Source organism: Schistocerca nitens, chromosome 1 (assembly GCF_023898315.1).
Source record: "Schistocerca nitens isolate TAMUIC-IGC-003100 chromosome 1, iqSchNite1.1, whole genome shotgun sequence".
Classification (NCBI taxonomy): domain Eukaryota; kingdom Metazoa; phylum Arthropoda; class Insecta; order Orthoptera; family Acrididae; genus Schistocerca; species Schistocerca nitens.
The window spans coordinates 1,131,996,054-1,132,140,232 of record NC_064614.1 but is presented as its reverse complement, the minus strand read 5'-3'; the positions used below and the strand labels follow the sequence as shown (position 1 = coordinate 1,132,140,232).

General features: G+C 41.5%; 1 protein-coding gene and 1 long non-coding RNA gene across 3 annotated transcripts; both read right to left on the bottom strand.

Moving 5' to 3' along the window:
• Positions 1-17,751: 17,751 nt before the first annotated feature.
• LOC126238712 (uncharacterized) lies at positions 17,752-48,718 on the bottom strand. The gene is made up of 3 exons (XR_007545356.1): positions 48,693-48,718; positions 27,620-27,729; positions 17,752-17,941 (listed from the first exon to the last, which is right to left on the bottom strand). It is a non-coding gene; the product is annotated as an uncharacterized LOC126238712 (long non-coding RNA).
• A 17,436-nt stretch (positions 48,719-66,154) lies between these two features.
• LOC126238686 (organic cation transporter protein-like) lies at positions 66,155-142,118 on the bottom strand. Of its 2 annotated transcripts, none has more exons than XM_049947806.1 (11): positions 142,016-142,118; positions 109,524-109,670; positions 94,089-94,317; positions 93,910-94,013; positions 93,173-93,327; positions 91,821-91,989; positions 74,009-74,263; positions 73,648-73,862; positions 67,524-67,705; positions 67,262-67,398; positions 66,155-66,345 (listed from the first exon to the last, which is right to left on the bottom strand). In XM_049947806.1, exons 1-11 carry the CDS (start codon positions 142,060-142,062, stop codon positions 66,270-66,272), a joined length of 1,716 nt encoding a protein of 571 aa, XP_049803763.1. In that variant the 5' UTR covers positions 142,063-142,118; the 3' UTR covers positions 66,155-66,269. The 2 variants fall into 2 exon arrangements, with proteins under 2 accessions (XP_049803763.1, XP_049803764.1); XM_049947807.1 differs by having other exon boundaries at positions 142,020-142,072.
• Between the last annotated feature and the right edge of the window lie 2,061 nt (positions 142,119-144,179).

Below are 144,179 nucleotides of genomic sequence, written 5' to 3'. Positions count from 1 at the left end.
GCACAGCGGGTTTATCAACAACAATATCCTAATCGCCGTATCCCGCATCATACGACCTTTGCTGTTGTGTACCAACGTCTGCGTGAGACCGGGTCATTTAGCAGATTACCTGGACAGGGACGCCGTCGCACGGTAAGAACGCTGCAATTTGAGGAGCTGTCTTGCAGCATGTGGAGCAGGACCCTTCAGTCAGCACTCGTGCAATTGCACGTAACATGCGGAAGAATCAGACGAATGTAAGAACAGTCCTTTGAGAGCAATTACGTCCATTTCACTTACAGCGTGTCCACAACCTGGAACCAGTTGATTATCCACCCAGAGCACAGGTTTCGCAGTGGTATCTGGAACGGTGTGATACACATCCTACATTTCCATCCTCTGTGTTGTTTACCCATGAAGCAACGTTCGGGCGTGATGGAGTCTTCAACACTCACAATTTGCATGTTTGGAGTGAGGATAACCCGCATGCCAAAGTTACTAGCGCTCATCAAGTGCGGTTCTTCGTTAATGTGTGGGTCGGTGTTGTTGGGGACTGTTTAATTGGGCCGTATCTGCTACCTAGGCCATTAAATTGCAGACACTATTACAATTTTCTCGATAGAGCACTGCCAGAATTGCTGGAAGACGTCCCGCTCCCTACAAGAACGCATGTGGTTCCAACATGACAGAGCGCCAGCACATTTCATTTGTCGTGTGCGTCGGATCCTGGACAGACGGTTCCCAGGAACGTAGATTGTCAGAGGTGGTCCTCTATCATGACCTGCTAGATCCCCTGATATGTCTCCTCTGGACTTCTTTTGTGTAGGGAGAGATGGGCAACCTTGTTTATACGCTACTCCTGTTGCATCAGAAGAGGATCTGGTTACCCGGATAGTAGCAGCAGCAGGAACAATTCAGGATACTTCTGCGATTTTTGCCCGTGTCAGACGGAACATAATCCGACGGTGTAACCTTTGTTTACGTGTCAATGGAGGCATTTTTGAAAATATACTGTAATTGAATTTGGGTTGTGTTAATGTGTTGTCTCTTGGTCATAAAAAAATGGAAAAGTGTTCGTTGGTTTAATTAATTTGCTGCCAGAGAAATCTTTCTCTGCCGGTTTAAATACTCCTCATAGGATAAATTGACATTAGGGGAAAATATTTGTTTTGATGTTTCCTACAACTTCCCAGAGTTTGTCGGTTTAAATACTTTTCACCCTGTATAACTAAATGAATTGTTATTGAAAAAAAGTACAGCACGAAATTTTCACTCTGCAGCGGAGTGTGCGCTGATACGAAACTTCCTGAAAGATTAAAACTGTGTGCCGGACCGAGGCTCAAAGTCGGGACGTTTGTCTTCCCCGGACAAGTGCTCTACCTAACTAAGCTACCTAAGCACGGTTCACTTCTCGTCCTCACAGCTTTACTACCGCCATTATCTTATCTCCTAACTTTCTACCCTCACAGAAACCCTGGGTTAGAGTCTCGGTCAGGCACACAATTTTATCTGCCATGAAGTTTCGGGGAAAAAAGTGGTCAAATGCCTAATTATGTATTCAGAGGTCTAGTGTTCCATCACTGCTCAGTCCTAGGAGTTTTGTCACATATCGTCCGCCTGCTTAGCTGAGTGGCAACGTGCTTTCCTTCTATGCGGCGGGCCCGGATTCAAATGGCTCGGAGCACTATGGGACTTAGCATCTGAGGTCATCAGTCCCCTAGAATTTAGAACTACTTAAACCTGACTAACCTAAGGACATCACACACATCCATGTCCGAGGCAGGATTTCATCCGCAGCCATGGTCTCCGAGCTGATAGCCCATGCTGCTGCGAACGTCGTCGAACTGTTCGTGCAGATGGTTGTTGTCTTGCAAACGTCCCCATCTGTTGACTCAGGGATCGAGATGTGGCTGCACGATCCGTTACAGCCATGCGGATAAGATGCCTGTCATCTTGACTGCTAGTCATACGAGGCCGTTGGGATCCAGCACGGCGTTCCGTATTACCCTCCTGAACCCACCGATTCCATATTCTGTTAACAGTCATTGGATCTCGACCAATGTCGCGATACGATAAACCGCAATCGCGATAGGCTACAATCCGTTTACCAAAGTCGGAAACGTGATGGTACGCATTTCTCCTCCTTACACGAGGCATTACAACAACGTTTCACCAGGCAGCGCCGATCAACTGCTGTTTGTGTACGAGAAATCGGTTGGAAACTTTGCTCATGTCAGCACGTTGTAGGTGTCGCCACCGGCGCCAACCTACTGTGAATGCACTGAAAAGCTAATCATTTGCGTATCGCAGCATCTTCTTGCTGTCGGTTAAATTTCGCGACTGTGGCACGTCATCTTTGTGGTGTAGCAATTTTAATGGCCAGTAGTGTATTTCTCGTGTTTCTCTCCCATCTCCTCCCATATTCCCCCTTTCGGTCTTCCCTAGTTGTGACGCATATTGTTTGGTACATAGGACTCTACTCGCTGCAAGGATGGACGAGAAATTAGTTCTGTTGGAAAACAAAATCAAGTTCCCGTCATTTCACGCGAAGGTCAAACCTGAGATCAGCTGTGTGTTGCAGGCCAAAACGCCACCAGGCAAGGGCAGCAGAAGCAGCCGTGGCTCCACCGGCAACGAAGATGAAGAACAGCTACAGCGCAGCATCGAGGACCTCTTCCACCTCATGACGAGGCTGCTGGAGCGATAGGGCCGGCATTCTCCATCTGCACCGCCAAACACTTATAAATTACTGCAGCAAATGGAAAGCACGCTGCTCTTTGCTTTCTAATCCATAGTCACCATTATGACACACCGCCCATACAACAAGTACTGCAAGTCGATGTTACAACAATCTGGGTCCTGTATTAGAAGATACAGCAATAAGTTTTAAATTAGTCTTTCCCGAATTTGGTCAACCAGAGCATGATAGTTGCGTGGTAGAGGTCGACATATTTCAGCCCATCAATATATTTTTGTACAGGATGCTCCAACAAAGCTGAGTTGAGAAATACCCTTACATACGTATGTTTTTTTTTATTCTAGTCGTAACATATTGATGAGCAAATATATTTGGGAAACATATGGTCTAGCGTGCAGTATCCCACTTCGTTCCGTTGACAGTGGCGATAGGTCAGACTTTTTATAGGTGATGCACTTATCTGAAATAAAGTGCGAGGGTCTCACATTAAATTACAACGGTCGTTCAATAAGTAATAACCCACATTTTATTAAAAATAGTTACACTACTGGCCATTAAAATTTTTACACCAAGAAGAAATGCAGATGATAAACGGGTATTCATTGGACAAATATATTATACTAGAACTGACGTGTGATTACATTTTCACGCAATTTGGGTGCATAGACCCTGAGAAATCAGTACCCAGAACAACCACCTCTGGCCATAATAACGGCCTTGATACGCCTGGGTATTGAGACAAACAGAGCTAGGATGGCTTGCACAGGTACAGCTGCCCACGCAGCTTCAACACGATACCACAGTTCATCAAGAGTAGCGACTGGCGTATTGTGACGAGCCAGTTGCTCGGACACTATTGACCAGACGTTTTCAGTTGGTGAGAGGTGTGGAGAATGTGCTGGCCAGGGCAGCAGTCGAACATTTTCTGTATCCAGAAAGACCTGTACAGGACCTGCAACATACGGTCGTGCATTATCCTGCTGAAATGTAGGGATTCGCAGGGATCGAATGAAGGGTAGAGCCACGGGTCGTAACACATCTGAAATGTAACGTCCACTGTTCAAAGTGCCGTCAATGCGAACAAGAGATGACCGATACGTGTAGCCAATGGCACGCCATACCATCACGCCGGGTGATACGCCAGTATAGCGATGACGAATACACGCTTCCAATGTGCGTTCACCGCGATATCGCCAAACACGGATGCGACCATCATGATGCTGTAAACAGAACCTGGATTCATCCGAAAAAATGACGTTTTACCATTCGTGCACCCAGGTTCGTCGATGAGTACACAATTGCAGGCGCTCCTGTCTGTGATGCAACGCCAAGGGGAACCGCAGCCACAGTCTCCGAGCTGATTGTCCATGCTGCTGCAAACGTCGTCGAACTGTTCGTGCATATGGTTGTTGTCTTGCAAACGTCGCCATCTGTTGACTCAGGGATCGAAACGTGGCAGCACGATCCGTTACAGCCATGCGGATAAGATGCCTGTCATCTTGACTGCTAGTGATACGAGGCTGTTGGGATCCAGCACGGCGTTCCGTATTACCCTCCTGAACCCACCGATTCCATATTCTGCTAACAGTCATTGCATTTCGACCAACGCGAGCAGCAACGTCGCGATATGATAAACCGCAATCGCGATAGGCTACAATTCGACCTTTATCAAAGTGGGAAACGTGATGGTACGCATTTCTCCTCCTTACACAAAGCATCACAACAACGTTTCACCAGGCAACGCCGGTCAACTGCTGTTTGTGTATGAGAAATCGGTTGGAAACTTTCCTCATGTCAGCACGTTGTAGGTGTCGCCACCGGCGCCAACCTTGTGTGAATGCTCTGAAAAGCTAATAATTTGCATATCACAGCATCTAATTCCTGTCGGTTATATTTCGCGTCTGTAGCACGTCATATTCATGGTGTAGCTATTTTAATGGCCAGTAGTGTATTTCTCATGTTTCTCTCCCACCTCCTCCCACTATTCCCCCTCTCGGCCTTCCCTAGTCGTGATGCATATTGTTTGGTACATAGGACTCTGCTCGCCGCAAGTATGGACAAGAAATTAGTTCTGTTGGGAAAAAAAATCAAGTTCCCGTCAATTCACGCGAAGTTTAAACCTGAGACCAGCTGTGTGTTGCAGGCCAAAACGCCACCAGGCAAGGGCAGCAGAAGCAGCCGTGGCTCCACCGGCAACGAAGATGAAGAGCAGCTACTGCGCAGCCTTGAGGACCTCTTCCACCTCATGACGAGGCTGCTGGAGCGATAGGGCCGGCATTCTCCATCTGCACCGCCAAATACTTATAAATTACTGCAGCAAATGGAAAGCACGCTGCTATTTCCTTTTTAATCCATAGTTTACCATTATGACATACTGCTCATTCAACAAGTACTGCAAGTTTTAAATTAGTCTTTTCCGAAGTTGGTCTTCCATACCATGATAGTTGCGTGGTAGAGGTCAACATATTTCAGCGCATCAATATAGTTTTGTACAGGTTGCTCCAACAAAGCTGAGTTGACAAATACCTTCACATGCGTATGTTTTATTTTTATTCTAGTCGTAACATATTGATAAAGAAGTGTATTTGGGAATCATAGGGTCTAGCGTGCAGTATCCCACTTCGATCCGTTTACAGTGACGATAAGTCAGACTTTTTACAGATGGTGCACTTATCTGCAATAAAGTGCGAGGGTCGTTCAATAAGTAATGCCCCACATTTAATTACAAGGGACGTTCGTTCAATAAATAATACCCCAAATTTTTTTAAAAAGTTACGTTAATAAGATAGAGAAACGTCGTTTTTGGTGCTACACATTTGATGTTTGTTCTGTGCAACGGTGAAGTTTCGAACCGTTCTGGGAGATGGCAGAGCCGTAGTATAGCGTCTAAATGGCGTCTACAAAAAATGGTTCAAATGGCTTTGAGCACTATGGGGCTTCACTTCTGAGGTCATCAGTCCCCTAGAACTTAGACCTACTTAAACCTAACTAACCTAAGGACATCACGCACATCCATGCCCGAGGCAGTATTCGAACCTGCGACGGTAGCGGTCGCGCGGTTCCAGACTGTAGCGCCTAGATCCGCGCGGCCACCCCGGCCGCCTGGCGTCTACATACGACTCACGTTTCAAACAGCATGCTTTTATTGAATTCTTGTGTGCCGAAAAAGAAACCGTGTTGAACATCCGTAAACGTTTGTGTGCAGTGTATGGCGATGCTGCAATTGATAGTAGTACAGTTGGGTGATGGGTAAAGAAAGTTACAGCCTCAGGAAATGCAGAAACAGAGCTCCATGATCAGCCACTCTCAGGACGTCGTATCTCAGCCACTGCTCCAGACGTGATGATTCGTGCGGATGCCATGATTCGTGCCGACCGGTGCATCACAGCTCGACACCTGGGTCTACAGTTGTCGGTCTGCTTTGGAAGTGCATCCGCAATGAGTTCCACGAATGCTCAGAGCGAACCACAAGATTCAAAGAAAGATCATTTCATCTAAATGGTTGCAGCGTTTTGAGATCGACGGAGAGGCCTTTCTGTCACGGATCGTTACGGGGGACGAAAGCTGGGTGCACCACTTTGCGCCGGAAACAACAAAGCAGTCCTTGGAGTGGCATCATCCTCATTCACCACAAAAGAAGAAATTCAAGACAACCGCCTGTGCCGGAAAAGTCATGGTGACAGTCTTCTGGGATTGTGATGGCGTCATTCTCGAGTATGTGATGCCAAGAGGGTCAACCATCAATTCAGCGGTATACCTGAAGACTCTGAATAAACTCAAGAACCGTTTCCGACGTGTTCCATCGGACAAGAATCCAGCATAAATCTTGTTGCAACACGACAATGCACTCCCACACACAAGTCTGAGAACCCGGAAACACGTTGCCAAATTGGGTTGGACATCATTGCCTCATCCACCTACAGTCCAGCTGCGGCACCCTCGGACTTCCATCTCTTTGGGCCGCATAGAGATTCTCTACGGAGAACACGCTTTGAAGATGACGAGAGTGTCAGTCATGCAGTGAAAACATGGCTACGTCAACAGGACAAGAGCTTTTACCAGCAGGGAATACATGCTCTTCCAAAACGTTGGTGTACGGCCATAGAACGAGATGGAGACTACGTAGAAAAATAGGCCGGTTTATTGTAAATGTTCCTTGGTTTAGTCGACCTGGAGTTGCATCAATTTTAACCCCAAGACGTGTTGATGTATATTGTCATCAAATTCGGACTCTTAACAATAAATATGTTTTGAGAAAAAAAATTGTGATGCATTACTTATTGAACAACCCTCGTACTTTAAAGTACTGTCGGAAAAAGGCTTCACAGAGACGCAGTTATATCTTCATAAGATTTCAAACTGGTACTAAGGTACGCAGCTTGCTTTAAATGATGAGAGAAATAAAATTCTGCAGTTGATAAAATGGAAAAAATGTAGTATCCTACGAAAACAATATTACTAAGTCACAACTGGAACCAGTCAACTCAGGAAAATACCAGGGCGTGACAATTTTTCAGGATACGAAATGGAATGATCGCGCTTTGTCGTAGTTAAAGCAGGTGGCAGACTTAAGCTCCGTGTTAGGAGACTGAGAAAAAGCTATGTATACGCGAGAGATTGCTTATAAAACACTTGTTCGACCGATCGTAGAACATTGCTCAAGTACGAGGGTCAGTCAAAAAGTAATGCCTCCTATTTTTTTTTCTACGTTTAATTGTCAGGAAATTTAAATGCAATTACATAGGTTGAAAACCACAACATTGAGGATCATTTTGTCATTTTTCAATGTAATCTCCGCCCATCTCTACAGTTTTGGTCCATCTTTGAACAAGGGCATGTATCCCAGCACGGTAAAAATCACAGCTCTGCTTCCTAAGCCATTGACGCACGGATGTTTTGACGGCCTCCTCATCTTCAAAATGAATCCCACGATGAGCTTCTTTTAGTGGCCCGAACAGATGGAAGTCTGATGGTGCCAGGTCAGGGCTGTATGGGGGATGAGGCAAAACTTCCCATCCAATTTTGACAATCTCGTCAGAGGTGTGACGACTGGTGTGTGGTCTTGCATTGTCATGCAAAAGAAGAACATCTGCCATTGATTTTGTTGGGCGAACTCGCTGAAGACGTGCTTTAAGTTTTTTGAGGGTTGTGACGTATTGAACAGAATTTATTGTGCATCCCTGCTCCAAAAAATCAACCAGAATCACACCCTCTGTATCCCAGAAAACTGTTGCCATAACTTTCCCTGCCGATCGCACAGTTTTGAATTTTTTCTTCCTCGGCGAGCTTGTGTGACGCCACTCCATTGACTGCCTCTTTGATTCGGGTTCAAAAAAATGCACCCATGTTTCGTCCCCGGTCACAATTTTTTTCAGAAACTCATCTCCCTCCAAACGGAAGCGCTGCAAGTGTTGGGAGGCTATTGTTTTCCTTGCCTCTTTATTCTGATCGGTTAACATTCTTGGAACCCACCGTGCACAAACTTTTGAGTACCCCAATTGTTTAATAATCGTGATCACACTGCCTTTACTAAGAGAAATAATGCGACACACTTCATCTGCAGTCACCCGACGGTCACCACGAATGATGTCATCAACTTGCTGAATGTTGTGTGGAGTCACTGCACTCACCGGCCTGCCGCTCCGCTTTTCGTCAGTCAACGGTGTTTGCCCTTCAGCTTCCTTACAACGACGAACCCATCGTCTAACAGTGCTGACATCCAGTGTCACAACACCATACACCTTCTTCAGTCTTTCATGAATGCGTATGGGCGTTTCACCTTCTGCATTCAAGAATTCAATCACACAACGCTGTCTCAAACGAACATCGATGTCGGCCATCTTACAAACTTCTGCTGTGCTGCCACCTGTTGACACAGAAAGTTACTACTGCAGTGGATTGCAGAAGGTTTGAGGAATGGCGCCAAATTCAAATTTTTCACTTAACTTAATTCCTTTAAGTAGAAAAAAATGGGAGGCATTACTTTTTGACCGACCCTCGTACAAAAAGACTCTGATTGTACACATGCATTTGCATCCTGAAGAAACTCTCGGAAGGCGGTTAAGTATTAGGTTATCTGAGGAAGCAGCACTTTTTTTTATCAGAGTATCGTCTATCCTGCTGATTTATCATGTTACATTTTGCTGGCGTAGCCGCAGATAATACTAAGCATTAAAGTGTTGGTATTGTTATTAACACAGCACAGAACAACACGGAACAATCGGAGAAGTTTATTGGGGCAGTATATCTCCACTATTACTCTTATGCAATGCCTCTTGCCCGACCAAAGCACTGCGCCTACTAACTGGCAAATAGGCAACTTATCTTATGGAGTCTTCCAGCTGTGAAAGGTAAGTATGTGGGACAACGTAGTTTTTGTGCAGCATATGTTCAGTTTTGGATGGCATGTGCCTGCTAATACACCTCTATACGAGCTAGTATTTGTTTTCTGTTATCAATTTGAGACTTTTTATTTTACCATATTTTATGAGTGTTCTCACACAAAAGTTACCAATCATCTTATTTTCTCTTTCCCTTTTGTTAGTTGAAAGGAAACTGGAGCAGTGCTCGTTGGGAGATTCGAATGGGGGACTGTTCTGTAATCATTTTTTTTCCCCTATATTGTCATTTCCATTCCCCATCAGGGGCGGGCTGGCAGCAGCATAAGCGCTGCTCTTCAGTCAAGAGACATAAATAGACAGGAAGACATTTAAAAACAATATAAAGGAGATAACACGGCGGAATATACACTACTGGCCATTAAAATTGCTACACCACGAAGATGACGTGCTACAGACGCGAAATTTAACCAACAGCAAGAAGATGCTGTGATATGCAAATGATTAGCTTTTCAGAGCATTCACACAAGGCTGGCGCCGGTGACGACACCTACAACGTGCTGACATGAGGAAAGTTTCCAACCTATTTCTCATACACAAACAGCAGTTGAACGGCGTTGCCTGGTGAAACGTTGTTGTGATGCTTTGTGTAAGGAGGAGAAATGCGTACCATCACGTTTCCGACTTTGATAAAGGTCGGATTGTAGCCTATCGCGATTGCGGTTTATCGTATCGTGACATTGCTGCTCGCGTTGGTCGAGATCCAATGACTGTTAGCAGAATATGGAATCGGTGGGTTCAGGAGGGTAATACGGAACGCCGTGCTGGATCCCAACGGCCTCGTATGACTAGCAGTCAAGATGACAGGCATCTTATTCGCATGGCTGTAACGGATCGTGCATCCACGTCTCGATCCCTGAGTCAACAGATGGCGACGTTTGCAAGACAACAACCATCTGCACGAACAGTTCGACGACGTTCGCAGCAGCATGGACTATCAGCTCGGAGACTGTGGCTGCGGTTCCCCTTGACGTTGCAGCACAGACAGGAGCGCCTGCAATGGTGTACTCAACGACGAACCTGGGTGCACGAATGGTAAAACGTCATTTTTTCGGATGAATCCAGGTTCTGTTTACAGCATCATGATGGTCGCATCCGTGTTTGGCGACATCGCGGCGAACGCACATTTGAAGCGTGTATTCGTCATTGCCATACTGGCGTATCACCCGGCGTGATGGTATGGGGTGCCTTTGGCTACACGTATCGTTCACCTCTTGTTCGCACTGACGGCGCTTTGAACAGTGGACGTTACATTTCAGATGTGTTACGACTCGTGGCTCTACCCTTCATTCGATCCCTGCCAAACCCTACATTTCAGCAAGATAATGCACGACCGTATGTTGCAGGTCCTGTATGGGCCTTTCTGGATACAGAAAATGTTCGACTGCTGCCCTGGCCAGCACATTCTCCACATCTCTCACCAATTGAAAACATCTGGTGAATGGTGGCCGAGCAACTGGCTCGTCACAATACGCCAGTCACTACACTTGATGAACTGTGGTATCGTGTTGAAGTTGCATGGGCAGCTGTACCTGTACACGCCATCCAAGCTCTGTTTGACTCAATGCCCAGGCGTATCAAGGCCGTTATTACAGCCAGAGGTGGTTGTTCTGGGTGCTGATTTCTCAGGATCTATGCACCCAAATTGCGTTAAAACGTAATCACATGTCAGTTCTAGTATAATATATTTGTCCAATGAATACCCATTTATCATCTGAATTTCTTCTTGGTGTAGCAATTTTAATGGCCAGTAGTGTATCTTAGACCTTGTAGCTACAAGTAGGTTGTACCTTATCGACGATGTGAGGAACTTATCGACGATGTCATTATAGAAACGAGCATTAGGGATCATAATGCCATTATAGCAACTACGATTACGAAAGTTAATAAATCAGTCAAGAAGGCTAGGAGGGTGTTTCTGCTACATAGAGCAGATAAGCAGTTATTAGCATCTCACTTAGATAGTGAACTGACATCACTTAGTTCCAGTCAGATTGATGTAGAGAAATCGTGGGAAAAGTTTAAGCAGATTGTAAATCATGGTCTGGACAGATACGTTCCTAGTAAGTGGATAAAGGCTGGAAAAGACCGGCCATGCGTTAATAAGGAAATTCGGCGGATGCCGAGGAATCAGAGACTCTTGCACTCTCGATTCAAAAGGGAACGCACAAATGACGACAAGCGAAGGTTATAAGAGAAAAGATCTACTAGCGAAGTATACAACAATTACCACCGTCACACCTTAGCAAAGGATCTGGCAGAGAACCGTAAAAAATTCTTGTCTTATCTAAAATCGCTAAGCTGGTCTAAAGCTTCCATTCAGTCCCTTGTTGACCAGTGTGGTGTGGCAGTTGAAGATAGCAAAACAAAAGCCGGATTTTTAAAGTTCATGTTCAAGAAATCGTTCACACAGGAGAATCGTACAAACATACCGTCATATGACCATCGGACAGACTACCGTATGGACGACATACTAATAAGCATCCCTGGTTCAGAGAAACAGCTAAATGATTTGAAAGCAAATAAATCGCCAGGTCCGGATATGGAATCCCAGTTGGATTTTACAGAGAGTACCGACCGGCATTGGCCCCTTATCTAGCTTGCATTTATCGTGAATCTCTCGCCTAGGATAATGTCCCAAGCGACTGGAAAGAAACGCAAGTGACACCAGTATACAAGAAGGGTAAAAAGAACGAACCGTCAGAATTACATACCAATATCCGTAAATTCTGTTTCCTGCGGAATCCTTGAACATATTCTCAGTTCGAATATAATAAACTTTTTTGAAACTGAGGAGCTTATGTCCACGAATCAGCATGATTTTAGAAAGCATCGCTCGTGCGAAACTCAGCTTGTCCTTTCCTCACATGATATACTGAGAACTAAGAATTAAGGACAAAAGGCAGGTTCCATACTTCTAGATTTTCGGGAAGCAATTGACACGGTGCCTGTTGCAGGCTGTTAATGAAGATACGAGCGTATGGAATAAGTTGACAGATATGTGAGTAGCTCGAAAACTTCTTAAGTAATAGAACCAAGTATGTTGTCCTCGACGGCGAGTGTTCATCAGAGACAAGTGTATCAAGATTGCCCCAGGGAAGTGTGATAGGACCACTGCTGTTCTCTATGTATATAAGTCATTTGGCAGACAAGTTGGGCAACAGTCTGCTGCTGTTTGCTGATGATGCCGTGGTGTGCAGTAAGGTGTCGAAGCTATAGCGACTGTAGGAAGATACAAGGCACTTAGACAAAATTTCCTGTTGTTCTGATGAATGGAACCTTGTGGGACCCCATTGTTATTAGTTCCCAGTTTGATGATGCCTGACAGCTTAATACATGTCTCTTTCCTAATAACACCCTTTGTTTCCTGCCAGAGATATAAGATTTGAACCATTTTGTAGCATTTCCTGTTACACCACAATATTCTAATTTACCTAAAAGGATATTGTGATGTACGCAGTCAAATGCCTTTGACAGATCACAAAATATACCAGTCGCCTGCAATTTTATGTCTAATGAATTAAGTACATTTTCACTGTAAGCTTAGATAGCCTTCTCAATATCAGAACCCTTTAAAAAACCGAACTGCGACTTTGCCAGTATGTTAATTGTGATAAGATGGTTATAAAGCCGATTGTACATTACCATTTCCAAAATTTTTGAGAATGTTGACAAAAGTGAAATTGGACAGAAATTTGAGACTATTTCTTTATCTCCCTTAAACAGTGACTTAACTTCAGCATAATAATCCATTCAGGAAATATTCCGCTGATAAATGACTGGTTACACAGATAGCTTAATATGTTACTTAACTCAGAATCACATTCTTTAATTAACTTTGTTGATATTTCATCATATCCACTAGATGTTTTTGATTTTAAAGATTTTGTGATGGACATTACTTCTGCTGGGGTAGTGATGGTCAAATTCATATTATGGAAGTTACTTGAAATGTCTGGCCTGCGGTATTCCATAGCAGCATCTACAGAACCTGACAACCCAATCTTTTCAGTAACAGTTATAAAATGTTTGTTAAAAAGTTCTGCAACACTATACACATCTGTCACCAATGTATCATTTACTCTTAATGCTATTTGTCCCTCTTCGTATGTGGTTCTACCAGTTTCCTCCTTCACTATGTCCCATATTCTCTTTATTTTGTTACTTGATATGACTATCTTTTCCTTGTAATATATTTGATTTGATGTCCGTATTATGGTCTTTAATATGTCGCAGTATTTCTTGTAATGTGCTATAGCATCAACATCAGAACTGTTTTGGATTGACAGATACAGTTTTTGTTTTACAAGATAACTCTATTCCTTGAGTAATCCATGGATTCTTTGTAGATTTTGTTCTAACCTTGGTTAGTTTTGGGGGAAAACGGTGTTCCAATAAGGTAAGCACTTTATTAGCAAAAGTTATATTTTTCATTCATGCTGTGAACACTGTAAACATCACTCCAGTGAATGTCTCAGACGAGTCTCCTAAAATAATCAATTTTTGCTTATTTATTACCCTCTTGAGCTCAAATTTAACACATTTTATATACTTTTCAGTATTAACATTTAACAGAAGGAACTGCATGTCATGGTCTGAGAGGCCATTGACTATTGGTTTTGTAATAGAACTTTGTTCATTGGTTCATTGGACTTTTCTATAGAGATTTATCAATGGCTGTTTGTGAGCAATTGGCTGCCCAAGTGGGGAACTTTATAATATAATAAAATAATGGAATAGATGATAATAAAATGTTGAAATGCGTGGCTTTTTAAAATGTATTGAATTAATGAGATAATTTTTCGGCATGAATGACAAGCACAATAAGCTGAGCTATGCCTGGAAATAAGTTCGTATTAGTTCATACTATTTTGCAGGGCGAAGTAGTTTCTTTCTCCGCTGTAGGTTTGTGCTTACCATTCTTTATAATGCTACGTTTGGTCGCCGTGTTCACCTTTGAAGTCTCGACCGTGTTCCCATTAAGCTTACCGGATCTTCTTAATTTTCCAAAGTAAACAGGTGGGCTTCAGTTTTTGTAATTATCGTACTATTTGAAATAACAACTCACACGATCTTTCTGTTAATAAAACAATACTGTATTTTTAAACGGTGTTCATATGTAATACATACTCCTCACTTATTCATAGCGACCCCAAAATGGCATCTACAATTACTCGCTAAAAATGGCTTCTCACTCGTTCACTAGCTGAACGCGAATCCTCCCTTCCTCATACTGGTACAAGAAAGACTCCTCTGTTTTTTAACAACAGAAAATAAAAAATACCTGACGGTAGGCATAGGCTCTATGATGGGCTACCGCTTCATCTTTTCTCTTTCTCTTTGCCTTTAAAGAAGACGAAAACATAAAAGAAATGCAAAAGGTTTATCACAACTTGACAGTGGGAATTAAGTTGAATCATAGTGTTACTAACTCAAATAAGTTCTTATTGGGAGAGTCGTTAAGGAAATCTACATTAAAGTCACCAGCAACCTTTTTTTTTTTTGTTGTTAAATGGGCCAGTACAGCTTCAAGGTGGTTTATGAACAGGTTAAAGTTACCTGCAGGTGCTCGATATACACTTTCATCAAGGATTTTTTGTGAGATTCTACTCCTGTTGCACATGCTTCCATATGCTGTGCTAGGCAAAATTTATGAATGTCTATGTTCTTAAATTTATGACAGTTCCTGATGAATGTGGCAACACCTCTTTTCTCTATTTCTGCTCTACAAAAGTGAGATGCTAACCTAAATCCTGTAACATGTAAAAGTTCTGTACCAGTGGTCACATGATGTTCAGAGAGGCAGATTGTGTCAGCTGGGTTTGAGGACTCTAATTCATATATGCAAATAATTAATTTTATTTCTCAGTCCTCGAAGATTTTGATGCAATAAAGATAGCTGACATTTCACATTGAGTTAAACTTGGGTAGATTTGAAATTTCTGCTGATTTTTGAAAAACCTTAACCAACAACTGTTTATGCTTATGTAATAAGCTAGAGTTATGTTTTTTGGTTTCTTTCTCAAACTGCAGGTTTGTCTCAATCCTAACCTCTCTTAAAACATGGTTTCTTTCTGTCTTCCCTATACTAAAAAAGGGTCTTTTCTGAATCCTATAACCACTGGTATTTTATCACTCATGACAGTGCCTACCCCTTTTAAATTTCCTGTTATTTTCCCAGCCAGATTACCCTTCCCTTTCCTATTGAGGTGAAGACCATGCCTAGTATAATCCCACATATTGAGAGAATCAACAGGAACCACATCTATGTGTGACCCTGCACCTGACATAAGCAGCCATTCCAAGTCCAAATTAACTCTCCTGACACAAGAGTTCAAAGGAGGTCAGTCATGGCACCTAAGAACAGATACAAACTCAACACTAGTATGCTTTGATGCTGATGCAATCTTTGCCAGGTCACACTCTATACTGTACCCAGGATCTCTGTCAGTGCTATTACCTGGCCCACCCACTATAACCGTGGTGTCTTCCTTAGTGAAATCTTTGCAAAGTGATTCTAAATCCTCTGTCACCTGCTCCAGACCAGCACTAGGTTTAAAAAAAATTGGTGACCTGGTATTCTGATCCTAGTTCATCCTGCAAAAGTTGGCCAACACCTCTTCCATGGGAACTGCCTAACAGCAACACTTTCTTTCTCTTTACTGATTTCCCTACATTCTTACTTTTCAATTTGCTGCCGAAAGTTTGTTGTGCCCTGTCTACACCTGCAACTGCTTGACTCACCACCTTCTAACTGAAGCAACAGGTCAAATTTATTTTCCACATTCGCCACAATGCTGTCAGATGAAGTTCTAGGACTGTTCCTCCTGTTGCCACTTCCCACCTCTCTTTACCCTTCTCCCTCCTTAACCTGTCAAGATCTCCCCTGACCTTGTCTAACTCAGCCTGAAGGGCGGCAATTTTTCCCTCCTGTTCTAGTATCATCCTATCTCTACTACATAGCCTACAAAACCATACAAAATCACTGATGAGTCTCATTTACTTTCCCTATTCCCACGCCACTACAGTCACCCACATGGAAAAAACTACAGCAACCATCACACCAAAGCCCCGACATAACAATTCTACGGCAAGTCAAGCACTTTTCACTCATGATAAACGTAATAGTTTATTAAGAATAAGTCAGTTAATTTACAAATAAACACGAAAATATGCTTCCACAAATTTGGCCTATACGCTGCTGTATGTACACAAAAACAGCAGTGCAAAGTTTCTGAAACGACTTAAACATTACGTCACTTTCCGGAAATGTGAGTTAAATAATGAAGAGGTACGCCACAGTTAAATTGCTGGAGAGAGCAAAGAACAATTAAAAGAAATTCTATAGATTTGCTGCGGCAAAACGTAAACAGAAAATATGACTGTAACCCGACTGTACGATCTTTTCGCGTTTTCTGCTATATTACGTGAAGAAAAATGAAACCTTTAATGGTACGCTTAAAAAAGTACACTAACACCTATTTACCATGTAATCAGTAGTAAATTAAATGTTACTATAATCTAAAATGAATTATCTTTACGAGAACACCAAAACTCGCGCTAGTCGCCTGGTTGCAGTTTACCACGAAAGTATCGTCTCAGCACAGATCCAGTTGCGTGCAAATAGAACAGTAAACCGAACTTTATACGAAGTAATAGACCATTGTTATCTGATCTGAAACAATCATTCCGCAATGATGAAGTGTTACATGTTGTAAGTGTCAGCAACAGTATCAAATACATGATATCTGCGAAGACACTAATAGTTACCAAATTTAAGTACTTACCATGCTGAAGTTTTAATATATTACTAATAATTTCTGTGTCTGTTGTAGTATCTACTCGGCCTCCTCCTGAATACTGTAGTTGCTACAATATATCACACGTAGGTTCCTGCTTAACCACTTCCTAAGAAATCCCAAAATATTGGGAGATAAATATTTGTGACAAGAAAGAATGTAAACATCAGTGCAAGTCGTTTTACTGACAGCAATGAAAGCTGTACCTATAAGTTCCTCTCCAGAAATCGCGACGTATTCGGAAGAAACAGGTAAGTGTCTGTGACAAGCAAGAACGCAAAAGTCGTCGTTGCTCTTGTCACTCGCATCAGTAATTTAATTTTTCGTTTTTTAATCAGACTCGAACCACGAAATCGAATAAATTCGCTCCTGGGAGAGACCACACTTATACGTAAATAACATCGAATATTGCAGAATATGCTTCTATTACAATAATAAGAAAGCCCCAGTATTTGTTAATTCAACTGTCAACAACTGTGTAGTTTATCTTAAGATCTACTAATAGCTTTTACTGCTGATGTGTATTAATTGACATTGAATTACAAGAAATCGAACAAGAGCATTGTCTTTGTGATAAATCTTCAACTCACTGTTGTCTAGAAACGGCCTACCCTCACACAACATGCAAGTCATAATACAAAAACAACTAAATCCAATATGGCGTCTCCAACGTTCTTCATTCCCACTTGCTGCCCGACAGCTGATGTTTGCCCCTAGGATTTGGTTAACAGGTCACTTACTTCTTACTGTGTCCTTGCCTCTCTGAAAGCAGACTAGTGGTGAGACTACAGCGGTGAGCATACGCACTCTCAGCTAAGGATGAGGGGAAAATGGTTAATTAATTACAGAGCTCTATACAGAGCTAAATGTTTAATTTATTCAAAATATTAATACACTACACTGTGAACGTGAGAAGATGACTCACTGGAGGAGGCCTAGGTGCTGTGCTGCTGCGTCGGGATGAGGCGGCGAAAGTAACGCATCATGGCAGACAGTTGCTGCCTGTCCGCCTCGATTCGCTCGGCAGCTCCATGGCGCGCTTCCACACCCGATTGTTGCTGCTCGCCCTGCCAAACACAACACAAGGCGACATCACAGAGAACACAACTGCTGTGTAACATTTCAGTGGGGTCAGTCAGAGATGCGGGGCCACAGCAAGAAAACTGCGCTGGATGTTGTAGTGACTGTGTGGTGTGGACGCAATCAGGGAGCTGAATTTGAATGGACGTCCTAGAGTGAATGTAGGTACTTCAGAAAATAAGTTACATACGAGGCCTGTCTAAAAAGTATCCGACATTTGGCAGAAAAAATATTTTGAGTACCTGACGAGCTGGCCGGGGTGGTCGAGCGGTTCTAGGCGCCACAGTCTGGAACCGCGCGACCACTACAGTCGCAGGTTCGAATCCTGCCTCGGGCATGGATGTGTGTGATGTCCTTAGGTTAGTTAGGTTTCAGTAGTTCCAAGTTCTAGGGGACTGATGACCTCAGAAGTTAAGTCTCATAGTGCTCAGAACCATTTGAACCAATACCTGACGAGGTTGGGACCCTAATCCCTATCCAAGTGGGCCTCTTGCGCTTGTACACACTTAGTCCACCGGTTCTTCCACTCCTGGAAACACCTCTGGAAGTCTTCTTTTGGAATGGTGTTCATCTCCGCGTCATGTTCCGCATAATGTCTTCTCTACTCTCGAAACAGGATCCTTTCAGTGGTGTCTTCAATTTTGGAAACAACCAGAAGTCGCAAGAAGCCATGTCTGGAAAGTAGGGAGGTTGGCGAACGGCTGTAATTCCATGTTTGCCCAAGAAATTTTGGACAAGTGGGATGAGTGTGTGGAGGCGTTGTCGTAATAAAGTTGCCAGTTTTTCGCTGTCCACATGTCTGGTCTTTTGCACTGAATTGTGTCACAGAGTCGCTGGAGAACGTCTTGATAGTACTCCTTTGTCACCTTTTGTCCCTCCTGTGCGTATTCGTGATGCACAATTTCACGAACATCGAAGGAGACAAACTTCCTGAGAGATTAAAACTGTGTGCCGGACCAAGACTCGAACATCTACATCTACATTTATACTCCGCAAGCCACCCAACGGTGTGTGGCGAAGGGCACTTTACGTGCCACTGTCATTCCCTCCCTTTCCTGTTCCAGTCGCGTATGGTTCGCGGGAAGAACGACTGTCTGAAAGCCTCCGTGCGCGCTCTAATCTCTCTAATTTTACATTTGTGATCTCCTTGGGAGGTATAAGTAGGGGGAAGCTATATATTCGATACCTCATCCAGAAACGCACCCTCTCGAAACCTGGCGAACAAGCTACACCGCGATGCAGAGCGCCTCTCTTGCAGAGCCTGCCACTTGAGTGTATTAAACATCTCCGTAACGCTATCACGGTTACCAAATAACCCTGTGACGAAACGCGCCGCTCTTCTTTGGATCTTCTCTATCTCCTCCGTCAACCCGATCTGGTACGGATCCCACACTGATGAGCAATACTCAAGTATAGGTCGAACGAGTGTTTTGTAAGCCACCTCCTTTGTTGATGGACTACATTTTCTAAGCACTCTCCCAATGAATCTCAACCTGGTACCCGCCTTACCAACAATAAATTTTATATGATCATTCCACTTCAAATCGTTCCGCACGCATACTCCCAGATATTTTACAGAAGTAACTGCTACCAGTGTTTGTTCCGCTATCATATAATCATACAATAAAGGATCCTTCTTTCTGTGTATTCGCAATACATTACATTTGTCTATATTAAGGGACAGTTGCCACTCCCTGCACCAAGTGCCTATCCGCTGCAGATCTTCCTGCATTTCGCTACAATTTTCTAACGCTGCAACTTCTCTGTATACTACAGCATCATCCGCGAAAAGCCGCATGGAACTTCCGACACTATCTACTAGGTCATTTATATATATTGTGAAAAGCAATGGTCCCATAACACTCCCCTGTGGCACGCCAGAGGTTACTTTAACGTCTGTAGACGTCTCTCCATTGATAACAACATGCTGTGTTCTGTTTGCTAAAAACTCTTCAATCCAGCCACACAGCTGGTCTGATATTCCGTAGGCTCTTACTTTGTTTATCAGGCGACAGTGCGGAACTGTATCGAACGCCTTCCGGAAGTCAAGAAAAATAGCATCTACCTGGGAGCCTGTATCTAATATTTTCTGGGTCTCGTGAACAAATAAAGCGAGTTGGGTCTCACACGATCGCTGTTTACGGAATCCATGTTGATTCCTACAGCGTAGATTCTGGGTTTCCAAAAACGACATGTTACTCGAGCAAAAAACATGTTCTAAAATTCTACAACAGATCGATGTCAGAGATATAGGTCTATAGTTTTGCGCATCTGCTCGACGACCCTTCTTGAAGACTGGGACTACCTGTGCTCTTTTCCAATCATTTGGAACCCTCCGTTCCTCTAGAGACTTGCGGTACGCGGCTGTTAGAAGGGGGGCAAGTTCTTTCGCGTACTCTGTGTAGAGTCGAATTGGTATCCCGTCAGGTCCAGTGGACTTTCCTCTGTTGAGTGATTCCAGTTGCTTTTCTATTCCTTGGACACTTATTTCGATGTCAGCCATTTTTTCGTTTGTGCGAGGATTTAGAGAAGGAACTGCAGTGCGGTCTTCCTCTGTGAAACAGCTTTGGAAAAAGGTGTTTAGTAATTCAGCTTTACGCGTGTCATCCTCTGTTTCAATGCCATCATCATCCCGGAGTGTCTGGATATGCTGTTTCGAGCCACTTACTGATTTAACGTAAGACCAGAACTTGCTAGGATTTTCTGTCAAGTCGGTACATAGAATTTTACTTTCGAGTTCACTGAACGCTTCACGCATAGCCCTCCTTACGCTGACTTTGACATCGTTTAGCTTCTGTTTGTCTGAGAGGTTTTGGCTGCGTTTAAACTTGGAGTGAATCTCTCTTTGCTTTCGCAGTAGTTTCCTAACTTTGTTGTTGTACCACGGTGGGTTTTTCCCGTCCCTCACAGTTTTACTCGGCACGTACCTGTCTAAAACGTATTTTACGATTGCCTTGAACTTTTTTCATAAACACTCAACATTGTCAGTGTCGGAACAGAAATTTTCGTTTTGATGTGTTAGGTAGTCTGAAATCTGCCTTCTATTACTCTTGCTAAACAGATAAACCTTCCTCCCTTTTTTTATATTCCTATTAACTTCCATATTCAGGGATGCTACAACGGCCTTATGATCACTGATTCCCTGTTCTGCACTTACAGAGTCGAAAAGTTCGGGTCTGTTTGTTATCAGTAGGTCCAAGGTGTTATCTCCACGAGTCGGATCTCTGTTTAATTGCTCGAGGTAATTTTCGGATAGTGCAGTCAGTATAATGTCACTCGATGCTCTGTCCCTACCACCCGTCCTAAACATCTGAGTGTCCCAGTCTATATCTGGTAAATTGAAATCTCCACTTAAGACTATAACATGCTGAGAAAATTTATGTGAAATGTATTCCAAATTTTCTCTCAGTTGTTCTGCCACTAATGCTGCTGAGTCGGGACATTTGCCTTTCACGGGCAAGTGCTCTACCACTGAGCTACCCAAGCACGACTCACGGCCCGTCTTCACAACTTCAATTCTGCCATAAGAGCTTCTGTGAAGTTTGGAAGGTAGGAGACGAGGTACTGGCACAACTGAAGCTGTGAAGATGGGTCGAGAGTCGTGCTTGGTTAGCTCAGTGGTAGAGCACTTGCCCGTGAAAGGCAAAGGTCCTGATTTCGAGTCTCGGGGCGGCATACAGTTTTAATCTATCAGGAAGTTTCATACCAGTGCATCCTCCGCTGCAGAGTGAAAATCATATTCTATCAAAAGCGACAGTCAGCATCACCTTGATTTTGCTTCGCACCTGCTGCACTTTCTTTGGCCTTGGAGACTTGGGATACTTTCATTGCGACGACTGTTGTTTCTGGGTCGTACCCGTACACCCATGACTCATCTACAGTTATCACAGTGTTCAGAAACCCAGGATCAGTGTTGGTGGTGTCCAGAAGGTCCTGTGCAACATCGAAACGGAGGTCTTTTTGTTCCGGCGACAACAAAATGGGCACGAATTTCGCAGCCACTCAGTGGGTGTTTAAATCATCACACAAAATTTCATGTGCAGAATCTTTACTCACTCCAACCTCTTTGGCGATCTCCCGCACGATCAAACGACGATCTGCCATCACCAAATTTTGCACCCTCTCAACAACAGCTGCACTCCGAGCAGTTTGGGGCCTGCCAGACCGCTGGTCACTCTCCGCAGATGTGCGGCCATTTTTGAATCGGTTGAACCACTCCTTAATCAGTGTTAACATCCATCGCATTTTCTCCAAACACCTGCTGTATCTTACGAATTGTTCCGATTTGAGAATCACCACGCTTTTGGCAAAATATGATGAAGTATCTTTTCCAAACACGTTCAGTCTTCTTGAGAGAATAGGTAATCCGACGAACACATTGTGTAGCACCACAGTCAGCGACCGACAGGCAGCGACTGACGCGCTGGAAGGGGGGGATAAAATCCACGCATGCGCATAAAGGTCTCTTCCTTTACTGTGTACAGTGGCGCCTCGCTATTGTCTCTATTTTGCGCAAGAAAATCAAAGGTCGGAGACTTTTTAGACAGACCTCGTATGTCGTCCAACGCTGAGACTACAACGCAAGCGAGGGCGCATTTGTCAGAAGACTGTAACTTACACGTTCAGGGTTTCGTGCTGACACCTGCTGCTGTACGGATAACTGGTGCGTCACAGAGTGGGAGTGGAATGGCGCGACAGCTGGGGACGTTAAGAGGTGCACCTGCACATCGGTCATCGTCAGTAAATCTGCTGTGTATAACTGTTCACGTGCAACAAACACAGCTGCAAAAGCAAATCCGAGACAGAACCGAGCAGTAATGAATTCAAGACTGATGACATAGACTAAAGTGGCCGTTAATGTAGTCAACAGCAAGTATCGTGAATCGATGGAATTATTTCGATTAAAAACAAAACCGGCATCGAATGCCTCCTTAGTCGAATGGTCGCTGCCTTCGATATGGAAGGACCCGCATTCGATTCTCGGTACCTCCTCAGATATTTCTGAGGTAGGAAGCCTGGAACGAAGTCCATTCAGCCTTATGAGGCCAAACGGACAACTGCTACAATCAAGAAGCGGCGGCATCACTGACAATAACGGCCGAAGGAACTTGCCACATGTCGATTATACGTTCCACGTTATAAACCTTGTAGGCGACAACTAGGGATGACGGTTATCGCTGAAACAACTGGTTTTCGGTTATGTCAGTTTTTTCCATGCCAGTTTAACGTGAGTTTTAAAACCGCTCATAATAGCCTGTTTCTAAAATAGCCCTTTTTCGGTTTTTATTACTAATAATAAACGTAATAAACGTAGAAATCGAACAAAGACTGAAAAATTTTAAATCTCTCAAACGTAGAATCAAAATATTAAACGAAGTAGGCAAATAAAAGAAAACGTAGTCCATCCGTCGTTCGCTGCTTTTCTCGAAAAGTGATGAGTGGTTGAATACTACAAAAAAGTCACCTGTATTCTCGTATTGATTCTGATTTTATGAAACTCTGTTTAAAAACCATGTTCCGATCGGGGATCATACTACTATTTGAGCATTACGAATAGTCAGTTGTAAAGGGTGAAGAATGAGGTTGATGAACTCCGTTTTTCGTGTTAGTTTGTTCGTTTTCAAGAGCTACAAGCAGATAAAGGCATATTATGTGGACACAGGGAGCACATCAGCTACTTTCTATTTTTATTGTACATTATGAATGAATTGTTTAGTTTTTAATTTATTACTGTTACCATAATTTCCTTTCTCTATTATTATTTCATAGAAATGTCAGACAAATATTTTAAAGCAAATGAAGCACTGTAATTCAGTGCTACATCACATCGTAAGAATATTTCCTGACTAGGGTTGCATTCTGGTGAAGACAGCGAGGAACAGACCAGGAAGTCTTCCACGCTGCAAGTACACACGTATACCACGATACAAGACAAGGAGGACATTATTGTTCATCAGTGCTGTACCAATTCTTATGCCGTGTGTTTGTTTTCATTTCATTCATCGCATTTCCCATTTCAGACCAACGCAAATTTTACAAATAAAATTTACCAAGTTACCTTTCCTAAAACAAAGTTAATTTGAAAACGAAAAATTGTAGCACTTCTGTTATGGGTAATTGATATTTCAGTTTTTTTCTCGGTTATTAGTAAAAAATAAGTAATTGCGTAGATTATCCGTTTCAGTAATACTATCTTTTTTTTGTTGATCTCGTAGTATTTGTTTTAATTACTTCCAATTTCAAAATAATTGTACGACAATATTCTGATTTCTTCTGCTGACTACCTTTGGGAAACGAAACAATTATTTTAAGAAGAGAAAGAAAGACTAGATCTCAAGCTTTTACACTTATAGAATATCGTCTCAGCTATGTGACTGCATTCGTGATTTCATGTCAGAGAAGTCACTGTTCATAGTAATGAACGGAAAGTCATCGAGTAAAACATAAGTGATTTCTGCCCGTTATAGGCCCCTTGCTGTTCCCTATTTATATAAACGATTTGGGAGACAGGTGAGCAGCCGCCTTAGGTTGTGTGCAGAAGACGCTGTCGTTTATCAACTAATAAAGTCATCAGAAGATCAAAACAAATTGCAAAACGATTTAGAAAAAATATCTGTGTGGTGCGGAAATTGGCAGTTGGCAGTTTACCCTAAGTAACGAAAAGTGTGAGATCATCCACATGAGTGCTAAAAGGAATCTGTTAAACTTCGGTTACACGAAAACTCAGTCAAATCTAAAGGCCGTAAATTCAACTTAACACCTAGGTATTACAATTACGAACAACGTAAATTGGAAGGAACGCATAGAAAATGTTGTGGAAAGGCCAACCAAAGACTGCGTTTTATTGGCAGGACACCTAGCAAATGTGACTCATCTACTAAGGAGACTGCCTACACTACGCCTGTCCGTCCTCTTTTAGAATACTGCTGCGCGGTGTGGGATCCTTACCAGATAGGACTGACGGAGTACATCGAAAAAGTTCAAAGAAAGGCAGCACGTTTTGCATTGTCGCAGAATAGGGGAGAGAGTGTCACTGAAATGATACAAGATTTGTGGTGGACACCATTAAAAGAAAGGCGTTTTTCGTTGCGGCGGTATCTTCTCACGGAATTCCGATCGCCAACTTTCTCCTCCGAATGCGAAAATATTTTGTTGACATCGATCTGCATAGGGAGAACGATCACCATGATAAAATAATGGAAATCGGAGCCGGTACGGAAAGATATAGGTGTTCATTCTTTCCGCGCGCTATACGAGATTGGAGTAATAGAGAATTGTGAAGGTGGTTCGATGAACCTTCTGCCAGGCACTTAAATGTGATTTGCAATCTATGTAGATGTAGATGTGGAATTAAGCCCAAAGTTCTCAAAGTCCACGATACCAAGATTACTGTCAAGTTATAGTCATTAGATGAGGCTAGCAAGCGAGCTACTTTTCCGCAGTGCATACACGAAAGCAGGGTGCGATTTGTGCTTTTACCAGTGGGGGGGGGGGGGGGGGGGGGATGTCTTAGAGGGTTAGTAGAATTATACACTCCTGGAAATTGAAATAAGAACACCGTGAATTCATTGTCCCAGGAAGGGGAAACTTTATTGACACATTCCTGGGGTCAGATACATTACATGATCACACTGACAGAACCACAGGCACATAGACACAGGCAACAGAGCATGCACAATGTCGGCACTAGTACAGTGTATATCCACCTTTCGCAGCAATGCAGGCTGCTATTCTCCCATGGAGACGATCGTAGAGATGCTGGATGTAGTCCTGTGGAACGGCTTGCCATGCCATTTCCACCTGGCGCCTCAGTTGGACCAGCGTTCGTGCTGGACGTGCAGACCGCGTGAGACGACGCTTCATCCAGTCCCAAACATGCTCAATGGGGGACAGATCCGGAGATCTTGCTGGCCAGGGTAGTTGACTTACACCTTCTAGAGCACGTTGGGTGGCACGGGATACATGCGGACGTGCATTGTCCTGTTGGAACAGCAAGTTCCCTTGCCGGTCTAGGAATGGTAGAACGATGGGTTCGATGACGGTTTGGATGTACCGTGCACTATTCAGTGTCCCCTCGACGATCACCAGTGGTGTACGGCCAGTGTAGGAGATCGCTCCCCACACCATGATGCCGGGTGTTGGCCCTGTGTGCCTCGGTCGTATGCAGTCCTGATTGTGGCGCTCACCTGCACGGCGCCAAACACGCATACGACCATCATTGGCACCAAGGCAGAAGCGATTCTCATCGCTGAAGACGACACGTCTCCATTCGTCCCTGCATTCACGCCTGTCGCGACACCACTGGAAGCGGGCTGCACGATGTTGGGGCGTGAGCGGAAGACGGCCTAACGGTGTGCGGGACCGTAGGCCAGCTTCATGGAGACGGTTGCGAATGGTCCTCGCCGATACCCCAGGAGCAACAGTGTCCCTAATTTGCTGGGAAGTGGCGGTGCGGTCCCCTACGGCACTGCGTAGGATCCTACGGTCTTGGCGTGCATCCGTGTGTCGCTGCGGTCCGGTCCCAGGTCGACGGGCACGTGCACCTTCCGCCGACCACTGGCGACAACATCGATGTACTGTGGAGACCTCACGCCCCACGTGTTGAGCAATTCGGCGGTACGTCCACCCGGCCTCCCGCATGCCCACTATACGCCCTCGCTCAAAGTCCGTCAACTGCACATACGGTTCACGTCCACGCTGTCGCGGCATGCTACCAGTGTTAAAGACTGCGATGGAGCTCCGTATGCCACGGCAAACTGGCTGACACTGACGGCGACGGTGCACAAATGCTGCGCAGCTAGCGCCATTCGACGGCCAACACCGCGGTTCCTGGTGTGTCCGCTGTGCCGTGCGTGTGATCATTGCTTGTACAGCCCTCTCGCAGTGTCCGGAGCAAGTATGGTGGGTCTGACACACCGGTGTCAATGTGTTCTTTTTTCCATTTCCAGGAGTGTATATGTTCCTAGCTTGGACCGTGGCGTTACGCTTGGTTAAACAGCTACTTATAAATAGATGTTAATGCCGAAACTCACTATTCACGCGTATGCACTATCAGAAAAGCCATCCCTTGTTATATCTTTAAAAGTACATGATAGGTAAAGCTTATTTACTAAATCATCTACATACAGGTATACGAGGGGAATTCAAAAAGTAGAGGTTCAAATGGTTCAAATGGCTCTGAGCACTATGGGACTTAACATCTATGGTCATCAGTCCCCTAGAACTTAGAACTACTTAAACCTAACTAACCTAAGGACAGCACACAACGCCCAGCCATCACGAGGCAGAGAAAATCCCTGACCCCGCCGGGAATCGAACCCGGGAACCTGGGCGTCGGAAGCGAGAACGCTACCGCACGACCACGAGATGCGGGCAAAAAAAGTAGAGGCACATTTGTGAAAAGCTGTACTTATTCTGATGATAGAAAACTGAAACATTAATAATATTATTAGTAGCACTTATTAAAAACTTTCAGTGTTCGGCTCCACAAATTGAAATTATATGTAAAGTTTTACTCCAGTGTGTAGGAAATAAACATCCCAGGTTGGGATGCATAAACTAAAACCAGAGGAGGGGATGGTCTGATGCAGAGGGGGGGAAATCCCCCCCCCACCCCCCATCACCCCCTGCAAATCGCACACTGCACGAAAGCAACAGAAACTCACCGTGGGCAGCTGAGCGTCGCAGAGGCTCGCCAGCACCACCAGCACACACAGAGTGAACACCAGGCCAAACTTCATGGCGGCTGCTTACAACGGCAGTGGCGACGAAAAATCTGCAGAAGGGAGCGAAGGGCAGTTCTGCAATTCAGGACTCAAAACAGTTACCACTCATGTATTTTTATTTATTTATGAATTTATTTCACTTGTCCTCCAGACCCCCTCTTACATCGAACTAGACACCCTTAATAATTCAATATTATAGTATTATAGCACATTAGCCATAGGGAAGAGCTGCCATGGAGGGCAAAATGGCTGTTGGGGTCCTGGGGACCATAAGGTGCTGGCATGGCGCGGGAAATGTTTTAAATTATTTCACGTGGAGGACCCACTCGCCTCATGAAGTCTAACTTGTTGGTTGTGCTGTTCTTCAGAGCTATAATATTTTTTTGTGGGTAAGGTAAGTGGTCAGTTTGTGTATTTATTGTCGAGAGGGAATACGACTTCAGTAGTTTTAATGAAATTGTGTTGAAAGTATCTTATCTTGACTTCATAATTCTACTTTAGTTCTTGAAATTTCGGTAATGCTATTAGAAGGCAAAATGCTTTTGTATAATGGCGTCCGTGCAGGTAAAGTGACCATCTCGGCAGTGGCTTCTAGCCACTTTGGCAGGGAGAAAACTATACAGCAGCGGCCGAAAGAAGTTTTCTGCGGCTAAACCTACAGCAAATCCTTATAGGAATGAACTTGAAGCGGGAAATAAAGAAAGAGAAGAAAAAGAAAGTAAACAGAAGGAAAAACAGAAAGCAGTCGAAGAGAAAGACAGTATAAAAAGAGAGCGAAGAGCTGGAAACCCAACCGTAGGTGAGCTCCCTTTGGCAACAACGGTGAAGACAGAATGCATGTACTGCGAAGAAAAGTTTTCAGATTCAAAGCCAGAAGAGCAGTGGATTTAGTGCCAATTATGTTCCCTCTGCGTCCACAGACTCTGTACAGGGGTTGAGGACACAGTGACTTTTATTTCTGATGAGTGTAAATAATTTGTAAACCATTCTCGGTTTTCTTGCCGCATCATTTCGGGATAAAATCTCAAGCAGTCGACGATTACCTCCATCGTCATCGTCAGGAATAACTGACTCTCTCCACTGCTTTTTTTTTCTTTATTGTGATTTCATTCCCCTGCCCCATATGGGCAGGGGAGGGCTGTCAGCGGCACAATCCGCCCTCTTCAGCCAAGTGACATGACAGCTAAAACAAGAATAAAATGCTACATATATAAGGTGATAAAAAATGGAAACATAAAACATAGTAAGGGGAGATAATGGAGGTAAAAATACACTGACAGGGAGACATTCATGGGGGGACAATTAAAAAAGTCACCATAAAGTTAAAAAACACAGTTGGCGATTCTTAAAACACAAAGAAGACACTGAATGCACATGCACAGGTTAAAAGTCGGCCACAGTATTAAAAACACTCCAGAACAACACACTTAAAACCCACTTGATGCACACACAGTGAAGTATAAAACTGCCAGGTGGGACCTGCCGAGGGAATGGTCGGAGAGGATGGAAAAGGAGGGGAGAGCAAGGGGCAGCAGGGGAGGCGGTGGGATTAAGAGAGTAGGGGCGTCAGAAGGTACACGAAGAGGCAGGAGATTGGTGGGGCAGGAGATGAAGAGGGAAGAAAAGGCAGGAGGGAGCGCAGAGACACTGAAAAGGAGCACAAGAGAGGGGGGGAGTAGGAGGGGGGAAGCCGCTCAGGAGAATGGAGGGGGAGGAGAGGGAGCCCTGAGGAGGAGGCAGGAAGATGGGGTTAGAGTTGGTAGGAAGTGTAGATGTCAGGGCGAAGCTCATCATCCAGGAGCGGTAGATGGTGGAAGTTGCGTTGGGAAAGGAGGCGTAGGGTGTGGAGATGGAGAGAGGGTGGGACACAGCAGTGAAGGCGCGGCAACGGGTTGGGGGTGGAGAGGAAGGGAGACACCAGGGGATGAGGGGGATCAAGGCGGCAGACAATATATAGTGTGCAGATGTGTTCAAGGAAAAGGAGAAGGTGGGGGAAGGGGATGAGGTCGTAGAGGATACGCGTGGGGGACGGAAGGCGGATGCGGAAGGCGAGGCGGAGCACATGGCGTTGGAGGATTTGGAGGGCTTTATAGAACTGGGGAGGGGCGGAAATCCAAGCTACGCTGGCAAAGCAGAGGATGGGGCGGATCAAGGATTTGTAGGTGTGAAGGATGGTGGAAGGATGCAGACCACACGTCCGGCCGGACAGGAGTTTCAGGAGGCGGAGGTGGTTGGAGTGAAGTGGATAGGACGGCCATAAATGGTGAGGTAGAAATCATGGAGACGGAAAGAGCGGGTAGTGCGGCCTATGATGATCGCCTGGGTCTTGGAGGGGTTGATATGGAGGAACCACTGGTTGCACCAAGCGGTGAATTGGTCAAGGTGTTCACTGCTGATGTAGCCTTTTTTACAGCCCGTGGGCGGCTTCTGATTGGTCGGCTTGTGCTTGGTCTGCGATTACGTACTGCTGTCGCAGACGGTGCCAATACGTGCACCGGTGGCGCCACTACTTCCGTTGGAACGTAAACCTTGGAAGGAACGTCTCTGCTGCTTCTCTGCATCAAGCGCTCGTTTCCATGCACAGGTCAGATGGTATCCGCTATCGCGGTTAAAGTTCTTTTGGCTCATTCTTATTTGAACAGCCTCCTTAATAACGGAATCCCAGTACGTGGAGGCATGGGACAGAATTTTTGTTTCATCGAACAACATTTTATGTTTGTTCGTGAGGCTGTGCTCCGCTATTGCCGATTTCGCCAGTTCTCTATTTTTAATATGGCGTTGGTGTTCTGCACAACGGTCGGAATGGTCTGGCCTACAAAATTGCTTGCACACCCACAGGTGATTTTATAAACTCCAGGGACCCTGAGGCCGAGATTATTCTTAACAGGGCGCATCATCTCCTTGATTTTCTTAGGAGGACGAAAAATCAGTCTTATACCCCGTCTACGCAGGACTCATCCTATTTTGCTGGAAATACCGCCACAAAAAGGAAGAACCGCAATCGGTGTTTCATTCTGGAAGTGTGCAGCATGTACACGTTTCCTTTTTTTTGGAGAACGCTGCCTTTGTATCGTGTGCATCATAGCCATTCCTTCGGAACACGTACTTCAAATGGTTAATCTCGGATCTTAAGTGGTCATTGTCAGAAACAGTTTTTGCTCTATGTACCAACGTGTTCAAAACGGCTCTCTTCTGAGCAGGATGATGGGAACTCTGTGCATTCAGGTATAAATCGGTATGCGTCGGCTTCGTTCCCATGCAAATAATTTAACTCGATTTTTTTTCCATAAAATATATTTAGTTATTTGTTGAGACAGTTTTATCCCTTATTTTGGACTTTGATACTAAGGTAAACGAACTGTTCGGCATTATACCGGTCGACTATAATTAAAGTGCAGATATTCACAGAGGTCCAGTGTGGTTTGTAAACATCGCATGGCAGCGAAAGTTGGGTATCTTCTAATGCGTTAGTGCGGAACCGATGTACGCTGAAAAAAAAATTAGTTCCAATTTTGGGCACCAGGTGCAAGTCTGGCTCTGTGAATGCAAAAAGACATATAGAAATGTTTCCATATGTAATGGGTTAGGAAGTACATGGGCAGAAACGATTAAGCAGGCGAGACAGGCTTAATGTTGATTTTATTATTAACCGCTACTGACATGATTTGTTCAATATGAGTACTAGAGACGTCGACGAGATGCTCTACAGCCCCAGATTTGCACCTCGTGGCCAAAATTGGAACTAATTTTTTTCCAGTGTAAATCGGTTCCGCATTAACGCATTAGAACAGCTACCAGCTTCGCTTCTGCACGATATTTACAGCCCACACTGAATCTCCGCGAGTAGCTGCATTTTAATTATAACTCCCCAGTACTTTAATAGCTGCAGGTTATAACCACTACCACTACTACTACTAATAATAATAATAACACCAATAATAATAATAGATACGATAATACATATATGTCACGTAAGAACGCTAGTCTTATTAACATTGTGGTAACCAATTTCCTCATTATTTTATTGTTTTATGTGACTAATGCTAGCTAAAAGAAATGTGTGACAGTAGAGCAGAAGGAATCAAATGTGGAGAAGTTGATTGGTTAGAGCACGCATAAGAAACAACAGAATAAGGTTGGCAGTTGACACAGAAGGTAGGAAACAGAAAGAGAGGGGTGAGAAAAGCACGAACCTTGCTGCCAATACGGCAGATGCAGATTCACTGTCGGACAGAAGAAAAGAAATGGGATGTAGTGAGAGGTAAACTACACCCATGATAACAGATAAAGCTTTAATCTCCTCTTGAAAGCGGAATAGTTTTGGACAAAACACATGTCACATTGCAGGTTGTTCGAAATTCGTGTGGATGAGATGGAGAAAGATCTTGTGTTATGCATTAAGCACAGTCACAGATACAGGGTGTTTCAAAAATGACCGGTATATTTGAAACGGCAATAAAAACTAAACGAGCAGCGATAGAAATACACCGTTTGTTGCAATATGCTTGGGACAACAGTACATTTTCAGGCCGACAAACTTTCGAAATTACAGTAGTTACAATTTTCAACAACAGATGGCGCTGCAAGTGATGTGAAAGATATAGAAGACAACGCAGTCTGTGGGTGCGCCATTCTGTACGTCGTCTTTCTGCTGTAAGCGTGTGCTGTTCACAACGCGCAAGTGTGCTGTAGACAACATGGTTTATTCCTTAGAACAGAGGATTTTTCTGGTGTTGGAATTCCACCGCCTAGAACACAGTGTTGTTGCAACAAGACGAAGTTTTCAACGGAGGTTTAATGTAACCAAAGGACCGAAAAGCGATACAATAAACGATCTGTTTGAAAAATTTCAACGGACTGGGAACGTGACGGATGAACGTGCTGGAAAGGTGGGGCGACCGCGTACGGCAACCACAGAAGGCAACGCGCAGCTAGTGCAGCAGGTGATCCAACAGCGGCCTCGGGTTTCCGTTCGCCGTGTTGCAGCTGCGGTCCAAATGACGCCAACGTCCACGTATCGTCTCATGCGCCAGAGTTTACACCTCTATCCATACAAAATTCAATCGCGACAACCCCTCAGCGCCGCTACCATTGCTGCACGAGAGACATTCGCTAACGATATAGTGCACAGGATTGATGACGGCGATATGCATGTGGGCAGCATTTGGTTTACTGACGAAGCTTATTTTTACCTGGACGGCTTCGTCAATAAACAGAACTGGCGCATATGGGGAACCGAAAAGCCCCATGTTGCAGTCCCATCGTCCCTGCATCCTCAAAAAGTACTGGTCTGGGCCGCCATTTCTTCCAAAGGAATCATTGGCCCATTTTTCAGATCCGAAACGATTACTGCATCACGCTATCTGGACATTCTTCGTGAATTTGTGGCGGTACAAACTGCCTTAGACGACACTGCGAACACCTCGTGGTTTATGCAAGATGGTGCCCGGCCACATCGCACGGCCGACGTCTTTAATTTCCTGAATGAATATTTCGATGATCGTGTGATTGCTTTGGGCTATCCGAAACATACAGGAGGTGGCGTGGATTGGCCTCCCTATTCGCCAGACATGAACCCCTGTGACTTCTTTCTGTGGGGACACTTGAAAGACCAGGTGTACCGCCAGAATCCAGAAACAATTGAACAGCTGAAGCAGTACATCTCATCTGCATGTGAAGCCATTCCGCCAGACACGTTGTCAAAGGTTTCGGGTAATTTCATTCAGAGACTACGGCATATTATTGCTACACATGGTGGATATGTGGAAAATATCGTACTATAGAGTTTCCCAGACCGCAGCGCCATCTGTTGTTGAAAATTGTAACTACTGTAATTTCGAAAGTTTGTCTGCCTGAAAATGTACTGTTGTCCCAAGCATATTGCAACAAACGGTGTATTTCTATCGCTGTTCGTTTAGTTTTTATTGCCGTTTCAAATATACCGGTCATTTTTGAAACACCCTGTACGTACAGCAAAGCGCTGCCCTTATACTACCTGGTATTGCAGCTATGGCATAACGATAGGCATTTGATATGTGAGGAGATCTATTCAGTACATCAGTGACTAAGAGATGGATAAAAAAACAAAATAAAATATTAACCGATAGCGTGCGAAAATTACTTCGCCTATCTGAGTATCCTGTTGCATCCATACTAACTGGGCGTAGAATGGACTGATAGAGTCAAACAATCGTGTTTCACACGCACCTTAGCATCCATTCTTGGCTAGTTCGAGACGTCTGGAGTTTTTAAGGGCATTTGCGCCCTGTTGAACTACATCACATTATTTTCTCACGAGTAGCTGAATTGCACGAGTTGTTTTCGTGATGACAAACTTTAATGGGTGATGAGAAAGAGCAAATGTCATACTTTGAGATTTGGACGTCTGTTCTGGAAACATTTGAGTCGAAAGCTACAGGCGGAAGTGAAAGAATTTCTAATTTAACATTCTATCTATATCCGAATCCCGCTCCAGCTACTGCCGGGTCTGGGTGCTGACAAGTCCTCTCCATTTGGCTCGGTCCTCCCACCACTTTTCTTCCTCCACTTGCTGCCAGGTCACACCTCTCCTTTCAACAGATATTCTCACTCCCATTTTCCACCGTGTTCTTGGGCGCCCTCGAGGTCTTTTCCCATCCATCTTTAGTTCTTCCATAATTTTGGGGAGTCTCTGCCCATGCATCCTCTTAACATGCCCATACCATCTTAATCTCTTTCTTTCAATTTCTTCTCTCATACTTTCTTGTTTGAGGTCCTTTCTAATCTCTACATTCCTTACTCTGTCCATTCTTGTTTTTCCCTTAACTGCTCTGAGAAATTTCATTTCCCCTGCTTGCAGTCTGCTCCAGTCCCTTTCTGTCATTTTCCATGTTTCTCCACCATAGGTGACAATAGGGATGTAATAATTCTTATACATAAGGAGTTTTGCTCTTTCTGAAACTTCATTATTCCAAATCAGATGTTTTATTGTTTGGTAGAAATTGCCTCCCTTCTGTAACCTCCTATTAATTTCGTTAGTTATTCTTCCATCCCTAGATATTTCACTCCCTAAATAAGTGAAACTTTCTACTACTCTGAGGGGTTCTCCATTCAAGGTAATATTTCCGTTGATTCCTTTCTCTCTTCCAAATACCATTACTTCACTCTCATCTTTATTTATTTTTAATCCATACCTTTTCATTATTTCCTTCCACGCATCAAGCTGTAACTGTACATCTACCTCTTTATCACCCCATATTACCATATCATCTGCAAAAATCACCTTTTTGTCTTTTTCTTTTACTATATCTTTAACTGCCCTATTCATTCCCTCCATCATAACATTAAAAAGCGCAGGAGATAGAATACTTCCTTGCTTAAGTCCTTGTCTTATTCCGAAGTATTCAGAGTTCCCCAATGGCGTTCTAAATCTACAATTGTGGCCTCTGTACATTGTCTTTATAACATTAATGTATCCATCTTCTATATCTATCTTCTTCAGTTCTTCCCAGAGTCTTTCCCTGTCAACTGAGTCATAGGCCTTTTCTAAGTCTATAAAAACCATTATCACCCTTATGTTATACTCCCAACTTTTTTCCATCAGCTGACGGATAGAAAATATCAGGTCGATCGTGCTCCTTCCTTTCCTGTTCTTCACTCAGCTCCTTTTCTATCTTTTCACTTATTCGATTTAGTAAAATTCTTCCAAAAATCTTGGCTGTATGACTCATGAGGGTTAGTCCTCTGTAGTTTTTACAAAGTCTTTTATTGCCTAATTTACCATTGGTAGACAAAAGTTTTTAGTAATTTTATTCATCTTCGTACAGAATACTTGTTTAAAGAGGCGAAAAGGAACAGGGTGTTAGGATTTAACGTCGATTCGACAACGAGGCGAAGCATAATGTTGAATTCCGGAAGGTTGAGGAAAGAAACCAGCCGCGTCTGTTTGAATAGAATTATCCCGCCTTCAAATTGGCACCAGCCACTTTATTCAGGCGTGAGATCGTTGTTGTAAACTTAAGTTCTACTCTTTCGAACGACCCTTTTGTTGCTTGAACAATGACACGGGCAGCGAGAATTCTTGCAAACAGATATTCTTTGGTCTCGACAGGTATTACTTGCAGTTCATACTACCCCACAGAAAAGATGTGAGCGAACTGCAGCGAAACACGATCCTCGCTTTTTATACACCACACGGAGCCGCGTTTCTCAATCTTTTCCCCTTTGGTGTACAGCAAAGTACGTTTCAGACTTTCGCGGCACTGCTACATGTGTTTGTTTTCCCAGCTGCAAAAAAGAAAACGTAATGCACACAAAATACGTTTTGTAAATATGGAACGATCATGAAATACAAATTTCTACTGCAAGAAACGGTTTGGCGGTCAATTTTTTTATGTTCTAGATATTTTACTTGCAGAAGATGAGAAGACATTAAAAATCTCGCCACACGCCAGAAATGTATTCGCGACACACCAGTGTGTCACAACACGGCAGCTGAGAAACCCAGAGAACGACTGCTGCAGGTTTTGACGATCAATATGTGCATATTGGATTGGCGATCCATCATGATTGAACCATTGCTGTTGTTGCTGTGGTCTTCAGTTCTGAGACTGGTTTGATGCAGCTCTCCATGCTACTCTATCCTGTGCAAGCTTCTTCATCTCCCAGTACGTACTGCAACCGACATCCCTCTGAATCTGCTTAGTGTATTCTTCTCTTGGTCTCCCTCTACTATTTTTACCCTCCACGCTGCCTTCCAATATTAAATTGTTGATCCCTTGATGCCTCAGAACACGTCCTACCAACCGATCCCTTCTTCTAGTCAAGTTGTGCCACAAACTTCTCTTCTCCCCAATCCTATTCAATACCTCCTCATTAGTTATCTGATCTACCCATCTAACCTTCAGCATTCTTCTGTAGCACCACATTTCGAAAGCTTCTATTCTCTTCTTGTCCAAACTGTTTATCGTCCATGTTTCACTTCCATACATGGCTACACTCCATACAAATACTTTCAGAAACGACTTCCTGACACTTAAATCTATACTCGATGTCAACAAATTTCTCTTCTTCAGAAACGCTTTCCTTGCTATTGCCAGTCTACATTTTATATCCTCCGTACTTCGACCATCATCAATTATTTTGCTCCCCAAATAGCAAAACTCCTTTACTACTTTAAGTGTCTCATTTCCTATAAGCGACCAAAGTTATACATATTCATACACCACCTGACAAGAAAATGAGGAACCCAGAAGATAGAAGACGTGGTCGGATGTCAATGTAACTTTGTACATGTACACACCTTCAGCAGTTATGTAAATAATTAATAATCAATAATTGCAACTTTCTGTGACAGGTAGAACGGCTGCCAGCGTGCGTTAGTGTTGTTATTAGGCCTGATGGGGTATAAAAATGGCGTCAGCAGCGTGTGAGATAGCATTATCAGCGCCTTACAGAGTTTGATAGGAGTCTCACTGTAGGTGTCCATTTGGCTTGCTGGTCGAATCCTGCAGTATCCAGATTTGTGGGGCATCCATGTTGGACTGCGGCCTGATGTTGGACAGCAGAGGAACAGGACAGCCATACTCGTCGACAAGGTAGAGGCGACTATGTCTGACAAGAAGGGAGAATCGTCATATTGTGCCTGCCATCCGTGAACAAACAATGGACTCCTTGCAACATCTTCTCGCACCACTGATTGGAGATTAGCAGTAGCAGGCCTAGGGAATTTCTGTCCCACATGTAGGCTGCACATAGGCTGTCGTTAACACCACAACACTAATGGCTGCGATTGGGATGGCGCTGTCACCTGGAAGCATAGACCGTTGATCAGTGGCGACGCATTGTGTTCTGCGTCGAATAGCGGTCCTACACTACTCCGGATGACCTCTGTCGGCGAGTATGGCATCGAACTGAGGAGAGGTCTCATTCTACAAATGCTTTGGAGAGGCACACTGGTGTCACTGCTGAGCGTCATGGTATGGGGAGTCATGGGATTTGAGCTCATCTCACAGTTGGTAGTGAGAGAACTCTGGTGGCACAACAGTACGTCACAGACATCCCACATCCTCATTTGTTACCTCGCGGGCGACAGTATCATCGTGCCACTTTTCAATAGGATAACGCTCGTCCACACATCACACGTTTGTCTATGAATTATCTGCGTGGAGCTGAGGTGCTCCAGTGGTCAGCAAGATCCCTAGAGCTGCCCCGATAGAACATGTTTAGAATCAACACAGACATCAGCTCCATCTCACTGTCAGTATCCGGTATATCAAGGACCAGTTACAGCAGCTGTAGGCCAGTTTGCCTCAAGAGAGAATAGGACGGTTTTATGACATCCTTGGCAACCGAATCAGTGCATGCATCCAGGTCACAGCGGTGCAATGTCATGCCGATAAGTGGGCTCATTGTAAATTTGATTCGATTTTGTGATCACTGAAGTAGTGTCACATACCCTATCAATCCGTGAGGCTCCTCAGTCAGTAAAAACAGAAACTTTATAGCATCACTTTGTTGTCCGTCTGTCTGTCTTCCGACTGTTAAAAATACACTCCTGGAAATGGAAAAAAGAACACATTGACACCGGTGTGTCAGACCCACCATACTTGCTCCGGACACTGCGAGAGGGCTGTACAAGCAATGATCACACGCACGGCACAGCGGACACACCAGGAACCGCGGTGTTGGCCGTCGAATGGCGCTAGCTGCGCAGCATTTGTGCACCGTCGCCGTCAGTGTCAGCCAGTTTGCCGTGACATACGGAGCTCCATCGCAGTCTTTAACACTGGTAGCATGCCGCGACAGCGTGGACGTGAACCGTATGTGCAGTTGACGGACTTTGAGCGAGGGCGTATAGTGGGCATGCGGGAGGCCGGGTGGACGTACCGCCGAATTGCTCAACACGTGGGGCGTGAGGTCTCCACAGTACATCGATGTTGTCGCCAGTGGTCGGCGGAAGGTGCACGTGCCCGTCGACCTGGGACCGGACCGCAGCGACGCACGGATGCACGCCAAGACCGTAGGATCCTACGCAGTGCCGTAGGGGACCGCACCGCCACTTCCCAGCAAATTAGGGACACTGTTGCTCCTGGGGTATCGGCGAGGACCATTCGCAACCGTCTCCATGAAGCTGGCCTACGGTCCCGCACACCGTTAGGCCGTCTTCCGCTCATGCCCCAACATCGTGAAGCCCGCTTCCAGTGGTGTCGCGACAGGCGTGAATGGAGGGACGAATGGAGACATGTCGTCTTCAGCGATGAGAGTCGCTTCTGCCTTGGTGCCAATGATGGTCGTATGCGTGTTTGGCGCCGTGCAGGTGAGCGCCACAATCAGGACTGCATACGACCGAGGCACACAGGGCCAACACCCGGCATCATGGTGTGGGGAGCGAGCTCCTACACTGGCCGTACACCACTGGTGATCGTCGAGGGGACACTGAATAGTGCACGGTACATCCAAACCGTCATCGAACCCATCGTCCTACCATTCCTAGACCGGCAAGGGAACTTGCTGTTCCAACAGGACAATGCACGTCCGCATGTATCCCGTGCCACCCAACGTGCTCTACAAGGTGTAAGTCAACTACCCTGGCCAGCAAGATCTCCGGATCTGTCCCCCATTGAGCATGTTTGGGACTGGATGAAGCGTCGTCTCACGCGGTCTGCACGTCCAGCACGAACGCTGGTCCAACTGAGGCGCCAGGTGGAAATGGCATGGCAAGCCGTTCCACAGGACTACATCCAGCATCTCTACGATCGTCTCCATGGGAGAATAGCAGCCTGCATTGCTGCGAAAGGTGGATATACACTGTACTAGTGCCGACATTGTGCATGCTCTGTTGCCTGTGTCTATGTGCCTGTGGTTCTGTCAGTGTGATCATGTGATGTATCTGACCCCAGGAATGTGTCAATAAAGTTTCCCCTTCCTGGGACAATGAATTCACGGTGTTCTTATTTCAATTTCCAGGAGTGTACTTTTCTTTAGGAACAGGTAGATGCATCAAGTTGAAATTTATGTCACTTGCTAAGTTTTATGGCTCCTTGGCGGTGTAAAAATATTTAAGCTTCTACACCAATGCAGTCAAAAGATAAAGCCATTTATGTCACAGATTTTGAAATTGGCAAACTCACACATCAAACCTATAGGCTACTTCCCGTTGACCTAGAATCACGAAATTTGGCAGAGAGTAAGGTTCCATAGCACAGGTAAAGCAAAACATCCAAAAATTGTTAATTTGTGATTATACACACAAAGAAAATTATTTATCGTGTTATCCGAATGTCTGTCTGTCCGGTTGTAGACCGCCTTTTCTCAGGGACAGGTAGAAGTATCCGTTTGAAATTTATGTCAAAAACCAAGACCTATGGTCCCTTGGCGGTGTAAAAAAATTTAAGCTTCTACCTCAACGAAATCAAAAGATATGGCCATTTACACACATCAAAAAAAGTTTTGCGTCACCCAGGTTCCAAGAACTCCTGAACATAGACGTTGACTATGGATATTCTCTCACAGACACAGTCCCTTTGACTTTTCAGAGATGTCACTAAACCCTCCCAAAGATGTAAATAACCGTGCATGAGTAGCACCTATTAGACGGAGAGGGTCCGACAGCTGATCAGTTCCAGTCATTCCACGAGGAATGAGGTACAAAGCTCGTGTTGTCTATAGTTCAACCATGCCTAGACGGTCAACACCGCGGTTCGATCATGTTCACATTGTTACTTTGTGCCAGAAAGGGCTCTTGACAAGGGAAGTGTCCAGGCATCTCGGAGTGAACCAAAGCGATGTTGTTCGGACATGGAGGAGATACAGAGAGACAGGAACTGTCGATGACATGCCTCACTCAGATTGCTACTGCAGTGGATGACCACTACCTACAGATTATGGCTCAGAGAAACCCTGACAGCAACGCCACCATGTTGAGTAATGCTTTTCGTGCGTGCAGCCATAGGGTGTCGTGTAACGACTCAAACTGTGCACAATAGGCTGCATGATACGGAACTTCACTCCCAACGTTCATGGCGAGGTCCATCTTTGCAACCACGACAACATGAAGCGCAGTACAGATGGACTACTCAGGATTGGCACCACGTTCTCTTCACCGATGAGTGTCGCATATGCCTTCAACCAGACAATCGTCGGAGACGTGTTTGGAGGCAATCAGGTCGGGCTGAACGCCTTAGACACACTGTCCAGCGAGTGCAGCAAGGTGGAGGTTCCCTGCTGTTTCGGGTTGGCATTATGTAGGGCCGACGTACGCCGCTGGTAGTCGTGGTAGGTGCCGTAATGCCTCAACGATACGTTATTGCCATCCTCCGACCGATAGTGCAACCATATCGGCAGCATATTGGCGAGACATTTGTCTTCATGGACGACAATTCGCGCCGCCATCGTGCACATCTTGTGAATGACTTCCTTCAGGATAACGACATCGCTCGACTAGAGTGGCCAGCATGTTCTCCAGACATGAACCCTATCGAACATACCTGGGATAGATTGAAAAGGGCTGTTTATGGACGACGTGACACAACAACCACTCTGAGGGATCTACGTCAAATCGCCGTTATGGAATGGGACAATCTGGACCAACAGTGCCTTGATGAACTTATAGAAAGTATGCCATGACGAATACAGGCATGCATCAATACATGAGGACGTGCTACTGGGTATTAGAGGTACCGGTGTGTACAGCAATCTGGACCACCACCTCTGAAGTTCTCGCCGTATGGTGATACAGCATGCAATGTGTGGTTTCTTGAGCAATAAAAAGAGCAGAAATGATGTTTACGTTTATCTCTATTCCAAGTTTCTGTACAGGTGTCGGGACCGAGGTGATGCAAAACTGTTTTTGACGTGTTTATATAACATATTTTGATATCTTACCAGTATCGATACCGATAACAGACAAAATCGTCCTAATTCTCGATTCCCAGGAGGGATGAACTGTCTGCATACATAATTAAGTTTGTACGGAACCCTCATAGCACGAGCCCTATTCGCACTCACCCAGATATTTTGTCAGGCAGTGTTTATCTTGGGAAGGGTACTAGTACCAATATTGTTGTTTTTCTATCCGATTCTATTCGTGTATCAAACGTGAGAGAAATGATTGTCTACACGCCTTTGCACGCCTCCTAACATGTCTTATCTTATTTTCATGAAACATACGCGAAACATACGGATGTGACAGCATAAATGTCACACACACTATTTGATTTACAAGATTGTAAATTTACCCACGAGGGTTTCGCGAGGACTACGTCGAATTTCTTCTACGGATTTCCATTTAAGTTCCCCTAGAATTTCAGTTACGTGCCGACTACACCGACCAGTTAAGACCCTAATAACATGATTTTGAAATCGCTCGTTTTCTGTTATCATGTCTGCGTGATAAGGGCTCCAAACACTGCAACAATAGTCTAGAATTGGTTACATTAACGTCTTGTACGCAATTTCCATTAGGATGTACTGCACTATCCAAGAACCCTTCCAACAAACCTACGTGTAAAACTCGCTTGACTTTATGTGATAGTCCTATTCCATGTCGCTTCTTAGTATTACACTTGCACGAAATGTAGTGCTCAAGATGTTCGCCACTAATCTTGTAATCTGATACTATAGGACTCTTCCTCTTTGCTATCGTCATTATCTTATATTTATCTACGACTAAAGAGAGTTCATTATACCAAGAGAAAATTTTGGCCTAGTCTTTCAACACTCCTTACGAACGTCCAACCACAATATTTCTTGTTCACAACAGCATCGGGAGGACTGCTAATCCTATCCAATACATCGCTAGTGTATATTTAGAGCATTAGAGGTCCTATTACGCTGGCTGGGGATACACTCGATGTTACTTTCGGTTCTGTGGAACATTCGTCATCTGCTGGAACGTACTGGGTTCAATTAGTCAAACATTCATCGAATCGACCACATATTTGCCAAGATGCGAGGGATATATATATATTGTCAAGGTGTGATCAATCGTGAAATTAAAACCACAGTGGCCAATGAAACTTTGCATAGATGTGCTACTCCGTATCTCTAGCATGCCTATCGATCGCAGCACAGTTTTCAGTTTCGAGCGCACAGAGCACGTAAACACGCCTAACGCCGTAGTCCCCCGTCAAGTGTGAAGTGCATGCTGTCATTCGATTTCTTCATGCTGAGAGGCTCCGCCTCATTTTATCACCCCACGTAACATAACTGTGATACATGACAGCAGAGTGCGGCAATGGTGCAGGAACTTTGAAGCAGGATGTATAGCCATTCATGATGCAGACGGTCTAGGAAGGAAGCCAGTGTCAACCGATGATCTTGTTCAGCGAGTGGACCAAGCAGTTCGGAACAAACGAAGAGGAACGTTGTCATCCGACAGTATCCTTCTTCATGACAGTGCTCGGTCGTACACTGCAGCTGCAACAAAGCCGTTCCTGCAGTATTTTCGATGGGAAGCGCTTGGTAGCCCGCCATACAGTTCGAATATGTCCCCATGTGATTTTCATCTGCTTGTTCACATGAACTACTAGCTATGAGGACATAATTTTGACACACACAACGAACTGCAGACCAGCGTAGACAATTGGCAGGAACCACAGGTGGCTGCCTTCTACGACGAGGGTATTCGAAAGTTGGTATCATGCTACGACAAGTCTCAAAGTCGGAGCGGTGAATATGTAGAGTAATGGATGGAAGATATAGCTAAATGTTTAAAATAAAACATTTTCGCGAGCGATCAGGTTTTTTTTTATGAACAGGCCCTCGTAATTCGAACGATTGTTCTTCGTTGGTAACCAGTGACGCCTTTTAAAAATCTAAGAAGACGGAATCTATCTCTTCACCCGCAACTACTGTTCTGTTTCACAGAAGTGGCCTTCTTTCCTGAATCCGTGTTGATACTTTGGGAGAAGCATCCAATCACGCAGAACTATTCGCCGTGCAAGAGTTCAGGTGGGAAAGGCATTATAGACACCATTCTCTAGGCCAATGTCTTTGCCGTTACGGGCGTAACATGATTAATAGAACTGCTGTACGCTTCGTAAAATTTTATATTTTCAAGACAGGTACATTTGTCGTACACGAAATGATCATCTAAGAAATGACGTATCTGGAGAACGGCTGTATCCTCTTCTACATCTACATCTACATCCATACTCCGCAAGCCACCTGACGGTGTGTGGCGGAGGGTACCTTGAGTACCTCTATCGGTTCTCCCTTCTATTCCAGTCTCGTATTGTTCGTGGAAAGAAGGATTGTCGGTATGCTTCTGTGTGGGCTCTAATCTCTCTGATTTTATCCTCATGGTCTCTTCGCGAGATATACGTAGGAGGGAGCAATATACTGCTTGACTCCTCGGTGAAGGCATGTTCTCGAAACTTCAACAAAAGCCTGTACCGAGCTACTGAGCGTCTCTCCTGCAGTCTTCCACTGGAGTTTATCTATCATCTCCGTAACGCTTTCGCGATTACTAAATGATCCTGTAACGAAGCGCGCTGCTCTCCGTTGGATCTTCTCTATCTCTTCTATCAACCCTATCTGGTACGGATCCCACACTGCTGAGCAGTATTCAAGCAGTGGGCGAACAGGCGTACTGTAACTTACTTCCTTTGTTTTCGGATTGCATTTCCTTAGGATTCTTCCAATGAATCTCTGTCTGGCATCTGCTTTACCAACGATCAACTTTATATGATCATTCCATTTTAAATCACTCCTAATGCGTACTCCCAGATAATTTATGGAATTAACTGTTTCCAGTTGCTGACCTGCTATTTTGTAGCTAAATGATAAGGGATCTATATTTCTATGTAATCGCAGCACATTACACTTGTCTACATTGAGATTCAATTGCCATTCCCTGCACCATGCGTCAATTCGCTGCAGATCCTCCTGCATTTCAGTACAATTTTCCATTGTTACAACCTCTCGATATACCACAGCATCAACTGCAAAAAGCCTCAGTGAACTTCCGATGTCATCCACAAGGTCATTTATGTATATTGTGAATAGCAACGGTCCTACGACACTCCCCTGCGGCACACCTGAAATCACCCTTACTTCGGAAGACTTCTCTCCATTGAGAATGACATGCTGCGTTCTGTTATCTAGGAACTCTTCAATCCAATCACGCAATTGGCTCTTACTTTGTTCATTAAACAACTGTGGGGAACTGTATCGAACGCCTTGCGGAAGTCTGGAATTTCAACTCGAGAGACTGCAGAGATTTAATTCGTTTCCTGCTTCAGCAGACTTAGGTGTCATACACGCACGCACACACACACACACACACACACACACACACACACATACATACACACACACACACACACACACACACACACACACACGCAGACACATGAGATACGAAATATCGTCCACAATTACACCTTAAAGTCGCCGTATGGTGGAAAATTAACAGGTATTTGAAGCAGTCGTGAGTTAACTCCATATCCATGCTCAGATTTGCCTCTTTTACATGTTAGAAGTCCTCTGCGAACTTTTCCCCTCATTTTTATAATGCTGCTGCGCCATATTTCGTCTTCGTTGCTTGCACTATCGCGCTCTTTGTACGCCGCTCTCGGGGGCGAAAGTACTTGTTACATGTGGTAACGTTCTCTTCAGAATTTGCTTCCCTACTGAACTCATGGTGTTTCTGGTAATCGTGGTTATAATTTTGCGTCATAAACTTCGTTTTCTTGAAATCTAAAAATTATACGTTAATATGTTTTCGTTGCTACGAAACTTTTATCCATTGTGAATGTGGAACTCAGAGCCTGTGGTAATAACGGTTTCCAGAAATAATTTTAAATAGTCGACTTCTGTGATTCTTCAATTTTTATTTATCATGGCTGGTTTCGAATCGCCTAACGACTCATCATCAGATGATACACATTTAATGAATGTTTGGAGCATTGTGGCGATCGTGTAGCTGTGGCAAGATATAAAGAACGAAACAAGTAATTACACCATAAGATCAACTTAAAGGCGCTCCGTTGGATTATTCCTGGTGTGGACATTACTCTGGAAAACATAATGTATGTTTTCCAGTAATGTTTTTCAGAGTGAGCAGTTACGTCACAGCAAGCTTAATCTTTTATACATACAAATTTGTTCTTCGTCTCTTAAATAGCATCATCATCAAAAGCTATTCTGCTATTGGCAGTTTCCTGACACCATTGCTGTCGCCATATGATCTTGTTTATGGCCAACCACTTCGTAATCTGATTACTTCCTCTCTTCACTTCATCATTCTTTCTTATGCTCCTTCTTGTTCTCTTCTGTGCATCAACTGTACCTTCGATAGCTATTCCTAGAATTCCTTTTCCTTGCGTTATATGTCCCATCAAATCTGCTTTCCTTTTCTTGGCATGATTTAGGAGAGTTACTTGTTCTTCATCCTATCCAGTAGTTAACTATTCCTCATTTTTGTAAACCCATTTAATTTTCTTCGATCTGCTCCAGACTTACATATAGAATCAATGGCGCCAACATCTGGTGACAAGGGGGAGGGGGAAGGGGGGGGGGCGGGAAAAGCAAAAATATACATATACACTACTGGCCATTAAAATTGCTACATCACGAAGATGACGTGCTACGGACGTGAAATTTAACCGACAGGAAGAAGATTCTGTAATATGCAAATGGTTAGCTTTTCAGAGCATTCACACAAGTTTGACGCCGGTGGCGACACCTACAACGTGCTGACATGAGGAAAGTTTCCAACCGATTTCTCATACACAAACAGCAGTTGACCGGCGTTTCCTGGTGAAACGTTGTTGTGATGCCTCGTGTAAGGAGGAGAAATGCGTACCATCACGTTTCCGACTTTCATAAAGATCGGATTGTAGCCTATCGCGGCCGAGCGGTTCTAGGCGCTACAGTCTGGAACCGCGCGACCGCTACGGCCGCAGGTTCGAATCCTGCCTCGGGCATGGATCTGTGTGATGACCTTAGGTTAGTTAGGTTTAAGTAGTTCTAAGTTCTAGGGGACTGATGACCTCAGAAGTTAAGTCCCATAGTGCTCAGAGCCATTTTTTGTAACCTATTGCGATTGCGGTTTATCGTATCGCGACATTGCTGCTCGCGTTGGTCGAGACCCAGTGACTGTTAGCAGAATATGGAATCGGTGGGTTCAGAAGGATAATACGGAACGCCGTGCTGGATCCCAACGGTCTCGTATCACTAGCAGTCGAGATGACAGGCATCTTATCCGCATGGCTGTAACGGATCGTGCAGCCACGTCTCGATCCCTGTGTCAACAGATGGGGACGTTTGCAAGACAACAACCATCTACACGAACAGTTCGACGACGTTTGGACTATCAATTAGGAGACCATGGCTGCGGTTACCCTTGCCGCTGCACCACAGACAGGAGCGCCTGACGAAGAACCTGGGTGCACGAATGGCAAAACGTCATTTTTTTCGGATGAATCCAGGTTCTTTTTACAGCATCATGATTGTCGCATCCGTATTTGGTGACATCGCAGTGAACGCACATTGGAAACGTGTTTTCGTCATCGGCATACAGGCGTATCACCCGGCGTGAAGGTATGGGGTGCCATTGGTTGCACATCTCGGTCACCTCTTGTTCGCATTGACGGCACTTTGAACAATGGACGTTACATTTCAGATGTGTTACGACCCGTGGCTCTACCCATCATTTGATCCCTGCGAAACCCTACATTTCAGCAGGTGCAGATCCTGTACGGGCCTTTTTGGATACAGAAAATGTTCGACTGCTGTCCTGGCCAGCACATTCTCCAGATCTCTCACCAATTGAAAACGCCTGGTCAATGGCGGCCGGGCAACTGGCTCGTCACAATACGCCAGTCACTACTCTTGATGAACTGTGGTATCGTGTTGAAGCTGCATGGGCAGATGTACCTGTACACGCCATTCAAGCTCTGTTTGACTCAATGCCCTAGCTATCAAGGCCGTTATTACGGCCAGAAGTGGTTGTTCTGGGTACCTATTTCTCAGGATCTATGCACCCAAATCGCGTGAAAATGTAATCACATGTCAGTTCTAGTGTAATATTTTTGTCCAATGAATACCTGTTTATCATCTGCATTTCTTCTTGGTGTAGCAATTTTAATGGCCAATAGTGTAGTTTAATCAAGTGTTTTTCTTTCAAGGATATGTTTTAAACGTTGGTGCGGCGTATGTTTCTAACAGGATCGAAACTGGAACTTACAAGTCGCCGTTCATCTTGAAAAATATTAAAAGTACTCCATACATGCCGCCAGGTCTAGCCCCCAGTCGCCCATTGAATGGGCGCCTTAGTCTCTTTCTCTCTTCTTCAATGTCCAGCTTTCACAGCAGTACAGGAAAACACTTCACACAAAACATTTAATCAACCTTTTTTTTTGTAATTCCAAGCCCAGTTTGCTGTATAATAAGCCTCTTTTCTTTTCTGGTAAGCTTGCTGTGCTATTGCATTTCTTGATCTTATCTCTTTTTGACTCGTCCAGTTATCAGCATGTTCCTCAAATATATAGGCCCTATGCTGCGCAACGTGTTGTGTTCGACCTTTTGTTGCTTTCACTTACGTATCTTCTTTATCATGTACTTTCACCAACTTAGTTTTTTGTGTTTATTTTCATTCCATGCTCTAACAATCCTCGAATCTGGATAGTGATTTTTGAGACGATATTGTTTTATCAGCACGTAATACCACGAGATCAGGGAATCTGATGTAGTTGACCTTCCAGCATCGTACGCTTATGCCTTCCTTTTCTACTTCTAGCGTCCTCATTATCAAATATTCGATGTATGTTGTAAATAGAGATAGTGAAAGGCAACAACCCTCTCTTAGTCCTATTCCGATTTCAAACCAATCTGTCCAAGCACGGTATACTGTTTAATTTCTTATGTTTTACACTATACGAAATATAACACATTAATACTGCTTGCAAATTTAATAACGTCCGTTCAGAGCGTTGTCCTCCAGTATGACAGGGAAAATATGTCAAACAGACTTCATAGAAGATGGAAAATGCTGACAAGTCGGTGCAAATAGAGTTGTGAGCACACCTACCTGGTGCGTTGTGACGAAGACAGCTACGATCGTTTTGTGGGTGGATGACCGTAACGTGCATATTTAGGGACAGCGACAATCAGGCCCGGAAAAGTGTTGCGCAGCTGTTCTTACAACACCGCCCTGGGTATCAGAGGAATGGCGAAACGAAGGCTACACTACTTACACTTTCTTCGGCGCGTCCCCAGTTTCATAAGTCCGGATATGGCTTACAGATTAACCGAAACTATTGCTACAACTGGACATGATTAACTGCCACTAGTGATTTATCGGTGACTGCCTCGAGGACGAAATTGCTCTGGTAATATAGCACTGTCTGCGTTACCAGGGCGCATTATCGTTTTAAAAATATGCTTTGGTGTGTGTCGTTGAGTATCAGCGTACTAGTTCCTACTCATGTCAATCCTAAGGGCCCGAGTTCGATTCGCGGCTGGGTCGGAGATTCTCTTCGCTCAGGGACTGGGTGTTGGGTTGTCCTTATCATCATTATTTCATCCCCATCGACGCGCAAGTCGCCGAAGTGGCGTCAAATCGAAAGAGTTGCACCCGGCGAACGGTATATCTGACGGGAGGCCCTAGTCGCACGACATTGATTTAGTTCCTACTCAAAATTATAGAACATCGTCCTAACTTCACTTTTAAGGGACTAAATGGTGAGTTTTATAACACATTACTGTTGCTGTAGAAAATACATTCAGTACTGTGCAATGATTTTAAGGACGTGTTATTTTAATATTTATCACAATCTAGGCCTGCTAGGGGCGTTTAGTCAATAATGCAACATACGAGGGTAATCCCAAAAGTAAGGCCTCCTATTTTTTTTATAAGTACAGAACTCTGATTGTGTGGCAGTTGGTCACACTGTTATGAAGAGTGCTTCACGCTCTGTGTGTAAACATGCGCACGCCACGCTGAGGCGCTCAGTCTTGGCTTGGCAACCATTGAGAATGGAGCTCCCGTTGGATGTTGCCGCCAAGTGCGAATTGCGCGCAGGTATTCCGTTTTTGAACGCAAAGGGCGCTGCGCCGATTGAAATCCATCGGCAACTGACGGAAGTGTATGGTGAGTCGTGCATAGATGTCAAAAATATTCGTAAGTGGTGTAGAGAGTTTGCAGCTAGTTGGACCGAAATTCACAACGAACAAAGGAGCGGGAGATCGTCAATTTCTGAGGAGACAGTGTTGAAGGTTGAGCAAAGCATGGGTGAAGATTGGCGGATCACGCTGGATGATCTCTGCACGTTTGTTCCTGAGGTTTCCCGAAGCACCGCTCACAGAATTTTAACGGAAACATCGAACTAACGGAATGTGTGCGCAAGATGGGTGCTACACATGCTGACTGAGAACCACATGCGGTAACAAGTTGACGCTTCCCGCGCATTTGTTCACCGCCTTGCAGCCGAACAGGACAACTTTCTGGACTCAATTGTCACGGGTGACGAAACCTGGGCATACCACTTTACACCTGAGACCAAGCAACAATCACGCCAGTGGCGGCATCCTTCTTCGCCAAAGCCGCGGGAATTCAAACAAACACAGTCTGCCGGTGAAGTCATGACAACCGTTTTTTGGGATCGGAAAGGGGTATTGTTGGTCGACTTTGTGCCCACTGGGACCACAATTAACGCTGACAGGTACTGTGAGACTCTGAAAAAACTCAAACGGGCAATTCAGAACCTGAGAAGAGGAATGTTGAGCAAGGGCGTACACATTTTCCATGACAACGCTCGCCCAAACATCGCTCGCCAAACCGTTGCTCTCCTGTAACAGTTTCAGTGGAACATAATCACCCATCCACCCAATAGTCCTGACTTGGGCCCAGTGACTATCACCTCTTCCCTAGGTTATAAGAACATTTGGCTGGAAAGCGATTCAGCTCCGACGACGAGGTGAAAGAAGAGGTTCATAACTTACTGAACAGCATGGCGGCGAGCTGGAATGACATTGGCATACAAAAACTGTCACAGCGTCTACAAAAATGCATCGACAGAAATTGTGATTATGTCGAAAAATAGCTAAATGTTCAAGCTGTAAACCATTGTGGAAATAAACAGGTCTATGTACTTATAAAAAAATACGAGACCTAACTTTTGGGATTACCCTCGTATTTTCTCCCCTGAAAGCAGGTTGGTTGCATTCAAGCTTCCAGTACACCATATTATTCTCCACACTTTTAGCTACAAAACCATATTTTTCAACACCATCCGAGTTCAATGCCACAGGCTTACGTCCCCTTACTGGGAAGACCTGTACGCCTGCATGGTACCACTCTCCCCATCATCCACGTAATGCTTGCTGCGGAGTCCATCCCTGACAGGGTCAAACAGAATGGAATGTGGAAACTGCGAGATCCGAGCTGTGTGGTGGATGGGTAAGAACAGTCCATTCAAGTCTTGTGATCTCCTCTCGGGTGCTTAGACTTTTGTGAGGCCTTGGGTTGTCATGCAGAAGGCGAAGTTTGTTTGCATTTTGTGGTGACTAACACGCTGAAGTTGTAGTGTCGGCAGACTTGCCAACACTACGCACACTAATTGAAAGAGGCGGCCAAGATGCACGCGCTAACTCACGAAGGATGGAGTGAGGTCTGAAACAGTAGACTTAATGAATGTGATAAAGAAAATACGTATCTTTGGAATATACTTATCTTTTAATACATCCTTGTATACATCGTTCTTGATGAGACATCTGGAGATTGTGGCGATACAAGTGACTCTTTATATACAAGCTATTTAAGGCTAATGGCGCCTTGCTAAGTCGTAGCCATTAACTTAGCTGAAGGCTATTCTAACTGTCTCTCGGCAAATGAGAGAAATGGCTTCGTCCGTATAGTCGCTAGCAACGTCGTCGTACAACTGGGGCGAGTTCTCGTACGTCTCTCGAGACCTGCCGTGTGGTGGCGCTCGGTCTGCGATCACACAGTGGCGACACGCGGGTCCGACATGTACTAATGGACCGCGGCCGATTTAAGCTACCACCTAGCAAGTGTGGTGTCTGGCAGTGACACCACAGAAGTAATTTCTTCTAAATACACTCAGTTTCTGATTCAAAGTGATGAACCCATAATAGACGCCTGTGACGATGCTCGACAAAAAATTGCCACGATTATCGCACAGATGGTCCTTCGCCGTTCTTTACAACGAGGTGGTCGATTGTGATATAGCGATCACCTCAAATGACTGTGTCCGCACGTTCCAACATTGCGGAAGTCCCAACTGTGTGCAACCGGCTGGCACGTGGGAGATCAGATCCCTGCCGCCGTTGGATAAGGAGCTGCAGCAGCAATTCGTATACCCCTAGCTTACTTATTTGTTACATAGTTTAATTCTTAATTTATTTGTGTGTTTTTGGGTACTTGCATTGTTTAATTCATAAATTTCGGGCGTATTATAGTATTTGAGAGTTGTAGCATCGCGCTTTAGTACCTGAATAGTGTAAATTCGCGTAGTCGTCTGTCTTCTGTTTTTGTTTTGAACGGTCAGTGTCGGTTGGTCACAGCCAGTGTGCTCCCTGCCGCCGTTGGATAAGGAGCTGCAGCAGCAAGTCGTATACCCCTAGCTTACTTATTTGTTACATAGTTTAATTCTTAATTTCTTTGCGTGTTTTTGGGTACTTCCATTGTTTAATTCATAAATTTCGGGCGTATTATAGTATTTGAGAGTTGTAGCATCGCGCTTTAGTGTTTACTTCGTAGATTCTTCCTTAAATTGCGTGTGAGTTTCGTATAGGAGGTGTAATTTCGAGTTTTAGTTACTGTATTCAGGCAGATTCTAGCGCAGTCGTTAGGCATTTGTACAGGTTAGTTAATACATCCTTTGCGTGTTTCCCTTGGGTTATCTAGGCACGGACTCGTGTTACAGTAACTGTTGTTCAACATCGATTAGAATGGACAGGGACTGTGATTGCTGTGTTCGGATGAGGGCTGAGATGGCATCCCTTCGCTCACAGCTGCAAGCGTCGCTGACTTCGGTCGCGCAGCTTGAGGCTGTTGCCAATGGGCACCAATGTGGGGAGTCGGATTTGGGTATCACGGGGATGTCAACCTCGTCCCGTCTGTCCCCAGATCGGTCTGCCGCTGTGGTTGCCCCGGTTGCTGCCCGCAGTGGGGCTGAGCCCTCGCCTGTGGTTGATTGGGAGGTCGTTCCAAGGCGTGGCAGGCAGCGAAAGACGTCCCCGGAGGCTGATCAGAAAGCCTCCCCGGTGCGTCTGACAAACAGGTTTCAGGCACTGTCTCTGGCTGAGCCAGATGCAGCTGCCTGCCCTGTTTCAGAGGATGATTCTCAGCCTTCAAGGTCCGGGCAATCACAGAGGGTGGGCTTATTGGTAGTTGGGAGCTCCAATGTTAGGCGCGTAATGGGGCCCCTTAGGGGTATGGCGGCTAAGGAGGGGAAGAAATCCAGTGTGCACTCAGTCTGCATTACGGGTGGAGTCATTCCTGATGTGAAAAGGGTCCTTCCGGATGCCAAGAAGAGCACAGGGTGCAGCCAGCTGCAGGTGGTTGCACATGTCGGCACTAATGATGTGTGTCGCTTTGGATCTGAGGAAATTCTCTCTGGATTCCTGCGGCTATCTGATTTGGTGAAGGCTGCCGGTCTTGCTTACGAGATGAAGGCAGAGCTCACCATCTGCAGCATCGTTGACAGAACCGACTGCGGACCTTTGGTGCAGAGCCGGGTGGATCAGAGGCTCAGACGGTTTTGCGACCGTGTTGGCTGCAGATTCCTTGACTTGCGCCATAGGGTGGTGGGGTTTCGGGTTCCGCTGAATAGGTCAGGAGTTCACTACACTCAGCTGGCGGCTACACGGGTAGCGGAAGCTGTGTGGCGTGGACTGGGCGGTTTTTTAGGTTAGAAGGCCTCGGGAAAGTACGGGGTGGGCTACAATCTCAAAGGGTGAATGGCAAATACAGGACGTGCTTGGATCAAGGAACAGTCGGAATTGTAGTTGTAAATTGTTGCAGTTGTGCTGGGAAAGTCCCTGAACTTCAAGCGCTAATAGAAAGCACAGAAGCTGAAATCGTTATAGGTACAGAAAGCTGGCTAAAGTCTGAAATAAGTTCTGCAGAAATTTTTACGAAGTCTCAGACGGTGTTCAGGAAAGATTGATTAGGCAGAATTGGTGGTGGAGTGTTTGTGTCTGTCAGTAGTGGTTTATCTTGTAGTGAAGTCGAAGTAGATACTCCGTGCGAATTGGTATGGGTGGAGGTTATACTTAACAGCCGAGCTAAGTTAATAATTGGCTCCTTCTACCGACCCCCAGACTCCGATGATATAGTTGCTGATCAGTTCAGAGAAAATTTGAGTCTCGTAACAAATAAATACCCCACTCATACGGTTTTAGTTGGTGGGGACTTCAACCTTCCCTCGATATTTTGGCGAAATACTTGTTCAAAACCGGTGGTAGGCAGAAAACATCTTCCGAGATTGTCCTAAATGCTTTCTCAGAAAATTATTTCGAGCAGTTAGTCCGCGAACCCACGCGAATTGTAAATGGTTGTGAAAACACACTTGACCTCTTAGCCACAAACAATCCAGAGCGGATAGAGAGCGTCATGACTGATACAGGGATTAGTGATCACAAGGTCGTTGTAGCTAGGCTCAATACCGTTTCTACCAAATCCACCAGAAACAAACGCAAAATAATTTTATTTAAAAAAGCGGATAAAGTGTCACTAGAAGCCTTCCTAAGAGACAATCTCCATTCCTTCCGAACTGACTATGCAAATGTAGACGAGATGTGGCTCAAATTCAAAGATATAGTAGCAACAGCAATTGAGAGATTCATACCTCATAAATTGGTAAGAGATGGAACTGATCCCCCATGGTACACAAAACAGGTCCGAACTCTGTTGCAGAGGCAACGGAAAAAGCATGCGAAGTTCAGAAGAACGCGAAATCCCGAAGACTGGCTAAAATTTACAGACGCGCGAAATTTGGCACGGACTTCAATGCGAGATGCCTTTAATAGGTTCCACAACGAAACACTGTCTCGAAATTTGGTAGAAAATCCGAAGAAATTCTGGTCGTATGTAAAGTACACAAGCGGTAAGACGCAGTCAATACCTTCGCTGCGCAGTGCCGATGGTACTGTTACCGACGACTGTGTCGCTAAAGCGGAGTTATTGAACGCAGTTTTCCGAAATTCCTTCACCAGGGAAGATGCATGGAATATTCCAGAATTTGAAACACGAACAGCTGCTAGCATGAGTTTCTTAGAAGTAGATACCTTAGGGGTTGCGAAGCAACTCAAATCGCTTGATACGGGCAAGTCTTCAGGTCCAGATTGTATACCGATTAGGTTCCTTTCAGATTACGCTGATACAATAGCTCCCTACTTAGCACTCATATACAACCGCTCGCTCACCGATAGATCTGTACCTACAGACTGTAAAATTGTGCAGGTCTCGCCAGTGTTTAAGAAGGGTAGTAGGAGTAATCCATCTAACTACAGACCTATATCATCGACGTCGGTTTGCAGTAGGGTTTTGGAGCATATACTGTATTCAAACATTATGAATCACCTCGAAGGGAACGATCTATTGATACGTAATCAGCATGGTTTCACGAAGTAATTGTCGCTATCGACAGGGGATCTCAAGCTGATTCCGTATTTCTAGATTTCCGGAAAGCTTTTGACACCGTTCCTCAGAAGCAACTAATAATCAAGCTGCGGGCCTATGGGGTATCGTCTCAGTTGTGCGACTGGATTCGTGATTTCCTGTCAGGAAGGTCGCAGTTCGTAGTAATAGACGGCAAATCATCGAGTAAAACTGAAGTGATATCAGGTGTTCCCCAGGGAAGCGTCCTGGGGCCTCTGCTGTTCCTGATCTATATAAATGACCTGGGTGACAATCTGAGCAGTTCTCTTAGGTTGTTCGCAGATGATGCTGTAATTTACCGTCTAGTAAGATCATCCGAAGACCAGTATCAGTTGCAAAGCGATTTAGAAAAGATTGCTGTATGGTGTGGCAGGTGGCAGTTGACGCTAAATAACGAAAAGTGTGAGGTGATCCACATGAGTTCCAAAAGAAATCCGTTGGAATTCGATTACTCGATAAATAGTACAATTCTCAAGGCTGTCAATTCAACTAAGTACCTGGGTGTTAAAATTACGAACAACTTCAGTTGGAAAGACCACTTAGATAATATTGTGGGAAAGGCGAGCCAAAGGTTGCGTTTCATTGGCAGGACACTTAGAAGATGCAACAAGTCCACTAAAGAGACAGCTTACACTACACTGTTCGTCCTCTGTTAGAATATTGCTGCGCGGTGTGGGATCCTTACCAGGTGGGATTGACGGAGGACATCGAAAGGGTGCAAAAAAGGGCAGCTCGTTTTGTATTATCACGTAGTAGGGGAGATAGTGTGGCAGATATGATACGCGAATTGGGATGGAAGTCATTACAGCAAAGACGTTTTTCGTCGCGGCGAGATCTATTTACGAAATTTCAGTCACCAACTTTCTCTTCCGAATGCGAAAATATTTTGTTGAGCCCAACCTACATAGGTAGGAATGATCATCTAAATAAAATAAGAGAAATCAGAGCTCGAACAGAAAGGTTTAGGTGTTCGTTTTTCCCGCGCGCTGTTCGGTCGTGGAATGGTAGAGAGATAGTATGATTGTGGTTCGATGAACCCTCTGCCAAGCACTTAAGTGTGAATTGCAGAGTAGTCATGTAGATGTAGATTTGTACGACCTTGTTGCTACGATGACACACCTCGCCCAACGACTCTCCTTGCTTTTGTTCACTAACAGGTCTCCGTTGACGTTCTGCAAGCGCCTATGAATATCTGCGATGCTCTGGTTTTCCGCAAAAAAAAAACTCACTGACAACTCTCTACGTATAGGCCGCACCAGTCAGAACTTGAGGAAACAATAGGGGCTGAAGCGGGAATATTCCACGACGTCCCCCAACAAATTCCCCGTTTCTTCAATCGAAACTGACCGAGATAAAAAATGTAGACCTACATACATACTCCGCAAACCACGATTAGTGTTGTATTATAGATCAACATTAGATAACAATACAGCGGCTTTGTAGCAGAATTAATTAAATAGAAAAGTTTTTTAAAAATTATTTAGATCTGTTACAGAAAGACGACTGGAAATGAAAAGTGTTCGTGCAGTGATTGGGAATTCCGGATAGTTTCCGCCACAGTGCAAGGAACATTAATATTAATTTTCCATTGACCATTTGTCCACATAATCAGCAGTCAGTCGCAGGCTCTTACAAGGAAAACGATAGTCTGTATTTATAATTAGAAAAACAACACATTTTTATACAATCATACGGGAGCTGTCAAATTTTTAACACGCTTTTGAGCGCTAAAAGAACTAAGAAGGGGTGTCGTTAAAGGCGGAGCAGTAAAACAATTAGACAATGAAGGGCGAAGAATGAAGTTTTTTTCATGAACTATCCGGGCATACAGCTGTGAAGATTTGTGGGACAACGCGGAAAAATCTACGTCAGTTACGACACTGAGATATGAAAACCAGTCCTCCTGACAAGGGAACCTCCCCATCGCACCCCCCTCAGATTTAGTTATAAGTTGGCACAGGGATAGGCCTTGAAAACCTGAACACAGATCAATCGAGAAAACAGGAAGAAGTTGTGTGGAACTATGAAAAAAATAAGCAAAATATACAAACTGAGTAGTCCATGCGCAAGGTAGGCAACAACAAGGAGTGTGTTAGCTTACGAGCGCCGTCGTCCCGTGGTTAGCGTGAGCAGCTGTGAAACGATAGGTCCGTGGTTCAGATCTTCTGTCGGATGAAAATTTTAATTTTTTATTTTCAGATAATTATCAAAGTTCAGGCACTCACACATAATCAACTTCGCTTTCCAAAATTCCAGGACATGTTCAGATTTGCTTGGACATATACAGAATTTCACGAGCTACGCACGGAAACATTTGAAAACGTAAAAAAACATATGTTTTGACAGAGCACAGGGAAAACTGTGCGACTCTGAAACTGTTGCATTCATTTGATGCAGTTTGTGTGACAAACTCTTATGTTTTCATCACTTTTTTTGGAGTGATTATCACATCCACAAGAAAACCTAAATCGGGCAAGGTAGAATAATCTTTTTACCCATTCGCCAAGTGTGCAAGTTAGGTGGGTCGACAACATATTCCTGTCATGTGACGCACATACCGTCACCAGTGTCGTAAAGAATATATGAGACTTGTTTTCCTGTGGAGGAATCGGTTGACCTATGACCTTGCGATCAAATGTTTTCGGTTCCTATTGGAGAGGCACGTCCTTTCGTCTACTAATCGCACGGTTTTGCGGTGCGGTCGCAAAACACAGACACTACACTTATTACGGTGAACAGAGACGTCAATGAATGAACGGACAGATCGTAACTTTGCGAAAATAAAGAAAGTAAAAATTTCACTCGAGGGAGGACTCGATCCAAGGTTCTGTCGTTCCGCAGTTGCTCACTCTAACCATGAGACCACGGCACTCATCAGCTAATATTGTCCTTTATGTTGCATATCTTGCACATGGACTACTCAGTTTGTATATTTTGCTTATTTTTTCATAGTTCCACACAACTTCTTCCTGTTTTCTCGATTGATCTGTGTTCAGTTTTTCAAGGCCTATCTACTGTGTCAATTTATAACTAAATCTGAGGGGGGTGCGATGGGGAGGTTCCCTTGTGAGTACGTCCCCGATGTCTCAGCGAGCGAGGTGGCGCAGTGTAAACCACGGATTCGCATTCGGGGGACAGTGGTGGCCTGGCCGGACATCCAAATTTAGGTTTTCCGTAATTTCCATAAATCAGTTAAGGCTTTTCATTAGTTTGTTCTGTTGAAAGGGTACACATGAGTTAGTTGTTTTGGAACGGTACAGCCGATTTCCTTCCCCATCTTTCCCCAGTCCCAACCTGCGCTCCGTCGCTAATGACTTCATCGTCGACGAGACGTTATACTGCTCCTGATCTTCCTTCGTTCCTTCCTTCTTGAGTATTTCTTCAAAGTGCTACGTTGCTCTGCATTTTTTCCTACACCTCGTACATCTGCATGTATACTATGCAAGCCACTGTACAGTGCATGGCGGACGATACTTCCTACCAATATTAGCATTCTCTGTCCCATTCCACTTGCGTATTTAATGAGGAAAAAGACTTTCCGTATGCTTCTGCACGCTCCCTGATTTCTCTAATCATATTCTCGTGATATCTACCCAGCACGGTGCCACCAAATTAATCGTAGATTCTTCCTCGAATATAGTCTCTCTGAATTTGCCCAACAGGCTCATTAAAAGCCTTTCGAGTATACTGCTGCTGCATAACACGTTTAAAATATAGTCTCACACAAAAGAAGAAGAAGACGCGCCACGAAGGAATTATCCGAATAGAACAGAAATCGGAAGATGTGATGTCCATGTACAGACAAGCAAACGATTTATTCAAGAGAAACAACTGCACAAATTGAACAAGTCAATAACGCAGTGATTCTGCTTCGCATTGATTGACATAGTTGTTGCATGTTCTCCTGAGGGATATCGTGCCAAATTCTCTCAAACTGGTGCGTTAGATCATGAAAATCCCGAGATGTCTGGAGAACCCTGCCCATAATTTTCCAAACTGTCTCAGTTGGGGAGAGATCTGGCGACTTACTGGCCAATGTGGCATTTGGCAAACACGAAGAAGTGCAGCAGAAGAAACTCTCCCCATGCATGGGAGTGCATTATTTTGCTGGAATATAAGCCAAGACAACTTGCCAATAAAACGGGGTGTAGAGTATCGTCGATCTACCACTGTGCTGTAAGGTGCTGCAGATCACAATCAAGGGAGTCTTGCTATGAAAGAAATGGCACCGTAGACCATCACTTCCATTTGTCGGACTGTATGATGGGTTGACAGTCATGCTGGTGTCCCACCACCGTCCAGGCCTGTCCCGAAACGTCTTTGGCCAGGAATATCATTTACTGCAGCAAAATTGTTTGAACTGAGCCCCAATGACCAGCAAAGTAGGGCCTGGAGACGCCCGAGACAGCAGAGGGATATCAACTGTTGCCCTCCATACTATGGCATTGATAGCTAAGATGCCACAATGTACGTGCACACTCTCGTAAGTTGGCACTACGAGAGAAGACTAACTATGCCGACCACAGCACCCTCTGGCTGACGCTGTGGAGCTCAAGTAGTGCTGTCTTGATTTTGGCCATTTTCATCGAGAGCAGATGCATGGAAATATCGCTTCTACTACTGAGTGGTCTAGCTTGCTATTGAGACTTTGTATTAGTTACGCTCAGTTAAAGTTTGGACAGCAATGAGTATCTGTTAGTTTTGAGATTATACAGAACAGTCATCCTAACTTCACAGGATTAGACATGGACTATGGCTTCACACCTACGTGCTTATCCTAGCCAAAGTTATATATACATTTGATATTTGCTTGTGTTTTTGACTCTATTAAAAGTGTTAAAGTTACATGCAGTACCGAAGTGCTTCACCTCTCCTGCTCCTACTCGCTTCCTTCATTCTTGGCCTATATTACAGAAGCAGTTTACAGGAGTAGATCCACACACCGCCTATCCAGGCGCGACACAAAACATATGGCCGAACAGCCAGGAGTGATGGTCTTGGGTACCATTTCTTTTCACAGGACTCCTTTGGTTGTCATCAGACATCACAGCAGTAAGTCAATGATAGTCTACACCCTGATTTGTTGCCCTTCATGGCAAGCCATCCTGGTCTAACGTTTCAGAAAAATAATGCCTGCCCACACATAGCGAGAGTTTCTACTGCTTATTGTCGTTCTGTCAAACGCTACCTTGGTCATCAAGGTCGCTGGATCTGTCCCCAATTGAGAATATTTTGAGCATTATGGGCAGGGTCCTGCAATCAACTCATGATTTTGATGATCTACCATGCCAATTTGACAAAATTGTGCACGATATCCTTCAAGACCACATCCAACAACTACCAATCAATGCCAAGATGAATAACTGCTGGCGTAAGCATCAGACATGAACCAACACATTACTGACTTGTTCAATTTCTGAAGCTGTTTTTTGTGAGTGTTTCATCAATTTTTTCTGAAGTTGTAATCATTTGTCTGTACACATACATCATATCTACTGATTTTTGTTCCATTTGGATAATTACTTTGTGGTGTGTTGTTTTACTTTTGTCTTAGAGTGTACTAAAATGTACTGCCATTTTGGCCGAGTTGCAACAACCTTTTTCACGGCAGAGACTGAGTTTACACTGACTGGGAGAACTACTTCATCTTTCCTCCAAGGATTCTCATTTAGTTTACCAAACATTTCTGTTCCATTTTCAAAGTGCTATAATATACTGTATTTTGTACAAATCCAGTAACCATCAGCAAACTGTCCTTTTTGCACCATAATATGATATGGCAAAGAACTTACAGACAGTTAGAGTTGAGAAGAAATGAACTATTTGTGCAAACCACAAAACTGTAGGCCTATTAAATCATGAATATTCTGAAATATTTCAACCAAAGTGCACATTGTGTAATATTTATCAAAATGTTTTGACCCAGCACTCAATGGTCTAGCAGATTCATGAAGGCCTCCTGCCAGAAAAATTGCCAGTTGTCATAAGTACACTGAGGAGTGAGTTGCTGAACTATCACACAGGATGAGCGCTGAACATCACTGTATTGTTTCAACACCTATCCAAGTCCTTCACTAAAACTAGAAGTATTGCTCTTGTCTGTGTTTCAGATTTTCTGTGGCATCATGCAAAGTCTGTTCTTGGTGATGTGTGGTGCACAAGACAAATTACACAAAATACTGCTATAGAGATTTAATTGGAAACATTTACTGGTGGAACCTGGTCAGTTTTCTGCACTGTTACACAAGTAAAATCTATCTAAATAAGGGTCATCAGCCTTGCTGTGATCTATGAAACAGGGTTAAACTTCTCACAGCTAAGAAGCCAATCATTAAGAGTCCTGTAGCTATATAACTACTTTCAGAAAGATTCCAAAATCTGACCATTGTACTGGAATACGTACAAATGTTAACAGTTCATATCCTGCTTCCATCTGTCTTTGAGAGTCTGCCAATAATTTTCACAATAGCAAAACAGGAACACTTTCAAAGTCAACATCAGTAAGAAAAGAATCACACAAAAACCTCACACTCAAATTCCCACTGAAAGGAATATAATTTTTTGGCTTCAATGAAAACCACCAGTTCTGTCTCATTCACTAACCATCACCATCTACCTAGCTACTTGGCTCTGTACGTCTTGCAGAAGCCTTTTAATGGAGTTCTTACACTTGCTTTGCAATACATTAATTGTTTTGGTTGCTGGGCATAAATATCAGATTCAGCTGAACTGTGATTTATACTGTAAAAATACAAGACACAAACAGTTTTGATGCAGATTTCACCTCCTTTTCTAGATTTCAGAGTGGAGTTATATATTCTGGTGGGAAGATTTTCAACAAGCTCCTTTCTTAACATATAGCTAAAAATTGGTAATTCCTATCGTCGCGACAAAAAATTGAGAACACACCATAGCAGCCACTATTTCTACTCTACATATCTAGATTCAGGGATTCTAAAGCTCTGTTAGCTGCATAGCAAGTAGCAGTGTTCATTATAAAGCTATATGACAAGTAGCAATGTACTGTAAATAGGTGTCACTATTTACAAAATAAGATTTTTTTTTTAAAAATACCACTATAATCTCGTAAATATTTAGCCACTAATAACAGGTAACCAGCAGCTTGTAGTAAAAACTGAATAGATGGGAGCTTTTTTCAAAGTAGTGCCTTTCTTTCTAATGTGATTGAGTAAATTTAAATTTCATTCATATGAGTAGCACTAATTGCAATAGTAATTTGTGAGTTTTTATGAAAAAATGGAAAATCCAGGATGGAATGTAACAATACCAGAGAAGGAAAGTTACTATTCACCATATAGTGGAGATTCTGAGTCGTGATAGGCACAATAAATAGATTCACACAATCATAGCTTTCGGCTATTAATGCCTTTGTCAGCAGTAGACACACATACACATACGCACACACACACTCACGCAAAGGCAACTTGCACACACGTCTGCGGTCTCAGAGATCTGAAACTACAGCGACTCAATATCTCTGCTATATGGTGAGCAGCAACTTTCCTTCTCTGAGTTTTTATGAGTTATTTGTCTTTTGCTGATGTATACTTTGACTCATTCTACATCCTTGAAAGTTGCAGGGAACATGATGAATGATTAAATAAATGAATGAGTGATATAGTTTTTGAACAGTCTCTTGTTCTCCACTTCATCATTTTTATTTTCTTCAATTAACAACACAGAGCATCTACTGTTTAAGTTACTGATGTTGTTTGAGAGAATAACACTGAGCCATTTGCCAGTAAACTTGCCCTGCAGTATACCAAGAATATGAAGAGATATCATCATCACCAATGCCCTAAAATAATAAAATATCGTGTATTAATATAGTGCACTCATGAATTGATGCTGCTTTTTCTTGTTTACTCTATGTGATTATATAACGTAAAATCTGATATGACTGCTGTCCTATTTCAAGGATGAATCAAGGAAAGTGTCTCGTTTCTAATGGCAACAGTTATAGGCTTAACATATTAAATGAAGTTTTAAATTGTATAAAAATAAATAGAAGGAAAAATAACTTGTTTACAAAAAACTGTTGATTTCGGCAAAGTTCTAAAATTAGGCAGAATTTTATTCGATATGACATCATCAGCCAAAAATGTGATTCACAGGTCATGATTACGTGAAGCTGTGCATGCTAACAGTATGAACGCTATTAGATGAGTGTAAGTGGTGATACTTACATTCTACATCATCTTCCAACAAACTGTGTTGTGACTTTTGGGTCTCTATTATAAACATTTCTGTCACCATAAACAGATATCTGTGTGTTACAGTGATGTGCAAAATGCCATCAGCATTACTCTGCTTTAATTTTATTACAGTAATAAGAACTTTAGATTCAACATCTCTTGCCTTCACAGTGTATTTCAGTCAGCACACAACTGAAGAGCAATTAGTGACTATCCAGAATGAAATTTTCACTCTACAGCAGAGTGTGTGCTGATATGCAACTTCCTGACAGATTAAAACTGTGTGCTAGACTGAGCCTTGAACTCAGGACCTTTGCCTTTCGCAGGCAAGTACTCTACCAACTGTGCTACCCAAGTATGACTTAGAACCCATCCTCACAACTTTACTTCCACTAGTACCTCGTCTCCTCCCTTCCAAACTTCACAGAAGCTCTCCTGTGAAACTCACAGAGCTAGCACTCCTGGAAAAAAGGATATTGTGGAGACATGGCTTAGCCGCAGCCTGGGGGATGTTTCCAGAATGAAATTTTCACCCTGCAGCGAAGTGTGTACTGAAACTTCCTGACAGATTAAAAATGTGTGCCAGACTGAGACTTGAACTTGGGACCTTTGCCTTTCATGGGCAATTGCTCTTGCAACTGAACTACCCAAGCATGACTCACAACCTGTCCTCACAATTTTACTTCTGCCAGTACCTCATCTCCTACCTTCCAAACTTCACAGAAGCTCTCCTGCGAAACTCGAGTCTCGGTCCGGCATACAGTTGTAATCTGTCAGGAAGTTTCAATTAGTAACTATGTTTTGGACTACAGTTTAGTTATAAATAGGTATAAATTTCTGTATGACTGGATTCAGAAATAATCACTGCTTCTCGTCTTGAAACTTAATGTCCCACCCAATCTTTCTTGTTATAGTACATGAAGATCTGAGTTCTGACACTGTGCAATAAGTCAACAGAGGCACAGGGGTCATGATAGTCATACCATCATTACACACACAGATTATGCACTCTGATGAATTAACAACCTCACTATGTTTGTCATATTAGCTTTTCACTGTCCTTCATGACAAAAGTGCAGTCTATGCACGACCCATTATTTTAATAGTATGCCAAATAAAGTTTGTCATTCACATTTTTGTATCAGTTCCAATACAACATGTCAATATTGTTATTTGTTGAAAAGGTACAGCTTCCCTATGAATAATGGATGGAATTACATGTGGTTACATTGTTGCTTATTAAGAAAGAAAATTCTGTCACACTTTAGAAAACCCAACAGAAGAATGCCTCAGGTTAAGATAGGCATCCATGTAATTATACAAAATTAAAAAACTGAATTCTAAACAACAATTTTGTGTTAAGAAAAAAATGAATTTATTTCCAAATAATTTTCAGTTTTTTGGTCAAGAGTGTTAGACTTGATATTCCACATAGTTGGTTTTTCCTACGCAAAATATAGGAAGTTTGGATAAATGAAACTACCAGACACAGAATCTAATTGTTCTGGAAGTGGTGATTACTTATTGAAAGAAAAAAATACGGGAATATTCCATGTAGGCTTTCACGGCCGGCGTCTTCATCAATAAACACTTCCGGGCTAAGTTGCCGTGGTCGATCTGTAAAACTTCTTCTCCCTAACGTTTCGTTCTCAACTACGGAGAACATCTTCGGAGGTGAGTCAACAACCTCCGAAGATGTTCTCCGTAGTTGAGAACGAAACGTTAGGGAGAAGAAGTTTTACAGATCGACCACGGCAACTTAGCCCGGAAGTGTTTATTGATGAATATGGGAATAGTTTAACAAAACACAATATATGCAGTGACAGGAAGAAATCACTCATATCCTAGTATCAGGAAAGACACAAGAGGCACATATGATGAGCTGTATGATTATAAAAGTGATTCCTTGGTGGCAGTTAATATGCATGTTGCACCCAACAGCAGTAAGAATAGTAGATTCAACTTATGTTGCCTTTTTGTTTCTCTAAGCCATCTGCAGTAGTTCAAGTTTTCATGATTAATGAAGTTCCCTTCCCCATTGATATGTATTGTTAGTTGCCATTTTTAGTGTTCATGTAACCATTATCATATATGCTGTTGCTTGACGGCTCAAAGGGCAAATGTCATTCAGCCCATGTAAAGTTATAAGCTTGTAAGGGATGGTTAGCAGCCATGTGGAGGATTCAATTCCATCTTGATATTAAAAGTTTTCTATCACTTAAAATGATATTCATTTCTGTAAATACTGGTACTTCCCGTAGCACAGTTTTGATTCCATATTAATCTTTAGGTCACAGTATGGATGAAAACAAAGAAACCACACCTGGTAATGTGCTGTGATGCTCTGTCCCATTTCTGAAGTCATGTTTGTTTAAATATATTATCTTGAAGAACAGCAATCTGAATATCTGTATCACACCACACTTGTTTAGAGTTTTGTCCCATTTGAATGTCTGATGTACAAATGCAGAAATCATCCTAGTATTTGCTGGTATTAATTTAAAAAACAGCGAATCAAAAACACATGTAATGGCCAGAGAGCCATACCATCCTAGATAAGAGTCACATCCTTGTAAGTAAATCGGATCATATAGCTGCAGAACTAGAAATGAGGGATTATAGCACAAATAAAAGTTTTATTATGCAGTAGCTTAATAAAATTACATAAACTGTTATTAACAACATTGAATACAAAATGGAAATGTATATTTAATTTCTCAACATCTACTAAAAACTGGTAACAAATTCACATTCCTTTCTTTTCCTTTCAGCTGTCAATTTTAATTGGAGTTCTTGATTCACTCATAACAACACCATTATTTTCTTCTGCTCTGTGGAAGTCCCTGCAAAGCAAAACAAACGTACACTGAGAGGTCAATACTGCTTGTACAAATTACCATCTAAAGTTATTTTACTACAATCATAAAAATGCTCAGAACACCCATGGTCTCCAACTTAACAATATATTAAAATATTCCTACAATATCTATAACTAGAGAAATAAATTATATGATCTCTGTGATATTAAAATTATGTTTATTCTTTAACATTGATTGTTTTTTCATGAACTGTATTTTTAACAGCAGTTTTGAGATGCTGAGTAAGGCTTCTGTAAAAAACGCTGCCAGTCAAACTTGGTCAGCAACATAGGGCACCTTATTCTTAATCTTCATTTAGAAAACTATGATACATTCCACAGATTTTTTTCCAAACTGTAATTATACCATGTTCTGTGAAACTGAGCTTGCAACTGGGCAAAAACTGCTAACAACTAATGTCAGAAATTGGAAAGTTAATGATTGTGGACCTTTTAGTTGGCCTGCACACTTAATTCATTAAACTGTTCTAAGTTTAACTGTTCTAAGTCTTAATTGGAATAACCAGATGGAGATATGGCTGTCATTCTTGCTGAATATGAGTTACATGTTTTAACCACTACTCCAACTAGTTGTTGTAGAGAGAGAAGACAACTATCCTAGTAATAGCACAATTACATTGCATGTTTTATGCTTTATAGATAAGAACAGTACATAATACATGGCTCAAGAAAGTAAGTAAAGTGTGTTCAGCTATAACGTCAGTAATCAGAACATCAACAGTAGTTGATGGGCTACATCTTGGTATTACATTGATCTGAATACAGATAAACTTGTTATTTTCAATGTAACTTCCTAATGTTGCCTCTCCTTTTCTTTAGGATGGTCTTTTATCAACTATTAGAAACCTTAAGTTTTGGATTGTCCACAACATTTAACTCACCGACCAAATCTCTCTCCCTCCTCTATGGTGTCCGGCAGTTTCCTTCCCATTGTTTCTGGGAGAACTAGAGCCATCAAACCTCCCATCAGTGCCAAAGAACCAAATATTAACAATGGAAAAGGTTGCCAGTACTCAGCCTGTCACAGAAACAATTTATATTATTTCAAAAAACATATGAAAATGTGTTCAGATGTAAATAATTCTTTATTTTACAAACATTTTAAACAGATTTGCTTAATTATACAACAGCTGAATTACATACTAGAAGATTGATGTACGGTGCTGATATGCCTCCTACTCGGGCACATGTTGAACTAGCCCCAAGTGCAACATTGCGTATTACAGTTGGAAACTGCTCAGTAGAAAAGACATAGACTGTGCCATAAGATGCTGTAATGGCCAATTTTCCAGTCATAGCCAGCAGGATCATCAACCAAGACATTCCTGTGAGAGAGAGTTTTTAAGTACCTTTTTTATTCAAGCAAATGGACATATCTTAGTTATACTATTAGGCATCCCTTGAAGAATATTTATCACACACATGCACACACAACAAAAAATTATTTTGTTCACATCACTCTTTGTTCACATGAATATATTTGTTAACACTAATAATTAGTACTGCACCTTGGGGTATGCTAGCTTATGAGTTTCAGTTCCAAACAAAATCTTATATTGTCCCTTAAACCTTCTTAAATGCAAATAAAAACCAAACAAGACTAGCCTGGCCAAATACAAAGCACACAAGAAGGAAGAAAATTAGAAACAATGCATTTTCTTCCCAAGATTAATAAAATTATGGAAACAATATTTATTTTGTTTTACTCACATAAATAATAAGAGTCAAAAGAGGTGGCATGCCAGTGGTTGTAAAAAAAGAAAACAAGAATAGAATCTCAGTGAAGATCTGAATGGTCATGAAATTTAAAAATTTTTGCTTCTATTTGTACATTTTCTCAGGGGCTCACTTTTCTTGGAAGTTTACGCTTCTTGGTTTACTGTGCTACATGTCAGACTATTCACACATTTCAAATAGTTTGCCAATAGTTGCATTTGTTGCAATGTGTCCTATTCTGCTATTAGTTATTGTTATTATTATTATTATTGAACTACTTCTCAACCAATCCCCCCCCCCCCCCCCAAAAAAAAAGAACAACAAAAGTGCTGGCAGCAGTCTTACATGCACTATCAGCTGCTTATTGCTCATTTCAGATGTTTCGTAACCTATCTGTTATTCCAATCAGCTGCTTTAAGAAATCCATATCCTTCATTGTTTTTCTGTTTTCTGTTCAATGGGGAATTTTTCATTCTCTCTCTTGTTGCTGTTTATTTACTCCTTTCAAATGTTATAATATAGTCTTGATACCTCTCTTTATTTACACAATGCACTAATGCTACTTGGGCCAACATCAAAATATCAAAATTACAAACTACATTCAGATTATGCTGGGCCATATTGAGAGTTAGGCAGGAAGGAAACAGGAACAGCTTATAGAAAAGGGCTTGATAATTGCTTTTACTTTTAATGATGATCAAATTAAAAGTGCTGGATGTCTTTATTGTTAATATATTGAAACATTAGCGTTGTAAGTTTGGAATCTCAGAGTACAAATTTATTTATTTACATATTTTTCTTTTTATACCACAGTCGCAATGGATAACAGTATTACTGTGGACTGTGAGTTGAAATGGAAACAGCATATTAATTCCATATGCAAGTAACTCAACTGTGCCACATTCATAACAAAGCAATTATTGCACCATACAGACAATTAGCTTTTGTGGACAATATACCACGGACTCTATGAGCCATGCAACCATACCTACAGTATGGAAATCATTGTGGCACAACTCAAAATTCAGGAAACAAAAAGTGTGTTCATGTTACAGAAAAGCTAATAGAATCATTTTAAGAAGAAGGTATTCTGAAACATGCAGGTACTGCTTCAGAAATTCAGGCATCTCAATTTTTACAACTCCGTACACATATAAAACAATAATATACATCACATATGACGGCTCACAGCAGATTACATTTGTTAGTGTACACACTTGCAACACATGAAGGAAGAATGAGATAAAAAGCATACCCCACTGACTGAAAGTCCTTGAAAAATGACCTCAGGACTCTGTTACCATAAAAAGTCTGCCTAAAACATGCATGACAGAATACATGACACTTACTTTACAAAGAAACTATAACACTATATGGTGAAAAAATAATTTGAGAGTATTAAAGACAGCCCATTAACTTAATATTGCATTTATTGATATTTATAATGAATAATGCTTAATAGTGTAACCAAAATGATTACTCCATAGAAAATAAGTGGCAATGAATGTTTTCTGTTTTTACTGTGTACATTCACTATGCACAGTGTAATCCTACAGGATCAAATAAAATTCAATTCAATATCAGAAACTACAAATTGTATCTAGGAATTAAAACTGGAGTGATCCATACTATGCCGTTTAATATTGTGAATTAAAACTGAAGTGTGTCAATGTATACCTTTTAAAATAATAAGACAATATTTCTGGGCAGTAATTACTTACAGGAGAAATATCAGTAATGTCAGCAGACACACACAAAAGAACATGCGCATCAAGTGGCTCCCTCTCATCTTCTGATCTGAATGACCTTCCTTTCATTTCTTACCCTCTGTGATCTATCCCTCTCTCTCCTCCCTACAGAAAGAACTATTACTTCGAAAAGCTACACTTTCGTATGTGTCTATTGGCAGTAAAGACATTTCCCCCTGAAGATAAGTACTGGTCAATAATTTTGTCTCATAGTTTTACAGTTTTCACTAGAGAATTTTCCTTTTGATGAAACTGTATCTGTTTTTCCTTTGAAGTCAAAACAGAAATCAATACTGCAGACACAGATGAAAGTTGGGAATAAGTGAGAGTAAGAAATTGTAGTTGAGAAAGAAGGCTCACATGAAACATGCAATAAAAAACAACAAAAGGGAACATGATCTAAACAAAAGTGCATTGTGGGGAATTTTATAATAATGACTGATTGTAACAAATTTCCCACACATTTTGGTGATAGTAGTAATGTAAACAGTAATACTCTTTATTTGCCCATAGTAATTTGGACATTTTCATTTTTTGTACATTTATAGAATCATACTACAAATGTAATGGACATGTGCAAAAATAGCTCACAAATACAACAATATTGCTAACGCATTTTCCTAATTTCCATGTGGATCATTACGTAGTACCATTCTGCTTACTGAATGACATGTTGGTAGTTATCACATCCAACAAGTCAGGTGTGTAATTGTGTACAATTTGTGGCTGAGATGAATGTGTACACAGTGGGGTATCTTGTTTTTAGTGAGACAGAAGGGAGAGAGTGAGACTAACGTATAGGCTTCTTCTGAGTTGAGTACAATGACACATGTCTGCAGTAGCAAACCCAATTACAGAGGAAGTTAACAACATTATTAGATGTGTTCTGCACAGTCACCGTGACTGCCAGTAATAGTTTATGTTCCTTCCACTGCATCAGTTACAAGACATGGGAAAACACTGCTGGATCAGTTGCAGAATGAATACATTACATTTCTGTTCTGATAATGGAAATTCCAAGATAGAAGCTGTAAACAAAAAAGGGGAAAGGCAGCCACTCAACTGCAGCTGATAGATGTGTGGCACATAGATATGGAAAACAACATACCGTATAAGGTGTCATTAGTTTTGTAGTGAGCTAATGCACTTTTTCCTTCAAGTAAGAACAATTTATCTGAATTAAAATATATATATATATTATTCACAAGCCCTTATGCAACCCAAAACTGCATACTTCTTTCAAGTGTGGCATCAGTAATGAGTTTCATTGAGTGAGATAAACTAGCAGACCCAAAGATGCATGTCTGTCCTGAAATACATCTACTATGGATTAATTCACTCACATCTGCAACATAGGATTGAGACAAATGGTGGGCACTTGAAATTTATATGCCTAGGGACTTCAGACTCCAAAGATTAGATTAGATCAGGTTAGAAGTACTTTTCATTCCAGTTGATCCATAATGAGGATATCTTCCAGGATGTAGAAAATAAATGCTAATTAAGTAACTATCAAACATGTATGGACTATTTAACTAATTGTAGTTTAATTACCTAAATGTGTACTCTGTGTGTGTCCTTAAGATAATTATGTTCATGAAAGACAAGGTAGAAAATAGCACAGTGAATAGAGACACCTATAACATGTTTTTGGGTGGAGTCCGCCTTTAGCAAAACACGATTTTGTTTTTTGTCCCAGACATGTTTCACTGCAGTTGCAGCATCATCAGTGTTTTTTTTTAATTATTATTTTGGCTTCTTACAACATGGTGTAGTTTTCCTGCTGTATTACATTTTTACAGTGGTTATTACAGCTGGTAAACAGTGACAGCGGCAGTGACAACTCAATACACAGAACTTGACAATGAAGAAGATGATGAAAAAAGAAACATTGCAGGTGACAAACTGTAAAGAAAAACAGACACTGTAAAATGTAATACAGCAGGAAAACCACACCATGTGGTAAGAAGCCACAATAATAAAAAAAGCCCACTGATGATGCTGCAACTGCAGTGAAACATGTCTGGAACAAAAAACAAAATCATGTTTTGCTAAAGGCAAACCCCACCCAAAAACATATGTTATTGTTGAAGCAAACACAGACAAAAGACCTTCAACCTCAAGATGAAGCGACATCTATCACAAATCAAAGATGATTACCATATGATTACCATAAAACGGATATGGATCACAGCCTACTTGCTGCTGGAAGACATTTCTTTAATACACTCCAAAATACCATTCAGTAGTTCCATGGAAATCTTAAAGTTACTAATTGAAAGATATTTATACTCAGTTAAAGACCTCTGAAATCCATTATTTTGGGGTCTTTCTGTCTTTTTTTCCTCCTCCTCCTCCTCCTCCTTCTCTCTCTCACTATCTCTCTCTCTCTCTCTCTCTCTCAACTCCCTCCCTCTCTCTCTCTCTCTCAACTCCCTCCCTCCCTCCCTCTCTCTCTCTCTCTCTCTCTCTCTCTCTCTCTCTCTCTGTGTGTGTGTGTGTGTGTGTGTGTGTGTGTGTTTGTGTGAGAGTGTGTGTGTATGTATGCATTTCAAGAATATTATTGATAGTAAATATTTATTTAGAGATATTTGAGCTATCTTCTGTATGTGCTTTTATTGTATATGTCCTTTATATTTGTGGTGTGATTTTACTGATGCACAAAAAAGGAAACTGTCCAAAATTGCAAACTTACTATGGGAAAATAAAGATTATTACTATATTTTTACTATTACCAACAAAGTGTATGGAAAATCTGTTCAAACACCATATAAAAGCCAAAATGATTTTTAATAGTCTTATACTGAAGACCCTGAAGGCAAATTGGTGTTCTTGAAAGAAATAAAGAAATGACAAGGATCCTGTAATTACTGAGGAGCTTGAAAACAAAAATTCCACATCTTTCATAATTCTTCCTTCTATAACACAAAAATTAAATGTGAAAGGAAGACAAATTTGGAAAAAGAGCAGGTTGGGAGAGAGGAATGGGAAGCACAGAAATGATAATTTTAAGTTTAAGGATGTCATGGGTATAGAAGCTACACCATTCGCAGTGGCCTCAAGAAGCTATAGTATTGATCAAGAAAATGGTAGCAGCTTTCCATTTCACTGACTAATTTTTCTATATTTTTACATCTTCAGAACATGGAAGTGTTAAAATTTACATGCAAACATTAAATGTAAACTGTTTTCTCAAGTAACTATAAAGTTCTGTCTTCAAATATAACTTTTAGCATTTAAATTGTGTTATTATTTGCAATTTACAGCTCAGATTTTAAACTGAACTTTAAATAACTGGAAATTTGAAATTTATAAACTGAATTTTCCACATTCTCTCTCTCTTTCTCAGAACTGATGTCATGTATTCAATGTATTAAAAAAGTATATAACTGATTAAAATGGACCAATAAAAGATTATGACAATGATGAAAGCATTTAGTTAGTCATGTAACAACCAACATCCTATTTAAATTGGATGAAAGCATTATACTTATTTTTTGAAGCACAGAAATAAAGCAAGAAAATAGGTGGCAGTAGAACAAAAAGGATCTACAATGTATTTCATAATCAAAATGAAATGGACATGTACTTGTAGCCTGCACAAAGCCATATTTACAGAATAATTTGGGATGTGAATATAAAATGACTCACTCCACATCATCACAATGTATTACACAAATGATCCATAGAATTTGAAACTAACTAACTAATTTCGTAACCAAGTTACCTGTAAAAATCATGAATTAAAAAACACCCTATTTTTAATTATTTCATTTTTTTAATTTATAATTTATGTAACTTACTTGATGGAACTGCAATTGTGAGCAACAGAGCAAGACCTCCGGTAAGCATGCAGCCACACAGTATGGTTTTGCGGCCCCATCTGTTCAATGTCAAAAGCAAAAAGGTATATGCAGGAACTTCAACAGCTCCTGATATGAAAAAATTGAGATAGTCATTGCCTCCCAAGTTAGATGTGTTCCAGGACAGGCCATAGTAAGTGCCACTGTTAACAAACCTTCAAAAGGACATCCTATGTTTAAATCCACTAACTTAAATGTTACATAAAGAGAATTAGCAACAATAACAGTGTGTCTGTACATAAGAATTGTCAGTTTATTCACTAGATTTATGTGTCTAGGTTGTATTTTAAAATATTGTTACCAGTTGAAAAAAATATTCAGAGTCTTTCTTCGCAAGTTGGGATACAAAAATAAATCAAAAATGGAAGGCTTCCTTTCAGGCTGGCTTCCATCATAATGGTCGTTTGCGCAAGACAAGGCATTAGAGTCAAGCAAATCCTTCAAGAGTTCTTCTGGGATCTTAACTTTGTTTTCTTCAGCTGCTTTCATTAGTAATTGCTCAGCCTCAGCACAACGACCTTTCACAAGTAACCACCGCACTGACTCTGGGATGAACCTAAAATGTCCCACAAGTTTTAAAACTTGTTGCAGATTATAGTAAAACTGTAAAGTCACTATCAAATGGCCAAGTTTAAAGAATGCCACAGCATTTATTTAAAAATAAAAAATGATAAACATATGTTATAAGCAGCCAAAAAAACATTCATATAGCTTCTAGCAGATCGTAAAGCATTCATACTAACTCATATTATATACAATAAATTATTTTGCACAAATCTATGACCCTCTTGTAGAGAGCTTGCTCTGGACTTGGAGGAATTACATAGTATCTGCTCTCGAAAACACATGATTTTTATCATTACATAGAACTTTTGAGAAATTCCAGTACCTCAAAGTTCTCCAAAGAACTGATAGTATGTATATAGCACAAATCAGTATTTCACTAATGTGTGTATTGCCACCATTTCCATTCAGTGATCTCTTTTGAGTTCAGCTCACAAGTTTGACACACTATAGCTCACTATTATGCAAAGTTTGAAACTTTTCCTGTGTAAGATTGTTTCATTAGCCCAGTCAATGGAGATCAAAATAAGTCAGATAGGAGAAAAATCCATGTAGTTACAAATTTTTGTACATTGATAGGAGGAAGGACCATGAACAAAATACTAAAAATTCTGACCACTGGGATGGACGGAGGGGGCGGGGGTGTAATAAAGGACATATTTTTATGTTTTTCTCAAATAACTCAAAAGCTGTAACAAGTTTTTCCAAGATTTTAGAGTGTCACCAATGAGTGTCACATATGCCTTCAACCAGACAATCATCAGAGATGTGTTTGGAGTCAGCCTGGTCAGGCTGAATGCCTTAGACACACTGTACAGCAAGTGCAGCAAAGTGGAGGTTCCCTGCTGTTTTGGGGTGGCATTATGTGGGGCCGAAGCCATCAACCACTCTGAGGGATCTACGCCTGGGACAATATGGACCAACAGTGCCTTGATGAACTTATGGACAGTATGCCGCGATGAATAAAGGCATGCTTCAATGCATGAGGACGTGCTACTGGGTAGCAGAGGTACTGGAGTATGCCATAATCTGGACCACCACCTCTGAAGATCTCGCTGTATGGTGTTACAACATACAATGTGTGGTTTACATGGGCAATAGAAAGGCCGGAAATGATGTTTATGTTGATGCAGGATTGACAGAGTACATTGAAAAAGTTCAGAGAAGGACAGCATGTTTTGTATTATCGCAAAATATGGGAAAGAGTGTCACTGAAATGATACAGGATTTGGGCTGAGCATCATTAAAACAAAGGTGTTTTTCATTGCTATGGAATCTTCTCATGAAATCCCGGTCACCAACCTTCTCCTCCTAATGCAAAAATTTTTTTGGCACCGACCTGCATAGGGAGAAATGATCACCATGATAAAATAAGGGAAATCAGAGCTCGTATGGAAAGATATAGGTGTTCGTTGTTTCTGCGTGCTATACGAGATTGGAATTACAGAGAATTGTGAAGGTGGTTCGATGGACCCTCTGCCATGCACTTAAATGTGATTTGCAGAGTATTCTTGTAGATGTAGATGTAGATGTACTCCAGTTTTCTGTACAGGTTCCGGAACCCTCGGAACCAAGGTGATGCATAACATTTTTTAATGTGTGCATATACAGTCTAGGTAATGTCATTATGCTAAAACTTTTTAAATGGTTTCTGCAGGACTCCCTGTGTGGTACTTCTACTAAATATATAATTGTCTTCTTCTGCCATCAGAAAATACATTTAGCTCCTGGGGATTTGCTTCAGAGCAATATCCCATACAGCAGACGAGAATGGAAGAAAGCAAAATATGACCAGAGCAACAACTGTTTGCTCATACTGTTTCTTAATTTATACAATAAAGAAGTATACAAGCCAGTTTGTGGCACAGATGATTTGCACATTCTTCACAAGAGAGTTTTTTGTCTATGAATACTCCAAGTAGTTTTACTGTTTCATTTTCATTTTGGATACCTTCAGATTAAAAATTATTTCTTTTGTTTGTATTTGGTACGTACACAGCTGATTGGCATCAGACCAGTAATTAGTCATTTGCATCATTTTCCTGTTGTTAGCTAGTACACTTTGTAAATTCTCCCCATGGTTATTAATGTCTTGTCACCAGCATACAGTATATTCTTACATTCTATATAATTTGAAAATTCATTATTGCAGAAAATAAACAGGAAAGGCCTAAGAATAGAGTCTTATTATAGTCCTCTTTTTTTATTGGGAGTATTGCTGATCTCTGCTTATTTGGATACACAAGCTGTAACCTATTGCTTGAATATGATTTGAATAAACTGAGTGAATTACCTTCTATGCCATAAGATTCCAACTTGTTGAGGATTATGTCATACGACACTAAGTCAAATGCTTTGCTTAAAGCAATAAGCATTCCAGACATGGATAGCCTTGTCTCATACCTTCATAAACATTATTCACCAAAGCTTCAACTGCTTTTAAAGTGATGGATGAGACCTGAATCTGAACTGCTGCTCATTTAAAAGTTTGTTCCTTTGCCGTATATCTGTTTATGCATGCAACGTTCTATTATCTTGGATATGACTGGTACTACTGAAATAGATCTGTAGTTGTCTGGGAGGTTTCTATCACCTTTTTTGTGCACAAGTAATGTAACTGTGAGCTTAAGACATTATGGGAAAACTCCTTCATCTATTGCTTTGTTAGATAGTGAAAGAAGTGGAATTTTTATTTTCTTTGCTATACACTTTATTAAGTAATCACTGAGTCCAAAATAGTCTTTCGGAATTGCTTGGTTTGCGTATCAATTTATGAATGCTGTTTAAAGTGATTTTTTTTTTTTTTTTTTTTTTTTTTTTTTTTACAAGAGTTAGCAGGGCTTCTGCACATAATTTACAGTTGCTGAGTGGAGTGGTAGTGCTGGCAATATTTACAAAATATTCATTGAATGTACCACAGTCAATAGCCATACCATTTTCTTTATTGATATCATTAACTTTCCCTTTGATGACATTCCAGGCTGTTTTACATTTACTTTTGTAATTTAAAGTGCACTCATCATTTGCACTGCAATAGCATTTTTTATTTTGGTTGTGTAGAGTTTTCTCATATTTGTGTTATTTTACTTGTCCCAGTCACTTTTATGAGACTCACCTTTTACAATTAATAGTAGTATCCTGAGTTTGTCAAGTTGTGGAATGATTATGTAATAATGGTTAAATTCAAATTGATATATTTGTCACTTGTAATTTATGATTGTTATCTATAATTAATTTTGTTATGCTCTCTCTCTCTCTCTCTCTCTCTCTCTCTCTCTCTCTCTCTGTGTGTGTGTGTGTGTGTGTATTTCTGCTCCTTTCACAATTTTGACTTGTCCTATATTCAGTGTACTGTTTAAGTATGTAATGAATCAAATGGACCAATAAATGAATGAATGAATACCACTTGTCGATATGATTCTGCTTAAGTTTGATGCCAGTGCAATGTCTTTTGATTACAGCACGGCATGTCTTTTCCACTACGGATTTAACCTCTGGAAGGAACATTGGAAAAACATTTGTCAATCCTTTTTTAATATCACCTACAATTATAATCTTATGCTGTTTGTATTTGGACAACTGCACTATTAAAGTATTCATTTTTTCTATAAATACTATTTCATCAGAGCCTGGAGTTCAATAAACTGAGACAATTACAATGTATAGTATCCCTGTCCCCACCATGAACCATGGACCTTGCCGTTGGTGGGGAGGCTTGCGTGCCTCAGCGATACAGATAGCCGTACCGAATGGTGCAACCACAACGGAGGGGTATCTGCTGGGAGGCCAGACAAACGTGTGGTTCCTGAAGAGGGGCAGCAGCCTTTTCAGTAGTTGCAGGGGCAACAGTCTGGATGATTGACTGATCTGGCCTTGTAACACTAACCAAAACGGCCTTGCTGTGCTGGTACTGCAAACAGCTGAAATCAAGGGGAAACTACAGCCATAATTTTTCCCGAGGACATGCAGCTTTACTATATGGTTAAATGATGATGGCGTTCTCTTGGGTAAAATATTCCGGAGGTAAAATAGTCCCCCATTCGGATCTCCGGGTGGGGACTACTCAAGATGACGTCATTATCAGGAGAAAGAAAACTGGCATTCTACGGATCGGAGCGTGGAATGTAAGATCCCTTAATTGGGCAGGTAGGTTAGAAAATTTAAAAAGGGAAATGGATAGGTTGAAGTTAGATATAGTGGGAATTAGTGAAGTTCGGTGGCAGGAGGAACAAGCTTTTGGTCAGGTGAATACAGGGTTATAAATACAAAATCAAATAGGGGTAATGCAGGAGTAGGTTTAATAATGAATAAAAAGATAGGAGTGCAGATAAGCTACTACAAACAGCATAGTGAACACATTATTGTGGCCAAGAGAGACACGAAGCCCATGCCTACTACAGTAGTACAAGTTTATATGCCAACTAGCTCTGTAGATGATGAAGAGATTGATGAAATGTATGATGAGATAAAAGAAATTATTCAGGTAGGGAAGGGTGACGAAAATTTAATAGTCATGGATGACTGGAATTCGAGAGTAGGAAAAGGGAGAGAAGGAAACATAGTAGGTGAATATGGATTGGGGCTAAGAAATGAAAGAGGAAGCCGTCTGGTAATATTTTGTCAGAGTATAACTTAATCATAGCTAACACTTGGGTCAAGAATCATGAAAGAAGATACTGGAATGTTTCAGGTAGATTATATAATTGTAAGACAGAGATTTAGGAACCAGGTTTTAAATTGTAAGGCATTTCCAGGGGTAGATGTGGACTCTGACCACAATCTATTGGTTATGAACTGTAGATTAAAACTAAAGAAACTGCAAAAAGGTTGGAATTTAAGGAGATGGGACCTGGGTAAACTGACTACACCAGAGGTACAGAGTTTGAGGGAGAGCATAAGGGAACAATTGACAGGAATGGGGGAAAGAAATAAAGTAGAAGAAGAATGGGTAGCTCTGAGAGATGAAGTAGTGAAGGCAGCAGAGGATCAAGTAGGTAAAAAGACGAGGGCTAGTAGAAATCATTGGGTAACAGAAGAAATATTGAATTTAATTGATGAAAGTAGAAAATATAAAAATGAAGTAAATGAAGCAGGCAAAAAGGAATACAAACGTCTAAAAAATGAGATCGACAGGAAGTGCAAAATGGATAAGCAGGGATGGCTAGAGGACAAATGTAAGGATTTAGAGGCTTATCTCACTAGGGGCAAGATAGATACTGCCTACAGGAAAATTAAAGAGACCTTTGGAGAAAAGAGAGCCACTTGCATGAATATCAAGAGCTCATATGGAAACCCATTTCTAAGAAAAGAAGGGAAAGCAGAAAGTTGGAAGGAGTATATAGAGGGTCTATACAAGGGCGATGCACTTGAGGACAACATTATGGAAATGGAAGAGGATATAGATGAAGATGAAATGGGAGATACGATACTGCGTGAAGAGTTTGACAGAGCACTGAAACACCTGAGTCGAAACAAGGCCCCGGGAGTAGACAACATTCCCTTAGAACTACTGATGTCCTTGGTAGAGCCAGTCCTGACAAAACTCTACCCTCTGGAGAGCAAGATGTATGAGACAGGCAAAATACCCTCAGACTTCAAGAAGAATATAATAATTCCAATCCCAAAGAAAGCAGGTGTTCACAGATGTGAAAATTACCAAACTATCAGTTTAATGAGTCACAGCTGCAAAATACTCACGTATTCTTTACAGACGAATGGAAAATCTGGTAGAAGCCGACATCGGTGAAGACCAGTTTGGATTCCGTAGAAGTGTTGGAAACATGTGAGGCAATACTGACCTTACGACTTATCTTAGAAGAAAGATTAAGGAAAGGCAAACCTAAGTTTCTAGCATTTGTAGACTTAGAGAAAGCTTTTGACAATGTTGACTGGAATACTCGCTTTCAAATTCTAAAGGTGGCAGGGGTAAAATACGGGGAGCGAAAGGCTATTTACAATTTGTACAGAAACCAGATGGCAGTTATAGAGTCGAGGGGCATGAAAGGGAAGCAGTGGTTGGGAAGGGAGTGAGACAGGGTTGTAGTCTCTCCCCGATGTTATTCAATCTGTAAATTGAGCAATCAGTAAAGGAAACAAAAGAAAAATTCGGAATAGGTATTAAAATCCATGGAGAAGAAATAAAAACTTTGAGGTTCGCCAATGACATTGTAATTCTGTCAGAGACAGCAAAGGACTTGGAAGAGCAGTTGAACGGAATGGACAGTGCCTTGAAAGGAGGATATAAGATGAACATCAACAAAACCAAAACGAGGATAATGGAATGTAGTCGAATTAAGTCGGGTGATGCTGAGGGAATTAGATTAGGAAATGAGACACTTGAAGTAGTAAAGGAGTTTTGCTATTTGGGGAGCAAAATAACTGATGATGGTCGAAGTAGAGAAGATATAAAATGTAGACTGGCAATGGCAAGGAAAGCGGTTCTGAAGAAGAGAAATTTGTTAACATTGAGTATAGATTTAAGTGTCAGGAAGTCGTTTCTGAAAGTATTTGTATGGAGTGTAGCCATGTATGGAAGTGAAACATGGACGATAAATAGTTTGGACAAGAAGAGAATAGAAGCTTTCGAAATGTGGTGCTACAGAAGAATGCTGAATATTAGATGGGTAGATCAGATAACTAATGAGGAGGTATTGAATAGAACTATGGAGAAGAGGAGTTTGTGGCACAACTTGACAAGAAGAAGGGACCGGTTGGTAGGACATGTTCTGAGCCATCAATGGATCACAAATTTAGCATTGGAGGGCAGCGTGGAGGGTAAAAATCGTAGAGGGAGACCAAGAGATGAATACACTAAGCAGATTCAGAAGGATGTAGGTTGCAGTAAGTACTGGGAGATTAAGAAGCTTGCACAGGATAGAGTAGCATGGAGAGCTTCATCAAACCAGTCTCAGGACTGAAGACCACAACAACAACAATACCCATGTATCTGCAGCTCTCAGATACAATCCCAAATCCTTATTTGTGACTATGTGTAACTAATACTGTAAAAGTATTTATATTCTATAATATTTATTTTTTCTGTACTATTCATTTATCTGCAAAATTTACTTTTCTGTAATAGAACCTATGTAGTACACACTTAATATCAAACTGAGTAGTACTACTTAAAATGAAACCACAACACACTTGTAAAACTCCTCTGTCATATTCACAGAATGTTTCACCAGAACATGATATAAATAAATAGCACAAAATTAAACTTCTGTAAATTTCCTGCAAGAAATTTTATATTTGTTTTGCAACCTGGACAAGTAGTTTCCACATAGCAGGAGACGGATAAATCACAAATTATTAAAAATACTGTTTTAATCATATAAAATTAATGTTTAATCTCAAATGAAGTGGCTTAAGAAAAATTAATAAGTCTGTGTATCACATCTCAGTGCAGTAGAGCCATGTTAAAGAACAAATTGTGTTATGGGAGTGTTTAGGAAGAAGTGTTAGTGGAGGGTAGTCATGCGCTTCTCTCATTTGTAGGTTTGCAAACTGAAGAACAAGGAGACAAGTCTCCACCTCTCACTCCCCCACTAAGTTACAAAAAGCAACTATAGGGTGTTTCACAAAGTTATACCAACTGTTCTACAGCTCGTCTTATGAATCATTGGTGACACAGTGGACAGACACATCTGGGGTAGGGAATGGGGGCTATTTTCCAAAAAAAGTGTGTGACCTGGAATATAGGTATGAGTTAATACTAACACACATGGGCATATTAATGTAGATCTCTGCATATTGTTCTGCACAAGAGGGGAAACTGATCATTAGTCATTCTGTATGACAGTTCTAGCATTCTTCTGGAAAAGGCAACTTCCCTCCCATGAGCTAAGTTGGCTTTTCAGTTTACTAACAAACTACATGTCCGCAGCATTGCTTGTCCAGTTTCCGTATATGAGTAGAGAGAACTTCACTGAGCTCCTGATTATGTGGTGAAGTTATTTTCAGTTTATTAACTGAATATTTTTTGCAATTAAGTGAGTTTTTATGTAAATACGTTCCTATGAACAATGGCTGAGAAGTACTTAATTTGTAAATGTGATGTTGTTAGTGACCCTTAGTGTTGATGGGAAAGGGACTGGCACATTGCTGCTGTCTATTATTTACAGCATATTGTAAAGCCATATAACCACATTGTAGTCACTTGGCAGTGAATTAATGAATGAGCAGAAAGTTTCTTCATTTCTCTCAAGATTAATTTTGTTAGTGGTAGACTCTATAAATATCTTTCATTCAGGGATCCTGGCACTTTTAGGGTAGGTTGCACTGAGTGGAGTCTCTTATCAAGCATTCACAGTATATTGTGCAAAGATGTTTGAATATGTCTGATGGAATGGACTGATAATGTTCAATTCTAGAACACTAATCTGCTGTAATGCATTGCTTGACTTGTGACTGAAGTTTCATAACATCTATGTGATCTACTTCTGTTGCAGAGGAAGTGAATTTTAGCCACTGGTCCTCTTCAGATTTTGGTAGAGCTGGGGCTAGTGAGATGCATTTAATATCCCTCATGATGCGAAAAGTATTCCAACCACTGGTAATGGGGACAATGAAATCAACATTATGGAAAACATACTGACAGCTTGTTACACTTAGGATAGGATCTTTAGTGTGGTAGATAGTTGATACCTACTGCTGTTGAGCTCTCTTACATAATAGCACAGTTAACTTAATAAACTGAAAGTAACTCCACTATATAAACAAGATCTCACTGAATTTATTTTGTCTACTGACACAAGAGAAATGGACAGGATACGCTGGGGAGATATAGTCTCTCTGTAAACTGAAAAGCAGGCAGTGCCCATTGTGGGGGAAGCTGCCTTTCCTAGAAGCATGCTACGGCTGCTGTATACGATGACTAAGAAGCTATTTCATCTCTAGCAGTTTAAAACAATGTGTAGAGTGAATTACTATTATCCACTCATATCTGTAGTCCATGAAGTGTGTCTGTGCACTGCATTGGCAGTGATTCATAAGACACACTCAGATGGGTCAGTATAATTTTGTGAAACACCTATAGTTGCTTTCTGTGACATAGTGGGGAAGGGAGAATGGGGAATCACCTGCTTACTCTTCAGTTTTCAGGTTTATGGAGGAGGAAGGTGCATGACCACATTCCAGCAACCTGACTTCCCTCACGCAGCTATCCCCTCCCACACACAAACAGAACCTATTACAACCACAGAACACAATTTATCTTAAAATGGCTCTACTGGGCTTAGATGCAGTACATACATTTAATATTTGTCTTTATGGATTTCATTTAAAATTAAACATTGATTTTATAGCATTACAACACTATTGGGACCGATGACCGTAGCAGTCTGGTCCCTTTAATCCCACAAACCAACCAACCAACACTATTATTAATAATCTGTCATTTTTCCATCCCCTGCCATTGCTGAAACTATTTGTCCTACAGAAAAAACAAACAGGACTTTTCTTGTAGGTAATTTGATGTGGCTTAATTTCATACAGGAAATCATTTTTGATAAAAGCTGCAGTTTTTGAATTAATCAAGAAAAACATAAAAAAAGATCTTTATGTGCTACACTCCCCCACCCCAATGCTCATACCCCATTGGTCAGGTATTGTAATATGTTGTTCATGGTGCTTTGTCTTACCAGTGTACAAAAATTTGCAACTACATGATTTTTCCCCAATTTTCCTTTGTTGGTTGGACTACATAGTGTATATTTTTATTAAGCTGTGGAGAAAAGGACATTACTCCAAAGATCACCTGAAATTTCATAGAATTCATTATTATCATTTAAATACACCTGTTAGTTCAGTGTTCCTTCCAGGCCCTTTCCCATTCCTAGTACACAGTTGCTTTTAAGTGATGTTTCCATTTCTTTTGCACCTCTCCACCAATCATTTCTGTTTTTCTGTGTTCCTGTCATTTATTTCCCTGTTATCCTGATTCAGTTGCTCTTCTTTCAGTGGCATTTAAATTCTCTAAATACGCTCATTTCTTTAATGTAAATATGATCCAGAATAGTTAACTGAAAATGTTTTGTGTAAAATGCATATTTTTCTATTGTTGAGATACTATCAAATCATAGTTGTTGAGAATAAAAGAATACAAAACACTTGTCAGTTGAAAATTTTGTAAAACTGAATCAATAAAATGCATAATGCACTTCTCACAAGTAATTCACCACTGACTGCTGATCAACATGAAACTTAAATCTGGACAAGACTATATATGATGTTTGTCTCTAAATATCCACATAGGATCATTCTTTACGAGTGTATTACATGGTCTTTTTTCTTATTTGCAAACTTAAATGATAAATGATATCATATATACCTTGTGATAAAAATCATTAATTATCATTTGGAAGCATTAAGAAGTTCAATTTGTAAGAAAGAAGCATGTCATTTATAATACCACAGATATGATGCAATGCTTATATACCACGTGTAATGCACAGCTTAGGTATTAAAGATGGTGGCAATGACTGTGCTTCAGCTAAATTTCTTGGGATCCATCTTGACTTGTAATTAACATGGAAGAATCATACAAATCATACCTATACTGGGTTAACATGTGTGCCGTGCGGTTAAAGGCGCTGCAGTCTGGAACCGCAAGACCGCTACGGTCGCAGGTTCGAATCCTGCCTCGGGCATGGATGTTTATGATGTCCTTAGGTTAATTAGGTTTAACTAGTTCTAAGTTCTAGGGGACTAATGACCTCAGCAGTTGAGTCCCATAGTGCTCAGAGCCATTTTTTGTTACATATCTGTTAAGTAAACTAAGCTCTTCTGATGGTGGTAAGCTATTGCTCAATCCATGGCCACTTGACAGATGCCATTTTGTTATATTGCAATTCAGCTGGAGCAAAAAAAAAAAAGTTCTTATTTGTCAAAAGAAGGCAATCTGATACATCTGTGGAGTCAGAAATAATGAGTCTTGTAGACAATATTTCAAAAAACTAAAAATACCAGCAGTTACATTCCTCTTTATACTAAATCGTCTAATAATACAAAGGAAAACCAGATAGCAAAAAACTATGACAAACTGTCCATCAACTTAACACATGTCTAAGACAGCAGATTGACATCACAATCACTGTACTTAAGAAAACTAAAGATAGTTACAATTATATGGCAGTCAAACTATTTAACATTTTGCCAGCACAGGAACACAATGTGCCACTGAGTATGTTTAAAAATGCCATACAGAAATCGCTTAGTGAAAGAGGATTTTATACAACAGAAGAGTTCAAAACTTGCCCTAAAAGGGGTCTTAAGTACTAATCAAATTTCATTTAGATTAAATTTAAATATGTGAATATCTTGAATATCATGTATAGTGATAGTGTTGATCCTGATTTGGAGTGAGTCTGCTGTGTCTTTTTACATCTTTGGAGCAGCATAATGTATAACATCACAAACATGTCCATGAAGTCAGAGCCTTTGTCAACAGCCATGTCTAGCAATATGTTTCATGAATCACTAGTGACTGCAACAGAAATTTCAACATCATGTTGCCTGATTTTTGGCCTACAAGGGCACAATTATGGTTTACCCAAGTTGAGGCCATTTTTTTTTTCCTTGCTTACTTTGTAACACAGGTAATGAAGCAAGCTCCCACAAAATGTCAGGGCAGCTATATTGGCTTTTACTGATCTGTCTGTTGATGAAATGGCCAAGAATGCTAACACAAGTGCTATTGCATGCAGTGATGGTAACAATTGTGCTGCCATTAAAGTGGTTATGGATGGCAGCCATGACCTGTGCATGTATGCTACTGGCCATGCAGAGTTCCGTAACAGAAAACCAATATAGCACTATGTGGAGAGTTTGGCGAACAATGTTGCACACCTAAATGCTAATTTAAATGGACATAATTTTGAGTCTACTGCCCATGCAAGAAGCAAGTTTCAACATATCCATAGGTGGTATTGGTTGGTTGGTTGATTTAGAGGAGAGGATCAAATAGGTCATCGGTCCCATCGGATAAGGGAAGAATGGGGAAGGAAGTCAGCTGTGCCCTTTCAAAGGGACCATCCGGGCATTTGCTTGAAGCAATTTAGGGAAATTGTGGAAAACCTCAATCAGGATGACCTGAAGGCAGGTTTGAGCTGTTGTCCTCCTGAACACAAGTCCAGTGTGCTAACCACTGCACCACCTCGCTTGGTGGTGATATTGATATTATAAGTGATTTAGGGTAGCAGCAAGGCACTGTGCCAAACTCTGCTCATACCCGGACTTGATCGACAAGTGTCAGTAGCCACACATACTCATTGATCTCATTTACAGCGCCTACAATATTGCTCAGATGCCACAGTTGTTGATGTTGCTGGTTCTGCATGATTGTTCATTAAAGACAAGTTATTACAAGCTGTGTTCTTGATTGATACTGGATCAGACATTAGTGTTATTCCTCCAACTGCAAGTGGTTTTAAACAGGTTACTGAAATACCTATTTTAATGGCAGCTAATAATTCACTACCAATGCCTTTGGCAAACAAACATCAGGATTGGCAATGGAAGATGATTTTTTGCCTACTTGGACTTATGTTGTTCCCAGTGTTTCTGTGCCTATTACTGGTGCTGATTTCTTGCGTCATTTTTCTCTGGTACCCGACTTGATGAATAAGTCTCTTATGAAAGAACCTTCATGTGCTTAACTTCCTACCACATCGGGTCATGATTGGCACAATGTCTGCACTGTGGACTGCATGGAGATTTCCAGACCAAACATGTCTCCCCCAATGGTACAATGCACCCTGGAGCCACACTTGTCCACATGCAGAATGCACACTTACACAAGAAGACATTGCTTTCTCCTGTATACGTCACATGGCAACTTTCAGAATTGAATGCACAGAACTCCACACGTAGGGCCCAAATTGAGGAATGTCTTGGCATGTGGCATGAAGACAATGATGCAATGACCTATATACAAGAGCAAAATCAGCACTTGCGAGACCTGGCAAGCAGGTGAATATGGCCTTGGAGTGGTCACACCAGAAACTATGACAGTTCTGTGAAGCACTGCCTTGGAGGTTGAAGATCTCCCACCCTCACTCCCTCGCCTGAGGCTGATTGGATGGTGGCTAATGACCTCACCCAGCTGTTACTGAAGCATTTTCCAGCACTGACTGACTCAACACTCACAACAGAGAGGCATTGCCATTCTACTCTCCATCACATCAAAACTATGCCAGTGGTTAATGGGGTTAGTGGACCTCATCACCTGCTTCCAGAAAAGCTGCATGCTGCTCAGCAGTAGTTTGATAAGATGATTAATGATGGTTCTGTTACTCACTCTAAGAGTGCTTGGTCTTCTCCATTACAGATGGCCAGAAAAAAAGATGGAAACTGGAGGCTCTGTGAGGATTAAGAGCTTTGAGATCTTATACAATCACTGATAGGTATGCTGGCACTAATATATTTGATTTTACCAGTAACTTGTTGGGTGCATGTCTTTTTTTACTGATCTTGTCAAAACTAAGGCTCTTGCACAGGTTCTTGTGGCCCTCAAAGACACAATTAAGACTCCTATTACTACACCTTTTGGGTTATTCAAACACAATATTATGCCTTTTGGACTGTGTACTGTAGCGCAAACATGGCAATGGTTTGTGCATGAAGTTCTTCAGGGTTTTCCATTCACTTTTTGCTATGTCAATAAAATTTTAATTTTCTCTGCTACTCGTGAGGACCATTTGAAACATTCAATGCTCTAAAGGTTGGAGGACTGTGATATCATGATTAATGTTGATTAGTGTATTTTCATGAGGAAAGAGGTTCCTTTCTTAGGCTACAAGGAGCCTAACACAGGCATTTCTCCTATGCCTGATAAGGTTCCTGATATTCAAAACGTACCTCTTCCTAAGACTTTCGAATGACTCAACCATTTCTTAGGCATGTTAAATTATTATTGCAAACACCATTACATGGTAGCTGAAGTATAAGAGACTCTTTACAGCCTCCTAAAAGGAAAGAACACTCCTGGCAACAGAAAGATTTCCTGGAATGATAGCACTGCTAAAGCTTTTTAGGATTTCAAAATGAAACTTGCTCAGGTTTCTTTGATGGGTCATCCCATTGCTTATGTTCCTACTGCTCTTTTTTGTTGATGTGAGTCACATAACTGTAGTCACTATATTGCAACAATATACTTCTCAAGCATGGAAACATCTGGTTTTCTTCTCTAAAAATTTGTCAAAACAGCAACAATCTTTGGATGCTTTTGATAGAGAGCTGCTAGCCATTTTTCTTGCTGTAAAACATTTTCATCCTTGGCTTGATAACTAGACTTACTATATACACTGACCACAAACAATTGACTTCCATTTCCAAAAATGTCACACAATTAAATTCTCCACAACATGTTTACCAAGTTTATTTCATAGCTAAATTTTCTACAGATGTTCAGCACCTTTCTGGGTAGGACAATGTGGTACAGATTGTTTGTCCCACAACTGTGCAGTGAATACTGTTACTGACTGGATAAAAGTGGCTGCATACCAGAACACAGACCCACACCTCCTCAAACTGCAGCTGCATCCCGAATCAACAGGTTTACAACTGAAACGCCTAGGCCTGGATGATTCTGCAAACGGTATTGGATGTGGTATTTCTGGGCTAAAAATACACCCATTTACCCCTGAAAAGTGGTACCTAATTGTTTTTATTCATTTCACTCTTTGGGTCACCCAGGGTAAGAGTGACTGTGCAATTTAATTACAGTTGAAGTTGTCTGGCCTGTGTTATGGAAGTGTTGCAGCAGTTGGGTGAAGAAACGCATCAAGTGCAAAGTTAATAGACATATGGCTGCTCTTGTTGCTGGTTTCCCCACGCTTTCCAGGAGATTTTCTGAATTGCATGTCGACATTGTTGCCCCCTTTCCCCCTTCTGAAGGTATGGTTTCTTGGTCACAATGACTGACCAATCTAATCATTGGCTAGAGGCTGTATCTGTATAGGATATTTATATTGCTCACATTTTGGTATCTGTGTGGTTTTCCCATTTTGGAAACCTGAAGATCACTAGTTCAGTTAGGGGGACATGAATCTGAATGCCAGTTGCTCACAGAGCTATTGCATATTTATGGTTCAAGACTATCATCACTATGAGCTGAGCTGCCATCACTCCAGTAATGGGATGATAGAGCGTAAACACCAGACCTTAAAGACAGATCTAGCATTCATCCCAGAATATTGAGTCTTGGCATTGCCTTTCATTTTATTGGGATTGCGTGCTAGTATTAAGGAGAATATGTAACGTTCCCCAGCACAGCTGGTTTGTAATGAATCAATAAAGGTGACTGGTGATATTTTTCACTATCTAAACTCCTTCCATTGCAGTCAGGGGAACTGGCTGATTTTTTAAACAAACTAAAAAAACTTATGCTGATTCCAAAAAACACTACTAGCCATGTGACTAAGTCTGTTTTTGTATGCAAGGTATCAAAAACATGCCACACAATGATGCTACCAGGCAACCCCTTACCCCACACTATTATGGCCCTTTCAGGATACTACAGCATGACAACAAGGTATTTATGATCAACAGAAATGATAAGCCAAATGCCATATCAGTCGAGCACTTAAAGCCACCCTATTGTGATAGCAATTTGGGAACTGTTTTCATGTCAAACAAGGACAGCAGTAGTATGCTTGGAACTCATTCAAATGTAAATACAGGGTTATTCTAAATGATGAACCCATTTTCAAAACTTCATATTTATTCAAGTACAAATCTAATATGAACAAGCCTTATACCAATGAAAAGAGGAAGTTTCAAAGTTTTTTTCATAGTGTTTGATATCAATTTGCTGATTGTTTAACAATTAGAAACGTGATAAATGTTATAAATATTCAATGTGACCACTGTTGGTTGCACGGTAAACATCAACACAGTAACCAAACTCGTCCCACACAAGCAAAAGTGAATCTGCTGTTACTGAGTGCACTGCAGCAGTGATCCAGTTCTGCAGATCGTTCAGAGTGGTGAAACAGAAACAGAATGATGGCCCTATTGCCGTGTGAACTCTAACGGTTGCTCCTGAAACCATCACCACCTGCCTGCTGCTGCCTGCCAAAAACTTTGAAACTTCCTCTTTTCATTAGTATGAAGCTAGTTCATTTTGGATTTGTACTTGAATACCTACAAATTTTTGAAAATAGGTCCATCATTTAGAATAACCCTGTATACTTCATGTTAATGAAACTTCTTCAGGTATAAATGTTGTATGTCAATACCCTGAGGTACCAGGGGCTCCTGGTTTCTTAAAGAGTTCTTAAAAGTTGCAGTTTTCATTCTGCTCCTATGTATGTTGTTAAAAAGGCTACAGCTCTCCCAAAAATGGAGGTGGAGGAGGGTTGAGGTAGGAGTGTGTTTGTGTGTGGGTGGGGGGCTAATGTTCCAAATCAATTTGAATCAAGTTATGAACTTAGGATAGAAAGTGATATCTTTGTTTAAGGCCTGAGTTCTTTGGATACTGTTTTGTGATTTATGCTTATTGTATGTGCTCTGAAGAAAGTATATAATAAATTGAAGAAAGTTCAGTATATTTAATATTGTTTATTCAGAGGTACTACATAGAATACCTAAATGTATATGTACATAAAAGATGACATTGACTGCATTATTATAATGCTTAAAGATGGATGACAAATAAATAAATAAAATATAGGGAGCATCAGCTCTTAGTTACTGCCCACAGCCTAATTTATGTACACTAAAACTGTGCTCGCAGTTGCAAAAACAAACTATTCATTTGTTCATGTGTTTTATGTTCACTTATTACACAAATATGATGATGAGATAAAAACTCAATTATACAAGAACATGCATATCACATTCCTTCCAAACTGAATATTTCCCATTAAGTATGTGGAAATAAATGATGCTAAATACACAATGATTATTAGAAATAAATCAGTAAAAGGATGATCCTCAATATCTGTACTCAGGAATGTCTTAATTCTATTTTTATGAAAAAATAAACATATGCAGGACAAAATATGCATGACTGCATAAACACAAAATTAGCAGAAGCGCGCGCACAGCGCGCGCGCGCGCGCGCGCGCGCACACACACACACACACGCACACACACACACACACACACAGGCAGAGAGATGAATTACTTTATTATTTACATGCTAACAGGAACATAACAAGTGTGAAGTGTGTATCAGAGAAATATTTTTTCTCAAATACTATAATTTTGTAAACTCATTTTTAGTCTGACAAAAATCACATGAATATGATATTATAATTTGGACTCACTATCAAACACTTAGATCACATGAATATAGAAATTTATTTGTGAAACATAGTAACTGTTTTGTAATGTTTTTCCAAGTGTCCATAGCTTTGTCAGCTCATATGACATATGTTGTAGAATGTTATAATAAATGTCAGTCATCTCAAACTGCTGAGCAGAAAAAGAACTTCTTACACAATTAAACTCAAAAAGGTGTGCATCACTAAAGAGTGGAAATTACATTATTATTACAATTTTAAAATGACAATTACCACTGTTTATATTAATAACAATCTACTTACCACCAGTAGCTTAAGAACAGAAGTCCAGGTAGTGAAAGTGAAATTTGTAACATTCGCCAGTCTTTGATGAAGTATGCTAGCAAAGCAGTCAACAAGTAACCTATTGTGAAGAAATACTGACAAACAACACCCGCAAACAGCCTTTTGCTTGGACCAACCATTTCCATTGCTACAGGAAGTAATGAAAATATTGATTAAAAGATTTTATATTTATGTACAGTAACATAATATGAAATAACATGTTTTAAAAAATATCAGTAACCGTAACTATGGAAACAATGGAAAATCAACACTATAACTTACTACATCAAATGTTAGAAAGTAAATGGCTGAAATAATCATGAGAACTGACTAATCCATTCTCTCAGAGCTTTTAATTAAGAACTGCAATAAATATGAAAATAAATAGTAAAAAAATTCAAGAACAATTTTTTCCATATTGTAAAAAAGTATAAAAACTAGCTATAAAAAACGTGCACGGGGAAGGTGTAATACCCCATTTACCAACCACATTTTACACCAATGCTCTCATCAAACAAAATAGTTTAAGAAGCTTAGAAACTGAAATTATAAAGGAGAGCAATATAACAAATGAGGAAGTTAATGCTCACTGAGAGAATGTATAAATCTGGTAGTTCGAGTTTTCAAAGGATAATACTCCTCTCATTTTGATGTATTTTTCTATTATGTCATCACTCCTCAGCATCATTCTGAAAAGTGCATGCCAAAGGGAACTTATTATTAAACAATGTTAGAAAAGAAGATACATGATAATCTTACAGAAGAAATGTTAAACAGAAGACAGGTATATAAACAAGAAGTTGCACACAATAGCTAAACTTTCAAACTTTCTGTGTGTGTGTGTGAGAGAGAGAGATAGAGAGAGAGAGAGAGAGAGAGAGAGAGAGAGAGAGAGAGAGAGAAAACTTGTGAGAATGTAGCTATGTGTCTGAAATGGTTCTGTGTGTGCTCCGAAGAAGAATACAAGTTTGAAAGCCAAGGTATAAAGTCAAAGCCCTTGTTTATGTACCTGCTAACTGCTTACCACTTCTGCTATTTCCAGTGCAACAATCTAATACTACTGATTTCATCCACAGGTGATTATATCCCAGCCTGGTGAAGTATCCGTAGCCGAGTTATTATCTGTCATTTGCATAGTTGTATTGTTGGTAACTAGCCTTCTTCCTTTATCATTTTTATTCTTTTCAATTAGGTGCTAGCCACTCTTGATAATGACAGAAATTTATTTCCATGGAATATTCAATAGTATATCTGTTTATAAATATGAAGTTTTTTCTGTCTTTAAAAAAAGAAACTCTGTTGTATACTTCCTGGAACAAATGACAACTCACCTATAACATAAGCTACCAAGAAAACACCTGATGTTGAAGCTCCAATCAGCATCCTTGCAATCATGAAACTAATGTAATCAGGCAAAAATGCAGCTACTGTACCACAAATAACTTGTAAAACAAGTGAGATGAAGAAGATTATCTTACGCCCATACCTAAGGGAAAGTTTCATAAAACTTTTAGTTCAGCAACTAAATTTCTTGATCAATGTAATTAATATATCTACTATACCAAACAGTATGTTTGCTGTAATAACAGTATTTTTCTGTTTCACATTGCACAGGTTGCACTAACTAGATTAGCAATTTTGTGGATCAAGTAGATGACAAACAAAAGTTTTAAATGTCAGTTTTTGTTTAACTTTGGTCATTTATTGTACTAGTTTTCTCACAACATTTCTAATGAAATCCTCAATTATTCTACCACAGGTCTAAAACCATACTAGGAGAAAGCTGTAGAAGCTACATGTTTATAGAAGAAGTGACTATTTACCACTGTTGTACATCCACAAATGAACATTGAAATAAAATTCAGTACTGTAGCTGGCTTAATAACATAAAAAGAACCTAAAAACTATTTCTTGTATGCATGGTTTAGGAGTTAAACAGCTCATCCATAAATTTCTGATTGACTGCTGTATTAATTCATTGGCCAAAATTAAGGAAATTACCATCTACTTGATCCATTTAAGGAGAAAAAACAGTTGCTTAAACTAAATTATAACAGTGAGCTCTTACCTGTCTGAAAGTTCACCGAAGATTATTGAACCAAGTAAAACGCCTACCATGAAAAGTGCATCAGCAGTTGCTCTCAACCATGCATTTTTGCAAACCAGGTCAAACTGCCAAATAAAGTAAATTGTTATGGAATCATAAAATTAATCAGACAGCTGAGTCAATGTTTTCATTTGACAAACCTCAGTTACAACACTGCTTTTGTAAACTGTTGTATCATAGATCCACTTGTCACAGCCAACAGTGCAATTTGCTGGAATATTGTTTTCAAAATATTCACTTGAAAAGTTTGTATCAAATCTGTAACATGATGACCAGCTTCCTGTGCTTTCATCTCTTGGGATACTCAGGTTTAATTCTCTTTCTGACAAATTATAGCTGGCATTGTTTTCTTCATAAGGAAGCCAACATCTAAAGGAAGAAACAAATACTAATAAAATATTTTCATTTTATGTACAACGTCTAAAAACTGTTGTACCTACTACAACATAGTTAATGAGTTCAAACAGGTATGTACAGTGTGGTGTGTATTACAGAAATATGTGTACCGCATCCAAATGCCACTTCTATTTTGATTACTAATTAACACAGATAATTTAAATATACTGAATCAGATGTCCCAAATAGGAACAGATATAACTTTAGCCTAGAAACCAATGGTGGAGGTTACTTATTTGATAATGATCCAGGTAACAGATTTCCTTGCCTGAAGAATATCTTGATTAGTTGAAAAATATCTGCAGGAAGCACTCACAATATAAATTCTGACATGGCAAAAGGAACACTTACTAGGTGTCACTAATAAAAAGAAACCATTGTGACAAGTAGCATTGTATGTTAGGCAGCCTTAACAGTCTTCAACAAAATATACAAACAATAAAAAATATTAATGATGTTATGAAAAGGATAGATTACTACTCACCATATAGCAGAGATGCTGAGTCACAGATAGGTACAACAACAAGACTGTCAAAAAAGTAAGCTTTTGGTCAAAAGGCCTTGTTCTGAATTAGACACTTACACACACACACACATTCATGCAAACACAACTCTGTAATCCTGCTGACACAATAAAAGCAGACAAAGTCATATATTTATGTCATACTGCAGAAATATGCTAACACATTTATACAGACTAGAAAACTATTTTTTAAAAATATTAAGGCAGTTCTACCAACTGAAAATAAAGTTTTTAAATCATGTTTGCACTAAGATATACAGTATCAGGAAACACAGTTTTCCACTTTGTGTACAATTTCACTTTTTCTGTATTTTCAGCACTACATTGGTCTTCCTTTTTTCCCTCCTCATGAAGATGGTTTACACTTGAAGAAGTGATTTACACCATTCCCAGTTTTAATTTCCAATTTTTTTATGAATTTGCCTGCAAATATTGCTTCAGCTTATAAAAATATCCAGATACAACATGTTCCTTCAGATTTCTTTTGAAGGTGTGCAGTTCCATTATACTAAGTGGCATCTTGTTATAAAATAAGCTTTCTGCCTTTCTAGGGTACCTGTCTGTCAGTTTCAGTCTTTTGCTGCCGATATGGTAATTTTCTCTAGTTCTTGTATTGTGGTCATGAAAATCTTTGTTTATAGGTGCTGTACAATTTATCACCAAAAGAAGTATTGTCTCATATATGTACAGACCTAGTACAGTTAATATTTTAAATTCTTTAAATTTGTTTTTGCAGGAGCCTTCAGTATTAGTTTTGCTGTGTACCAGCTGGCTTTCTTTTGAAGTTTTAAAATTCTCTGAATGTGTGCATGTGCTGTTCATTCCCACACTGGATATTTTCTTCATTAAGAATGAATTTGTACTCATTTATTGGTATGGATTTCCCATGTCAGAAAGTTGCCCATCTCTGTACCCAGAAACCTATTGCAGCCCACTTCTAGGTCTGCAGCCCCAATGATCAGAATGAAATCTTCTGAGCTGACAGCTCCATTTGTTGAAATTTTGTACATGTTGCTTTCTTACTGTTGATCACTAGATTAGTTCCTACAAAATACCATTCTGTCATTATATGTTCTCACAGGTTCTCTTTTCCAAACCATTTATCAAGTCATTGCAGTAAAGTTGTGTTGTTGGCATTCACAATCACTTTTTCACTTATTGCAATGGGAAAATCATTTATGCAAGGTGTCGCAGTAGGAATGGTCAGTATTGAGGGATATGAGAGAAATGATCATTTGATGCAACAGTGTTTGGTAAACATGGGCTCTAAAATGCATACCTTAAGAGCTATGAGAACTTCTTCATCTTCAGCCTTCTTATTCTTGTTCTTCTTCTTCCTACTGCCTTCCCATTGACGTGGAGACCACTTTTTAGGTCAATGTACATCATTTCTTATGGTCTAACACTTTCTGTGTATTTTGGCTTCTTTATCTTAGATCAGCATTTGTAGCATCTAGCCACCATAATTTAGGTCCTCTACATTGTCTCTGTCCTTGACCAGTGAGATGATAGGCTGAGCTGATGAATGAAATAGGTAGTGCCTGTACGATATGTCCATACCACCGAAGTCTCCATTCTTGCATCTTCTCATTGACTGGAGCCTCTACAGATGATTGTAAGATCATTGCATTGTTGATATGGTCAAACAGGAAAATACCTAATGACCTTCTCAGTATCCACATTTCCATGAAAATTAGCGAATGCTTAGCACTTCTAGGCGTGGGCCAATACTTGGTACCATATAATGCATCTGGCCTCACTATTCTGTGGTATATCTTTGATTTCATGTGGATTGGCATTTTCTTATCACAAAGAATATCAAGACATCTCTGAATCTAATTACTCTGATTCTGTTCGCACATCCTGATTCACATAACCACCACTCTGCAGTTGAGAGTGCAGAACCAGAATGTGTCCATCATGCTGAGGGGTGCTCCAGTGATTTGTACAGTTTCAGGAGATGGGTTTATTTTGAGGTAGTTACTCTTGTGGATGTTTAAAATGTGATCAAATCTTTGTAGACAATCATATCATGTTTAGACTTGAGTTTCTAGATACTTCCTGATACCCACCATAAGAATCACATCATCAGCATGTAGTACTACCCACAGTACACATCTCTGTAAGTCTATTATGGTAAGCAGTTGTGACAGAACTGAGTCTTGATGAATGCCAACTGTCACAGGAAAGCTTCCAGTCAGTCCTACAGAGGATCACCCCTGGATGGTAGTGTTTTTGTACAGCATTTTTACCCAGTCTATGTAAGTTTGAGAAGCTTGATGATTGTGAAGAGCGTACCAAATCATTTGCTGTGGCACTCAATTAGATGCCTTCACAAGCCCACATTGATTTACTGAGAGCTGGATTACATTCTGTAGCATGTCACTACGAAATGTTCAAATATCTTCATAGGGTGGGAGAGGACAGGGATTGGGTAGTAATTAGTACATTCAATGCGGTCACCCTTGCCCTTAAAAATAGGTACTGTGTGTGATACTAGACAACCATTCGGTAGGTATATGGATGTAGTGAATGATGGAGTTGAGGAATTCTACCAACCAGGTGCTCATTTTTTTGTTAAGGGGGAGTAGGATGTCAAACGGGCCGACATGGAGCAGGAGAGGCATCACATGACATTTTAATTTCCAGTGTCTATACTTTTACAAATAAACTCATAAAACTTTGTCAGCATCACCAAGAAGGATTCAGGATTCACACTCATTGCAGTGGAAGTTCGAAAACATAACAAAATAATTTTCTTTTTACGTGTGAAATTTCATCATTTCTTCACTTACTAATGGCTGCATTTGTTGCTATAGGTACACTTTTCTTCATAAGCTAGAGGGATTCTTCAATGAATTTTGGACAGCATGCATACCATACTTACAGGTGTATGAAACTCTAGAATTTATTTAATTTATGAAAAAACGAATGATCTGTTGTATTTTAAACTTCATGTTTAGAAAATACACAAATTTTGTGGTTAATTACCTCAATTTTTACCACAGTTTTTAATAGATTTGGAAAATTCTAGAGTTTCATACACCTTTAAGTATGGTTTGTATGCTGTGCGAAATTCATCAAACCATCTCTCTTACTTATGAAGAAAAGTGTACCTATATCAACAAATACTGCCATTAGTAAGTGAAAAAAATTATGAAATTTCACATGTAAAAAAAATTACTTCATTATGTTATCAAACTTCCATTGCTATGAGTGTGAATTCTGAATCCTTCCTGGTCATGCTGACAAAGTTTTATGAATTTATTTGTAAAAGTATAGACAGTGGAAATTAAAATGTCATGTGATGCCTCTCCTGCTCCATGTCGGCCTGTTTGACATCCTACCCCCCTTAAGTCCCTCGATTTCCCTATGTCTCTGGGAAGGGCATCTGGGCCTGGAGCCTTTCCATTTTTCATGTTATGAATGGCACGTTTGATCTCATCTGTTATGATACATGGAACTGGTCCAGTCATAACATTGCCTTTTTGTATTGGTGGGTGATGTAATTCAGTATTGTGTATTTCACAGAAATACTCATGCCAACTTTCTAGAAACGTTATACTGTCATGGAGCTGCCAATCATTCTTATCTTGTACAAATCTGTAGTATCCTGACCTGCTGTACACAACATTTGGGCCTGTCAGGAGATCATTTTGTCCCATTTTTTAGTTGTTAGCTGGTTATATAAATGCTGGTGGTGATTTGCTTTGGTCTCTGCAACTGCTCATTTTGCCTCATTCTTGGTGGGTTTCTAGTTCTGAAGGGTCTCCTCATTCTGGAAAGATTCAACTTTGATACTGTGAAAGAAATCACTTCTACTTCAAGCTCTTCACTTTCCATATTTTGGGAGGAAATAGTATGGACAATAACAAACTGTCTAGTAAACATGGGCTCTAAAGTGAATACTTGTTCAATGGAAGATATGATATGGATGAAGAACAAGTGCTCATAACTCTTTAAAGTACACACTTTAGAGTGCTTGTTTTGCAGACATTTTTATCTTGTTTTGGTCCATACAACCTCCACACAACATCCTCTCAAACTATGGAAGTCACGGAGCTTGCTATAGAAGAGAATTGTTTCAAAGTATTGAAAATGAATATGATGCCCCAAAAGGGTCAAACACATCATTGATATTAAATAATTTCACAACCAAGACTGTTTTTATTCTGGAGTAATTCGAAACTGGTTGCTGTGGCACCCTGCCACAATGGAATCGAATAATTTTTAGATGAAGAAGTGCTCATAGCTCTTAAGTTATGAATTTTAGGGTCCATGTTTGCTATGGCTTTTGCTCTGAATGATCATTCCTGTCAGATCCTTGAATACTAAACATTTCTCCTAAGAAACCATTTATACAAGACAAATAGTATAAGTCCTGAAACTTCCTGGCAGTTAAAAACTGTGTGCCAGACCGAGACACGAACTTGGAACCTTTGCCTTTTGTGGGCAAGTGCTCTACCATCTGAGTTACCCAAACACGACTCACGCCATGTCCTCACAGCTTTACTTCTGCCAGTATCTCATCTCCTACCTTCCAAACTTCACAGAAGCTCTCCTGTGAAACTTGCAGAACTACCACTCCTGGAACTAGTGCATTTTCCAGGAGTGCTAGTTCTGCAAGTTTCACAGGAGAGCTTCTGTGAAGTTTGAAAGGTAGGAGATGAGATACAGGCAGAAGTAAAGCTGTGAGGACAGGGCGTGAGTCGTGCTTGGGTAGCTCAGATGGTAGAGCACTTACCAGCGAAAGGCAAAGGCCCCAAGTTTGAGTCTTGGTCTGGCACACAGTTTTAATCTGCCAGGAAGTTTCATACCAGCACACACTCCGCTGCAAAGTGAAAATTTCATTTCAGAACTTCTGCATATTTGACCTCTTGAATACCGACATTTTTCTCTGTACTTCCAGATTAATATTTTATTTCAACTCACTATTACCTGTTTCCCACTAAAGTATTGTACTATCTGCATCTTTTCCTTTTATACCACAGCAGCACAGTTTCTCTAGAACAATTCTGTGGCAGGCACGATAAAAAGCTTCGAAGTGATGTAAGTATAAACCTAATAATTTCTTCTGAGCTTCCAGAATCTCATTTATGTGTTATGAACTTTTCCATTTTTCTCCTTTCTGAACCCATGTTGTGCTCCATTTATTAAGACAGAGCTGGCCACGGCATACCAAACTGCACGTGAGTAGGATGTGCAGGCTGCAGGGAGGTTGAGGCTTGGCCTGTCTCAGCTTTGCTCAGCTCTTCACAACATTTCATTTAGTATTGTGGTGTGGCATTTTCTGGTCAGCAAAATCCTCTTCTATTTGGCATAATCATGGTGTCAGTGCTGTTTATGCTTCACCATTTGTTTGTGGTTTTAAAGGCATTCACAAGTCCAGTGCTACTTGCACAAAAAGAGGGAGTGTATCAATCTATTGTCACATGCCTTTGAAAATGAATGGGAATGACAGAAGAGAAGGATGAGAATTCTAAAGGCCTATTATGCAGTTGCATAATTGATGAGTACTGCAAATATGCTGTGAAACAACATTATGATACCATGTAGAAAGCATTTAAAGATTTAGTTGACAATGAAAGAGTGAAAAATTACAATGACTGACAGATGCGATTCATTGTTCCACAAATCAAGAAGCACTCTGTGATAAATTTACAGGCATGGAACACATGAAGAAATTGGTGGTATGAATAATAAAATTTCTGAAGTCACACTCAATATTCCACTTTCAGTTGCAACAGTTTCTGATGGAAATGAACAAAGGGTATGTAGACTTTATATACTACTATGAAGTATGCTGGTTAAGTCAAGGGGCATGCCTGAAATGCTTTTTTGATTTGAAACCCTCTATTATTGAATTTATGAAAAAATGAGTACAGGAATGAAAATTAAAACATCCAGAATGGATTGCAGACCTTGAATTGTAAGTGGACTTGACTGAGCACTGCCCATGGTAAGACACTGAAATGTGGAAAAACTTATTTCCAGGTTGATGGAGATGCATTTACAAAGAAAATCACATAATAGAAGGGGCAAATTGTGACAAACACATTCCAGCTGTCTAAGATCACTGGTGTTAAAAAAAATTGATCTGAAGAATTCATTGTAGCATTGAGAGAATTAAAACAATAGTTTTCTAAACATTTTGAGGATACTGCCAATGTCACATCTGTTTTTGAGCTGTCTCCAAGACTGTATGCCATTTCCTTTGAAAGTGCCCCATGCATGTGCAGGTCCAACTGATTGATCTGCAGTGTAATTCTCATTTTGAAGACAAATCCTTTTACATTAAAACTGACCAGGATGTCTATTTTGTTTTCCTCAGGTAGAGTTTCCACATCTCCGTAACGAGGTTACAAAAGTGCTGCCATATTTCAATCAACATATATGTGTCAAAGACGTTTTTCAATTATGAAACTGAATAAGTCACAATTAAATGGCTTTATGAGTGCAGAAATCTGTGAAACTGCCTGAATCTGTCCATATGCTGACAGTTTGTACCACATGAAAATTATATTATGTCTTCAGTGCACCAAAAATCATTAAATAATACTGAAAATTACTTTTTTTGTTATCTGTGTTGTTGAGAAATATTAAATATCAAACCAAGCCATATGAAGTGCAACTGCAGTGCCATTTAAATACGATGTGGTCACTGTTTTTCCCCTCTCCCACTTCCTCCCTCTCAGGCAGTGTCGCATGCCAGTGGGGGGGGGGGGGGGGGAAGTATTCTGCCAGTCTGAGTGCTGTGGCATGTGAGACGGCACAGTTTGTGAGCCAAGTTCTTGGCCGGCCACCACTGTTTTAAGATTTTTTTTTCTCTATGAAGTTTATCATTCTATTGTTAATTACTGTATCTACTATTTTAGACAGAACAGTTGTTATAATTAAGGGTCTATATTTTCCTGGGTATCGTTCATCCTCTCCTTAAACACAGGCATTACCTTGCTCCATTTTAAGTATTCTGGGAAAACTTCTTGCTGCACTACTAAATTTGTCAGAGATTCAGGGCTTTTGCAAGATATTGTGGGCTCACTGCAGAAACCCATTAAGTGCAGATTCTGTCATTTTTGGGTTGCGTATGCAGTTTGTATCAGAAAATGATTGTGTTTCATCTGTAGAAACTAGTTAAATGCTAAGAAGTTCAACAGATGAGGCAGAAATCTGTTAAGTGCACAGTTAAATATTCTGTACGGCACAAATCATTTAGGTACACTTAAATGATTTTTCCTGTACTTTGTTGATAGTGTTGGTGAAATTATTTGAACAACAACAATCCATCAAATGCACTTAATGGCTTTCAGCAGAAAAAGATATGTGATATAATGGAGATAATTTTGTAAGTAGATTGTGGTATGCTTTTGTTTCTTAGCTTCAGCTACTAGAAAAGTGATATGAAGTTGGTGTACAATAATGTATTATTACGCAAACGGTATGACATAAATATCATTGTTCATTACTTAAAAGGTATCAAGGATACATTTTGTTAGCAGACTGTTGTAAATCTGTGTTTAACATTATTGTCAACAGATGGCAACAGCACCCGTGATTCATTGTTGGCCTGTAATGATATCACATTACTTCAACAATGTGACATCAGTATTATTGTTGATTACTGTAATTAATGTGCATGAATAGCTAAATGCCCATTGTAGCAGAAGCTGCTGTGAGTTCAGTGAGTGCAGTAGCATTGTGCCAGTTTCCTACAATGAGTCTACTTCTAAAAGAAATTTCAAGAAGTGCCCTGATTGTGCCATTGGCCAAAAAAATGATACCCAATGAAGATGAAAGTGCAAGTAAGCAATAAAATGATACTCTAAACATGAATTTAATTCTTCCAGTACACTGATATTTTAAAATGTATTAAGTAATTTTATTTCGTATTTTTATTTTAAGGAAATGAGTCTTAAACTCCAAGTGCATCAACTGGAACCTGAAAAAAATGATGCAAGTGGGGTATATGATGAAGTCCCCACATGGACAGCAGCACAACATAAACCAAAGCAGAAACTGTATCAGATGAGCTGGGTGGAAGTCATTCTAGTGAAGTGGTCAGGCTTGGTGCCGAAGACAATGATTTTGATTCTGATTGTTCTGTCAAGGATCCTGACTATGAACCATGTTCCAGTGATGCAGACAGTACAAATCTCATGATTAAAGACATCAGTGCCCTAAAAGAGAACAACAGTGGTAAATAAACGAAATGGATTAAAAGTGATCCCAAGACATGGAAGAAGAACATAATTAAAAAGTATAAAACTGATTCTTTTTCAGATGAAATGAGGAATTCCTTTTGTGGAAGCTTCTGGGACTGCAATTATACAAGGAAGAAAGATTTTATTTTTGGTAACACTGTGAGTCTAGCTCCAGCACAAAGATGAAGTACAGATCAGCCAATGAAACAATGTAAGAATTCTGAGATTCACTACTTAAATAAAGACAATAAAAAAATGTCAGAATCTCTAAGAACTTCTTTATTAAAACCTTACATGTTTCAGCTGATGTTACTGATACTGCATATAAAGGAAAGGTAGAGAGTGAACTTTTCATAGGCAAAAGAATTCCACATAGAAAAAGTAAACCAAATGATTTGCAGAGAGTTAAAGAACACATAGAAGAGTTTCCTACAGTGGAGTCTCACTACTCTAGGAAATCCATAAAATGACTGTACTTAGACCCCAGGCTAAGTATATCTAAAATGTATACCCTGTATGAGGAAGAATGAAAGGATTTCAAACCAGTAAGTGAAATAATATTTTGTCAGAACAACAATCTCACCTCACACAAACCTAAAAAGGATCAGTGTCAAAAACATGTGAGTTAAAAGAAAGCAAAGAACAATAAAGAAAATGAAGCTTGGAAATGAGCATATTGCAAGGAAAAATGAATGCAATCCAACAAAAGTTGCTGATACGGAAAAATGTAAAGCAAACAAGACATTTAGATGTTCCACACTTGATTTACAACCTGTCTTACAAACACCTTGAAGTGAAGTCAGTCAAATGTACTATAGTCTCAAAATATGTGCATACAGTTTCACTATCTGTGAACTTTCTGAGCAAAATGTTGCATTCTGCTCTGTTTGGACGGAGCTAAATGGAACTAGGGGTAGCTCAGAAATCTGTACCTGCGTCATGAAATACAATAAACAGATTTGACCAGATATAAAAGACATTTCTTTGTTTCACAATTTATTATTAATGTTATTGCACAACCTAGGTTTCAGGTTATAAGCCCATTTTCAAGTACATTACTGATTCCCAAAGATGATAATACATCGATAAACATGATGACAAGGCAATGATAATCTCAACTTCTTAGGTATTGATCCATAGCTTAATGTAAACTTACATCAATGACCATTTTTTTAACAAATTACATCCATTATTACACATTCTCCAATTATATTACAATGACCAGACTAAAGTTATGGATCAACTAAGATATTTTTAACTATGATGGACTGGGGCCAAACATTTTGCTTCTATCCTGGGGTTGTGATCTCATCTAAAAGAGGTGCGTAACTGAATTGCATTTGCTCATTTAATAATAGGTGTGGGGATATACACATCCATTTTTTAATTTTTAAAATTTCTAATTGGTCGAGTTTGGCACCCTTTTCCTACAAACGCTAAATCAGGCTTCCTCAATCTCCAGCTTCTGTGGTGTTCCTTAAGCCTGGTACAGATTGACCTCCCCATCTGCCCAATGTAGCAAGACTGACACTCCCAGCATGTGATTTTATAAACTCCACTTTTTGTGATAGCTGGTTGTTTTTCTTTTGCATTGAACAAGAAAACACCTATTGTCTGAGGTACATAGAAAAACACACAGAAACCCTTTGCCTTTAAGATGTTACTTATGTTATTAGATGTTTTCCCTATAAAAGGTAATCTGCACCATTTCTTTACCTGTTTGTTTGTGTTTGTCATTGGAGCAGTAGGAACCTGGCTTGCTTCTTCATCTTTTTACCTAAAATTTTATCAATGGTGTTGGGATTGTGACGGTTTTGCTTCTTTTATTTCTTGGTTGATTGTCCTCGGTGTCGAAGTACTGGAGGTGCAACTACTGTCTACTGTAAATGATATAGCTGACAGACACACAGTTGTGTTTCTGTGTTTTACTTTCACTGTTCACAACCCCCAAAAAATTAACAGTTATATATGCATGGCCAGTGCACTATTGTTCAAACTTTCCATAAGCTTCATTAATAGATTGCAGGCAAACCTTCACATACCGCTACAATAGTTTACTATTGAACATCTAAGAACAGTAAAAAACTAACCACAAAGTTCACTGTTCTTGAAGAATAGAAAGGTATGTATGGAGCAGACACTGTCATTGTTTTAACACACAGCCTAATAGTTGTGACATTACAGCCTTTATCACTGCGATTTTTAACATGTAAAAAAGTTTTTTTTTTTCTGTATTCGCTTCAGTATGTGCGAACTTTTAACATATACCAATGAATGTTGTAACCAGATATCTTTGCCGCGCTCCTGAAAAGCGCAGAATATCACGATAGCTATAAACTGTTATACGCTGCTATCGATCAGTAAAAAAACGATGCACCTATGTTTCAAAATAACAATTGCCAATTTTTACTTCTGCAGGGAGCCGCGCCGCTCTCTAGCTGTTCTGTGAATGTGTTGCGAGTCGGACGCAAAAGTATTGTGCTCCATACTGATATAATCATTTTATTGTAACTTTAAGAGTTTAAGTGATTAAAAAATATATGTGGCCACAAACAAGCGAGAATGTATATCATGAAAATTCGCTCCACCGCCACAATGGGTGGCCATGTTAATGTAAGTTTCCGTTTCATAATATAATACTTGAAGCCTTGAAGTTTATTTAATTTCAAAGAAAATCTCTCAACCTTATTTTCATTAATTATACTTGTGATAATCTTTCTTGTTTAAAAGATTTATGCAGCTTATGATCCAGCATGTGTTCTGTCGGAACAGGAGGCTGTTGTGACGACATCGTTATAGTATTTATTCCAAGTTCTTTCAGTTCCGTTTATATGTTCATACAAATCCAATTAGTTGGTTCCTTAGGTTTCTTTCATGTAACTTCCGTCTGTTTTCTCCGCGCGATCTTCCTCCGAAAAAAATTTCTGTTAATTTTTTTAGTAATTTTCGATATCGCGAATGAGAAAAGACAGCCGCCTCCTGCTCCGAACGGAACACCATGACTTTTCTAACGTCGGAGAGTACCGCACGAATTTTCCACTAAAACGTAATAGAATTTCTTAAAGCTGGATCAATTACACATGTTGCTGCTGTTCTCCGACAAATCTGGTGTGATTAATAGTAATTTATTCTGTCACGACAAAAAGAACCAATTTTATTTTTACCAAAGCAACAAAGCTTTCAATTAAATTACTAAAAAAAAAATCATACCAGATAGTGTAACACTTATTTCACAGTTAAGTTGAAGCGTTGTTGTTGTTGTAACCACCACAGGTTTCTCATCTGAAATTCTGCTACGGACTGACTGTCTCATGACCAAAAATCGGGCCCTTATATATCGTCACAATAATAGGCCCTGAAACTACATACTGTTCGATGTTTAATTTACAGAAATTACAATTAAAACTTACTGGTCCATATTTTCCACAACTTTTCTGTTGGAACCTTTTCACATACAAAGAATAGCATCTACATATCTCTATCAACATGTTTTGCCAGTGGTTCTCTCTTCATAAAATCAGTCTCCCACTTGTCCCTGGACATTTCTGATAGTAAGGGCAATAAAGGTGAGCCTATTGTCAGACCATCTATGTGCTGATAACAGCTCCCTTCAAAGCAGTAATAAATTTGATTTAAACAACACTCAACTCTACTAGCAATGCTCAGCTGATCTTCTAGAGTTGTGTTGTGTGAATACAATGGTTGTGACACAATATCTATACGGTCTCGCACTGGAATACATGTGAACAAGCTATGCACATCAAAAGAGACTAATGTTGCATTTGTTGGAACCTTAACATCTATTAACTTGTTAACTGAATCCAAACTGTTCTTAATGCTATATTTCCCTTTGAAGCTCAGCTTCTTCTTCAAGATGATGTTGAGTCTCGTGGCAGTCTTGTGTACTGGAGCACCTATTACAGGTGAGACTGGATGGATTAGCACTTCTGGTTTGTGGAGATTTGGTAAACCATGTAAAAGAAAAACAACCAGCTATCACAAAATGTGGTGTTTATAAAATCACATGTCGAGAGTGTCAGTCTTGCTACATTGGACAGATGTGGAGGTCAATCAATACCAGGCTTAAGGAACACCACAGAAGCTGGAGATTGAGGAAGCCTGATTCAGCCTATGCAGAACATTGCCTGAACAATAATCACAAATACACAATAGATGTATAAGTCCTACACAAAGAGGAAAAGGCGGCCAATCTCGACCAATTAGAAATTTTAGAAATTAAAAAATAGATGTGTATATCCCCACACCTATTATTAAATGAGCAAACCTAATTCTGTTATTCACCTCTTTTAGATGAGATCACAACCCCAGGATAGAAGAAAAACTTTGGGCCCCAGTCCACCATAGTTAAAAATATCTTAGCTGATGCATAACTTTAGTCTGGTCATTGTAATATAATTGGCAAATGTGTAATAACGGATGTAATTTGTTTAAAAGATGGTCATTGATGTAAGTGTACATTAAGCTATGGATCGATACCTAAGAAGTTGAGATTATCATTGCCTCGTCATAATGTTTATCGATGTTTATCATATTTGGGAATCAGTAATGTACTTTAAAATGGGCTTATAACCCAAAATCTAGGTTGTGCAATAACATTAATAATATTGTTTAGTTAATTGACAATGTTTCATCAAGAACCCACAGTTGATTCAATTAAAACACATTTCATTCTTCTCTGACACCGTTTTAGAACAGGAATCAAAACATAGCTGCGTTGTTTCTGTACTTGGTTCATACAATAAATTTACACATTATTTAAAATAAGTTTCTTGAATATTGTCATACATTTATGGAAGTGGACACATGCATAGCACAACTGAATGTGCAAAGAAATATGTACTTGTTTATAACCTGCAGGACTGACTACACAAATTCAGACTAGCAAGATCAAAAAGGTTTTGAAATAAGAAAGGTTCACCTTATGCAGTACATGAATTGAAATATGCAGAATTCAAGGATTTATTTAAACTTTCTGCATCTATCATTAAAAACAGAAGTAGTGACAGTCTCAGAAATAAAGTTAATGGGCTAAAAGTGAAATGTTTTTGCTACCAAAAATTCAAGGCAAGAGTGACAGTACAGATACAATCACTCATCAGATTATAAGGAAATACATACATCTGGTAAAGGACATCCTTTAAATATGGAAATATTGACTTACAAGATCTTCATCCTAAGATTCTGCCAATAAGTGGAAAGAAAAAGAAGTGACTGTTACATTGATGCAAAAATGGAGTCATTCCTGAGGAATTTTGTACTTAGTATAAGTCTCTTCCTACTTCAACTGCAGCCACCAACACAGTTCCTGAACCTGGTATAGAAGAAAGTGACAATAGTGACGCAGATGTATAAAGTGCAGGAAAAAAAACTTCTTCATTGTTTTATAATCATTTAGTGATCTAATAAAATGACTGGATATACTGATTCCATTTACTTAGTGATTTGTTTTCAATATAGCTGTGCACAAATTAATAAAAAACTTGAATGATGTTTGTCAAAACCATATAAGAGCAGCAATATTTATATTTTTTGTTATTTATTAAAAAATGATCATTTAACTGGCCAGTCATGCATTAAGCTTTTCTACAAAACATCATTATTGCAAGAACCTTTGTGGATATAGCTAAAATTCATGTATCTGCTGAAATAATTACTGTGTGTGTGTGTGTGTGTGTGTGTGTGTGTGTGTGTCCGTTCTGTATCGCACAATCTGGAAAGATTTAAAGGATGAACCAATAAATCAATTAGTTAATTACTGCAGTGGAATAATTCCTGTGATGACACAATTATTTGTAACTTAAAAAAGAAACTAAAAATTCAATTTTCTCGGTACTTTCTAAAACATAGTTAACAGATTTTTGCAGTAAGCCCATGATATCTAGCACAGCAGGAGCCAAGCAGCAATGCTTAAAATAGTAATTAAATTCATGCAACTGAGATAGCATGTTCTGTGAAAAATGTGTGCAAGCAAAAGCCACTGTGAAAATGTTGAGAATGGCTGCAGTGTGAAATGTTGTTCACTAAATGTTGTTCACTAAATAATATAAAAAAGTACATGTAAAAAAACTAGAACTTCACCCAATTGAATTTCAACAATTTTAGCAGTTATAACCAGTAAATGAACTTCTTCTCTCTGATCCACTTGTTGTTTAGTTGCCCTCAGCAATGGAATCAACAGTGTGACACTTTCATTCAGTGGTTTAGATTTATGATTGAAATATTGATCACGATTTATAAATTATGCATGGAACTCACTGAAGTTTTGACTATGGATAATTCACTCCACACTAATCATAACATATTGGCAATGTGTTTGTACTTAGAATGATGTGAGATAGAAATTAGCTTACAATTATAAAGGAAGAAACCACAATGATGCAAATAGTATAATGTAGCATCTGCATAATATGAAGGACATTATATTATCTCATTACCTGTGATTAGGTTTTGCTTGCAGAAACACGCCAGCTAGTTTGTGAAGTGCACATGATATAGCTGGGAGGCAGAGTAAGAGGTAAATACGTGCTTGATATGGTCCAAAATCTCCAAGCTGTTGCAGAACATCATCATAGGCCATCTTTCTGTAAATAATACATCTTATTCAGTGCTATTATGTGTGTACACAATCTTTAAGATATACCACAGTCTATTAACTATTTGGAACGAGTGAGATAAACAAAGTGTGGAAAAAAAAGCCTATACTGCTAGCAACATGGGACTGCTTACTTACACTGATATAAAATTGTAGACACAACAAAATTCAAACAGTACATCAACCACATCATGGTGAATTTGACGTATGTTGAAGGTACCATAAGGATGATATACAACTAACAAAATCAAAGTTATAAAAAGTGTCAATAATGAAAATAGATTAATGAACTAGGTGGCTAAACGTAACTTTCTTTGCAATGAACAATTCAGTTTCAGGCCACAAGAAGGTACAGAGTCTACTATGGAACAGTTAAGAAATGTTGTCCTTGAAACACTGGACGACACTGAACACATATCTGGCACCTTCTTGGGTCTGTCAAAAGCTTTTGGCACTGTTGACTACAGAATCCTATCACATGAACTAGAAATACTAGGAATAAGAGGTGTGAGAAATTAGTGGTGTGAGTGTTATCTAGAAAACAGAGAAATGAGTTGAAATTTCATGTACTTCAAGAAGATTACTAGTAGAACACTTACCAGACTCAAAATATATTAATATAGGAGTATCCAGGCGAATGAATTGGGCCCAAATCCTCTCTCTAAATTATATTAATGATTTCTCACAGAGTGTTAATCTGCAGAAAAAATACTGTTTGCAGGTGACAGCACCATGCCGATCACACATGAAACACAAGCACAGCTGACAAAAAACCAATGATGCTCTCAATGATGTGCACAGATGATCACTGGACAATAAAGTGACACTACATATAAAGAAGACAGACTGTATGAGCTTCTGATTAAATAAAATACACAATGGTGCTACATTAAAAGTCAACTCTGTACCAGAAAGTGTAAATCAGACCAAATTCTTGGACGAATATAGGCTGCCAGCTGAAATGGGCAGAAAATCTGAGGGTTTTGGCAAGTAGAGTATCTACACCTTGTTACAGGCTTTGAATTCTTGCTCCAGTTTGCAACATTTCATGCCTCCAAGTGACCTATTTTGGATAAATACATTTAGTCCTCAGTTATGGGATAGTGTTTTGGGGAACAAGTGCTGGGAACACACAGATTGTGTCTCAGGTATGGAAAAAGGCTGAGTGAATAATGACATATAGCAGCAGTAAGCATATTGTGCTGAGTTATTTTAGATGCTAGAAATTTTGACTGTCCCTTGTGAATATATACTGCAGAATATAATGTACATAAGAAAAAATATTCACCTGTATGAACACAAACAGCTCAATACATGAGCATGGAGCCAGAGCATGTCACGGTTTGCATCTAAACAGGAAAAACAAGTCTAACACCCAAAACAATGTGTGATATCATGACTAAATCTGTACAACAGCTGACTCTGAAAAATTAATCCTGTGGCGCATAGCATCCACCACAGTGGCCAGATGTTAATGGTCACTTCTTTGGCATTTTCAATGAGTCCTGAGGTTTGAAATGCTCACAGCCCACTGCAGTGGGCACTCCCTACTGTTGTCATGCCCTGGTCCATTTGGATGCATTTGCAGCCTCATGAATGAGAAAATGCCACAGAAGTGCCCACTGCAGTGAAAATTGTGCACCATGGGGTGGGAACAGAGAAAGGGATAGGTGAGTGAAGGATGGTGACTAATGAAAGTTGAGGCCAGGAGGGTTACAGGAATGTAGGATACATTGCAGGTAGAGTTCACACTTGTGCAATTCAGAAAAGCTGGTGTTGGTAGGAACTATCAAGATGGCTCTGGCTGTGAAGCAGTCATTGACATGAAGAATACTGTGTTGGGAAGTGTGTTCAGCATCTGGGTGATTCAGCTGTTTCTTGGCCACAGTTTGTTGGTTGCCATTCATGCAGACAGTTTGTTGATTGTCATATCCATGTAGTACACAACACAGTGGTTACAGCTTAGCTTGTAGATCAGATGAATGGTTTCACAGGTAGCCCTGCCTTTGATGGGATAGATGATGCTTGTAATGGGACTGGAGTAGGTAGTGGAGGTGGGAGGATATGTGAGACAGGTCTTGCATCTGGGTCTATTATGGAGATATTAGCCATGAGGCAAGGGCTTGGGAGCAGTGGTTTAGTAGAGATGAATGAGGATATTGTGTAGGTTCAGTTGGCTATGGAATACCACTGCAGGATTATTGGGAAGGATGGTGCTTAGGACATTCCTCATTTCAGAGCTTGGTGAGAGGTAATCAAAATCCTGGCAGAGAATGTGATTCATATGCTCCAGTCCTGGGTGGTAGTGAGTCACGATGGGAATGCTCCTCTGTGACTCGACAGTGGGACTTTGGGACTTGGTGGGTGGCTGGTGAGATAAGGCATGGGATATCTGCTTCTGAACAAGGTAGGGAGAGTAATTATGGTCTGGGATGGCCTCAATGAGACCACTGATGTATTTTGAGGGGGAATACTCGTCACAACAGATGCAATGGCCACAGGTGGCTAGGCTGTATGGAACAGACTTCTTTATATGGAATAGGTGGCAGCTGTCAAAGTGGAGGAATTGCTCATGGTTGGTAGGTCTGATGTGGAGGTACTGATGTGGCCATTTTCAAGGTGGAGGTCACTAACGAGGAAGGTGACTTGTTGGGTTGAGGAGGACCAGATGAAATGAAAGGGGGAGTAGGCGTTGAGGTTCTGGAAGAATGCTAATAGATGTCCTCACCCTTGATCCAGATTATGAAGACACCATCACTGAATCTGAACTAAGTGAGGGATTTGGGATTCTGGGTGGTTACAAAGGATTCCTCTAGATGGCCCATGAATGGGTTGCCTTAGGGTGGTGCAATACGGGTGCTATTGCTGTATCCTGGATTTATTTGTAGGTGATACCTTCAAAGGAGAAGTCATTGTGGGTGAAGATATAGTTGGTCAAAGTGACCAGGAAGGAGGCTGTAGGTTGGGAATCCATCAGGCATTGGGAAAAGGAGTGTTCAAATAGTGGAAAGGCCATGGGCATTAGGGATGTTTGTGTAAAGCGAGGGGACATCAGTAATGATGAGCAGGGCACAGTGCGGTAAAGGAACGGAGAGTCGGTTGAGAAAATGAATGGTATCTTTTATGTAGGCAGGTAGGTTATGGGTAAATGATTCTATCGGGAGGGGGGGGGGGGGCACAGTGTTCAGCCACAATAAACATGTTGGGTGGTTGTGTTCATAGACTTCAGGAAGCATGTAGAAGGCAGGAGTTCGGGGAGTGGTAGGGATGGGGAGAGAGATAAACTCCAGGGAGATGTTCTGGGATGGGCTTTAGGATTTGAGGAGAGACTGGAGATCCTGCTGGATTTCTGAAATGAAGTCACTGTGGCAAGGTTCATAGGTGGATGAATCTGACAGCTGGTGGAGTTCTTCGACCAGGAAGTCCTTTCAGTTCAAAAAAATGGTGTTGGAGCCTTTGTCAGTAGGCAGAATTGTGAGATTGGGATCAGTTTTTAGGTGGTGGATACCAGTTCTTTCTGTGGATGTAAGGTTAGTTTGCACGCTGAGGTGTTTGGTGAATGATGGTGAAGCAAGCTTTGAGGTCAAGAAATTCTGGGAAGTCAAGAGCGAGTGACTTGGGGCAGTGGCGGTGTATCATGGTTGAATGGACAAGTGAGCTGAGTTAGAAGTGGTTCAATATTGGTTTTGGATTGTGTCTGGTTGGTAGTGTTGGTGGTGAAAAAGTGTTTCCACTGTAGTGACTGGGAGAAAGAGAGAGGGTCTTTCACAAGTCCAGCATGACAGAATTTCAGAGTGGGGCAAAAGGTATGGCCGTTGGAAAGAACTGATATTTCTGTGTGACTAAGGCTTTTGCAGGAAAGGTTCGTGATTGAGTTTTGGGTCTGTTTAGGTTCTGGATTTTTTATGGTGGAGGGAGGGAGATTTTGGTGGTGGGGTAAGTATAGTAGGTCTGTGAGGCAGAGTTTGCCAGCAATGAGGGGATGTGTGGGAGGTTTGGATGCTGTTATAAAGGTGGTAATCCAAGGCAGGAGTAGGAAGTGAACAGGCTGGAGGGTTTTTTTTGAGGTGGTGTTGTGCCTGCTGCTCTAGTTCTGGAGGGTAAAAGTTTCAGTGTGTGAGATGGGATACAGGAATTTTGGACTGTACAGCAATTTTATGGATGGAAAGAAGGTACTGTGAGGACATTTGGGCCTGATTTATATGGTTTTGCAGGACTATGTTGGTGAGGGTTAAGGATTGATGGAATCTGAACAGAAGAAGGTTATTGTGGAAGGAAGGGTGGCAGCCAGAGATGGGTAATTTGATGGTCAGGCCATTTGGGGGAATTACATGAGCCAGGCAGCAATGCAGGAATAGTGTATGGGAGTGGATTCTGGCTAGGAATAAGGAAAATTTTCCGTATTTGTGCAGAAGGAAGGAAGATAAAAACGCGTAAAAGTTCGTAAATAACGCTTAAATACAAGAGAAAACGCCCGGAAAATACGTCATGATGGGTGGGGAAAATCACAAAAAGGTCTGAACAGATTAAGTATGAAGAAACAAGATGGAACGTGAGTGAGTAGGTCGATAGAGAAAGGCGAAAACGAACTGAAATCGACGTGAAAACACAATGAGATCGAAGGTAAATATAAATAAATAGCCCATAATGTGGGATGGAGGTCAATAGGCAGACATATATGAAGAAGAAGAACAGCAGATGTGACTAGAGTAGTGAGGCTAGTGTGTGTGAACTGGAGTAAGAGAGGAGAAAGAAGCAATACCTCCACTTCAACAGCTGCCACCTATTCCGTATCAAGAAGTCCCATCCATACAGCCTAGCTACCAGTGGCTACTGCATCTGTAGTGACAAGCATTTTCTCTCAAAATACATCCAGGGTCTCACTGAAACTACACAGTATCCTCATCCACCCCTACTCAACTCTCACTCCCAATCCTTTGCCTCATGGCTCCATCTCTATAATAGACCCAGAAGCAAGATGTGACCCATGCGTCCTCCCACCACTGCACCTACTCCAGTCCAGCTACAAGTACCATCTATCCCATCAAGGGAGGGCTATCTGTGAAACCAGTCATGCGATCTACAAGCTAAGCTGCAATGACTGTGCTGTGTCCTACATGGGCATAGCAACCAACAAGCTGCCTGTCTGCATGAGTGACCACTGACAAACTGTGGCCAAGAAACAGCTGACTCACCCAGATGCTGAATACACTTCCCAACACAGTATTCTTCATTTTAATGACTGCTTCACAGCCAGTGCCATCTTGGTCGGATAGTTCCTACCAACACCAGCTTTTCTGAATTGCACAAGTGTGAACTCTCCCTGCAATGTATCTTACATTCCTGTAACCCTATTGGCCTCAACCTTCATTAGTCACTGTCCTTCACCCATCTATCCCCTTTCCTGTTCACAGTCCAGCCCTACATGCCCATCTATTCCATGAATGTACCCACAGTCTTTTTACTTCACTCTTTTTCCACTTTTCCCAACCACCCACCTCACCCCCTGCCCTCTGTCTAGCCTTCCAACTGCATCTAGATGCCCTATGCTCCCCCACCTCATCCCTGTATTCTTCTACAAGCAGCACTTTTCTGTCCCCACCCTAACCTGCTATGCCCCCCCACCCCCTACCCATCCCAGTCTCCTCCTAACCTCCACTATCCAGATTGCTTCTCCCATCATGCATTGTAGCTCACAGCCTGGCCTCAGCAACCAGAGACAATAGTCATGTGTGTGTGTGAATTGCATTTGTATGAATGTGTGTGTGTGTGTGTGTGTGTGTGTGTGTGTGTGTGTGTCTGATTCAAAAGAAGGCCTATTGTCGAAAGCTTACCTGTTTAGCAGTTTACCAGCCTTATTGTTGTGCCTGTCTGTGACTCAGCATCTATTATATGGTGAGTAGCAATCTATCCTTTTTCTAACATTTTCATTGTTACATATGTTATTTAATAAGAACAATTGTATCAACCAGTGATGACATCCATATAAAGTGCACTGTGTGACAGATAGTACAGTCAATCAACAATCACATGAACTGTGAATAAATCTTGTTTCTCTAAACTTAATCACATTTCATGAAAATATAACTTTTTAACGCAACGTCAACAAATGTAATTTCAATATTTAATGCAGCTTCATTAGAAGAAACTATGCACAGAATGAACACTATTCAGTACAATTGGAGACTGGAATTGTATGTACACTACTGGCCATTAAAATTGCTACACAACAAAGATGACGTGCTGCAGACGCGAAATCAGGAAGAAGACGCTGTGATATGCAAATGGTTAGCTTTTCAGAGCATTCACACAGGGTTGGCGCCGGTGGCGACACCTAAAATGTGCTGACATGAGGAAAAATGATTCAAATGGCTCTGAGCACTATGGCACTTAACTTCTAAGGTCATCAGTCCCCTAGAACTTATAACTAATTAAACCTAACTAACCTAAGGACATCACACACATCCATGCTCGAGGCAGGATTCGAACCTGCGGCCGTAGCGGTCGCGCGGTTCCAGACTGTAGAGCCTAGAACCGCTCGGCCACCTCGGCCGGCCTGACATGAGGAAAGTTTCCAACCGATTTCTCATACACAAACAGCAGTTGACCGGCATTGCTTGGTGAAACGTTGTTGTGATGCCTCGTGTAAGGAGCAGAAATGCGTACCATCACGTTTCCTACTTTGATAAAGGTCGGATTGTAGCCTATTGCGATTGCGGTTTATCGTATCGCGACATTGCTGCTCGCGTTGGTCGAGATCCAATTACTGTTAGCAGAATATGGAATCAGTGGGTTCAGGAGGGTAATATGGAACGCCGTGCTGGATCCCAAACGGCCTCGTATCACTAGCAGTTGAGATGACAGGCATCTTATCCACATGGCTGTAACGGATCGTGCAGCCACGTCTCGATCCCTGAGTCAGTAGATGGGGACGTTTGCAAGACAACAACCATCTGGACGAACAGTTCGACGACGTTTGCATGGACTATCAGATCAGAGACCATGGCTGCGGTTACCCTTGACGCTGCATCACAGACAGGAGCGCCTGCGATAGTGTACTCAACGACGAACCTGGGTGCACGAATGGCAAAACGTCATTTTTACGGATGAATCCAGGTTCTGTTTACAGCATCATGATGGCCGCATCCGTGTTTGGCGAAATCGCGGGGAATGCACATTGGAAGCGAGTATTCGTCATCGCCATACTGGCGTATCACCCGGCGTGATGGTATGGGGTGCCATTGGTTACACGTCTCGGTCACCTCTTGTTCGCATTGACGGCACTTTGAACAGTGGACGTTACATTTCAGATATGTTACAACCCGTGGCCCCACCCTTCATTCGATCCCTGCGAAACCCTACATTTCAGCAGGATAATGCATGACCGCATGTTGCAGGTCCTGTACGGGCCTTTCTGGATACAGAAAATGTTCGACTGCTGCTCTGGCCAGCACATTCTCCAGATCTCTCACCAATTGAAAACGTCTGGTGAATGGTGGCCCAGCAACTGGCTCGTCACAATACGCCAGTCACTACTCTTGATGAACTGTGGTATCGTGTTGAAGCTGCATGGGCAGTTGTACCTGTACACGCCATCCAAGCTCTGTTTGACTCAATGCCCAGGCGTGTCAAGGCCGTTATTGCGGCCATAGGTGGTTGTTCTGGGTACGATTTCTCAGGATCTATGCACCCAAATTGGGTGAAAATGTAATCACATGTCAGTTCTAGTATAATGTATTTTTCCAATGAATACCCGTTTATCATCTGTATTTCTTCTTGGTGTAGCAATTTTAATGGCCAGTAATGTATAAGAAATCCATGGAACTCCTCTTGCCGGCCGAAGTGGCCGTGCGGTTAAAGGCGCTGCAGTCTGGAACCGCACGACCGCTATGGTCGCAGGTTCGAATCCTGCCTCGGGCATGGATGTTTGTGATGTCCTTAGGTTAGTTAGGTTTAACTAGTTCTAAGTTCTAGGGGACTAATGACCTCAGAAGTTGAGTCCCATAGTACTCAGAGCCATTTGAACCATTTGAACTCCTCTTAAATTCTTATGATGTCTTTTAAGCTTTTGTCAAAATCTAAGTATCTTTTTCTTGGTTTTGGAAGAGGAAAGTCATTGGAATCTTTTATATTTTCAAATTTAACATTTATTGCTTCTTTCCTCAGCTTATTGATTAGAAAGTGCGTTCGGATGTTTTTGATTTATTGAGTGATTTATTTTCCCATACCAGCCTTCGACAAAATTCGTGGTCATGTGCCTTGGTTAAAAACATTCCACATTTCAATTGGTATATTAGGATTTTCTATCCACTGATATCTGCGAATTTCCGACCTTTTCTCCACTAGGCATTTCCTCCATTATTACGATCCACACTTCATCAACACTGTTTGGTGGAAGACGTGTCATTGAGGCACAATGCAGCAAAACATTCGGACTTCTTCTCCATCCCTGTATTCCTCCGTTAAACCCAGCTCTTGTATTTTTTGACACAGATATTGGTTGAAGTGAAAATTGCGACGGGATGCTTTGCGAGCAACAGAACCATCGTCAGTTTCCAGAAAACTATTACCTTCGGTTAATTTCAAAATGTTTTCACTCAGTTGAACCTCCGAACTACTGCCAGGGTTCTGCGTCGTACCAGTAGCTTTCCACCTTGTTTTACACAATCCAATCCTGGAGTTCTCATAATTTGGCATATTTGCGCCGAAATCTAAACCGTTATCTTTCAAATCATGAAATTTAACGTAAAAAAATTTGGAAAACAGTCACTGCGGTTTCGTGGTGGATTCTTTTATTTGCAGTTACGCATTCGTTTCTTAATCAGCACATCTGCTTCGTCAGGTGGGCAGGAATATTGCTATTCAGCCACGATTCTGCCATTTGCACATTTTAAACAGCCCTAGCATTTACTCCGTTCGGAATTCACGCACAACCAGATCGTATACTCATGACATTCTGTGTGCACCTGGTAGCGATGACTATCCTTGAGAAGACGCCGCTTCACTCTCTTTGTTGTCTTTAATTCCATCACTCACAGTGTGTAGAACTCATTTAACTTAGGCCTACAAAAGTCTCATGGTGACAACACACCGCTGCTGGCGAACGACTGGCGTAAATCAACAAAGGGGGAGGCTCTGGTCAGAGAACCGAAGGTGCAAAATTGTTCGGAAGTTCCACGGTAACTGCGAAACTTGTAAAAAGGGTCGGAAACACCATGGGCGGAAAGCCCACGAATGCTGTGTTGCTCTACTTGTGTAAACCGATGTGTTCGTCCCTTCCAGATGCCCAGTCCGAGTTTCAACTCCTTACAGCCACCACGCGAATACTGAGAGCGCTAACAGTGAAGTTGTGTTTTATAAAAATGGAACAGCAGAATTTAGAGCAACGTTATGACATCACGTTTTACATTAAACTTGGGGAACCCGCGAGAGTGACCTTCGAAAAATTGAAACAGGCTTGTGGAGAACATTCCTTATCAAGAGCACAAGTTTTTCGCTGGCACAAATCGTTTTTGAAATGCAGAGAGCACGTTGAAGATGAACCTCGCCGAGGCAGACATTCAGCTTCAAAAACCGACGAAAACGTCGAACCTATGCATGCTCTTGTTCCTCCAGGACAAACTGTTAAACAAGTGGTTTACAAAACTGTCCTTGAAAGCCTGAGGAAAGGTATGAATCGGGTGAGAGTGGATATTGCGGATAAGTGGATGTTGCATCATGGCAATGCTCCATGTCAGACTGCCATTTTCATCATATCCTACAGGCCGCGTGTTTACGTGATCTGAGTCCTTGTGAATTTTTTCCCCGAAACTGGAAAATGGTCTAAAAGGACGTCATTTTTGGACTCTGGAGAACATTGAAAAGAATGTGACCGACACGTTTAAGGCCGCACAAGTTCAAGCCTTTCAGCGCTGCTACCAAGATTGGAAACGATGACTACGCCGGTGTGTAGTTGCCGAAATGAACCACTTTGAACGGGACAGTTGTTTGAAAAAAATAAAAACTTTTGTAGATAAACAATCAGTCGCATTATTTTTCTCACACAGCTCGTATACTGGGCTGGTACTCATGTCTCGCCTCAGTTACTCGGTTCGGAAACATTTCGAAAACGTCCACACACTTTCCCATGGGATAATATTACATACGGACAGATGGGGTACACAAATTCCGTTCCCAGGAAGAGGGATGATGACACGAAGGGCTGGAAGGCCAACCTCTGCCACTAACACTGCCAAACCCATGTTCACGTGCCAAGCCGTACAGATACTGGATGAGGCCAGGAAAAAAGAGGAAGAAGAGACCATAAGGCCGGTATTACACTATCAAATTTCTTTGTCCAATATCTTTGTCAAAGATATTTGATAGTGTAATAGGGATCTTTGACAAATGTCGTCCAATATTTGATCAAATCTAGGCCGAGGCCGTATATTTGATCAAAGAAATCGCTTGTCTTCTGTTCACTGCAATGTGACATGTTACCACATGGAGCGCTAGCATCGCTGCAGCGTTCTGTCGTCTGTAGTGTTTTTATAACCATTGCCGGTAAATACAATTGGTGTGTGCCGACAACTACAGAATTAATAGAGATGTCTGAAGCTGATGAGGCGCTTTACAACGTGAGGCACCCTGAATACAAAAATAGATTAAGAAGATTGGAGACCTAACCTGACCTAACCTAACCTAACATAACCCTCTCCTGTAGCAAGGAATCCGAGTGTTATAGTGAGCCTGTCTTCTGAAGATGTAGCAGTTCTTAAGTGAAAATTGTGCTTTGTGATATGAGGATACACTTCATTGAGCACATACAGAAATGTATGCTCATCCATTCTTAAGTAATTGATGTACGACTTGACGTCTTCCACTGTAAGCTCACGTAACAAGTTTTGTTGAATGCTTTTATCGTGTCGTCGTAAAACCCACGGCTTCACCCAGATTAGATTAGTTTTTCGTTCCATAGATCCGTGCTGAGGAGATCCTCTTGGATGTGGAACATGTCGATTTTTTTTTAAGCTGAAATAAAAATACTAATAGTATGAATAAATACAATACAACATTTGTTTCTATTAAAAATTTCGCCAATGGAGTAGAAGGAGTTGGCCAGTAGTAAGTCTTTCAGGCTCCTTTTAAACTGATAAACTGATCTTTATTTCTAACTAAATTTTTTATGTTTCCCGGCAAATTATTGAAGATGAGTGTTCCTGAGTAGTGGACCCCTTTTTGAACTAAAGTAAGTGCTTTTAAGTCCTTGTGCAGATCAGTTTTGTTCCTGGTATTGTATGTATGAACTGAGTTGTTTGTTGGAAAAAGAGATATATTATTTACGACAAATTTTACTAAGAAGTAAATATACTGAGAGGCAGTAGTTAGTATACCCAGTTCTTTGAAGAGGTTTTTGCAGGAGGTCCGTGAATTTACTCCACAAATAATACGTATTACACGCTTTTGGACCTTGAAAACTTTTGTTTGACTTCAAGATTTACCCCAAAATAATATCCCATATGACATTATGGAATGAAAGTATGCAAGCTTTTTCATTTTTATGTTGCCTATGTCTGCTAACACTCGAATTGCAAATACAGATTTGTTAAGGCGTTTCTGCAGTTCTGTAGTGTGCTCCTCCCAACTGAATTTATTATCAAGTTGTAATCCCAGGACTTTTAAGACTGTCAACTTCGTATGTATGGTTCCATTTTTTCCCCCCACTTCTTTTCCGCATGTGCACACAATGCAATTGGAGTACGTAGAACTGCTGCGGTTAATAACAAGTTGTTGTCAGCCATCTTGAACTTTGACGAAAAATTTGATGACAGTGTAATACCCCTTGTAGCGCTACGTCAAAGATCTTTGTCAAATATATTGGACGGAATATTGGATCACATCTTTGATCAAATCTTTGACAAAGAAATTTGATAGTGTAATACCGGCCTAAGGCCCGTTTCACACTAGGACACTGGTACCGGTCGCCAGTGGCGGTCACCGGTTATTGTGGTGAACACTCCTGGATCACCAGTGTCCGACACCGCAGGCATTGCCAACTGATTAATTAGTGAAATTCACTCGAGCGAGGAGGAACTTTTGTTGGTACTTCTAAGGAGGGGGAGGAGGAGAATAAAGACAAAATGTTTATTACACGTACATCCACTGCTACATGATCGGCTGGAGAAAGGATTGTTTTATACTCATTATGTCGTTTGAGGATACGTTAACTATTCAGAGCTTGCAGGACATGTCACCTCGTTTAGTCCGTGGAGGAAATATAGCGAACAGTGCTCGTTTTTCCCGCGTGCCGTTCGAGACTGGAACGGTAGAGTGACAGTTGAAAGTGGTTCATTAAACCCTCTGCCAGGCACTTTCTTGTGAATAGCAGAGTAATCACGTAGATGAAGGTGACTTCGCAAACTGCCGGCCGGAGTGGCCGAGCGGTTATAGGCGCTACAGCCTGGAACCGAGCGACCGCTACGGTCGCAGGTTCGAATCCTGCCTCGGGCATGGATGTGTGTGATGTCCTTAGGTAAGTTAGGTTTAAGTAGTTCTAAGTTCTAGGGGACTGATGACCTCAGAGTTAAGTCCCATAGTGCTCAGAACCATTTGAAGCATTTTCAACTTTGCAAACTATTTCGTTAGCCCTGAAGGTAAAGGGGCTTGGCAGCAGCAAAAAATGTAATTGCTAGAAATTTTACGTGAACAGTAATGTGGTTAGGCCTCATTGTTCACCTGGGATTGTATTTGTGATGTGCATTGTGCAATTATTATTATGTTAACTGTAAGAAGTCACATTATTGTATTCACTGAACTGACTGGAACTTACAATTAAAATTACAGTGTGTCAGGAACTTGTACCTCAATAATATTATAATAAATTAATAAAATTCATTATTGTAGTAGCCACATCCTACCCCCATGAAACATGGACCTTGCCGTTGGTGGGGAGGCTTGCGTGCCTCAGCGATACAGATGGCCGTACCGTAGGTGCAACCACAACGTGTGGCTCCTGAAGAGGGGCAGCAGCCTTTTCACTAGTTGCAGGGGCAACAGTCTGGATGATTGACTGATCTGACCTTGTAACATTAACCAAAACGGCCTTGCTGTGCTGGTACTGCGAACGGCTGAAAGCAAGGGGAAACTACATCCGTAATTTTTCCCGAGGACATGCAGCTTTACTATATGGTTAAATGATGATGGCATCCTCTTGGGTAAAATATTCCGGAGGTAAAATAGTCCCCCATTCGGATCTCCGGGCGGGGACTACTCAAGAGGACGTCGTTATCAGGAGAAAGAAAACTGGCGTTCTACGGATCGGAGTGTGGAATGTCAGATCCCCTAATCGGGCAGCTAGGTTAGAAAATTTAAAAAGGGAAATGGATAGGTTGAAGTTAGATATAGTGGGAATTAGTGAAGTTCGGTGGCTGGAGGAACAAGACTTTTGGTCAGGTGAATACAGGGTTATAAATACAAAATCAAATAGGGGTAATGCAGGAGTAGGTTTAATAATGAATAAAAAAATAGGAGTGCGGGTAAGCTACTACCAACAGCATAGTGAACGCATTATTGTGGCCAAGATAGACACGAAGCCCATGCCTACTACAGTAGTACAAGTTTATATGCCAACTAGCTCTGCAGATGATGAAGAAATTGATGAAATGTATGATGAGGTAAAAGGAATTATTCAGGTAGTGAAGGGAGACGAAAATTTAATAGTCATGGGTGACTGGAATTCGGGAGTAGGAAAAGGGAGAGAAGGAAACATAGTGGGTGAATATGGATTGAGGGAGAGAAATGAAAGAGGAATCTGTCTGGTAGAATTTTGCACAGAGCATGACTTAATCATAGCTAACACTTGGTTCAAGAATAATAAAAGTAGGTTGTATACCTGGAAGACATATCCAGGGGCAGATGTGGACTCTGACCACAATCTATTGGTTATGAACTGTACATTAAAACTGAAGAAACTGCAAAATGGTGGGAATTTAAGGAGATAGGACCTGGATAAACTGACTAAAACAGAGGTTGTACAGAGTTTCAAGGAGAGCATAAGGGAACAATTGACAGGAATGGGGGAAAGAAATACAGTAGAAGAAGAACGGGTAGCTCTGAGGGATGAAGTAGTGAAGGCAGCAGAGGATCAAGTAGGTGAAAAGACGAGGGCTAGTAGAAATCCTTGGGTAACAGAAGAAATATTGAACTGAATTGATGAGAAAATACAAAAACGCAGTAAATGAAGCAGGCAAAAGGGAATACAAACGTCTCAAAAATGAGATCGACAGGAAATGTAAAATGGCTAAGTAGGAATGGCTAGAGGACAAATGTAAGGATGTAGAGGCTTGTCTCACCAGGGGTAAGATAGATACTGCCTACAGCAAAATTAAAGAGACCTTTGGAGAAAAGAGAGCCACTTGTATGAATATCAAGAGCTCAGATGGAAACCCAGTTCTAAGCAAAGAAGGGAAAGCAGAAAGGTGGAAGGAGTATATAGAGGGTCTATACAAGGGCGATGTACTTGAGGACAATATTATGGAAATGGAAGAGGATGTAGATGAAGATGAAATGGGAGATACGACACTGCGTGCAGAATTTGACAGAGCACTGAAAGACCTGAGTCGAAACAAGGCCCCGGGAGTAGACAACATTCCCTTAGAACTACTGATGTCCTTGGTAGAGCCAGTCCTGACAAAACTCTACCCTCTGGTGAGCAAGATGTATGAGACAGGCAAAATACCCTCAGACTTCAAGAAGAATATAACAATTCCAATCCCAAAGAAAGCAGGTGTTCACAGATGTGAAAATTACCGAACTATCAGTTTAATAAGTCACAGCTGCAAAATACTCGCGTATTCTTTACAGACGAATGGAAAATCTGGTAGAAGCCGACCTCGGTGAAGACCAGTTTGGATTCCGTAGAAGTGTTGGAAACACGTGAGGCAATACTGACCTTACGACTTATCTTAGAAGAAAGATTAAGGAAAGGCAAACCTAAGTTTCTAGCATTTGTAGACTTAGAGAAAGCTTTTGACAATGTTGACTGGAATACTCTCTTTCAAATTCTGAAGGTGGCAGGGGTAAAATACAGGGAGCGAAAGGCTATTTGCAATTTGTATAGAAACCAGATGGCAGTTATAAGAGTCGAGGGGCATGAAAGGGAAGCAGTGGTTGGGAAAGGAGTGAGACAGGGTTGTAGCCTATCCCCGATGTTATTCAATCTGTATATTGAGCAAGCAGTAAAGGGAACAAAAGAAAAATTCAGAGTAGGTATTAAAGTCCATGGAGAAGAAATAAAAACGTTGAGTTTCGCCGACGACATTGTAATTCTGTCAGAAACAGCAAAGGACTTGGAAGAGCAGTTGAACGGAATGGACAGTGTCTTGAAAGGAGGATATAAGGTGAACATCAACAAAAGCAAAATGAGAATAATGGAATGTAGTCGAATTAAGTCGGGTGATGCTGAGGGAATTAGATTAGGAAATGAGACACTTAAAGTAGTAAAGGAGTTTTGCTATTTGGGGAGCAAAATAACTGATGATGGTCGAAGTAGAGAGGATATAAAATGTAGACTGGCAATGGCAAGGAAAGCGTTTCTGAAGAAGAGAAATTTGTTAACATCGAGTATAGATTTAAGAGTCAGGAAGTCGTTTCTGAAAGTATTTGTATGGAGTGTACCCATGTATGGAAGTGAAACATGAACGGTAAATAGTTTGGACAAGAAGAAAATAGGAGCTTTCGAAATGTGGTGCTACAGAAGAATGCTGAAGATTAGATGGGTAGATCACATAACTAATGAGGAGGTATTGAATAGAATTGGGGAGAAGAGTAGTTTGTGGCACAACTTGACAAGAAGAAGGGACCGGTTGGTAGGACATGTTCTGAGGCATCAAGGGATCACAAATTTAGCATTGGAGGGCAGCGTGGAGGGTTAAAATCGTAGAGGGAGACCAAGAGATGAATACACAAAGCAGATTCAGAAGGATGTAGGTTGCAGTAAGTACTGCGAGATGAAAAAACTTGCACAGGACAGAGTAGCATGGAGAGCTGCATCAAACCAGTCTCAGGACTGAAGACAACAACAACAACAACAGTAGCCACATATGCGTAAATAATTGTTGTAATTAAGAATAATAATTTAACTCTATTTTGGACCATATGGCGGAACACCTTAAGATGCAGAAGAAAAGGGGGCGAGGGATGCAAATGTGCTTGAAGGTTACTACCCTCCTAGCCACCACTTTGTTGCTATAGTCATCGCTTTTGACGCCCCAAATAGCGGGACGACTTTCTACTTCACTTATAAAATCTTCCGTGTTAATGAAATCTAAACTCATGGCTACAATACGTACAGTATAGCATATTATAATGAATGTTTCGCGACCGAGCGATGTGGCGCAGTGGTTAGCACACTGGACTCGCATTCGGGAGGACGACGGTTCAATCCCGCGTCCGGCCATCCTGACAAGTTTCTGTGATTTCCCTAAATCACTCCAGGCAAATGTCGGGATGGTTCCTTTGAAAGGGCACGGCCGACTTCCTTCCCCATCCTTCCCTAATCCGATGAGACCGATGACTTCGCTGTTTGGTCTCCTCCCCCAGAACAATCCAATCCAATGTTTCGCGGCACTGTCTCAGAAATGACTGCCTGTCTGTTGGCAAATCTGCAGTGCTGTGTCTGTGGTCTGTGTCCCAGTGTGAACACTCCAATTCAAACTAATGCATGTCCGGCGGTTACTGCTGTGAACACAGCGACGGTGTCGGTCACACATGGCGAGGGTGAGTCTGCTGGGTCACAGTGGCTTTGTGAGGCGGTGTAGTGTCCCGGTGTGAATGCTCCAGTTCAAACGAATGTATCTCTGTTGGTGACCGTCGCTGGTGACAGTCACCAGTGTCCCAGCGTGAAACGGGCCTAAGGCTGTTAAGGTATCAATTAGTACACGTGTGAAAAGAATGATAAGAAAGATAGAAAAATATTCTTCTTAGCATGTGTAACGGAAAGCAGATTGCATACTCAGTAGTAAGTATCAAACACTGACCTCTGGGACGAAGACGTGGAATACCAATGGATAAAAATCTGTAGTGTTGCACAGCACAGTTTAGACATACATGTGTCGAGTAAGTGTGACGGAAGGTGGGGGGGGGGGGGGGGGGAGCAGGAGGGGGGAGGCGAAAGAGCCGCTTGGTTTCAATAGCCGTGTCAGAAAATTACTCTGAAATGAAGGAGAGCATGATCACAATTTAAATTAAGTCAAAGAATTGTTAACAAACGCCGGCCGTCTGGCCGAGTGGTTCTATGTGCTACAGTCTGGAACCGCGCGACCGTTACGGTCGCAGGTTCGAATCCTGCCTCGGGCATGGATGTGTGTGATGTCCTTAGGTTAGTTAGATTTAAGTAGTTCTAAGTTCTAGGGGACTGATGACCTCAGAAGTTAAGTCCCATAGTGCTCAGAGCCATTTGAACCATAAAAGAGAGAAAGCTGAACGATTCCAAAATAAACTGTCGACTGAATGCAAAAGCAAAATCTTGCCTACCGATCTGAAGAAAAATCCTATTTTCCTTCCGATCAAGTTCTTATGAAAAGTCAGTTAACAGATCAGCACTGTCTATTCAGTCGCCGAGGGGCAGTACTGGGACGGACGCAGAGGTGTGACACAAAGGCAGAAACAGTGATTTCAGTCTTCTAAAATTGTGTCACTACGGTTTCCTCTTTCAATTGTGGCGCGAACGTCGAATTTGCAAATATCGAGACAAAGTGATAGCAGAATAGAGTACCAACTACAATCGTTCAACAGGGCAAAGGCGATGTACTTTATATCTGAACGGTTCAACATAAAATATGTGATGTGGTCCTACTCAAGTCTGGATTCATCGTTAATAGGAGGGGGAGTGGGAGGGCTAGGTCATGTTCCGAGAGATCGAGCAATGCAGGCTCGACAGAGATAAGGAATGGCGCGCCTCAGAATAGGCAACTCTCTCAACCCAAATACGCTCCCAAGGTACAGGGAACAGGATCACGGTTGGGTGCGGAACATCGGAAACCAATGTCGGCCCTGCAATGATCATAAATACAGACGTTTATTGTCTTCCCAGACCTTAAGTCGGAAGAATGTATATAAAGGATATACCAAAATTATGGTCACTAAGCAATCAGACCAACAACCGGGGCACAATTCTCAATAATGACAATAATGATAGGTTAATTCTCAGACCTGTTGCGACCGAACATATACATAAACAGTACGTATGTATAAAATGTACATAAAAATGTAATCAACCAAGCAACAAGTCCAGAATACAACAGCCGATGGCCGTAAGCTACCAGGTAAACCTACTGCGGGTAAGACTATTAAATGCGCAGAATTATTTTACCTTTTAAATATTAACAGACATAGATAAAGGACTACAACAAGATAATCGTTGCAGCAACAAATAGCAGGTGTTACTGACAACAGTGATACAAACTAAAACTATGTAATCAATCAAGTCACAAGCCTAGAGTACAACTGCTAGTGACTGTAAAACTTTTGGTAATAACACTATTTTCAACTGTACGCTGAGTGTGCGCTCAACGGCGCTCTGTCGAAAGGCTCTTCTTGTGGCTTGCCGTTAAACAAATTGTGATTCAACGGCGCACGTTATTAACAACAGGAAATATCAACGGCGATCTGTCGAAAGGTAGTAATCTTGCCAAGTTATTAACAATCACAGAGCAACGACGTATTTGGTTATAACAGTAATTTCAACAGTATGCTCATTGAATACTCAAAGGCGTTCTGTCTAAAGGCTCTTCTTGTTGCTCGCCGTTAAATAAATTGTCATTCAACGACGCACGTTAACAACAGGAATATCAACGGCGCTCTGTCGAAAGGTAGTAATTTTGCCAACAGTATTTAATAATCACAGAGCAACGACGTATTTGGTTATAAAAGTAATTTTAACTGGCGTAAGCTTTTCGTAAATCGTTAAAGCAATGAAGTGTTCCATGGGATTGGAAAAAAAGCACCCGCATGTAATTCCCGTTTCCAAAGAGTATCGTCGGACAAATACGCATAACTTTGAGCCTATACCGATGTCGTCAATCTTTTCTGTAATTACAGAATACATTTTATACATTTGTATATTATGACCACACTGGAGACCATCTGTGATAACAATATGGATACTGCAAACAGCAATCTTGTGAAGCTCAGTTCGTCTATGAGATCCAGAAGCTAACAGATGACGGCGACGTATTACTTGACTTTCAAAACTGATTCTATGCAATTAGAATTGCATTAATACCTTCTGCTGCTAACGGGCGTTGATATATATCAACGGGGAGAGGTGAAATGTGCGCCCCGACCGGGACTCGAACCCGGGATCTTCTGCTTACATGATAGACGCTCTATCCATATATTTTTTTAAATCTCATTTTTGCTCTATATTGGTCGATGAAGTTGTTCGTGGCGGACGTCCGATGACAGCAGTTCAGGTTCTTTGTTGATCCGTTCACTCAGTTTTTTATTACAGAGGGTAGCTACCATGCCGGCTTAAAATGATGATGGACACACAACACCCCGGGAATCGAACCCGGGCCCTCTGCGTGATAGGCGGTAACGCTACCGCTACGCTATCTCATGTTGTTCGTTTTTCGTTCGTTTCATCTACTCGGTGCGGACGTCGAAAGACACCCGCTTCAGTTCGTCGTTGATCCATTAACTCAGTTTTTTTATTACAGAGGGCAGCTAACCCTCTGACCGAACACGCTGAGTTACTGTGCTGGCACGGAGGCGGACGACCATCTGAGCCACCGAGGGCACATAGGATAGCGCGACTGCAGGGACTATCTCGCGCACGCCTCCCGCGAGACCCACATTCTCACCTTGCATGTCCACACACTACATTCGTAGTGTCCCACCCCAACACACTCATTACTCGTGGAAGACATTCTTACCAAGTCCCGTAAGAGTTCGGGGAATACGTGTGCATCCGCACAGAAAAGAAGGTCATGGCTGGTATATATGTACTTATATAGTGTCTGTTCTTTCAGACATCCATATAAGTATATCATTCTATGCAGTTCCGCACCGTCGCTTAGTGAACAAGTTACGACCTTACTGGATATCTTATCAGGTTTAAGATGTTCACAACTTCCGAACAGATAGAACGCAACATGTCTTCTTTAATGGGACGAAACTCACACATGCTGAAGCACCTTCAGGGCTATCGAGGACAGTCAATGTTCGCAGTATACACTGAAGTGACAAAAGTCATGCGATAGCGACATACAGCTATACAAATGGCGGTATGGCGGTAGTACCACGTACACAAGGTATAAAAGGGCAGTGCATTGGCCGAGCCATCACTTGCACTCAGATAGTTCACGTGAAAAGGTTTCCGACGTGATTATGGCCGCAAGACGGCAAGCAGATTTTGAACGCGGTGTGGTAGTTTGAGCCAGATGTATGGGACATCGGAAATCGTTACGGAATTCATTATTCCGAAATCCACAGTTCATGAAGGTGCCGAGAATACCAAATTTCAGGCTTTACCTCTCATCACAGACAACGTAGCGACCGATGACCTCCACTTAACTACCGAGAGCAGCGGCGTTTGCACACAGTAGTCAGTGCTAAGAGACAAGCAGCACTGCGTGAAATAACCACTGAAATCAGCACGACATTGCCTGCAGCACCTCTCCTGGGCTCATGACCATATCTGTTGGACCCTAGACGATCGCAGCTCGGTAACATGGTCAAATGAGTCCAGATTTCAGTTGGTCAGAGCTGATAGTAGGATTCGAGTGTGGCGCAGACGCTATGAAGCCATGCACCCAAGTTGTTGTCAAGACACTGTCCAACCTGGTGGGGGCTCCATAATGGTGTAGGCTGGGTTCGCGCGGAAAGGGCTGGGTGTATTCGGCTACTTGGAAACAATTTACAGCCTTTCATGGACTTCATGTCGCCAAACAACAATTTTTATGGATAACAATAAACTATGTCAGTTGACCACAATTGTTCGTGATTGTTTTGAAGAAGATTCAGTGCTAAGAGACAAGCAGCACTGGGACGTATGTTAGAACAGTGCGGCAAAATTTGGCGTTAATGGGCTGTGTCAGCAGACGACCGAGGCGAGTTCCTTTGTATACACGAGAGTTCCTTAGTATACACGAGAGCTCAATTCGCGCTCAAAATCTTGCACCAGCAACACTTTCGCATTTATACCAGGAGGTATCCCATGAATTTTTGCTACCTCAGTATGTGCAAATGAACTAGTGCATAAATTCGGAATTTCCTCACGGTTTTCTGAAATTGTTGTTTGTAAGAGTGTAGCAATGCCGGATAATTTTAATAAAATGAAGGAATCCTTGCAGAGGAATGACGTATTGTTCAAGGATTGGCAAGTAATTATATATATATATATATATATATATATATATATATATATATATATATATATATATATATACACTAGCTCTTTCTTCGCACGGGTACGACTAAATACTTACGGCCGAATGACATGTTTGGCGTCCTGTGTCGGAAGTCTTGTTTAGTAAGGTTAAGATAAAAAAATTAGAGAACAACGTCAGGTAACTGAATATCGTCTCTTTCATATAAATTAAAGGTTTTAAGCAGGACATGCCACTCGCTGATGTACTGCACCGTCTAAAGGCGTGAACGGATTGTCTGACCGCAACCTCCCAACAGTGCGAGCCCTGAATCAAAAGCTTCCACGGCCGCTCAGTATTCGTCGGGGCGGTCGCGTCAGTCCGCTGGGAGCATCAAAAACCCCCTACAGTAGCTTCTGAGAGTAGCCCGTCCATGTAGACAGAAGCGAGCAGGGATATACACCGAAGCGCCAAAGAAAATGGTATAGGCATGCGTATTCAAGTAGAGAGATATGTGAACAGGCAGAATACGGCGCTGCTGTCGTCAACGCCTGTATAAGACATCAAGTGTCTGGAGCAGTTATTTAATCGGTTACTACTGCTACAATGCCAGGTTATCAAGATTTAAGTGAGTTTGAACGTGGTGTTATAATCGGTGCACGAGCGATAGGACACAGCATCTCCGAGGTAGCGGTGAATGGGGATTTTACCGTACAACCGTTTCCGGAGTGTACCGTGAAAATCAGGAATCTGGTAAAACATCAAATCTACGACATTGCTGCGGCCGCAAAAATATCTTGCAAGAACGAGGCCAACGACAACTGAAGAGAATCGTTTTACGTGACAATAGTGCAATCCTTCCGCAAATTGCTGCAGATTTCACTGCTGGCCCATCGACAAGTGTCAGTGTGCAACCATTCTACGAAACATCATCGATAAGGGCTTTTGGAGCCGAGGCCCACTCGTGTACCCTTTATGGCAGCACGACACAAAACTTTACACCTCGCGTGGGCCCGTCAAAACCGCCATTGGACTCTTGATGACTGGAAACATGTTGCCCGGTCGGACGAGTCTCGTTTCACATTGTATCGAGCAGATGGACGTGTGCGGGTGTGAAGACAACCTCATAAATCCACAGACCCTGCATGTCAGCAGGGGACTGTTCAAGCTGGTGGAGGCTCTGTAATGGTGTGGGGCGTGTGCAGTTGGAGTGATATGGGACCCCTGATACATCTACATACGACTCTGACACGTGACGCGTACTTAAGCATCCTGTCTGACCACCTGCATCCATCCATGTCCATTGTGCATACCGACGGATTTGGGCAATTCCAGCAGAACAATGCGACACCCCACACGTCCAGAATTGTTACAGAGTGGCTCCAACAACACTCTTCTGAATTTAAACACGTCCGCTAGTCACCAAACTCCGCAGACATGAACATTATTGAACATATCTGGGATGCCTTGCAGCATGGAATTATGGACAGCCCTGCAAGATTCATGGCGTCAATTTCCTCCAACACTACTTCAGACCTTAGTCGAGTCCATGCCACGTCGTGTTGCGGCAGTTCTGCGTGCTCGTGTGGTCCCTACACGTAATGAGGGAGGGGTACCAGTTTCTTTGGCTCTTCAGTGTATATATACCGCTAGCCAACAAAAATGCAACGTCAAGAAGGACCGGAGATATGACAGCCACACTGATTTGGGAAATAACACGTTGTGCAAAGATCATATGACTGAAAACACAGCCCAGTGAGAAGCGAGCAAGATGATGAAATCAGTACTGAGTGTTGACGCCACTGCTGGCTACTACCGCTGCAACATGCCTCGACATTGAATGAAAGAGGCTCTGGATGAGTTGTTGAGGTATAGCTCCCACATAATGCCAAAGTTGATCTGCTGTAGCAGCAGGTGTTGTATCTCAGGCCAATGGGTCTGCAATCATCGACCACACGTTTTCGATAGGCGAGAGCCTGGGAGAACAGAGAGGCCAAGGCAGCAATGGAGTCCGATGGATGACTGAGAAGTCCAGTGCTTGCCATGTGTGGTAGCGCATTATCCTGTCACAATGTGACCGTCGGCGAGCTCCAAAGGGATGGGAAGACATGTACCGGCAACCGTACTAGGAGGATGCGGGAGTCAAATCCATTTCCATCCTGAAGCATAATACCGGGTGCAGGACCAGTATGGCGATGCAAATAGCAACAGTTCAACAGTCTCTCGCCACATTCAGACTCAAGTCCGACCATCGTGGTGGTGCAGACAGAATCTGGATTTGTTGGTAAAAACAGTGTCGTCCCATTCGGTTGCCCATGTTTGTCATTCATTGCATCACTGCCAGCGCAAACGCTTGTGGTGTTGACTCAATGGTAAACCCAGCGATGGAATGCTTGCAGACAGTCCACTCTGCTACAACAAACGACATCGATTGCTACACACGGACGCTGCTTGTTGCGCAACAGACTGAATTTTTGTGATATGGCATGTGATGTGGCAGAGTGATCCATCACTGTCATGCGCACAATATACTTATCATCACGTGTATTGGTGCAACGAGATGGGTGCAATCGGTCCCTTCGTTCCTTCCTACATCCAGCAATTACAGATCCGCCCCACAGTTGTTCGATTCAGTCCGACACGATCACCAAATTCTCTGAGAGATAATCCGCAATCCCTGTAGGCAACTACAATGAAGACCCAAAAAACGGGTACACCTGCCTAATATCGTGTAGGGCCCTGTGAGCATGCAGAAGTGCCACAACACGACGTGGCATGGACTCGACTAATGTCTGAAGTAGTGCTGGATGGAATTGACACCACAAATCCTGCAGGGCTGTACATAAATCCGTAAGAGTACGAGGTGGTGGAGATATCGTCTGAACAGCACGTCGCAAGGCACCCCAGATATGTTCAATAATGTTCATGTCTGCGGAGTTTGGTGGCCAGCGGAAGGGTTTGAACTCAGAAGAGTGTTGCTGGAGCCACTTTGTATCAATTCTGGACGTGTGGGGTGTCGCATTGTCCTGTTGAAAATGCCCAAGTCTGTCAGTATGCACAATGGACATGAATGGATGCAGGTAATCAGACAGGATGCTTATGTACGTGACATCTGTCAGAGTCATATCTAGACGTATCAGGGGTCCAATATCACTCCAACTGCACACACCCCACAACATTATACAGCCTCCACCAGCTTGAACAGTCCCCTGCTGACATGCAGTGTCCATGGATTCATGAGGCTGTCTCCATACCAGCACACGTCCATCCGCTCAATACAATTGGAAAGGAGACTCGTCCGACCAGGTAACATGTTTCCAGTCATCAACAGTCCAATGTCGGTGTTGACGCGCCCAGACAAGGCGCAAAGCTTTGTGTCATGCAGTCACAAAGGGTACACGAGTGGGCCTTCGGCTCCAAAAGCCCTTATCGATTATGTTTCGTTGAATGGTTCGCAAGCTGACACTTGTTGATGGCCCAGCACTGAAATCTGCACCAATTTGCGGAAGGGTTGTACTTCTGTCACGTAAAACGATTCTCTTCAGTCGTCGTTGGTCCCTTTTTTGCAGAATCTTCCCCGACCGCAGCAATGTCAGAGATCTGATGTTTTACCGGATTCCTGATATTCAGAGTACACTCGTGAAATAGCCGTACAGGAAAATACCCACTTCATTTCTACTTCGAAGAAGCTGTGTCCCATCGCTCGTGCCCGACTATAACACCAAGTTCAAACTCACTTAAATCTTAATAACCTGCCGTTGAAGTAGCAGTAACTGATCTAACAACTGCGCCAGACACTTGTATTGTACAGGTGTTGCCGACCGCAGCCCCATATTCTGCCTGTTTACGTATCTCTGTATCTGAATATGCATGCCTATACCAGGTTCTTTGGCGCTTCAGTGTATTTTTCCGCGACCGAAATCCGAAACGTTCTTGAAGGATGCTCGCTATCCTCTACGGAGCACACTGAAGCTGCTTACGCTAACAACCGCACGAAAGAACAATTCCAGTACGTCCACATGTCCGTCTGATCCCCCTTTGTACAGCGCTTGCAGGTCGCACTACTGGCGCCTGTGATGTGCGCATGCCCTGAAGTGACATCCCTCGTCGCCGCAAATGCATGTAGCAAATTTCACAATCCTTCTGGGCGTTGCATTTTGGGTTTTTGGTGGACATCAGTGTATATAGAAAGAGAGAGGGCGGGGGAGGGAGGGGTGAGAGAGAAAGGGGGGAGGGAGGGAGGGGTGAGAGAGAGGGAGAGAGAGAGAGAGAGAGAGAAAGAGAGAGAGAGGGAGAGAGGGAGAGAAAGGAGAAGAAGAAGAGAAGTGTTTCGCTTATAAGTAGGCTGGAACATCAGTTATTGTTCGTGGTACACAATTAATGATCAATTACTGAAATATGCATCCGGAGTGACCTATTGTGAAACGACCACAAAATTGGTATCGGAAAGCAAATGACTGACTGAGATTCACTGGAAAAATCCCAAGGAAATATAACTCGTCCACAAAAGAAGTGGCTTACGAAACACTCGTTCTAGTAACTCCCTTTAAGTGTTTCTCGTCAGCCAGAGGCTCTTAGCAGGTATTATTAACATGGGGAATAGAGAACACTTACAGAATAGCGGCGCATTTCTTAACGTGTTTGCTTAGCAAGAGTGCGAGCGTTAGGGAGATGTTTATCAAATTACAGTGACAGACAATGTAAAAAGACGTTAGGTATCGCGGAGAGCGTTACTGTTACAACTGCGACTGAGTACATTCCGAGAAGAGCCAGGCAACGTACCACTTCCTCTCAAGAACATCCAGCGAGTTGGTTCGACAGTCAGAACAGAGAATTTGAATTAGCATGGAGGCTTACCGACAATCCTTCTTGTCGCACATCATTCCCGAATGGTACAGGAATAGAGTGGGGAGATTGATACTGGTACCTGAAGTGCGCCCTGCCACACAAAGTAAAGTGGATTGTCTAACACAGATGGAAATGTAGCTAACATCTTTGGGTGGGGCTATAAAGTCACATTTTTCTTTATGACCTTAACACTTTACCAATTTGGGGCACCACAGTGGTGTCGCGCGAAATAGCGGTCAACGGCCGGCGACACCGCAGTGGTGTCGTGTGCATAGTATCGCTCAATGGCCGGCGACACCGCGGTGGTGTCGTGTGCATAGTATCGCGCAGTGGCCGGTATCTTTAGTATCTTTTTCATTCTGTTGGTGTTTTGTTTAGGTAAGAATAAGTTTTACCGTCAATAAGTTTTTTTTTGTTTTTATAAGTACTTGCGCCCTTTCATCACTGCAGACGAAAAAGACGATACGATTATTTACGATGAGTGAGCGGACATCTTGTCTGACGTTCCGGACGACTTGGCCGATTGGGAGGAAGACACTGGATATCAGAAAAATGAAAGTGAAGCAGAATCGTCGGAAGATAGTGAAATACGTCCAAGAAGAATTCGGTGAAAGCTACGGTTGCCAACTAATTAGGATGAATCAGAGAGACTATGATTTACTGAGGACCAATAATAAATTTGAAGGATCTCTGGGTCTACAAATTTTTACCAAAGATACACAGAGCGCCTTGGATATCGTAGAATTAATATTGGGAACGATCTATTTGAATATATTAGCAACGTAACCAACAAGTATTACAGTCAAAATTGCAATAGAAGGAAACTGGATTTAAAAAATGCCAAATATGTTGTCGTTACGGGCCCGAACTTAGAAAATGGTTTGGGCTTGCTATCCTTATAGGAACTGTAAAAAAAGCTAGGCTCGATGATCACTGGTCAACGAATCCATTGATAGACACACCGATATTTCGCAAAACGATATCCTGCAACCGATTCAGACAAATATTATCATTTTTACATTTTTCCAGCAGCAACAATAAACCGGATAATGCCGACCGGCTTTTCAAAGTGCGATTCATAATTGATTATTTTTCCAAAAAATTTAAAGAAACGTTTAGTCTAAGTCAAAACATCTCAATTGTTGAAGGAATGATACCGTTGGCGTGGACAGTTAAATTTTAAGGTTTACAATCATATGGCATACTCATTCGCATACTGTGTGATTCGAGTACTGGATACATTTCCTCATTCAAGATACATTCCGGCGCCGGACAACCTTCAGCAAAAACAGTGATGGGACTATTGACACCTTTTTATGGTAAGTGGCATCACCTCTACATGGATAATTATTATAACAGTGTAGAACTTGCAGAGAAGTTACTTGAAAAGAAAATTCGAGTTTGTGGAACGATACGGCAAAATAGAGGATTTCCGGAAAAATTAAAGCGCGCAAAAGTCAATGTGTTTGAAGCTTATCATCAACGGAAAGATGACAAGCGGCCGGCGACAAGCCAACTAATCCAAAATCAGCGCTGCAGGCGCCAAGCGAATAAATTTGTACGAGACGTGCGGACGGCAGTGTTGTTATAAAAATCATAGAAGTAGTCGAGACACAGGACAAAATAACTGAGAATTAAATTTCGTGTGAAACTACTGAGAAATAACTTGAATGTCTTTTTTTCTTCAATAAAATACTTTTATAAAGTAAATACGTTGAGAATAAAACGTGCCTAGCTTGATGACCGCTTTTCAATGCGAAAGAATTGCAGGTGAACACCGGACAAGCAAAGAGAAGAGCAGTAAGATCACAGTAAATGTGATTACAGTCAAAACACTTCAGATAAAACTTGTCTATAAAGCATTACTGAGCATACTTATTGCTTACGTCTCAGTTCTCTTAATTGTTATTGTACAAATCGTACCAAAAATGTCGCATTCTTAATAGCTCTTTCATATAATGGTGCCTCAAGGCAGCATTATGTCATGCACTCCCGTTCCATGTTGTGGCTTCAGTCCACAAGCAGGATTGATACTGTTCTCCACGCTAGTCTTTCATGTGCACTTCTTTCCGCATCAGATGGCTACTTACCTTACAGCGATTTTAATCCGTTTTCTGTCACCTATTACTTCTTTCTTCTCTAGTAATGTGTGTTGTGAAAAATGCAGAGCGGCGCCGTTGTTCGGAATCTGCATTGTACTGTAGATTCCCCTATAACCGGCTGTGTGAGTTCAAAGGTTGATGAAAGAGAACAGCTTACTACATCCAACAAGACCATATGTATAGCAGTCAACAAAACGTTTCTATGGTAATGCCTTTGTGTTGTCCAGCTCCATAGAGGACAATTGTTTCCGCCTACAGCTGTGTGTGGTTCCGTTGAAAGCTGGCAACAGTGCTGCCAGCTGTCGGGGGTCCGTCGACTCTATGATAGTAAAGTGCTGTGACGGATTTTACCAGTAATGATTCATGAAAACTACCTTAGCCGCATTATTACGCATTTACTGTGTGATGACTGATTTCGTTTCTCTGAACATCTTCATGTTGCCAAGTTATGTCGAAATCAAGACATAAATGCTTTGGTCTATGTAAAGTTAAAGATCAAATCCGAGAACACTGCTTATCGCTTAGCAGCCGGCACGGTAGCTCAGCGTGTTCGGTCAGAGGGTTAGCTGCCCTCTGTAATAAAAAAACTTAGTTAATGGATCAACTACGAACTGTAACCGGTGTCTTGCGACGTCCGCCTCCAGCAAATACAACGAACGAAAACGAACAAAATGAAATTAAAAAAAAAAAAAACCGGAAGTGTGGCGAGCAGACACGATATGCTGCGTACAGGAACGTTACCGTCTTAGGATATATGACAGCTGTACTTACCGTATTGTACTCCCTCTACAGTTTTTACCCCCTACAGTGTCCTCAATCATCACATTATATATTCCTTGATGCCTCAGGACGGGTTCCGTCCTCTTACACGATTCAGTTCGTCATCGTTACTTGCACTATCAATCTAACCTTCAGCATTCTTCAGTAGCACCAAATTTTGGAAGATACTCTCTGAACTGTTTACCGCTCGCATTTCATTTTCATTTAAGTCTTCATTTCAAACCCGAATACTTTCAGGAAATGCTTCCTGCCACCAGAACCATGCTGGGGTGATCCTTTGTGTCTGCCAGAACTGCCGTAGTTGCTTAGATTAACAGAGTGTATAGCTTGTCTTAGGTACCACGACTACAGCTCTCGTAATATTATTAACTTCCTACAAAAGGCCTATTCTCGAATCAAACGGAACCATTATAAGATAGCTTTGTTGTCCGTCTGTCTCTGTCCGACTGTTAAGAACCCTTTTTCTCAGGAACGCGTAGACATCAACTTCAAATTTAAGTAACATATAAAAGTCTATAGACCCTTGGCGGTATAAAACCTTTAAACTTCTAGGTCAGTTCAGTCAGAAGATACGGCCATTTACGTCACACAGTTTAATATTCTAAAACTCACTCAACAAAATCTATAGGGTGCTTCCAGATGACTTAGAATCATGAAATTCGGCAAGAGGCAAGGTTTCACAGTACAAGTAAAGGAAAAAAACCGAAAATTACTAATCTGAAATTATATGACACTAAAATAACATTTTTTGTCATTTTTTTATCCGTTTGCCAGTTTGTCTGTTCGTCTATTAAGACCCTTTTTCTTTGGAAAAGCTTGACGTTTGAAGTCCACAATTATGTTACATACTAAGGTCTATGGTCTCTTGGTGGTGTAACAAATTTAAGCTTCTAAGTAAGCGCAATCAAAAGATTCATGATACATGTTTTATTATTGAAAAACTCACTCATCAAAACCTATAGCGTTACTTCCTGTTGATCTTGAATCATGAAATTCGGCAAGAAGCAAGATTTCACAGTACAAGCAAAAATCTGAAACTTGTTAAACTGTAATTATATCCAGTGCTGTTTTTCTGCGGGAACGCTGCGGTATGCGTATCCCTAGACTTTTTCGTTGACAAATTAATTTTTTTACGATATTGAGAATTTGGAAGAGTGCCAGGGATTTATTTCACGGACGTAAATATTTTATTTAATTTTTTCGTGTTGGTAATTGCAATACGAATGACACCAGTGCAGTTTTTGGTGGGAAAAGCGATGTCATTGTTTCAAGCATTTCGAAGCTGCGCCAACCGTTCTCGACAACTGAATCGCTGGCAGCCAGTTCGACAAGCATGTAGTGCCCTCGCCCGCTAATAGTGGGCGATGGTAGTGCTAACGGATGTGCGTATGCATGTTGATGACGTCATGGCTAAAAGCAGAGGGGTGGGATCCCATGCTTCAGGTATAAGTAATTTTCGCTGCATTATATCCAATGTCGGAGTACCCTCAAACCTTTTTTTAGAAAAAAGCACTGGTTATATCACATAAAAATATCTTTTATCTTTTGAATGTACATTGCGTTCATCATACGTGAAAAACGTAATAGAGGAATATTATTGCACAGAAGCATAAAATATAAGTTACAGTCATGTTTTAGCAAGTAGATCAAAAAGTTTTAATAAATCTTCTATCTCTACATATGGAAACTGAAGTCTCCTGCTCGCTTCATTTTGTAGTCTGAGGAACTATTATATAGATTAGAAACGGTCTTGGAATTCCCGGGACCAACATCTTGCCAGTATCGATACCGATAACAGGCAAAAATCGTTGAGATTCTCGATTTCCATGGTGGATGAACTAAGTTTGTAACGAACCCTCAGCACTCGCACTTGGCCGAGTATTTGTTTACACCACCGATGGTACCAACCGAGACTTGGGAGTAGCGGTGTGTAAATTACAATTCCCCTTAGTGTTTTTTTTTTTTTTTCGCACTGCCGCGCTTCGCTCCGGTCCTCAGTCGGGAGAAATCGGTAAATCGATCAAATAGCATGTTTACTTCGGCACGTGCTGGCTGCACAGTGCTACCCAACACTTAACGGCACTCATTTCCTAAAATAATCCCTCAGCTGGAGTTAATTCGTCTATACTCCGTTAATGTTAATTCGTTTTGTGTGCGATTTGCACAATAAGAATGTCGAGAGAGGCGTCGTTAGAAAGTAAATTTGCTTATAGGAAAACAAAATGGTTTATATCTTGCTAGAGAGTTACTTCATTTGGTTTGCGATATCTCAGCCGTTGCGATGTTTTCATACTTAACTATGTATATTTTTTATATCGGTATATGAAACGTATCTCATACAAATACGCACATGAAAATAAAAACGAAACGCTAACTAGCCTTATTTTTCTTACTTTTCAAAGAAACTGAGTCTTTGAAACCTCACAGTTAAGCGAAATGTGACGAGCGACTGACCTTACTACCAGTAGTGAGTACTACTGCAATGACATCGGAACCAGGCAATACTTAAAGCAACGCAATATCTGCTACAGGAAACCTGTATTTTAACGTGATATGCATAAGAAGCAAGCTTTATTGCGTACGCAGGGAATAAACTTATTTTTGTTTTCCTCTGACCGGAGGTTAAATGCAATAATGTCACGTTAGAGTCCATGTATTTTGTTGTTGTCATCATTGATGATATTACTGTGCTAATGAAACCCTTACTAAACAGGAATGGCTTTTTGAGACACTTCTATGGTTGCGGACGTCTCGTGGATAATACGCACCCACTGCTGTTCGCTCATTTCAAAAGTTGCCATTCTGCTTGTCTGCTGGACGCCGGATCGATAACACGCGCTCCATGCGCAAGTACGACGTGTGTCGTTTAACGTTTATATGTTCTTATAAACGGTAATCAGAAGCTTTAAATCGTAATACAGCGTTCCTTAAATAGCCTTAACAAATATGTCATAAACCAGTACTTCTTCGGTAGCACTCTAGGCTACGAAAAATTTGCCTCAGTACCGCTATTGCCTTTAAAATGTACTTTTCGAAGTTAATAGTTGTGGAGTCGTTTGCTATAACAATCAAACTACGAAGAAATTAAATGCGGAACTAGCATTAATCGATTTAAATTATCCAAAATTACGAGCATCCGCAGGAGTAGTACTGTTACATATTTTTTCAGTATTTATTTGGTGTTCTACATTTGAAAAGCAATAGAAAAAGGAAAAACATTTAATACACATGCTTGTGAGATGCATAATCTTACCCACCTACCTTCGCACGTGTTCCCGAGCGTCAGAGATGCGGACCCCAACATTCACGCCACAGATCTGACTAGGGCTTTCAGAGCCAGAGATATTCTTCGTAGCGCCGGTGCAATACTTCTCGCTCAGTCAACTCTCGATTGCTACTAGTCACGAACTGGATTATTGCAATGCGCAGATGTTAATCGAGAGGACTAAAATATGAGGTATCTGTAGCTATAGTATACTTGCTTGTCTATTTAATAGTTGTAAAGCCACAACGGATCGAACTGCTGGAATTGTTCTTTAAATGGCTTCGGAAACGAGCGGAGAATGTGAGGATGTGTCGCACTAGGGAAACGGTGATAGAACTCAACACGGCAAACTTGAAATGTAGACTGTTATGATGAGCAAATATACCGCAACTTTGGTGTGCTTCGTATTTACATCTAACAAAGTCTTTGGCTTAAGATCTTCGAAACATCATTTCCTCCTGCAGCCTTCAGTTTAAATTAAACCACAGTATATATACACTACTGGACATTAAAATTGCTACACCAAGAGGAAATGCAGATGATAAACGCGTATTCATTGGACAAATATATTATACTAGAACTGACATTTGATTACATTTTCACGCAATTTGGATGCATAGATCCTGAGAAATCAGTACGCAGAACAACCGCCTCTGACCGTAATAACGGCCTTGATACGCCTGGGCATTGAGTCAAACAGAACTTGGATGGCGTGTACAGGTACAGCTGCCCATGCAGGTTCAACACGGTACCACAGTTCATCAAGAGTAGTGACGCGTATTGTGAAGAGCCAGTTGGCCACCATTGACCAGACGTTTTCAATTGGTGAGAGATCTGGAGAATGTGCTGGCCAGGGCAGCATTCGAACATTTTCTCTATCCAGAAAGGCCCAACATGCGGTCGTGCATTATCTTGCTGAAATGTAGGGTTTCGCAGGAATCGAATGAAGGGTAGAGCCACGGGTCGTAACACATCTGAAATGTAACGTCCATTGTTCAAAGTGCCGTCAATACGAATAAGAGGTGACCGAGACGCGTAACCAATGGCACCCCATACCATCGCGCCGGGTGATACGCCAGTAAGGCGATGACGAATACACGCTTCAAATGTGCGTTCACCGCGATGTCGCCAAACACGGATGCGACCATCATGATGATGTAAACAGAACCTGAATTAATCCGAAAAAATGACGTTTCGCCATTCGTGCACCCAGGCTCGTCGTTGAGTGCACCATCGTAGGCGCTCCTGTCTGGGATGCAGCGTCAAGGGTAACCGTAGCCATGGTTCCGAGTTGATATGCCATGCTGCTGCAAACGTCGTCGAACTGTTCGTGAAGATGGTTGTTGTCTTGCACGATCAGTTACAGTCATGCGGATAACATGCCTGTCATCTCGACTGCTAGTGATATGAGGCCGTTGGGATCCAGCACGGCGTTCCGTATTACCCTCCTGAACCCACCGAGTCCATATGCTGCTAACAGTCATTGGATCTCAAACAACGTGAGCAGCAATGTCGCGATACGATAAACCGAAATCGCGATAGGCTACTGTGGTGTCACCGCCAGACACCACACTTGCTAGGTGGTAGCCTTTAAATCGGGCGCGGTCCGTTAGTATACGTCGGACCCGCGTGTCGCCACTATCAGAGATTGCAGACCGAGCGCCGCCACACGGCAGGTCTAGAGAGACTTCCTAGCACTCGCCCCAGTTGTACAACCGACTTTGTTAGCGATGGTTCACTGACAAAATACGCTCTCATTTGCCGAGACGATAGTTAGCATAGCCTTCAGCTACGTCATTTGCTGCGACCTAGCAAGGCGCCATGTTCAGTTACTATTGAGATTGTAAATAATGTACAGACAAGAGCTACGTTCAACATTAATGGATTAAAGTTAAGTATTCCACCAGCTACATCCTTTTTTTTCTAGTCTTAAATTCCTTGTCCTGTTCCAGACCTCACGCCAGCCTGCGTGAGCTAAAACGCGTGCCTTTCGGCTTTCTCTATTAAGCCTGAGTTGGCTCTCCTGCCAATCCACAACAGCTACAATCCGACGTTTATCAAAGTCGGAAATGTGATGGTACCCATTTCTCCTCCTTACACGAGGCATAACAACGTTTCACCAGGCAATGCCGGTCAACTGCTGTTTGTGTATGAGA

Coding starts and splice junctions, on each gene's coding strand:
- LOC126238686 (XM_049947806.1), bottom strand. CDS start 142,062: ATGTTGGGGTCCGCATCTCTGACGCTCGGGAACACGTGCGAAGGTAG. Junction 91,990..93,172: donor CTTGGTAGCTTATGTTATAG/GTGAGTTGTCAT, acceptor TACTTCCTGTAG/CAATGGAAATGGTTGGTCCA. Junction 66,346..67,261: donor GAGGGAGAGAGATTTGGTCG/GTGAGTTAAATG, acceptor TTTGCTTTGCAG/GGACTTCCACAGAGCAGAAG.